The sequence below is a fragment of the Leptodactylus fuscus genome, chromosome 1, assembly GCF_031893055.1.
Source record: "Leptodactylus fuscus isolate aLepFus1 chromosome 1, aLepFus1.hap2, whole genome shotgun sequence".
Lineage (NCBI taxonomy): Eukaryota > Metazoa > Chordata > Amphibia > Anura > Leptodactylidae > Leptodactylus > Leptodactylus fuscus.
Genome location: NC_134265.1, coordinates 209,646,063 through 209,790,241, shown reverse-complemented (window position 1 = coordinate 209,790,241; position 144,179 = coordinate 209,646,063). Strand labels below are relative to the sequence as shown.

Below are 144,179 nucleotides of genomic sequence, written 5' to 3'. Positions count from 1 at the left end.
GCCATCGGGAAAGGGTAAATAAAGTATTGGAGTATTTTTTTTAAGCCAATTGTGCATTGATTTCACATGACACTTTGGTATACAGATAGGAAGGAAGAGATATTCAATTGTACTACAGTATATACACACATTTGGGTTTTGTCTATGTGGCTCTCTAGCCCAGCCCCTCTAGCCCAGCCCTAGTTCCAGCTGTTGACCACATGTGCAGTCAATTCACTTCAAACCAAAGCCAACAGGAGAGGCTGGGTTGAAGAGCAGCAGACATGAACTCTTTATGCCAACTCTCCTTACTCTTGGATTTTGTCTATGTGGCTCTCTAGCCTAGGGCAACAAGAACAACTGGTCTGAAGAATCACAGCCAACAAATATTGAATTTAAAAAACAAAACTGCCCACACACTCAATTCAACAAATTGTTTTAATAAAAAATAGCGCAACAGTTCTATATTCTATAATATGATTTAAAAAAACTTTTTTGTATCATCAAATAAAAAAAGTTATGTTTTTTTCATTTTACGGAAGTCTCAAAATTCAGTAAAACAAATAACTATATTAATATATAAAAATTAATAAAGAAACAAACAAAATTGTTCTTGGCTTCCATGAGAAAACTGTGACACAGAAGTACCGACCCCTCTATCTAGCACAGAGGTTCTCAAACTTATTTTGTCTACCACCCACTTCGAGAATTAATTATTTTCTAGCGCCCCCCCCAAATTTTTTTACTTTACTACATCTTAAGAATCACAATCGCAGTCATTATGTTAATATTGGAGCTTACCGCCATCTATGGTACAGTTAGACAACTTTTGGACAGGAAATAGTTACTGTCTAGTCCCCTAGATGGCGTTACACAAGGAAACGCGCGTTAAGCATAAAGGAGCGGTAAAGTTTGTGTTAAAAGCAAAAAAACTATTTTAAAGGGGTAGCCTCATGAAGCTTGATCTGCCTTCTAAGCTGCCTAAAAACTTCTTTCTTCCTGTTTGCTCGCGTCAATTAGCCCCGCCCCAAATTAGTGTGTAGCTCCACCCACCCGTGATCCTATGGGATGACTGAAGGGCCTGTGATGTCATCAAAAGGTCCTGTAGACTTGGATTTACCTTGTACAGAGTTTCCTAAAGGACCTGGCTCCTCTGCCCACTAGCAGCCTGCTCTATATAATAAAGCTTTATCCTAGTGAACAGAGAGACCAGGTCCTTTAGCCCAGTAGGATTTAGACTGCTTTATATAAGAAAGCAGCACTTATTCCACACACCCCCCTCTATCTCACAGCAGGGAGCTAGGTGATGTGTATGTGTGGTGCAGACACAGGCTGGCTCCGTACACTCAGCCCCCCCCTCTCTCCCCCCACACAGCAGGGAGCTACGTCATGTGGCTCCCTCAGCAATGAGCAGGGGGCCAGGTGCTAGTGTCCATAATGAAGTGAATAAAGTAAGATAGTGGACAAACAAAGCAGTTTTGCTGAAGCAGTGTATTTAGGAAAAGTCTTAAATCCACATTAACAAGCAGTATAGATAGAATCATTGTTATGATACCACTAGAGATGAGCGAACACTAAAATGTTCGAGGTTCGAAATTCGATTCGAACAGCCGCTCACTGTTCGAGTGTTCGAATGGGTTTCGAACCCCATTATAGTCTATGGGGAACATAAACTCGTTAAGGGGGAAACCCAAATTCGTGTCTGGAGGGTCACCAAGTCCACTATGACACCCCAGGAAATGATACCAACACCCTGGAATGACACTGGGACAGCAGGGGAAGCATGTCTGGGGGCATAAAAGTCACTTTATTTCATGGAAATCCCTGTCAGTTTGCGATTTTCGCAAGCTAACTTTTCCCCATAGAAATGCATTGGCCAGTGCTGATTGGCCAGAGTACGGAACTCGACCAATCAGCTCTGGCTCTGCTGGAGGAGGCGGAGTCTAAGATCGCTCCACACCAGTCTCCATTCAGGTCCGACCTTAGACTCCGCCTCCTCCGGCAGAGCCAGCGCTGATTGGCCGAAGGCTGGCCAATGCATTCCTATGCGAATGCAGAGACTTAGCAGTGCTGAGTCAGTTTTGCTCAACTACACATCTGATGCACACTCGGCACTGCTACATCAGATGTAGCAATCTGATGTAGCAGAGCTGAGGGTGCACTAGAACCCCTGTGCAAACTCAGTTCACGCTAATAGAATGCATAGGCCAGCGCTGATTGGCCAATGCATTCTATTAGCCCGATGAAGTAGAGCTGAATGTGTGTGCTAAGCACACACATTCAGCACTGCTTCATCACGCCAATACAATGCATTAGCCAGTGCTGATTGGCCAGAGTACGGAATTCGGCCAATCAGCGCTGGCTCTGCTGGAGGAGGCGGAGTCTAAGGTCGGACCTGAATGGAGACTGGTGTGGAGCGATCTTAGACTCCGCCTCCTCCAGCAGAGCCAGCGCTGATTGGCCGAATTCCGTACTCTGGCCAATCAGCGCTGGCCAATGCATTCTATTAGCCCGATGAAGTAGAGCTGAATGTGTGTGCTAAGCACACACATTCAGCACTGCTTCATCACGCCAATACAATGCATTATCCAATGCTGATTGGCCAGAGTACGGAATTCGGCCAATCAGCGCTGGCTCTGCTGGAGGAGGCGGAGTCTAAGGTCGGACCTGAATGGAGACTGGTGTGGAGCGATCTTAGACTCCGCCTCCTCCAGCAGAGCCAGCGCTGATTGGCTGAATTCCGTACTCTGGCCAATCAGCGCTGGCCAATGCATTCTATTAGCCCGATGAAGTAGAGCTGAATGTGTGTGCTAAGCACACACATTCAGCACTGCTTCATCACGCCAATACAATGCATTAGCCAGTGCTGATTGGCCAGAGTACGGAATTCGGCCAATCAGCGCTGGCTCTGCTGGAGGAGGCGGAGTCTAAGGTCGGACCTGAATGGAGACTGGTGTGGAGCGATCTTAGACTCCGCCTCCTCCAGCAGAGCCAGCGCTGATTGGCCGAATTCCGTACTCTGGCCAATCAGCGCTGGCCAATGCATTCTATTAGCCCGATGAAGTAGAGCTGAATGTGTGTGCTTAGCACACACATTCAGCTCTACTTCATCGGGCTAATAGAATGCATTGGCCAATCAGCGCTGGCCAATGCATTCTATTAGCTTGATGAAGCAGAGTGTGCACAAGGGTTCAAGCGCACCCTCGGCTCTGATGTAGCAGAGCCGAGGGTGCACAAGGGTTCAAGTGCACCCTCGGCTCTCCTACATCAGAGCCGAGGGTGCGCTTGAACCCTTGTGCAGCCTCGGCTCTGCTACATCAGAGCCGAGGGTGCGCTTGAACCCTTGTGCACACTCTGCTTCATCAAGCTAATAGAATGCATTGGCCAGCACTGATTGGCCAGAGTACGGAATTCGGCCAATCAGCGCTGGCCAATGCATCCCTATGGGAAAAAGTTTATCTCACAAAAATCACAATTACACACCCGATAGAGCCCCAAAAAGTTATTTTTAATAACATTCCCCCCTAAATAAAGGTTATCCCTAGCTATCCCTGACTGTACAGCTATCCCTGTCTCATAGTCACAAAGTTCACATTCTCATATGACCCGGATTTGAAATCCACTATTCGTCTAAAATGGAGGTCACCTGATTTCGGCAGCCAATCACTTTTTCCAATTTTTTTCAATGCCCCCGGTGTCGTAGTTCCTGTCCCACCTCCCCTGCGCTGTTATTGGTGCAAAAAAGGCGCCAGGGAAGGTGGGAGGGGAATCGAATTTTGGCGCACTTTACCACGCGGTGTTCGATTCGATTCGAACATGGCAAACACCCTGATATCCGATCGAACATTTGTTCGATAGAACACTGTTCGCTCATCTCTAGATACCACCCCTTTAAATTAGCCATCGCCCCCCTAAACCGCTTCAATGCCCCCCAATCTTCTCTGTGCCCTTTACTGCCCCCCTATAGGCCTCCAGCGCCCACAAGGGGACGTTATTGCCCACTTTGAGAAAGACTGATCTAGCATGAAGAGAAGAAGACTCAGAAAAACCGAAGAAGGACTGGTTCCTCAGAGTGTAAGGAGTAGGGTTAGAAGGGAGAGGAAAGAGTTGAGGAGAGGAAGGACAGGACGAAACTTCAAAGTACGATGGGGGAAAGGAGAGGGATGAGGGATAGGAGTGGAAAGTAGGATGGTAGTAGTGGCGTAACTACCACCATAGCAGCAGAGGCAGCTGCCACAGGGCCCAGGACATTAGGGGCCCAGTGACAGCTGCTACCGCTGCTATAATTATTCTCGGAGGTCTTTTCGGACCCCCGAGTATAATGAACGGGGCCCCCTGTTGGTGGAATACTTTCCACCAACAGGGGGCCCCGAAGCTGCAGCAACGGCTGACACACAGGAGCTGCAGGTCTGGCTCCTCTCAGCGCTTCAGGACGCTCCCCCTCTCTCCCCCCCCCCCCCTCCCTTTCTCTGTCTGTCCTCTGCCCACCAATGAGAGGGCTGAGGAGAGCCCAGGGGGCGGGGCTTATCCCTGCCAAGCTCCTGCCATCCTGCACTCAAGAGGAGAAGAGGAAGAAAGGAAGGAGGAAAATGAAACTAAAGAAAAAAAACAGGTAACAGGTACATACTGGGTTTACTATACTTATTAATATCAGGTACACAGGTACATACTGGGGTTACTATACTTATTAATATCAGGTCCACAGGTACATACTGGGGTTACTATACTTATTAATATCAGGTACACAGGTACATACTGGGGTTACTATACTTATTAATATCAGGTACACAGGTACATAGTGGGGTTACTATACTTATTAATATCAGGTCCACAGGTACATACTGGGGTTACTATACTTATTAATATCAGGTACACAGGTACATACTGGGGTTACTATACTTATTAATATCAGGTCCACAGGTACATACTGGGGTTACTATACTTATTAATATCAGGTACACAGGTACATACTGGGGTTACTATACTTATTAATATCAGGTACACAGGTACATAGTGGGGTTACTATACTTATTAATATCAGGTCCACAGGTACATACTGGGGTTACTATACTTATTAATATCAGGTACACAGGTACATACTGGGGTTACTATACTTATTAATATCAGGTACACAGGTACATACTGGGGTTACTATACTTATTAATATCAGGTACACAGGTACATACTGGGGTTACTATACTTATTAATATCAGGTACACAGGTACATAGTGGGGTTACTATACTTATTAATATCAGGTACACAGGTACATACTGGGGTTACTATACTTATAAATATCAGGTCCACAGGTACATACTGGGGTTACTATACTTATTAATATCAGGTACACAGGTACATACTGGGGTTACTATACTTATTAATATCAGGTACACAGGTACACACTGGGGTTACTATACTTATTAATATCAGGTCCACAGGTACATACTGGGGTTACTATACTTATTAATATCAGGTACACAGGTACATACTGGGGTTACTATACTTATTAATATCAGGTACATACTGGGGTTACTATACTTATTAATATCAGGTACACAGGTACATACTGGGGTTACTATACTTATTAATATCAGGTCCACAGGTACATACTGGGTTTACTATACTTATTAATATCAGGTACACAGGTACATACTGGGGTTACTATACTTATTAATATCAGGTACACAGGTACACACTGGGGTTACTATACTTATTAATATCAGGTCCACAGGTACATACTGGGGTTACTATACTTATTAATATCAGGTACACAGGTACATACTGGGGTTACTATACTTATTAATATCAGGTACACAGGTACATACTGGGGTTACTATACTTATTAATATCAGGTACATACTGGGGTTACTATACTTATTAATATCAGGTACACAGGTACATACTGGGGTTACTATACTTATTAATATCAGGTCCACAGGTACATACTGGGTTTACTATACTTATTAATATCAGGTACACAGGTACATACTGGGGTTACTATACTTATTAATATCAGGTACACAGGTACACACTGGGGTTACTATACTTATTAATATCAGGTCCACAGGTACATACTGGGGTTACTATACTTATTAATATCAGGTACACAGGTACATACTGGGGTTACTATACTTATTAATATCAGGTACATACTGGGGTTACTATACTTATTAATATCAGGTACACAGGTACATACTGGGATTACTATACTTATTAATATCAGGTACACAGGTACATACTGGGTTTACTATACTTATTAATATCAGGTACACAGGTACATACTGGGGTTACTATACTTATTAATATCAGGTACACAGGTACATACTGGGGTTACTGTACTTATTAATATCAGGTACACAGGTACATACTGGGGTTACTATACTTATTAATATCAGGTACACAGGTACATACTGGGGTTACTATACTTATTAATATCAGGTACATACTGGGGTTACTATACTTATTAATATCAGGTACACAGGTACATACTGGGGTTACTATACTTATTAATATCAGGTACACAGGTACATACTGGGTTTACTATACTTATTAATATCAGGTACACAGGTACATACTGGGGTTACTATACTTATTAATATCAGGTACACAGGTACATACTGGGGTTACTGTACTTATTAATATCAGGTACACAGGTACATACTGGGGTTACTATACTTATTAATATCAGGTACACAGGTACATACTGGGTTTACTATACTTATTAATATCAGGTACACAGGACATACTGGGTTTACTATACTTATTAATATCAGGTACACAGGACATACTGGGGTTACTATACTTATTAATATCAGGTACACAGGTACATACTGGGGTTACTGTACTTATTAATATCAGGTACACAGGTACATACTGGGGTTACTATACGTATTAATATCAGGTACACAGGTACATACTGGGTTTACTATACTTATTAATATCAGGTACACAGGACATACTGGGTTTACTATACTTATTAATATCAGGTACACAGGACATACTGGGGTTACTATACTTATTAATATCAGGTACACAGGTACATACTGGGGTTACTATACTTATTAATATCAGGTACACAGGTATATACTGGGGTTACTATACTTATTAATATCAGGTACACAGGACATACTGGGGTTACTATACTTATTAGAGATGAGCGAACACTAAAATGTTCGAGGTTCGAAATTCGATTCGAACAGCCGCTCACTGTTCGAGTGTTCGAATGGGTTTCGAACCCCATTATAGTCTATGGGGAACATAAACTCGTTAAGGGGGAAACCCAAATTCGTGTCTGGAGGGTCACCAAGTCCACTATGACACCCCAGGAAATGATACCAACACCCTGGAATGACACTGGGACAGCAGGGGAAGCATGTCTGGGGGCATAAAAGTCACTTTATTTCATGGAAATCCCTGTCAGTTTGCGATTTTCGCAAGCTAACTTTTCCCCATAGAAATGCATTGGCCAGTGCTGATTGGCCAGAGTACGGAACTCGACCAATCAGCGCTGGCTCTGCTGGAGGAGGCGGAGTCTAAGATCGCTCCACACCAGTCTCCATTCAGGTCCGACCTTAGACTCCGCCTCCTCCGGCAGAGCCAGCGCTGATTGGCCGAAGGCTGGCCAATGCATTCCTATGCGAATGCAGAGACTTAGCAGTGCTGAGTCAGTTTTGCTCAACTACACATCTGATGCACACTCGGCACTGCTACATCAGATGTAGCAATCTGATGTAGCAGAGCCAAGGGTGCACTAGAACCCCTGTGCAAACTCAGTTCACGCTAATAGAATGCATTGGCCAGCGCTGATTGGCCAATGCATTCTATTAGCCCGATGAAGTAGAGCTGAATGTGTGTGCTAAGCACACACATTCAGCACTGCTTCATCACGCCAATACAATGCATTAGCCAGTGCTGATTGGCCAGAGTACGGAATTCGGCCAATCAGCGCTGGCTCTGCTGGAGGAGGCGGAGTCTAAGGTTGGACCTGAATGGAGACTGGTGTGGAGCGATCTTAGACTCCGCCTCCTCCAGCAGAGCCAGCGCTGATTGGCCGAATTCCGTACTCTGGCCAATCAGCGCTGGCCAATGCATTCTATTAGCCCGATGAAGTAGAGCTGAATGTGTGTGCTTAGCACACACATTCAGCTCTACTTCATCGGGCTAATAGAATGCATTGGCCAATCAGCGCTGGCCAATGCATTCTATTAGCTTGATGAAGCAGAGTGTGCACAAGGGTTCAAGCGCACCCTCGGCTCTGATGTAGCAGAGCCGAGGGTGCACAAGGGTTCAAGTGCACCCTCGGCTCTCCTACATCAGAGCCGAGGGTGCGCTTGAACCCTTGTGGAGCCTCGGCTCTGCTACATCAGAGCCGAGGGTGCGCTTGAACCCTTGTGCACACTCTGCTTCATCAAGCTAATAGAATGCATTGGCCAGCACTGATTGGCCAGAGTACGGAATTCGGCCAATCAGCGCTGGCCAATGCATCCCTATGGGAAAAAGTTTATCTCACAAAAATCACAATTACACACCCGATAGAGCCCCAAAAAGTTATTTTTAATAACATTCCCCCCTAAATAAAGGTTATCCCTACTGGGGTTACTATGCTTATTAATATCAGGTACACAGGTACATACTGGGGTTACTATGCTTATTAATATCAGGTACACAGGTACATACTGGGATTACTATACTTATTAATATCAGGTACACAGGTACATACTGGGGTTACTATACTTATTAATATCAGGTACACAGGTACATACTGGGGTTACTATACTTATTAATATCAGGTCCACAGGTACATACTGGGGTTACTATACTTATTAATATCAGGTCCACAGGTACATACTGGGGTTACTATACTTATTAATATCAGGTCCACAGGTACATACTGGGGTTACTATACTTATTAATATCAGGTACACAGGTACATACTGGGGTTACTATACTTATTAATATCAGGTACACAGGTACATACTGGGGTTACTATACTTATTAATATCAGGTACACAGGTACACACTGGGGTTACTATACTTATTAATATCAGGTCCACAGGTACATACTGGGGTTACTATACTTATTAATATCAGTACACAGGACATACTGGGGTTACTATACTTATTAATATCAGTACACAGGACATACTGGGGTTACTATACTTATTAATATCAGGTACACAGGACATACAGGTATAGCCGCAGCTATACCACGCTGCCTACACACATTGTGGAGGAGGCTGCTGCACCCCACACTACACATACAGGTCAGTGCAGCGGGGGGAGGGGGGGTCCCGGGGGGGAATCCCAGGGGAGAGGAGGTGTCCCCAGGTCAGTGTCTCCAGATCCCCAGCTTCAGTTCCCCCCCACATCGTCCCCCGTGTATTAGCTCTCATCTTTGGCTCTCTCCTCCGCTCCACACACTTATCGTGCTGCTGTCTGTGTCCTGTATGAAGCACAGCGAGCTCCGGCATCAGGTTGCTATGACGCCGGGCCTGCTCTGCTACATAAACGCCACAGGGAGCAGCACGAGAAGTGTGTGCAGGCAGCCAGCAGACACAGGAGCAGAGGAGAGAGATAAAGGTGAGAGCTACTACACGGGGGATGATGTAGGGGGTGGGGTCAGGGATGGGGGAACATGAGACTGGGGGACAGAGATGGGGGGCAAGACACTGGGGGCACATGAAATGAACTGGGGGCAGAGAAGGGGAGACATGAAGCTGGGGGCAGAGATGGGGGTGAAGAAACTGGGAGCAGAGATGGGGGGACAAGATACTGGGGGCAGAGATGGGGGACAAGATACTGGGGGCAGAGATGGGGGGACAAGATACTGGGGCAGAGATGGGGGACAAGATACTGGGAGCAGAGATGGGGGGACAAGATACTGGGGGCAGAGCTGGGGGGGACAAGATACTGGGGGCAGAGATGGGGGGAAGAAACTGGGGGCAGAGATGGGGGGACATGAAGCTGGGGGCAGAGATGGGGGGAAAATACTGGGGGCAGAGATAGGGGGGGACAACATACTGGGGGCAGAGATGGGGGGGACAACATACTGGGGGCCAAGATGGGGGGCGACAACATACTGGGGGCAGAGATGGGGGGGGACAAGATACTGGGGGCAGGCCCGCTCTGGCCACAAGTAGAGGGGCGTTGGGGCCCACAGCCCGCGCTGCAGGTGGTTTACGCAGGCATCAGGGGGCCGCTGACGAAGTTGCGGGTTATAGCTAGTATATTTTTTAAAAATGACAATTTTCAAAAATTTTATTCAATTTTTTTAACCTCTTCAAGACCGAGCCTAAAAGTACCTAGTACCAGGCCTCATTTTTCAAATCTGACGTGTGTCACTTTATGCGGTAATAACTTTGAGACGCTTTAACTTATACAAGTGATTTTGAGATTGTTTTCTCATGACACATCGTACTTCATGTTAGTGGTAAATATTGATCAAAATTTTTATATTTATTTATAAAAAAAAATAGGAAATTGTTGGAAATTTGGAAAAAAAGTTGCAATTTTCAAAATGTGAAATGCTCTGCTTATCAAACAGATAGTCATATCACACAAATACATGAATAAATATTATCTACCATATTTCTACTTTACAGTGTTGGCCAAAAGTATTGACACCCCTGCAATTCTGTCAGATAATATTCATTTTCTTCCAGAAGATGATTGCAAGCACAAACTCTTTGGTATTAAAATCTTCATTTATTTTGCTTGCAATGAAAAAACACAAAAGAGAATGAAAAAAAAAGTCAAATCATTGATCATTTTACACAAAACTCCAAAAATGGGCCGGGCAAAAGTATTGGCATCCTCAGCCTAATACTTGGTAGCACAACCTTTAGACAAAATAACTGCGAACAACCGCTTCCGGTAACCATCGATGAGTTTCTTACAATGCTCTGCTGGAATTTTAGAACACTCTTCTTCGGCAAACTGTTCCAGGTCCCTGAGATTTGAAGGATGCCTTCTCCAAACTGCCATTTTGAGATCTCTCCACAGGTGTTCTATGGGATTCAGGTCTGGACTCATTGCTGGCCACTTTAGAAGTCTCCAGTGCTTTCTCTCAAACCATTTTCTAGTGCTTTTTGAAGTGTGTTTTGGGTCATTGTCCTGCTGGAAGACCCATGACCTCTGAGGGAGACCCAGCTTTCTCACACTGGGCCCTACATTATGCTGCAAAATTTGTTGGTGGTCTTCAGACTTCATAATGCTATGCACACGGTCAAGCAGTCCAGTGTCAGAGGTAGCAAAGCAACCCCAAAACATTAGGGAACCTCTGCCATGTTTGACTGTAGGGACCGTGTTCTTTTCTTTCAAGGCCTCTTTTTTTTTTTCCTGTAAACTCTATGTTCATGCCTTTTCCCAAAAAGCTCTACTTTTGTCTCATCTGACCAGTGAACATTCTTCCAAAACGTTTTTGGCTTTCTCAGGTAAGTTTTGGCAAACTCCAGCCTGGCTTTTTAATGTCTCTGGGTAAGAAGTTTGGTCTTCCTGGGTATCCTACCATACAGTCCCTTTTCATTCAGATGCCGACGGATAGTACAGGTTGACACTGTTGTACCCTCAGACTGCGGGGCAGCTTGAACTTGTTTGGATGTTAGTCGAGGTTCTTTATCCACCATCCGCACAAGCTTGCGTTGAAATCTCTCGTCAATTTTTCTTTTCCGTCCACATCTAGGGAGGTTAGCCACAGTGCCATGGGCTTTAAACTTCTTGATGACACTGTGCACGGTAGACACAGGAACATTCAGGTCTTTGGAGATGGACTTGTAACTTTGAGATTGCTCATGCTTCCTCACAATTTTGCTTCTCACGTCCTCAGACAGTTCTTTGGTCTTCTTCCTTTTCTCCATGCTCAATGTGGTACACACAAGGACACAGGAGAGAGGTTGAGTCAACTTTAATCCATTTCAACTGGCTGCAAGTGTGATTTAGTTATTGCCACCACCTGTTAGGTGCCTCAGGTAAGTAACAGGTGCTGTTAATTACACAAATTAGAGAAGCATCACATGATTTTTCAAACAGTGCCAATACTTTTGTCCACCCCCTTTTTTATGTTTGCTGTGGAATTATATCCAATTTGGCTTTTTGACAATTCTTTTTGTGTTTTTTTATTGAAGACAAATTAAATGAAGATAATAATACCAAAGAATTTGTGATTGCAATCATTTTCTGGAAGAAAATGAGTATTATCTGACAGAATTGCAGGGGTGCCAATACTTTTGGCCAACACTGTATATTGGCATCATCTTTTAATTGTCCTTTAATGTATTTTGGACATTATAAATAGAGATGAGTGAATGGCGTTCGATCTAATTGGTATTCGATCGAATATCAGGCTGTTCGAGATATTCGATTCCAATCGAATAACACGCGGCAAATGCACTAAAAATTTGTATCCCCTCCCACCTTCCCTGGCGCTTTTTTGCACCAATAACTGTGCAGGGGAGGTGGGACAGGAACTACAACAACGTAGGCATCGGAAAAAAATTGGAAAAAGTAAATGGCTGGCTAAATCAGGTGACCTCTACTTTATACGAATGGTGGATTTCAGATTCGGTTCATATGAGACTGTGAACTATGTGACTGTGAGACAGGGATAGATGTACTGGCAGGGTTAGCTTGGAATTAGCTTTATTTAGGTAGGAATCTTACTCAAACAGCTCTTTGGGGCTCTATCTCATGGAAGCCCATTATATGCTAGTCATGATCCCTGTTAGCTTGCGTTATGCCGGAGCTGACTTTTTCTCATAGGAATGCATTAGCCAGCGTTGATTGGCCGAATGCCATACAGTGTACAGCATTTGGCCAATCAACGCTGGTTCTGCTGGAGGCTTGTCTGTGAGGAGGCGGAGTCTAAGATCGGTCCACAGCAATCTCCATTGTGGCCCAATCTCAGATGTAGCAGTGTTGAGCGCACAGCTCTGCTACACCTGAGATGTAGCAGAGCTGTGTCAATTCTGCATTCCTATGGGAAAAGTCAGTCCCCGCATTATTAGTGTCGTAATACAGGAACTTGGGCGTGTTAGATGCCCCCAGGCATGCTTCCCCTACTGTCTCAGTTGCATTCCAGAGGTGTTGTCATCATTTGCTGAGGTTTGATAGTGGACTTGGTGACTCTCCTGAGTCGAATAGTGGTTTCCCCTGAAACAAAGCTTTTTTCCCCATAAATTATAATGGGATTTGATATTCATTGGAATAGTCGAATATTGAGGGGCTATTCGAAACGAATATCAAATATTTCACTGTTCGCTAATCTCTAATTATAAAGCTTACAAACGTAACAGCGATTTTCCAGATTTATAGGAATATTTCCCATACTAATTTTTTAGGGACCACTTCAGTTCTGACAGAGATTATAAAGGCGTATATATTAGAAACTCCCATAAATTAGCCCATTTTCAAAACTGCACCCCTCAAATAATTCAAAACAGCATTTGGTAAGGTTTTTTTTTTGTAAATCTTATTTTATTTGTTTTTTTACAATATTTACATATGCAAGAGAAAAAGCAGTATCACAGACTGAAGTGGAGTACATAACATTTTTCAAAAAAAAAAGAGAAAACAATCATTTTGACTGAATTAAGGGTGACAAACACCCGAATATAGCATATGAATGAGTCCAAGACTGTGATAAAATAAAAAATTAGGAAAGTATATGAACCCGAAGTAGTAACATATGAATAATTTGTTCTTGAGTGGTAGAGAATCGTATGTGGGGTTCAAGGTTGTAAATTAGATTTTCTAGTAATAACACGTAGCGACAAGCTACGTTGCGTATCAGGTAATGAAGCGAAGTATCAGGGATCCTGACAAAGACTACCTCATTGTTAGTTCCGTAATATAGGTTTAATATATCCAGGTGTAGACATAATGGTAGGGTGTTGAGTAGTAAGGAGACTCAGGCTAGTTTTAGAGGGAAGAAAAAAAAGAGACAAAGGTATCTCCTGTACAAAGGGAGGCAATTATTTAATGAAGTCTGTAGAAAGTGTGGTATCGTGGTATTTTAGCCACGGAGCCCATGTCATCAGATAAGTAGCGTGTGTGCCCCTTGACCAGCTCAAAAGCTCCTCAAATCTTGCTATTTGATGAACCTTCTCAGTCCAATGTGAAATTGGAGGAGTTTCTGTCTGGAACCAGTAACAGGGAATGGTGGCTTTGGCTGCCTCTATCAGGCGTGTAATCAAGTCGTTTTTCCTAGGGCAGAGGTCCAAATGTGGGAGAGAAAGGAGTACTAGTGAGACAGCAAAGAGAGTCTTAGAAGTGATATTCCTGACAAATTGTTGCACTTGTCTCCAAAAAGGAGCAATTTTGTCATATTCCCACCATATACAGTCCTATGAAAAAGTTTGGGCACCCCTATTAATCTTAATCATTTTTAGTTCTAAATATTTTGGTATTTGCAACAGCCATTTCAGTTTGATATATCTAATAACTGATGGACACAGTAATATTTAAGGATTGAAATGAGGTTTATTGTACTAACAGAAAATGTGCAATATGCATTAAACCAAAATTTGACCGGTGCAAAAGTATGGGCACCTCAACAGAAAAGTGACATTAATATTTAGTAGATCCTCCTTTTGCAAAGATAACAGCCTCTAGTCGCTTCCTGTAGCTTTTAATCAGTTCCTGGATCCTGGATAAAGGTATTTTGGACAAACAATTCAAGTTCAGTTAAGTTAGATGGTCGCCGAGCATGGACAGCCCGCTTCAAATCATCCCACAGATGTTCAATGATATTCAGGTCTGGGGACTGGGATGGCCATTAAGCAGTAGACAACTGGCTCTAATGCCTCCGATCGGTCCCCAGGCTGGAGGCGCCATTTTCCCGGCGGCGCATGAGCTCCGCCATTTTGCCGGTGATCGCCGGCTCCAGGAGCATGCTCCAGGGCCGACGTCACGTTGGCATGACAGCCGGGAGCCTTTATAAGGCTCCCCGGTCAGTCTGCAAGCTCTTTTGCAGGCTGCACAGACCAGCCTGCAAAAGAAAGGATGATTTTTTTTTCCCTAGAACACATATAAAAGTAGTTAAAAACTGTGAAACACATACATGTTAGGTATCCCCGTGTCCAAAATCGCCCGCTCTACAAATCTATAAAAATATTTTTCTTGTTCGGTAAACGCCGTAGCGGGAAAAATAGTCAAAAGTGCTAAACCGCCATTTTTTCACAGTTTTGATTCTGATAAAAATTTGAATAAAAAGTGATCAACACAATAGCATTTCCCGAAAATGGTAGAACTAAAAAGTACACCCGGCAAAAAAAGACGCCCTAAGCATCCCCGTACACTGAGATTTAAAAAAGTTATGGCTGTCGGAATATGGCGACTTTTAGAAAAAAAGATTTTGAACACAGTTTTGGATTTTTTCTAAGGGTTCAAAATGTAAATAAAACCATATAAATTTGGTATCCCCAGAATTGTACTGAAACACAGACTACAGGGGACATGTCATTTTGGCTGTACAGTGAACGCTGTAAAACCGAAGCCCGTAAGAATGTCGCAGAAATGCATCTTTTCATCCACCCCATTCTGAATTTTTTTCCTGCTTCCCAGTATATTATCCTATTAATATTATAAATGTGAAATGTTTGTGAGTTTGTGGGTTTGTGACTTTGGATGTTCAGATGTTTGGCGGTCAATCACGCAAAACCTGCTCCACCGATTTGGCTGAAATTTTCCACAAACATACAGTTAGGGCCAGAAATATTTGGCTATTAGCGCTGGATCCACGGAGCTCCCGACCCTTGGGGAGACCCAATCCTCATTTTACTGTGGTTGCTATGACGTATAGGGCTCACAATGTTCATTTTTCCCTATCAGTATGTCTTTGGAGTATGGGAGAAATCCATGCAAACTTGGGGAGAACATACAAACTCCTTGCAGATGTTTTGTCCTTGGCAGGATTTGAATTCAGGACTCCAGCACTAGCCACTCAGCCACCATGTTGTCTTGTGTCTGTGTGAATACTGAATTTATACACTGAGTAGGATGAGCTTAATAAACATAATTAGTTTATTTTTAAGCAGTAGGACACAATTGTAGGTGTGTAAGCTGGGCTTTAAACTCATGACTCTAGTGGCAGTCACAGGCTGTAGAGCAGGGGTCGGCAACCCCTGGCACGGTTGGCACGCGAGGCATATTTTGCTGGCACGCCAGCCTGCCTGCAACCTTCATGCACTAAAATTGAGAGAGAGCGTCCTTTCAGAAGCTCGGCTAAAGCCGAGGTGTAGGACACGCCCCCTTCTCTCCCTGCCACCAATCAGAGGTGAGCCTCTCACTGCACAGGATAAGGGCTCCCTGGACCTGCTGCTACAGCTGCTACGTGTGAGGAGGAGCTCCTGCCGTCTGCAGCCCTGAAGAGGAGAGGAAGCTTCGGGGAGTGAAAGTAAAAACACCAGGTACGTGTGTGTTACTAACTATTCTTATTAATGTCAGGCATTTGGGGTTATTAATTTAGTTTTAGTAACTCCATGTGCCTCACATTAATAGCAGTTAACCCCATCATATCCCTCATATTAACCCCTGTGTGGCTCACATAAGGGTTACTGATGTGTGAGACATATGGGGGTACTAATAAAGGACCTATATAATGAAGATGTTCACTTATTACCTCCATATGTCTCACATATCAGTATCCCTTATGTAAAGCACACAGTTGGTTAATGTGAGGGACATGATGGGGTTAACTGCTATTAATATGAGTTACTAAGCTGTAATATACATGACCAGACTCTTTATCCACAACTTTGGATAAGAGTACAGACCTATACATTTCAATTGACCCATATATACAGCAATTTTTTGTGGCTGTGTATCTGGGCCAAAATGAAGAGCTAAAAATTATGGAGCAGGTCCTATATCTGTCCTATACGTACCCTATATCTGTCCTATACGTACCCTATATCTGTCTGCATTTTCCGCCTTGTCAATTCATTTTTAACATATAGGTCAGTGAAAACCACATCCGTGCCATTTGTGTGCAGGAGGCGTAAGGCTGAGGCCCCACGTTGCAGAAACGCAGCGTTTTTGTTGTAGATTTTGATGCAGTTTATTTCAACCAAAGCTAAAAATGGCTACAGAAAGAATGGGAAATATATAGGAAGCTTCTTATACGTCTCCCTTCTGCTCAATCCACTCCTGGCTTTCGCTAGGTTCACACTAGCGTTCAATCTCCGTTCTCAGCTTTCTGCACGCAGAAGACGGAAAGCTGTCATACCGGGTCCAGATGTGAGCGGCGGTGAGCGTTTTATGCTCTCCGCTGCGAAACCGGTTTTTAAAATCGGACACAGAGTACTGCATGTCCGTCTCTGTGTCCGATTTAAAAAAAAAACGGTTTTGCGGCGGAGAGCATAAAACGCTCCTCGCCGCTCACGACCGGACATCTTTCATACCCATTCAAATGAATGGGTATGAAAGAGTCCTGCAGGTTTCCGTCTCCTGTTTTGTGCAGGAAACGGAAACCTGCAGAACGGAGACCGGGCGCAGATGTGAACGAGCCCTTAGGCTCAGAAAAACGCAGCAAAATATTCAACAAAAAAGCTGTGTTCTCACAACGTGGGGGCCTCAGCCTTAGGCTAAAGCCCCACATTGCAGAAACAGCTTTTTTTTTTTTTTTTTTTTGTTGCAGATTTTGCTGTGTTTTTTGAGCCGAAGCCAGGAGTGGATTGAGCAGAAGGGAGACATGTAAGAAGCTTCCTATATATTTCCCGTTCCTTTTCTAGCCATTCTTGGCTTTGACGGAAAAAAAACGCAGCTAAATCTGCAACAAAAAAAGCTGCATTTTTGTAATGTGGGGCCTCAGCCTTAGTGTGATTCTATTGGGTGGTGACACTGTAACTAGATGCAATTATAGTCAAATCCAGTTCCTGGGCACCTGTGCTGTCACTTTGGTGTAAGTGTGACACCCATTAATTCCTGGCTAGGGTTTTGTGGTTACTGCACCACCAGGAACTAAAAGTGACTGAAATTAATCTGTGTTTCACTTAGGGATCGTTCACACTACCGTCGGTGTCCGACAGCTAGTGTCCACTGCTAATGTCCACTGCCACAGGTATGACCTTACTCTTCTCCCAGTCACATACATTACCACTAATTGTGGGTTACATATGTTACATTGCTTCTAATGGAAAAGAACATGTGTATCCAGACAAACAGTAGTAAGCGCATGTGGCTGGGAGCGCAGTATGACAGCAACCCCTATGTTGTGGTTTGTGTTATATGACCTTAGTTCAGTGTCGTCAGCTTTACAATTATTGCCCGGCACTCCGAGGACCTCATCTTTGATGTTTTTATTTAAATCGGCACGCCGAACAAAAAAGGTTGCCTACCCCTGCTGTAGAGTCTTTATAGTGGCTGTCAAGTTGTTCAGCAAACTATTTCTGCTGCCGTTAGCATGGGCGGCTTAATTTAACCTAGTACTTTTGTATACTGGACTTCGGGAAGTGAGTCATCGGGAGGGGGTGGGGACAACCTCCATAAATAGGAAAGTGTTAATGATTTTTATTTGCTGAATTGAAATATTATAAGGAAGACTGTCAATTAGCTCTCGTTTCTATGATATAGAAGAATTCTTGTTTTACTGTTATGTAAATTGTATAGATAATATGTATTTGTGACTTCTGCAGTCACATAGCTGCAAGTTTATTGTTTATAAAATTATGAAATATATTCTGAGGAAACATAGATGTATTTAAAATCAACTATAATTTACCGACATGTCTAAGCACTTTTACTAATTATAATTATATTTAGGCTAATATGTTATTGAACTCTGCGACGTAGGTCCTCATTCATTGGCTACTCAGCTCTTTTTCACACGTCTCTTGTATTGAGGCATTGAATTGTCTCTTGTAACTGTCCAGCAGTAGTCCATTTACCCTGATATATTTTTTCCATAGTCGCAATTTCCTGGTGAAATCACTCATCATGTTCATCGCTCACCGCTCCACAGTTTAGTGCAAAGAAGTCTAGATGAGAGTTCAAGAAATGAATCTTTAAAGACATGTTACATCTCAGGTTTTTTATGCCTTGAGGAGATTTTACACCATCTCTTCATAGTTATCTGCCTTGGTGTCTCCCAGGAAATTTGTTACTACTAACCAGAATGCTTCCCATGCAGCCTTTTCCTTGCCACGCAGCAAACAGTGAAACTCATCATGCTTCTTCTTTTTCTTCCTCAGTAGAATCAAGTGACATTATTTCTGGTGCTTTTGGAACGGGCAATCTTTCTGAATGAGCTACTGGGCATATCGCAGATGGAATATTTAGATACCGTAAAGTCCACTTCTTTTTATTGGAAATTCCTTTCCCAACTGGAGGCACCACGCAGAAGTAGCAATTGGCAGTATGGTCAGTTGGCTCTCTCCAGACCATTGGCACTACAAAATTGTCATTTCCCGTTCAATCACAGTGTGAGGTTTGATGAACATCTACTGTATTACAGCATATGTGTAATATGTCCTAATCTCCTTCTTTGCAGCTGAAATACAGTTGTTAGGCTTTCCTTACCATGGGAGTCAAACTTTGCATTTGTGAGGCAAAAGTCACTTTGCAACATATATGGCATAAATTATCTGCTTTATTAATTAAAGTCTGAGGCATTGCTGAATGTATATAGACTGAACGATATAAGCCAAACTGTAACAAGTGCTGGATGGCTGATAGAGGGAGAATATATAAAGTTGTGTGATACAAGTTTATTTAGAAATCTGTTCCAGTTGGTCACTATTGTTTTGTACTTGTTTTGTTTATTTTGTTTATTGTATGTAAATCCTCATATGTAATGCACCATGGAATTAATGGTGCTCTAAAAATAAAATTCTCTAAAGTGGCAATACAGGGTTAACTGTTTTGTCTGTGTCTGTAAATAAACTTACAGGTCAGATCTAAAACAGGAGAATAAATGTCCAGACAAATGGTCAGTTCCAGGAGATGTAATCAGAGGCAGAATCAGGAAACAAAACGGATATTCAAAGCCAAGATCTAGTTCTGAGCAGATATGTCAAATGCAGAATGAGCAGACAAACAAATATCCAGAAACAAGACAAGGGTCAGAAAAGAAATACAATACACATGATCTGGGTTCTGAGCCAATGTATTAAATTAGCAGGTAACCAAGTTCAGGAGGTAAAGGTTTTTTATATGCGTCCTCAGCTGCCAATTGGACAATCTCAGGGAACTTCTAAAATTGCAGAAGCTTCTCAGGTTGACACTGCAACCTTAAAGGAACAGAATTCAGAATTCTGACAGTCAAAAAGTGAGTTAGTGACTTATATACACGTCTCCTCTGTATATTCAAACATGCAGTTGGGGCTCATCTTGTTTGTGCTAGATCAGGGGTCAGCATCCTTCGACACTCCAGCTTCTGTAAAACTACAACTTCCAACATGCTCCTTTCACTTCCATGGGAGTTCCAAGAACAACAAAGTAAGTATGCATGCTGGTAGTTGTAGTTTTATAACAGCTGGAGTGCCAAAGGTTGCCTATTCCTGAAACTAGACAAACAGCCATTTGTTCAGTTTCATTAATAACAGAAAAATTTGGAATATTTGAGTTGATTCCATTTTCTGACAAAGCAATGAACCCATCTCTCATGAGGAGGCATGTTTCATTTATGGATGATACTTCTGGCATAAAAGGCATAATAATTATGTTTCTAATATATTTATTTTATAAGTATTACTTAAAAGTCTATGGTGGGAACAGTCTGGGGAGTTTTCTCAGTTACTACCCACCTATGGAAAAAACTTAAAAACAAATTAAATACAATAAAAAAGTTTGTTCAGTTGCTGAAATAAAAAAAAAATAAAGAAATTACCTTTAAAGCGAAAATAAAATTTTTGAATTTATATATTTTTTTTTGGTGGTGCAGATATAATGCAAAGCTACATTATTTTGTAGGTAAGCATGGCCACTACCTGACATTATAATATGTGGGGGGACATATGGAGCATTTGTGTTTTTGGCACTTACGCAACAAGCATTACTTTATGTGAGAGCAGTAAGGAGAAGTATACTGTATTTGTGGGCACTTTATGAGACATTATACTGTGTTGTTGCCACCATAAAGTGTGCACTTGCCATTATAGTGTTTGTTAAGCCAATAGTTTCTTACTATGCGGACATCACAATGATGTTTGAAATTGTTATTTTTTTCCACAAGTTTTCAGGATCATTATGGACATCGTTGTTCACCAGCCTGTTGTTTGAAACAATAAAAGTGGGCAAAAGTTAGAGATGGGTGAACCTTTAAAGATTCGTTTAGTTTTGGGTTCAGCTGATTCAGGTCCTTGAATCACTTAGGGTCAAAAAAGTTCATTACAAATCACACCTTTTAGGGTATGTTCACACGGGGATTTTTGGTCAGGATTTTGAGGCCGTATCCTACTCAAAATCCTGACCAAAAAGACAGCTCCCATTTAAATCAATGGAAGTCGGTCAGGTCTTTTTTCTGGGATCCGTTTCTTCTGGCTCCAGGAAAATAGAAGCGACATGCTCATTCTTCAGGCCGATTCGCCTCACGATTCGGCCTGAAGACACTCCATCCTCCCGACTAAGCCCACACCAAAAAACCCTGTGTGAACTTGCCCTTAGGGCCCATTCACACGGAGGAAAATGGTGAGGAATTTGGTGTGGAATTTCAGCGCTGAAAAAAAGCCCCCCATTGACTTGAATGGGTTCCTTTTTCTGCTAGCATTCCTCCATGTGAATGGACCCTAAATTGGCTTAAAACATAGTGTCGTACACTGTTGGGGCTACTAGAAAAACCTGGTGCTCCTGTGGGCTGATCAGCTACAGAAGTTACTGAATATAATAGTGACAGTGGCTGCTCTGTAATAGCAGTGGTAGTCCTGTCATCATATAGATCATACGCAATTAAGATACAAATGAGGAAAAGTGACCCTTTAACTAGGCACTATCAGACATCTTACAAACAAAAAGGGATTATTTGATAGGGCTGGCTGGATAAGTAATTAAAATATAGTTTTTATTAAATAACAAATAAAATGTTAGAAACTGGATGCAACAATTAAACGAAAATAAGTCTAGCTGCGATGCTCTGCTTTAAATGTCGCACCAAGATGTGATTGTAATGAGAGAGAGAAAATAGGAATAGAGAATCCAGAGGAGAGTGGTTATGTATGCAGAATTGCGTATGCATAAGCTTTAAGCATATCACTACTGTATATACAGTATATGAGCTACATAGACAATTTGTTCAAGAAACCCAAAATGACCTTGTAAGCAATATTTGGCGGTATTTCTTAATGGCAACAGGGGGGAAGACTCAAATCTATCTACGGAGTTCTGTAAGATGTAATACCCCTGTGCCAAAACTGCCTTGCCCAGCGCACCTTATATCTTATTCAACTGAGAGGTGGAAAAAATTGCTATAATCCACCCTCGGCTAATATCTCAGTGCTCATTAAAGGGGTTGGCCACTTTCAGACCAATATTGAAAGACAAATGTTATGGTTTGTATAATAAAAAGTTGTACAATTTTCCAATATACTTTCTGTATCAATTCCTCACGGTTTTCTAGATTTCGGCTTGCTGTCATTCATTCTGTTACTTCTAGTGGATAGAAGCCTGACCATGGTCATGTGATTTACGGCCCATGGTCATGTGATGAGTACACTTGTGCACAGATGATTACCAGGCAGATGTCTGAATATTGTGCTGTGATTCTAATGAGTAGCACCTGTGTACTCATCACATGACCATGAGCCATAAATCACATGACAATGGACAGACTTTTATCCACTAGAAGCAACAGAATGAATGACAACAAGAAGAGATCTAGAAAACTGTGATCAATTGATACAGAAAGTATATTACAAAATTATTATACAAACAATAACATTTGTCTCTCAATATTGGTCTGAAAGTGGCCAACCCCTTTAATTCAGCTAAGCTCAAATTTCCTTACCTCCTAGATAACATAAGAGGAGTCAGAGTCACCTCTAAATATGCTGCCCTAAATAGTTAATGGACAGTCTTTTCTAGAGATTAAATATGACTATGAATGTATCACAATTTTTCAGAAAGGATAAGTGATAGTGCTCTTAAAAGAAAATGGCCGCTTACACTAGTTTACTGTGTAAGTGGCCACAGGAAAATTGCCGCAGGCATGCGCAGTCGGCTCTGCCCGAGTCCTGACGGCAGAGCCGACTGCGCATACCTAGACGTTTGAAGCCAGAATTCTCTCACAGCATTGGGGACGACCCCATTGCATTTTGAGCGCTGGGGACTGCCCCCAGTGCTGCGACAGAGCTCATTTGCATACAGAAGAAAAACAGGATTTCTACCGAATAACGGTGCAGAGAAAAAATCTAAAGGTAGGAGAAGAATAGCCTTTCTTAAGGCTATTCCTACGTGTTAGGGACAAAAAAAATAGCATTTTAATGATAGAATCCCTTTAAGTAGGGGCAAATTTGATGTTTCCAATGTACTCCGCACAGCTTACATATTCACTTTTCACCATCCGCGGTGCATTTATGTCTGGGATACTAATGCTCACTATGTCCTATGCTCACATCCTAATGCTCACTACGTCCTACGTGCAATTTTACAAAATGGGGTCACTCCCTAGGGGATTCTACTTTATTGGCATCTCAGGGGCTCTGCAAACATGACAAACACCTAAATGCTATCCAAAAGCCACATAGAGCTCCTTCATATCTGTGCCCTGCTGTATGCCAAAATTCCCATTGAGGATCAATTTACATTGCCCAGCGAAATGAGCTGAATGCAGGATGAGCAGTGCTCAGTAATAAAAGAAAAACCCCTGTGCTCCAAGATCCTCATTTGAATACAGAATAAAAATGTTTTTTCTTACCATCTCTGGAGCTCTGAAACTTAAAGGTATAATTTTTATTCATCTAACAGCATCTACAGCACTATGGTATCGGTTTAAAGTAGCTGGGGGCAGTGAATCACTTTAATAAAATCTGTGAAATGGCTGTGGGGCTGTGTCAAAATGCTCACCATACCCCTTGATGAATTCTTGAAAAAACAGGTAAACAGCACCGAGAAGTCCATAGTGTAATATTAGTATGCAATAGGGTAATTAAATACAGATAGCAAATGGTAGGACTCTCACCTTAATTAGTTGGGAGGAAGGTCACAACTACCATAGCGCACATGTAACCAGGATTACCGGTTTCTGGAATGGCTGGAGCAGCAGGAACCTGTGGTCACCCAGTGGTGTCAGAAGACATAGATAGAAGGACCAACTCCCAAATCCAAAATGGATGCTGGTTCAAGAGGAGAAACTGGGTATATAAAGGTAAGTTCAACTGGTACGACCCAAAAAATGGGTGGGTCATAATAATCACATGGTATTTCATATGTCAAAAATATTTAAACATAAACACAAAAAAATCATATTGTAAAAACAAATATGTGTAAGCATTAATACAAAAACTAATAAAAAATGAGGGGATAAACCTTCAGAAAGTTTTTCAAATATACTCACAGATAGTTCAAAAGGATAAAAGTTTTCATCAACCCTTAATTGCTCATTGTTTATTTGTTTTGTGTTAATGCTTGTATACATTTGTTTTTAAAAGTATCTTTTTTGTGTGTTTATGTTTATATATTTTTGACATATGAAGTTCCATGTGAATATTATGACCCACCCATTTTGGGGTGGCACCAATTGAACTTACCTTTATATACCTGTCCTTCGTGGTCATTTATCAGCTTGCGATTCTTGATTACACTTGAAAAAGGGGTTTTATCCCTGAAACGTGTAGTGTGTGGATATAATGAAGCTACTTTGATCAATACATCCCTGGATAAGCACAGTTCCTCCTCTTGAACCAGAATCCATTTTGGATTTGGGATTCAGTCTTTCTATCTATGCCTTGATAAATTATGTCAGAGGTGTAATTTCCAAAATGGTGTTACTTTAGATTGGTACTGTAGGGGCTCTGCAAATGAGACATGGTACCTGAAAATTATTCCGCAAAATCTGCTTTTCAAACGTCCAGTGCTCCTTCCTTCCGTGCTCTTCCATGTGCACAAACATCAGTTTACACCAACATGTGGCGTATTTCGATGCTTAGGAGAAATTGTATAAACAGCTATGAGATGCAACTCCTTTAACCCTTAACCCTTTAACCCTTTGTGAACATGTAAATTTTAAAGCTAAATGAATGCATTTTTTAAATAAAAATTAAATGTCTAAATTTCACCTCCATGCTGTATTAATTCCTGTGAAATTTTTAAAGGGTTAACAATCTTCCCCAATGCTGTTTTGAATTATTTGAGGGGTGTAGTTTTGAAAATAGGGTGATTTATGGGGGGTTTCTAATATATAGGCCTTTATAATTCCCAGAGAAGTTATTCATGTACATTGCGATTAAAATCTCACATATGCGCTGTAGGTGACTAGTTGCTCTGAAAGCAGTGAAGAGGCGTAGAAGGAAGGATCGTCTTTTAAGAAGGGGGCGGTGAGAAACGGAGGCGGCTGATTACACAGCTGAACTCAGGGAATAGCTATAAGGCTTCCGATGCTCCCTGAAGATTAATTTGCATATGAAGAAAACTGGTTTAATTTAAAAAAAATGGCTGCAAGGATCAAGGAATGATAGGTATGTCGAGAATAACCTTTCTAGAGGCGATGTAAAAATATGATTATTTAAAAAATGATCTAGCCAATGACAGACTCCCTTTAAAGGAAACTTTGCTTACAAACTCCCTTCCAACGCACCTGGAGTGAAGTAACTTTCTACAATCACACATCTACACAATTCGCTGCCACCACGTGCCCCTTTATGGTAGGTGAAACACCAATATATCAACACCATTAACAACAATAGCTAACAAAAGCGTAACAAGCGTAAGGCTACATTCACATGACAGTGAAAATTGGTCATGTGACTTTTTATAAAATAGACATGGCACATGGTAGTATTAATTTCACTGAAATGGGGGATATTCACATAACAGTTATTTTAACAATCCGTTATCACAGACTGTCAAATTTTAGGTTATGTCCTATTTTTGGCTGTGTTCACAGATCCCTCCATACACTGAAATGTGTGGGTGCAAGACAGCTGTGAAAAATGAATGTTTATAACAGCTGTTTTGTACTTCTTTCTTGCCCATTTAGCTTTAGTGATATTGACTCTCTTAAGAATTGTTGGTATGCTTATAGCCAAGGACAGGCTTATAAAGTTTTAGATTTAATATACACAAAAAGTACAGCTCTTTGGCTACATGCTACATGAAATATTCTGGTTTCCATCAAATTTGATCCTACCTGATACAAAACCCTCATTTTACTTCTGGAGTTTTGTACCATACTTGAAAAAATAATGATGGAAGAGCTTACAACACATGCACATTTTTGGCATTTTTTTCAGTTGTGTAGTCAGTCTCTGCAGGAGATGAGTGGTAATGTAAGCATTCATATAAAACATGTATCCTAAACAATAGTGTACAATAGATGTACACTGAAAAATAGTACATGCTTACATGATAGAGAGAAATAGAGATGAGATATATGGTATACATATACAGCCATGCTCATTTCTATACATCATTATACATTATTGTAAATGAAGCTCCTGTACCAACAGTAACATTGAGAAATCCCAAGGACTGAGCCCTGGAAAGAGCCGACAACCTTGCATTGTGTGTCAGGTCAATACCACCTACAGAGGTAAGTGAAGCTGCACTGCCTGGTGTGCTGCTATTATCAGTAGTAGCATTACAATTCACATTACAATCATTAATATTATTATAGCTGCTCTAGCCCTGCCTAGAAGCACCTGTCCTATTTCCTGCAGCCTGGAGCCTATGGTATAAAGTTCACAATGCAGGGTGTGAGTTTGTTAACTTTACAAATAAATGAGAAATTAAACCTAGGTAAAAGGCTGACATTGATTTCTGCACTTCGCCACAGTTTTTCTATTGTGCAGCTGTTTATGGAGGTGGAATAGCATCTGGATATAGAGGCATAAGAGGCTGCCCCGGGCACAGGACACAGGAAGGTATGATTATTATTGTAACCTGGGTACATACTATCTGTCTATCTATCTATCTATCTAACCATCTATCTATATACTCTATTTGTCTTTATGAATTAAATAAAAGTGCACCCGTATGTGTATAAGATATATTTATATAATGTGTTCTCTATTTTCACTGTAATTGCCTGGTAGTGAATTGAATTAATTTCTATCAGTAAAATGATTTGCTTGTTTTGGTAAAAATATATATATATATATATATATATATATATATATATATATATATATATATATATATATATATTTCTAAGCTTAAAGAAATAAAAAAATATGAATGTGTATATATATATATATATATATATATATATATATATATATATATATATAGCTTGCCTAGATATCCGTGGGCGTGATATATGTTGTGTTTTGTGTAAAGAATATTTATTCCTTCGTGAATCTCTTTTTTTTAAAAAAATATTTTGTATAGTTTTTATTTACTTTTTCAAAGATTCTTGATAATAAATAATCTCTTGTGTGGCTGTACATGTTATAATATTGTACGATATAGCTGTGAGTAAATTGTGTGGTTGTACATGTTATAATATTGTATTATATAGCTGTTATTATATTGTGTGGTTGTACATGTTATAATATTGTATTATATAGCTGTTATTATATTGTGTGGTTGTACATGTTATAATATTGTATTATATAGCTGTTATTATATTGTGTGGCTGTACATGTTATAATATTGTATTATATAGCTGTTATATTGTGTGGCTGTACATGTTATAATATTGTATTATATAGCTGTTATATTGTGTGGCTGTACATGTTATAATATTGTATTATATAGCTGTTATTATATTGTGTGACTGTACATGTTATAATATTGTATTATATAGCTGTTATTATATTGTGTGACTGTACATGTTATAATATTATATTATATAGCTGTTATTATTGTGTGGCTGTACATGTTATAATATTGTATTATATAGCTGTTATTATATTGTGTGGTTGTACATGTTATAATATTTGTTATCCCATTGTATGACTGTAAATATTACATCGTATAGCTGTTGTTATTACATTTTATTGCTGTACATATTACAATCTATTCCTATAAATATTACATAGTATACGTTCTGTGTCTATATATCATATATGGCTGTAGACACTACATCGTTTGGCTATTATATATTATATTGTGTGGCTGTAGATGTTACATTGAATATCCTTTGTGTGACTGTTGTCTGTCTATAGATATGGTTATAGTAGTTGTTATTACATTGTATTCTTCTAGCTATTTTTATTGTGGTGAAATTGACAATTCTGTCTCGTAATAAAACAATGGCCGTGTTATGTAGGTGGAGGTGTTATTCCTGGTACAGCAGGATTACAATGGGAGTTCAGCCCCCCTTCTCCCCACATTTAGTCGCTTCTCCCCTATAGATTACTTCGATTTTGCAGCAATCAGTAGTGACGCGGATAGTCAGGCAATTTCTTCCGATCGACTGATGCCCCAGACAAGGCTTTAAGATGTGAGAAAGTAACGTGTGCCTTAAATAAGACTTCAATGATCAATGAGGAGGAAGCTGAGGAGCCAGGGACAGGCTTTAGGTTGTGGCAATAGACAGTAAAATAACTGACCTGGCACTAAAGAGTTAACTGCGCAACTCGTCAACTCTTCTTCCACAAAAATGGCGCGCAAAACGATTGTCATGTCTTCTATGTATGTATCTATCTGTCTACTCGCAGGTATCCATTTCTATCTATACATTTAATATACATCTATCACATTTCCATACAAACACTTAGCCATAGCTATCTACAGATTTTCTATCATTTATTTATACAGAATAATAGTCCTAACCCACTCAGCTTTCTCTCCACACGAAGGTTTGGTTTTTCCCTGTCGTGTACTGATGCTTAGTGATAGGATTCTTATGTATAGTGTGTCGGACTATCTAGTAGTGTCTTCACACATCTCTGTCTACTCAGCTATTCCTGTACAAACGAATTTTGGATGAATTTACAACAAAAAAGGTATGTGTACGTTATCCTGAACCCAGAGTCACGACTGAGATGTTACACGTCTACTACCTTTACATGGCTGCATTTTACTCAGTAGTTTCAGTGGGTCAGAAAACATTCCTGATGTTCAGTGAAGTACTGACTGAAAAGTGTAAAGGTGGCCTTATGGGGACTGCATGTGTAGTGTCTACAAGGGATAAAGTGGGAAGCCCTCCATTCAAGGGGATACATTAGAGAAACATACATTGTATTAGACTACACGCCCCCTCCCCACACACAGAAACACAAACACACACCTGAATGAAAGGGACAGAAGGAAGAACAATGTCATAGGGATAAGAAGAGTTGAGTGAGAAAGAAGAAAATGAGAGAAGGAGGAGGAATCGATAATTAGCAGCTGTCAGATGAAGAAGGAGAGATCAGTAGCGTGTGCACATCCTTCCCTGTCAGGTGGCCGTGTATGGAGGTGTATGGAGGTGTATGGATGTGTATGGAGGAGAAGTCACAAAATCCATGGTTCTCCTGGAATTCTGCTGCTAGTCTTATCTTCTAGTGTACAGTACATTGCCTGTATCCATAGAGTTAAATGTCTTAACCCTATAGTGCAGGAGCCTATAGTGCTGTATGGCAGCCTCATACTAGGGAAGGCACTTGGAACTAAGAACTGTAAATGCCCATGTCTATGATTGCCGTATAGTCTGATGGATATATACAGCCCAATTCCTTCTCAGCTCTCAATGTATAGTGCATGTATAATAATCGATGTGAAACCAATAATGAAGCAATTGACTGTTAGGACCCACATGTGACCCTGAAACCTGCATACAGAGAGTTCAGTCAGTACAGAGATACGTCAATCTGTACAGTAACATAGTACTGTATGTGGGGAAAGAGTGCTGAGGTCTCCATACTGCCCAGAAGGAAGACTCCCAATTCTATCATTATGATACTATCTTATAGACTCACCCCTCCATACCTTCAGAAATTGTGTTATACCATCCTGATGAAGGGACCTTTATAGTAGTCCCGAAAGCTCGATATGTCATCAAAATTTTTTTCAAGTTAGCCATTAAAAAAGGTATCAACTACTGAGGGCTTCTCTCAAAAAAATGTTTTCATTTCACCCTCCATTGTGATCAGTTGAATATTGGGCTACGCTATGTACACTACGTGATAGGGGTTGCCATGAGTATCTTTTGTCCTTTATGGCTATCCCCCTTATGTACCCCTCACAGTAACCCCAGTTCCCTTCCCCCACCTGGCAGTTCCCTAATGTCTCTCTGTTTATCTGCACATTTCTCTGCCTTTTGCCTAATGATATTTTATTGATTAACAAGGAGCAATGGGGTGTCTCAGAATGGGAAGTCACGCCGGCAGTGCTCAATTATATTTTACTAATTACTAAAAGCACCTCTGTCTCCAGGCTGCACCAGGGAGCTTCAATTAATAACAGTCCTGGAGCAAAATTAAGAGCACCATTCATTTCAGCAGAGCTAGACAAATTATGGATTAGCATCAGACGAGGAGCTGGAGGAAGGGCCTTGTGCTATATTGCATACAGACAGGCTATATACATCATAGATGGATAGATAGATAGATAGATAGATAGATAGATAGATAGATAGATAGATAGATACTATAAAACATACTATACATTTGAATTCCCTTCTTTCTTACATCTAAAGAAGAAACTTTCCACAGAGCCCTGGGCTGTTGTTCTGGTGTTTATCCTGTTCTGTGGGTTACCCTATGCTGAAGTGCCAGGACACAGATACCATTCCCCTAAAGTCAATATGTTCCTTCTCTCCTCCATATTGTGCTATGTTTAATGTGATCTTTCTCTTCACTTGTTTGTCTTTTCTCTTTCTTCCTGTAAAAGAAACCGTACAGCGAGGAAGACTCTATTCCCATTCCAATCATATTGATCTGGTCAATAGGTGGAGATGTATTATGAACAATTCATTTATCCTGCATAGAAGAAAACACCCTGAATTTGGATGTGCAATTGAAACATTCAGGCGTGGATGATAAATACAGTAACCCCAGGCTCAAATTATATATATATATATATATATATATATATATATATATATATATATATATATGATACTCGTTTGGTCTATCTATCTATCTATCTATCTATCTATCTATCTATCTATCTATCTATCTATCTATCCATCTATCTGTGAGTTTCATTGAACATTTAGTGCCCAGTGTCTTGTCTTCGGTTAATAGCGTGTACTTGAAGAAATCTTCCTTTTCTCCATTTGTTTTACGACTCAGCTCAGCTACAACTCAACAGAGACATGCCGACCATATCAAATGTTGCAGAAATCCATTTCATTGTGGAAAATCAAATGTTTTCCTTTTCCATTATAAATTACATTTTGCAATGGGAGACTCTTCATCCAATAACAGTTTCAGAGAACTCATGCTTCCCTTGCTCCACATTGAAAATAAACTGCAATGATTTCATCCAAATACACTCTATCAATAGATTTAATGGTATTTGGGGTATCAAAGTGATGGAGGCTTGTGGTATTGATGTGTACCATACAGCTGCAGCTTCACAACGGGCTAAGGCTTTAAAATGGCGAGATATAGATTTTACTCCGCTCAATGCAATTCTTCAGTCAGTATTCTATTGACCTAAAGAACTTAAGGGAAAAACACATATTATTGGAAGTTTTTCAATATTAATTTAAATATTAGTTGCGGTCTGTAAAGGAGGGTGATTGAGTTTACTACATAATAAAAACAAAGCCCATAGAGGAGAGCATAGGGAGAACGATTTCCTGGACTGATCGGACCCAGTGTTATCACCTTGTTTATATATATATATATATATATATATATATATATATATATATATATATATATATATATATATATATATATACACACACATACACATATATACATATATATATATACACACACACATATATATATATATATATATATATATATGTGTGTGTGTGTGTACACACACACACATATATATGTATATATGCATATATAATTAGCATATATAAAGGTATATATATATATATATATATATATATATATATATATATATCATGTGACCATAGAGAAAGAGATTTTTATTGTCGTCTTTGATTATATTGACGCAATTATGTAAAAATATATGCCCAAATAAATACATAAATAAAATATGTCTAAATAAAACATAAACATATCACCACATAAATTAATAAAATAGATACATTTATAGTTATAATATATACATTTATAGCTATAACTCTAATTATACATTTAGAATAAATAATATGTCGCAGCGTTTATCCTAATGTTCCCTTCAACCCCTTTCTCTTTTTACTTTTTTACATTTCCCTTTCACCACCATGAGTTGTAAAATCCTTTCCATTGAATACTAAATCTATATTACTTTTTGGAAATATGTTTGAAGGCAACCTGCGCATCCAAGGGACACCTGACAGGCCTCCCCCTCTACAGCCCACCGACTGATATGGAAGTAATGGTCCTTACCTCCCTCATTGCTTTGCTATCTATATACCTATCTTATCTCTGACTACTATTAGATATCTATTATGACCTTCCAAAGTGCTGATATAAAACTCTGTGACGTAATAGGATGCTAGCCCCTGCCATGTATTGTGTCCTGTCATCTTTCTCTATTCCCTATATATATATATATATATATATATATATATATATATATATATATATATATATATGCGTGTGTAATTCCTCTGTATGTACATTACCTCTTTAATATTCTGTACAGGCACAATCTATTTACAGACATGGTACAGTGGTGTTGAATAGAATATACGTAAAGTCTATAATGTTTGAGGCTGTGTATGGTATAGGTGCCCGGCTGCTGGGCTGTGTAGGTGCTGAGCAGTGACAGCTACTTATGGATGGGCAGACGATGCTGACGTCAGGCAGCCCTGGCTGTGAGACTGAGGCTGGCAGGAGGTCTGAGTCTCAGCTCCAATATTATCTGCAGCTTTACAGCTCTAGACACACCACAAAGCCAGAAGCAGCGACCATCACTTGGGGAGAGGGAGAGAGGAGCTGTGGCCAGCTATCACACAGCCATTGTATCCCCAGGAAGGAGGGGGAGAGGAGCAAGGAGAGCTCATCAAGTCATGCAGGATTGACTGCAAAAGAGAAGCTGATCGATGGCAAAGCTTTGAATCTGAATTAGCCTGGAAAGCAAAAGGAGAAGAAAGGAGAGGAGGAGGAGGGGGTTCATAGAGTAAACCTGCCAGGAAGATGGAACTTACAATGGAGAATTTGGGAAACATTCACAGTGTCTCACACTCCCAAACTGGGGAGCTCATGAGCTCCACACACAGCCGACAAGCTTCCCATAGGAACCTGGTTTCTCATGGTCGACCTGCTATGGTGACAAGCATGGCTTCCATTCTTGACGGGGGAGAGTACAGAAGCGAGCATACCCTTACTGGTCCACTGCATCCAGCCATGAACATGTCCTGTGAATCCCCATCTGCTATGAGCCTAAGCAGCACCTACACGACCCTGACTCCTCTCCAACATTTACCCCCCATCTCTACGGTCTCTGACAAGTTTCACCACCCGCACCACCATCACCACCACCATCACCACCACCACCAGCGGTTGACAGGGAACGTCAGCGGAAGTTTTACTTTGATGAGGGACGACCGGGGTTTAACATCTATGGGCAATCTCTATAGTCACTACCCAAAGGACATGGCGACGATGGGCCAACCGCTGTCTCCCTTGTCCAATGGCCTAGGCACTTTGCACAACTCACAACAGTCACTGGGCCCATATGGTCCCGGTGGTCACTTAGCCAATGATAAAATGTTGTCACCAAATGGATTCGAATCTCATGCTGCCATGTTATCTAGGAGCGAGGACCATCTTACCAGGAGCTTGGGTGCCCCCGGAGCTGGCATGATGCCCCCCTTGAATGGGATGCATCCACATGGCCATCATCACACATCCTCCAGTGGCTCAATAATAAGTGAACGGGACAGACAAGCATCCACTTCTGGTTCCCAGTCCGGTGGCAATGGTCAAGTGGAGGAGATTAACACAAAAGAGGTTGCTCAAAGGATTACGGCTGAACTGAAGAGATACAGTATACCACAAGCCATCTTTGCTCAAAGGATCTTGTGCAGGTCTCAGGGAACCCTGTCTGATCTCTTGAGAAATCCAAAACCTTGGAGTAAGCTCAAGTCTGGGCGAGAGACATTCAGAAGAATGTGGAAGTGGCTACAGGAACCTGAGTTCCAGAGGATGTCTGCCCTGAGGCTAGCAGGTAAGTTTATATACTATATACAGTGAATATAGCAAAAGCATAGGCAAAACATTGGAAAATATTGTCCTAGTGACAGCACTCTGACATATGGCTGTTACAAATAAATACATTAGTAGTAAGTAAATATATTCCACATAGTTGTGAAGAGCAAATAAATGTGACATAAGGGAGGACTTACTGCCTGACTATAATATCATGTCCTATCTCCACGTGTTATACAAAACTACAAATGACCATTGTGTACTGTCCTGCAAATGGAATATTTCTACTTCAAGCTACTAAACTATTTATTCTACATCTTTATTTATTCTTCCTATTATTTTCCCGATTTTCTTCCTTGTTTTGAGGTTTTTCCTACAATAGAAATGAATTCAGCTTTGGAGGTTACATTATTGTGGTCAGTCAGCTCATTGCTAGGTGTAAAACTATTGATCTGGTTGATATTCCACAATGATATTTCCCCTGTTTAATATGATTTATCTGACCACCACTGTTATGGCTCCTATTCTAGGGCATATCTGAAAAGCCCTGAAGACATATTTATAACGGAGACTAAGACAATCATATTCTTATCACAATAGGATTTATTTGTACCTGCTCTTTTAGCCATTACTTTGTTTTAGAGCAAAATGTACTCTCCAGAAGTCAGAACCACATAAGGGTTAAACATGGACACTATTCTAAAGGCATTTATTTTACAACTCTACACCCTGCTCATGTCATGCAGATGCTAAAAATACCTTGTATTCCACCTTGAGACATTTACATTAAAAATCATAAGCAGCGGCTTGTAGTCCACCTGGAAAGATATCTGGGCATATTGCCTTGATTTTCAGTTGTACTAAAAAATGAATGAAGTTAAGGCTAGGGCCACACATAGCGGGCCAAAGGCTTCGAGTTTTTTCAGAAGCGTTTTTCACAGAAAGTCCGCCGTTTCCTCTACGGCCTTTCTCCATCTACCTATACCTATATAAAAAACGCCAGTATTCTGCGACTTACAAAAACGCTGCGTTTTTTTTTAAATCGCAGCATTTCCGCTCGGGATTTTTTTCTGCAATGTGTGGGTGGGATTAAGCAGAATCCCATCCACTTGGTGCTGTAAAACGCTGCGAGGGGCTACAAAAACGCAGCGTTTTCGCAAGCTGGGGACTCGGCCTGAAGCTGACTAATGGATTGTCAAGCATAGTCCTGTCTGTCACATGGACACCAGCTACAGGACCATTGTACACAATCACATTTGTAATGGTCACGCTAAAGTATTACAAGCCTTTTATTCTATAATCCTTATATTTAAAACCTGCTACATGTATTTTATAGAGTATTTACTAATAGTTTCCCGGCCAATCAATCCAAAATGATAAGTACAAATATTATATTTAGAATTGCAAAAATAATAGAGCAACTGAAATAAATAATAAACCATAGCCATATTAACAAAGAATAGCAAAGCCTTACTTCAGAGTTGCAAAAGTCTTAATAAAAGGCAATTTGATTGAAAGCTGTAAAAAGGGAGTTTCAGCATTCTACTTGCTTGTTATACAGTATGTCACTTAGTCAAGATTTCTTAAAGACAGGGGGTGTAAAGACACGTTGAGAAGAATATCGCGTAGTGAATATTGATACATGCAGGTAAGAGGTTGGTATAAAGGGGAAAAAAGTGAGGTATCAAGAAAGCAGAAGCTTTTTCTTAGATCCTCTCTCAGCTGCTCCCCGGCCTATCGATCCAAGCTAGGCCTCTTCATCTCACAAATGGCAGATCCAATCAATTATCTATAGCACACAGACAAACCCACCAGGGATTTAGCCCTGTGTCCAAGCGGCCCTATCTCATCACACTAGTAACAATGCTGATCATTCTATCTATCTATCTATCTATCTATCTATCTATCTATCTATCTATCTATCTATCTATCTATCTATCTATCTATCTAATCTATCCACCTATCTACCTACGTATCTGCCTTTATTTTTCTTTTCTACAATCTAGCCTCACTTGTCTATTCCTGAATGTCTAATCTATGTTAGCATGTATTTGTACTAGTTCACTTTGCTATACTGCTATTGTGTCTTTATTGTAAAGGACAGTTGTCTCACATATATTATCCATGGTCAGTATCAGGCATGCGGCAGGATTGCGCTTTATGCTTTGATTTTGAAGGGATCGATATTGCTGTGCATAGATGTTCTGCAGCCCAAAGCTAAATATTGGGGTCATAAAGCCGCAAGCGAGGTGACGTGTGAGCACCTCTTTCTAGCAGAGTCGCACTGACCGTCCTGTAAGTTCCCGATCACTGTAGCCCGGACATTTAGCTGTTGTGGAGCTGACAATACAAGTCCATCGTTCAGACTGAGGCGATGCTGTATTGAGGAATCATATACCTGTAGTGTAATTCAGATGGCTGTAATTAGGGCAGGATAGTGGCATCCTTTAGTTCCAGTCAATGCCCTATTGAAAAGCACTTAATAGAATGCAAATTGTTCTGGCTTTACAAGATTCTGGTAAATAAAGATTTAAGCACTGCCACAATTGGCCATTTAACTAGCTTTCTTGTTCAATCTCATTCAGCACTTTCACTTTTATATCCTGCTCACTAATATAAAAATAATCACCTGGAGACCACCAAAGCTAATGTCTATTACATGGAGGGACACAACTTATTCACATAAATACAACTGTCTTTCCAGGCCTAGAAATGTCTCCAACAAATCTGCTGCAGGTAGCTTAGGAGGTTTTGTAACCTTCTGAATAATATACATATAACGTAGGCTTAGAGAAAATCTGTCTGTCTATCTATCTATCTATCTATCTATCTATCTATCTATCTATCTATCATGTACCCCTACACAAACACATTGTGTAGTACAGTATATAGTATATTCCACATAGGGTACTATATTATATTATACCCAGGAATGCATTATTATATATTATTGCTATTGTAAACATGTATTATTATTTTTTTCTGTTATGCTGAATTATGTATAAATATTACACCTCATACACTGTACTATAATGTATATTATAGTACAGCGTATGAGGTGTAATATTTATACATAATAATGCATCATTACAGTATAATAATAATATATAGTGTTTTTACCCTACAATATACATCTATTGTACAGTATATAGCATGAATTGCAGCAGCAAACCTTGAGGCTATGCATTGGTATACAATATATTTAATTGGACTATGATTCACTAAATCCCATTCTAATACGTTTAACTCTATATACATATACATGCATACAACATACTGTGCATACAGTAAAACAGTTTGCTTAGGAGTCCAGCATTTACATTAAAATGTCTGCTGTGTCTTCTGGCATTGTTGCCACAAGCCTTAATAAATTGATCGTTTTCCCTTGTCCATGTAATATTCCATGCTAATATATTAATCAATGCTTCATGAAAACAAACATATAAACCACAGATTAATAATTAACCAGGCGTGTTTGAGATTGTCTTTACTGCTGGACACAGAAGCTCCCTTCACCAAGAATGTTCTCTATCCAGACATCTGTTGCATGATTCTGTAACATTACTAGCAATGCAGGTGATACCAATGTGCGGACTATCTATCTATCTATCTATCTATCTATCTATCTATCTATCTATCTATCTATCTGGTCCCTACTGGGCCCCGGACCCTGAGGGGCTCCCAAAAATACCTCTGCCACAAAAAATATACCACTATTCCAAATGGATCCCAATTACAGATTTTGTATTGGGGCCCAGGAGCTTCACTTTAGCCTGTGTATATGTGTACATGGAGGTCTCTCCTGGGGGGCACAGAGGACATCTGCATACCCTTCTGCATATACAATTCACTGATTACATTTAAACTGGTAATTATGTGGAGAGAGGAATTGGTTTGGGGTGGGAGAAGCATGCAAGAAGAGGATCAATAAATTCGAATTACTATCCCTAATTCATCACAGTCAGAAAAATCGATTTAATCCTTGCCTTCTTCAAATATTGTCTAGATTGCAAGTTTAAAGAGGAACGAATATATATATATATATATATATATATATATATATATATATATACACACATACACACACACACGCATACACACATACAAAAGGGCATGGACACATGGACGCTATACACAGACTGACATTATTATGATTTCATAATATGTAAACACACACATATATATATATATATATATACACCTGTATAGGGGTGCATTCTTGTGTTTTACACACAATAAGCAGCCTACTGTCAGTATACACTATGCTTATGGAGACACCTCTGTATATTAAGGAATAGGTGATATTATTAGGATAAAAGTACTTACAGGCCATTCATCTAGAGTGAGTGTCATAATACATCAAACACATTTTGTAAACATATATTTATGCATTATTGATTATAAGAATCCCTTATTCTCCTTCAACTGACAGAGTGTCTATATCTAAACTCTTTTAGTTGTTACTGACATTTTTCATCCTGGGAAGTGACAGGACACTCACAATACACTATTAAAACACTGGTTCAAGAATTGCAGGACATGTGTGGAAAATATCCCTATACTGTACATATCACCAGAACTGTGCACAGATTGTACTGAATATGGAAATATAGCATGAGAATTCCACTCCATAAGGGACATATACTGGGAACTGTGGTTCTCTCCAATTGATATTACTGTGTAATGCTCCACAGTATGTACAAACCATAATCTACTTAATTTATTATGGAGTGAAACATTTCACGAAATGAGCAATTTACTTGCATATAGGTGTCTACATTGTCATGTGTGGCAGGCTTGTCATAGAAAGCTTTAGGACTGTCCCATTTACCTTGCTTGCAGAAAACCATGCACTTGCTGCAGAAACAATTTCATTCGCATAAATAGACTTGATTTTACAGCCCTAGAAATGTACAAGAAATCTGCTGCAAATAGCTTAACCATTAATGTTTCCATGATGCATGGGGCTATCATTGGCACTGGTGTATGCTGGGCTTTATATTGCGATAGGTGTCACCCTGCACATAACAAAAAACCTCTGTCTGCGCATTAAAATTAATTACTATTGAATAAGGAGCTGGGTGGGCAGAAGAGAGCATCCTAGGAATAAGGGTGGGTTTATGGATATATAGCAATCTGTCGTTGTCGATGCCAGAAATTATCTAATTGTTTTCTATGGAATTGTTCCTGTCATCTAGAGCATCAGTTACGACTCTGTAGGTCACAAAATGCCATCAGCTTTTTAAAGCTGGATGGATACAACTAAGGCCTTATTCACATGTCTGCATATCATATATGTATGGTGTCCTTTTTCTTTCGCCAATGCCGATCACTGAATACTGATGACATCAATGAAAGTCTATGGGTCAGTGAAAACAATAGATGACATCCTTGTGTCATCTGTTTTTCACGGACCCAAAGGCATACAAAAATAAAACTGATCTGCTTTTCACACATGTGAAAAGTGATTCACCATGGACACCATTCACAAATAAGCTGGGCGCTGTCCATAGAAAAGCACAGAATGAGGCCTAATATGTGTTAACCAAATCTATGAAATGCTTTTACCCAGGTGTGCCTTTACTCATAATAATATAGAAGGATTTTCCTCTGAAATTATAATTATAATACTTTATCTGGAAAATATCAAACACAAATATATTGCATATCTCCCGTGATATTAGCAATTACCCATAGATAAAAATTATTATGACAGAAAATAAAAGGGACATTGTTATAGGGGATGCAGAGTTAGGCAGAAGCCTTAGTGGCCTCAAAGTCGTTTTTCCATATAAAAAGACACCACTACCACTACACAGCTAGAGACACCGATAGGGACCTTGTTGCAGATTTTGCATTGAGGCCCAAAAGCTTTGATTTTCTCCTCTGAGAAATAAAACATGTATTTCCCTGCCTGCATTTTTATGGTTCTTAGTGAAGTTGAATTATAAACCACTACTAATAAATATTGTAACCTAAGTAGCAAACGTCTAGTGGCCAACACTAAATGTTTTATTACCGTGGAAAAAAATATTACATTTAATTAATGCTAATGGTATATATTGCAGAGCCAGTGTTAATATATTTATAGCACTATGTGATATTGTCACCTAATGTATGTGCTTTATTTTAAAAATACTTTATGAGGCATTTTTGCAGTCACAAAACACACATGACATTTTATGTACAATGCTCAGAAGTTGTCAACTGTATTAAAACTAAAAAATAATATGAGGTTTCTATGGCACATAGTGTTGAATTTGGGGCCTCTTTACAACCTAGAAACATATGGCGCCTTCCAGTGAAGTGAAGAGGGGCTAATACTTAATTTGGTATACCATAACAATTGCCATATTAGAATTTCTTTTTGGGGGGGTTAGTGGCATTCTTTGGTGTTTTTTCTCTGGCATTTTCAACATAGGATTCTCTTTAGCACTTGCAAAACTCCAGACAAAAACAAATGCGACAATACTTGTGACAAGGAGCATAGAAACATAAATGGAGCCAGGCCAGGGCCCCACGTAGCAAGCGTAAAAACCACAACGTTTTACGGTCCCTGCAAATTGGATGGGATTCTGGCTAATCCTATCCACACATTGCAGAAAAATATCCGCAGCGAACAAGATGTCATTTCAAAAACCATTGCACTTTGATGGGGCAACACGGTGGCTTAGTGGTTAACACTGCAACCTTGCTGCACTGGAGTCCTGGAGTTTGAATCCTGCCAGGAACAACATCTGCAAGGAGTTTGTATGTTCTCCATGTTTGTGCGGATTTCCTCTCGTTCTACAAAGACATACTGATAGAGTTTCACATTGTGATCCCTATATGGGGCTCACAGTCTACATTTAAAAACATTATGTTTTGCAGCATGTTGATTATAACTATGGAAACACTGGTGTTTTCCGTATAGGTATATTTGAAGCAGAAAATACGCAGAGGAAAACTGTGCGCTTTTTGTGAAAAGTGCTGCGGGAAAAATTGCAATGCATTTTCACTACTGTTTTTCCCGCTGTGCTTTTTGGCTGTTTCCCACTGAGTGAGGCCTTAGCCTTAAAGGACAGATCCTATGCATCTGACCCTGACACTTAGTACATCATGTGAAAACTCACATAAAATTTTCCACACTTTATAGAAAAGAAATATGGCATAAAAACATTTCCAATTGAGATGCCTTACAAGGTTTAAAGTGTTATTATGGCTCTATGCACAGCACATCTAACCCAAGCCCTAAGATCAGTTCAGGTAGAATTCAATGCGGATATGCCGGTATGTGGCTTCAACTTGCCCCTTTCTTAGCATTGTATGTTTCTGGAGAGGATGGAGTAGAAAGACTGACAGTTGTCTTATGTGTATGGCCACCTCAAATTTTCTTTATTGTTTCAGAAAATTGTGAAATGTGAAATAATTGTAGAAAGCAATAACCAGTTAGCTATGAAAATTGTATCATAAATCAGTAACATAATAACATTAAATTCAGTAGACATTGTGGTTGTATTACATTGTATTAGATTACATTCAAAGATCTTTAAGGCAAAGCCAATGCAACGGTTTTTGAAATCGCAGCATGTCCACTGCAGATATTTTTCGGCAATGTGTGGATGGGATTAGCCAGAATCCCATGCTCTTTGTAGTTACTGTAAAATGGCAATTCTGCCCTCAGCAAAATTGCGGCCTATATCCTACGTGGGGCCCCAGCCTAAAACTAGCCTTGTTTTTACTCTTTAAACTGTAAGAATGAAAGTTTTATTCAATACCATTAATTTATGTAACAGATTTATGGTGTACAGATTACTCAAATGTAGTCATATACAAGCATTTTAATTCTATACATTTTACAGGACCAAGCTATGAATCCACACAAAGAAAAAAAAATCTACTATATTACATTTCACATCATTTCTCATTCTCTTACTCCTCCTTTGTCCTATATCATAATTATACAGTATGGAAAATAAATTAGACACACAGTGTGTTCTTCTCTAGGGCAACAGCCATGTTTTCTCCTCTAATGCTATTGCATGTGAGTGAGGAGAGGGAAGGTTTAGGTTGCATGCTTTTTGTCTATACAGTGAGAGTAGCCATTTTATTTGAAGGAATCAACAGTAAATGACAGTATGAAATAAATACAGTAACAGTACCAACAGTTGCATACCTCCCAACTTTCACAGGATAGAAAGAGAGAACAAATTTAGTTTCATCCACTTCTAAATTGACTCTGCCCATTCCCATCCATTTCTCTTTGTCTCCTAGTGCAGTTTAAACTGGGCACAACTAGAGGGGGACATTAAACTGGGGAAACTGGAGGGGGACATTAAACTTGGGGCAACTTGATGGGAAAATTAAACTGAGAGCAACTGGAGGGGAACATTACACCGTAGCGGCAGCTGGAGGGGGACATTAAACCGGGGACAACTAGAGGGGGACATTAATGTCATCCTCTCCTCATTTTACTGTATACCACCCCCATTTTAATGTCCCTCTCCATATGCCCCCAAGTTTAACCCTTAAGTACTATCATGGTGTCTATCATACACCACTACCATAGACATATCATTAGGATAGAAACCATGATAGTACTTAAGGGTTAATGTCCCTCTCATATACCTCCCCAGTTTATTGTCCCCCTCTATATGCCCCACAGTTTAATGTCCCTCTTCAAAGTTTAACATACAAAACACTGATACTTACCTCTCCTCACTCCTGTGCTGTGCAGTCTGCAGTCTTTTGTTCCAGGAGCTGCATTTGCGATGTGATTGATGTCATCATATTGCACCTACAGCTTCCAGAGCCAGAGCCCATAGGGAATACAGGGAGCTGTCTGCTTCAGCTTCACCACTGTATTTAACTCATCTGCATCCTTTCTGGAGTTGAATTCGGGACATACCTCCCATCGATCAGGACCATGGGACAGGACCTGGAATCCGGGCCTGTCCCGCAGAATCCGGGATGGTTGGGAGGTATACAGTTGTACTAATTGCACTAGCAGCAGTAGTACCTAACTGGCAAATCTGTGTAGTTATGACAATTCCCCTCTTTCCTATATACCACCAATATTTTTCAGCTTTTTTTTATGAACATCACGTGGTTTGTCCAGTTTCTAGAAAAATTGTCTAGAAGTCTGTTAGAAAATGCTGCAGAGGCCTCAGTCTTGATGTGTCGTGCTGCTGCCTGATTCTTCCTATTTTGTGAGTGCATATTACCAGCTCACATAGCTGAGTGGGTACTTCAAGCAAGGTAACAGAGTACTGGTAGCATCCTAGGACAGACAGAGTTCAAGGGAAGGAACAATTTGAACAGTTTTCATAATTTGCAGAGTCAGGTAATATGTGAATAAAGCTGTACAGTGGACCCCCAGAATGAATAAATGAAAGGAGTATCCCTCTTCAGTAAGAAAAAAAACAGTTTAGGTTTACATACCTATAGTATTACTATACTAAAAATGAAAGGTGCACAAATTGTTGAAAAATTCACTAGTAATGTATAAATAGTGTTCTAAAACCTAGCAGAGTATAAACTATTTTCTGGAAGCCATAAAGTTCCATAGCAAAATATAAGTTTTTTTCCAACTCTATATCCTATTAATTTGGCAAACAGAGTCCTCCCTGTGTCATGCGAGGTGTAGGAATTAAATTAAGTATCCGGTGGCACTTTGACATCCAAATAATTTTCAAGTGCACTGTAAAGATTGAAGAACTGTCATGGGGCTGCGATTTCAAAAGGGTGGAGGAATTTGGATCAGTGGAGGATAGTTGGCAACATGGAGGGAAGACTATGTAAGGGTAAGCAGAACACCTAGGTATTTAAGGGATATCTCCTTCCATGAATTATGGAAGCAGAATTTCAGGAATGCTAAATTGGAAGCCTTAATATTAAGGCTTTAGAACTTCAGTGTCATTGCTACAGTGAATCGCTCCTCCGACTCTTCTTCTCAGTCCTGTAAAGAGAGAAGTGCGTGATCTCGCTAGAAGTCGTGAGATCACGCTGCTGAAGCTGCTCTGACACTGTTCTCTGCTATTTGGACAGTGTCAGAATGACATCGCTTCTCTCTTCACTGTCAGAAACGCCCTTCTGACAGTGAAAGGCTTATTTAACATACAGGGTGCCATTAACATACGTGCGTATCACATTGAAAGCAATAGGGAAAAAAGCAGCCCATTCATTTCTATGGGGAGCGCACGTATGCCCGGCTCCCATAGAAAGCAATGGGATCTGTTTTAACGCCGCTGATTCGGAACGTTACACGTTCAGAATCAGTGAGCATATACTCCGTGTGAAGGGGCCCTAATTACAATGAAATATAAAAAGTGTCACAACATGGCAACTTTAAGAACATTTTTTTTATTTTTTTTGCAATGTTTTGGATTTTTGTTATGGAGCTAAAATGTAAATAAACCTATATAAATTTAGTATCGCTGGTATCGTATCGAAGCATAAAATACCAGGTGACAATGTGGCTGCACACTGAACAGTGTAAAAATAGAGCCCATAGAAAGTCTCACAAATGCACTTTTTCTCCAGTTCTAACCCATTCTGAACTTTTTTCCAGCTTCCAGAATATTAAATGGTACCAATATAAAGAATAATTTGTCCTGGGAATATTAGGCCCTCATATGGCTCTGTGAATAAATAAATTAAAAAACGTATGGGGTTTGGATGGCAGGGAGTCAAAAACAAAATTCGAAAAATACCACCAGTGGGAAGGAGTTAACCCCTTCCCGACATGCGCCGTAATAGTACGGCGCGTGTCGGGTCTGTAACTATGGCGACCGCCCGGGAGCCGGGCGGCCGTCGTAGCCGCCGGGTGTCTACTGCTTTAAGCAGTAGACAACCGGCTCTAATGCCTCTGATCGGTCCCCGGACCGATCGGAGGCATTAACCCCTCCGGCGCTGCTGTCAAAGGCGCCGGAGGCGCCATTTTCCCGGCGGCGCATGGGCGCCGCCATTTTGGCAGGCATCGCCGGCTCCTGGAGCATGCTCCAGGGCCGACGTCACATTGCCATGACAGCCGGGAGCCTTGTTAAAGGCTCCCAGCCGGTCTGCAAATTGTCTCTTTTGCAGGCTGGTGTATACAGCCTGCAAAAGAGATGATGATTTTTTGCAATGCATTGCAATGCATTAGCATTGTAATGCATTGCATTAGTGATCAGACCCCCTGGGGTTCAACACCCCTAGGGGGTCTAATAAATGCAAAAAAAAAAAAAGTAAAAAAAATATAAAAAAATATAAAAAGTATTAAGTTATTAAGTTCAAATCACCCCCCTTTCCCTAGAACAAATATAAAAGTAGTTAAAAACTGTGAAACATATACATGTTAGGTATCCCCGCGTCCGAAATCGCCCACTCTACAAATCTATAAAAATATTTTTCCTGTTCGGTAAACGCCGTAGCAGGAAAAATAGTCAAAAGTGCCAAACCGCCGTTTTTTCACTGTTTTAATTCTGATAAAAATTTGAATAAAAAGTGATCAAAGCAATAACATTTCCTGAAAATGGTAGAACTAAAAAGTACACCCGGCTCCGCAAAAAAAGACGCCCTATGCATCTCCGTACACCTATGTATAAAAAAGTTACGGCCGTCGGAATATGGCGACTTTTAGAAAAAAAATTTTTTAACACCGTTTTGGAATTTTTTTTAGGGGTCAAAATTTAAATAAAACCATATAAATTTGGTATCCCTGGAACCGTACCGAAACACAGAATATAGGGGACATGTCATTTTGACTGCACAGTGAACGCCGTAAAACCAAAGCCCGTAAGAAAGTCGCAGAAATGCATTTTTTCTTCAAATACACCCCATTCTGAATTTTTTTCCTGCTTCCCAGTACATTATATAGAATAATTAATGGTGGCATCATGAAGAAAAAATTGTCCCGCAAAAATTAAGACCTCATATGACTCTGGGAGCGGAGAAATAAAAAAGTTATGGGGTTTAGAAGGAGGGGAGTCAAAAACGAAAATCAAAAAATGCCATCGGCGGGAAGGGGTTAAGTAACAGAGGTTGTTTTTAGATTAGTGCAGGTAAAATCAGCATTTTGCTGTTAGAACAGAAGTTTCTATGTATTTAATGAAAAAAAAATTAAAACCTTGCCCCCCCCCAAAAAAAAATAAAATAAAAACCCTTAACAAAGGATTTTTCACTAACAGGAATGACTGTTTAAACACTCTATAGACTCATGAAACTGATCTATAGGACAACAGACTTAGACAAAAATAGATTATTGTCATTGAATGGGTTTACTGTCCATTGTCTATATTCGTGCAGGAATACTGCTATCAGGCTCGTGACAGCAGCACAGATATCCTTTCTCACTCCATCCTAAATATGCACCTTATATAGTGTATATGACATCAGCACTGTAAGGCGTTCACCTACCACTGTCTGTCAGCTGAGAGGCTGACAGCTGATGACAGGTGGTGCTAGAATGTCACAGTGATCCAGAAGACACGTCTCTTCTGTATTTTCTTCTGCAATAAATGTGGCAGTAGCCATCTTAGTTCATCAGAGACAAATCGCCTTTTGTTCGGTATTGTTATAAAACAACCAATTTGGAACGTGCAGGTCAAATCCGGCTCTTTAAAATTTTCAGGTTGTGGAAGAATGGCTGATCTGCCATCTTTTTTGCAGTAGGACTGAAGGCAAACCCCCATCAATATGGAATGTTACGTTCTCATAGCACAGAAGGGGACAGAGTATTCTCCTTTGCTGAAGAGTGAAGCAAGACAGGTCCAAATATAGTTGGATTGGGGCTCTCTAGTAATCAATATGGTGGACCTGGTGGGCCTTGCCCATTACTTCCTTCTTCAAGTGATAATAATACAACAGATTATATTACTTATATGATGGAGATTAATCCCTTATGCCCTGTGAACTTGATCCATTCTAATAGGTTCTTTGTTGGGACGGCTCAGGAGTATATCAAAATGTTCTGAAGGAGTGTGATGACATTCCCCATACTCTGTGCCTCAAGGACCCCACAGACAGTAGTTTTGTGCCTCCTATCACTATTATCATGTGCTTCTACATGTCGTTGAACTCCCAGATGGCATTGGTCTTCATGTGTGTTGAGAGTGGAGATGGTGGGTTATTTTCCAGGCTGTATTGTAATCTAATTTCTCCACCCAATGAGCCACTAACGCATGTCACTCATGTCAAATAGCAGCAAATTCAGACTTTCTGATCTCGATACCTTCTGCTATTAGTGCCTTAAAGTCCTGCTTAGTAAAGAGGGACCACCAGTCCTCCAGTGGAGGATGGGGCATAGCAGACTCAAAGTTAGATAAGATAATCCTTTAATAGTCCCACAGTGGGGAAATTTCAGTATGTTACAGCAGCATAGTAATACAGGTACAGGATAATACACAGTAATATAATACAGACGTAGGCACACATATGCTGAGAAGAGAAGATATACTAGGAGTCCATAGAAGCTAAGGAACAGAAGAAGAAAGTCATAATCATTAGTTCTCTGTGCGGAGTGATCTTCGCTTGGTCTGATGTAGATTATACAGCCTGGTCGCAGTTGGAAGGAAGGACTTGCGATAGCGCTCCTTCTCACACTTGGGGTGAAGCAGACGGTCATTTTCAGTGCTGCCAAGTGCCATCAAGGTTTCATACATGGGGTGGGATTTGTTCTCCGGCATGGAGGTCACCACAGACAGTATCCTTCTGTCACCCACCACCTGTACTGGGTCCAGGGGGCTCCCTAGGACAGAGCTGGCCCTTCTGATCAGCCTGTCAAGTCTTTTTCAGTCCCTGGTTGATATACTGCTCCCCCAGCAGGCCACACCGAAAAAGATGAAGAAATAGTCCATTACGGGCTCTCATTCTGTAGCATGAGTAGTATGTTATAGTATGTACAAACTTAAAAAGTTGCTGTGGGTGCATGGGCAAGGTGCTGCTGCTGTTCTTATGAATTTTAGAGTGTCTGCAGTGAAGGGGGCCTGAGAAATGACTGTAGAGGCCATTGATTATTGAGCATTTGGATGTAGCAGTGCCTAGCCATGGTGGGCTGAGGTCCGAGGGAGCAGCTGGCTGGAGAGTAAGAGGGACGGGGCTGGGTAAATTTGCACTGGCATGCACCGATCCTTCCTGTGAAAGAGATGCAGGGCATGTAGCATATTGGAAGAATCCCATAGAACATATGCGTCCAGGGTAAGGGACAGGGACAAATATTGGTAGTCCTGGGGTTTTAGGAAAGTTACCCATACATTTTTCCTATTTCTTGGAGTATACTGCCTATTGCAAGCTTAAGAAGGCTTGGGGTATCAAAACTGTATGTAGGCACTTCTTACTCAATTTACTTTAGGTCATGCTCCTCCCAGTGATGTTTTTATTAAGTCAAGAAATTTGGCTAAATAAAAAACTCACTCTCTGCCTCACCTCATTCTCATTCTCAGTTGCTCATTCTGAACAACTTGGGGAAGATTTATTAAGCAAAATGCACCAGAATTCTAGTGTAATTTGCACCAAAAACTGTCTAACAATCTGTGCACCACATTCATTAAGTGTTTTAAACACTTTTCCTACTTTTGCAGAAAAGGGGAGCGGTCTATCAAGAGATGGGTGTGTCCTAAGTTGTGACTCTGTATGGCAAAAATATGTGAAGGCTCCATGTTGCAGAAAAGTTGCTTTATTTTGCTGCAGATTTTGCTCCATTTTTTGAGCCAAAGTGAAGAGTGGCTTGAAAACGAATGGGAAATAAAAAGTAGCACTTACACTTACACTTTTCTGCTATATCCACTCCTTGTTTTTGTCTCATAAACTGCAGCAAAATCATTAACAGAAAAGCATCTTTTCTGCAACATAAGGCCAACTGCTTTGGACTCAATGGAATCTGTAAAGATCTACTTATACTGTGCTCCCCCTAGTGGCGGCTGCTGAAAAATGCAGTGGATCAATGTCAGAAAGCAGGAGAAAAAATTCAGCATCGGGCCATTTCTGCATGGACTGTCTACAAGGCAAGTACCCTACTGGCACTAGTATGTATACATTTACTTGCACAATATTAGCTCAACTTCAAGTGTATATAAATGAAGTGTAATTCAGCAGCTAATGATAGGTCACCAATATTAGAAACAGGATAATCCCTTTAAGGGCCGGTTCACATTAGTGTATGACTTCCGTCATACACTAATGACCCCCCAAACAGAATACCAGCGCAACTGCAAGCGCTGGACAGTTAAGCACACGGACCTCATAGACTATAATGGGGTCCGTGTGCTTGCAGTGCACTGTCCGCACGAATCTTGTGCGGGCAGTGCGTGACAAGCACACAAATCCCATTATAGCCTATGGGGTCCGTGTGCTTAACTGCACAGCGCTTGCATTAGCGTTGGTATTCCGTTCGGGGGGTCCTCATGCAGACTCCTTCCGGACTGAAGCCAAGCGCTAATGTGAACCGGCCCTAAGAGACAAATGTTACTGTTTAATGAAAAGTTCTGCAATTTTCCAATATAGTTTCTGTATTAATTCCTCACAGTTTTCTAGATCTCTGCTTGCTGTCATTCATTCTCCTTACTGCCAGTGGATAGAAATCAGTCCATGGTCATGTGATGGACACAGGTGCTGCTCGTTATAGTCACAGCACAGTAATTGGACATCTGCCTGGTAAAGAGCTGTGCACCTGTGTCCATCACATGACCATGGACGGATTTGTATCCACCAAGAAGTAAACAAAGAATGACAGCAGGCAGAGATCAAGAAAACTATGAGGAATTGATACAGAAAGTACAAACAATAACATTTGTCTCTTAATACTGGTTTGAAACTGGACAACCCTTTTAAGGTCAAAACTAGTTGTGACCTTATCGATTTGTTTCCTTGTTTATTTCAGGTTGCCTATTCATGTGACTAAACATTATCTAATATGATCTACCAGTGTTGGACTGAAGGGCCTAAGGCCCACCTGAGGAACTTTTTTTGGGGGTCATCCAATAACTTCCTGCTAATAGCCTACACCAGGGGTCCTCAAACTTTTTAAATAGTGGGCCAGTTCACTGTCCCTCGGACCATTGGAGAGCTGAAATATAGTTTAAAGGGATTCTACCATTAAAATCACATTTTTTTTTTCGATAACACGTAGGAATAGCTTTAAGAAAGGCTATTCTCTTTATCTTTAGATGTCTTTCTTAAAGGGGCTCTATCAGCAAAATCATGCTGATAGAGCCCCACATATGCGTGCATAGCCTTTAAAAAGGTTATTCAGGCATCGGTAATGTTATATTAAACTACCCCCCGTTTTAAAAAAATAACCTAAAAAAGAATGTGCTCTACTTACGGATCGTGCACGCTGGGCGGGCATTCAGGGTGTGTCTTCATCTTCATCCCCGCCTCTTCTTCCTCCGATGTCCTCCGGTCCCGTCTTCTTCCAGCGCTCGCTCGCGGACACTGATATGAAAAAACGGCCTGGGCACATGCGCAGCAGCATGCGGCTTCTACTACAGCTACTGCGCATGCGCCCCGGCTATCACTGTCCTTTCGCGAGCGCTGGAGGAAGACAGGACCGGAGGACATCGGAGGAAGAAGAAGCGGGGATGAAGATGAAGACACACCCAGAATGCCTGCCCAGGGTGCACGTTCGGTAAGTAGAGTACATTCTTTTTTAGGTTATTATTTTAAAACGGGGGGGGGGGGGGGGTAGTTTAATATAACATTTACGGTGCCTGAATAGCCTTTTTAAAGCTATGCACGCATATGTGGGGCTCTATCAGCATGATTTTGCTGATAGAGCCCCTTTAAGGCTATTCTTATGTGTTATTGAGAAAAAATGGAGATGAATGCAACCATGGGGTGGAGGAGGACACTCAATTTTCAATCTCAGGGGGCGTTCACACTTGTGCTCGGTGTCTGGTGTATGTATTCTGTTGGGTTTCCATCTTCAGTCCCAGCGAAACTGGACAGGGGACGGAAACCTGGCAGTCACCTTTAAAACCCATTCAATTGAATGGGTTTGTAAAGGTGACCACCAGTGTCCATTTTTTTTAGCCGGACAGAAAGTCAGACATGCAGGACTTTGTGTCCGGGTAAAAAAAAAAAACGGTTTCCCCGCAGACAGGCCACAGGCGGACACTGGTGGTCACCTTTACAAACCCATTCAATTGAATGGGTTTTAAAGGTGACTGCCGGGTTTCCGTCCCCTGTCCAGTTTCACTGGGACTGAAGATGGAAACCCGATGGAATGCATACACCAGACACCGAGCACAAGTGTGAACGCCCCCTGAGGTGTTATTATCCTACAGTAAGATATTCTACTGCTTACTTCAGGGGGCACAGGTAGGGTCTGTCCAGGCAGGCAGTAGGCACTAAACCTGACCAGTGATACGACTGCTGAGCGGCACAGCAAACTGTAGTACGGTAGTGGCTTTGCTTACTGTAATTTGGGCTGCGTCAGGTCAGGTCACGTTGTTAGAGTGACCTGACTGACGAAGTGACGGAGGGGCACAGTTGACTATATTGGGCCAGGCCATGGAGACAGCGCGCTTCACTTTAACTATTGGAGGGCACCGCTCCTGATGTCTGTGCGACCTGTGCTGCCTCCGGTGTCCGTCTGTGTCCTCCTGCCACATCGCTTGTATGCGATGTAAGGAGGATACAGGAGGCACTGCTCCCGATGTCTGTGCGACCTGCTCTGCCTCTGGTATCCTCCTTACATCGCATACAAGCGAGGTGACAGGAGGACACAGACGGACACTGGAGGCAGAGCAGTTCGCACAGACATCGGGAACGGTGCCCTCCAATAGGTAAAGTGAAGTGCGCTCCATGGCCTGGCCCGAGCTCCCCAGGAGCTTCATTATAAATGGATGCCTGTCGGCGTTGTCGGCGGGGCCGGACAGAAGTGCTTGGCGGGCCGCATGTGGCCCGCGGGCCGCAGTTTGAGGACCCCTGGCCTACACTATGGCTCCTTCACTGAAATCTTACACATGCTGACTATCTGGCGTTACAGAGTATTTTGCCAAGATGGTCATCTATAGTACCATGCATGCGCCATTAGCCCAAAGCCCGGTTCATGCACACTACTGTATGGGGAATGACACAGCCATGGAGCACTACACATATTTGCAAGATTTTAGTGAGCAGGCAGACGGCATTGGATATAATAGTAAGCATTATTGCCAGTATATCCAGTGTTTTAAAAGGGTTAAAGGGGTTTTATGGCTTCAAATCAAATTTTCATACTGATGCCCTATGCACAGGATAAATCATCAGGTGCCGGTGGCTGCTAGTGGACAGGCAGAACAGGCAGCATTGCCCCTATTTAAGTAATAGGAGTAGTGTTGCAAGGAGTAGTGTTGCAAGTCAATGGAACCACCATTTACTGCCTGCTTCTGTCATGTGGAGGCTGCTAGAACAGATGATCTGTGTGGGTTGAACCCCGACATATCACATATTGATGACCTATCTGGGGATAGACAATTCATAGTTACCTTTTGGCAAAAAAACAAACAAATTCCCATTCATGTCAAATTAATGTAAATGAATAAATATTGGCTTCAAAGTCAGAAGAAAAAGAGCAAGTTCTAATTACATTAAGTCTGACAACTTAGGAACTGACAATTTGTCTGTTAATATAAATGTTTCCTTAGATGCAGGTCCTTCTAAAAACAAAAATTCTGCCTCCAAAATTATCCAGTATAATAATATCTTTAGCTCTACCTCCATTAGGAATTCAAGCAGGTAACTGTGGCACATACAAAAAACCCTTTTCCTTTTACATCTGGTACAACTAGGTCTCAGCCATGATTTTTATCTTCTGTAGTACCTTCTACAGATTTTCTTAATCTAACAGCAGATTTACAAGGTTCTACATCACGGACAGCCAAGGTCATTATATTGGACAACCAATTTAGCCACCCCTATAAACAATGCTTTTTAGGACAGTGGTATCCCACTCAGAAGGAAACAGGGTAAACAATAGCATAATACATTACAAATAATTAATTTGTCAGACACCGTCTTGAGTCCTGCACAATTGGAGGTACTTCAGAAAGATTTTTCTTCTACTCCAACCTCATCCTCTAATTCCTTTAAATAGATAAAAGATGTAAACTTATTTGCCCATAAATTGGCATTATACAAACATCATTCTACCCCCTACTGAGATCTCTGAATCTGTCAGAGAAAAGAACTTGCAGCATTAGTATCTCTGCAAGAATTAATGGATGAAAACGAAACAGGAAGAGGAAAATTCTGTGCTCCCTTCTTCAATTTGAAACCCCTCTTTTTTCACAATATCACAATATAGAGGTCTTTGTTACCAGTGCTGGTAGCTAAATTAAGGTAGATTATTATTATTATTATTATTATTATTATTATTATTATTATTATTATTAATAATAATAATAATAATAATAATAATAATAATCGTTCTCAAAATCTCCCTTATCGTCAGAGAAGAGCACTTGAGGAGCTGAGTAATTATGATGAAATAGTCTGTATGTCCTCTGACAATGGTGGTAATGTTGTTATTATGAACAGGACTACTATGATGGTCATGAGATTGTTAAAGGACATTGACACCTATGAGGTGTTGGAATCCTATCTAATAAAGATGTATTTAGCTGAATGAAATGAAATATTGCAATAGAGATTGACTGATTCATTACTGAAGATGAATATAAATTAGTTTTCAATTCATCTCCTATCTTGGAAAGGTTCTACGCCTTGCTAAAAGTACACAAAAATTGCTGCCCTATTTCTAGTAGACCTATAATCTTTGGTAGTGACTGTCCAATCCAAGGCATTAGCAATTATGTTGACCAATTTTTATCTCCGTATGTGTCAAGTTTACCTTTGTATATCAGAAATACTAAAGATGCTGCTGCCTCCAGGCTCCACGGAATCCACATTGCTCCATACACCCTTATTTGGATGTTGAGTTCTTCCTTATACACTTTATATCTTATGAGTTGGGGATTAAGACAGTACAACATTACCTTGACATGAAAAGATTATTGTTCAGATTTCACAATCATTTTGTTGTTAACTTATTGAGGTTTTTTTTGTTGAAAAACTGGACAGTCTCAGTCCACTGGGCCTTAATGAACGCTTTACTTTCTCAGCTTTTCTATGAAGGAACTGCTACATTCCATGGACCTCCACTCTCAAAAATGTTTTTTACTTTTTCATTTCTATTTACATAATAACTTTTCATTATAATTTCTAACCTCATTTTTGAATGATGGGAAAACTAATACATAATTTTTATATTTTCTGCACTGGGCGACCTGTAACTAAACTATTCTTAACCGGTTAAGGACCAGGCCCAGAAGTACATTAAGGACCGGGCCTCTTTTTTCAAAACTGACATGTGTCACTTTAAATGGCAATAACTTTGAGACGCTTTAACTTACACAAGTGATTTTGAAATTGTTTTTTCGTAACACATTATACTTCATGTTAGTGGTAAACACTAATCAATATTTTTGTATTTATTTATAAAAAAACTAGCAAATTTGATGGAAATTTGGAAAAAATTGCAATTTTCAAAATGTGAAATTCTCTGCTTTTCAGGCAGATAGTCATACCATCCAAATACATGAATAAATATTATCTCCCATATCTCTGCTTTATATCGGCATCATCTTTTGATCGTCTTTTAATTCATTTTGGATGTTACAAGGCTTACAAGTGTAACAGCAATTTTCCAGATTTACAAGAAAATTCCTCAAACTAATTTTTTAGGGACCACTTCAGTTCTGAAAGGAATTATAAAGGCCTATATAATAGAAACCCCCATAAATCACCCCATTTTCAAAACTACACCCCTCAAATTATTCAAAACAGCATTTGGGATGTTTGTTAACCCTTTAAGCATTTCATAAGAATAAAAATAATATGGAGGTCAAATTTAGACATTTCATTTTTTTTCACTAATACATTCATTTAGACCTAAAATTAACACATTCACAAAGGGTTAAAGGAGAAAATGCATCTCACATTTTGTTATGCAATTTCTCCCGTGCACAGAAATACCCCACATGTGGGTGTAAACTGATTTTTGGGCACACGGCAGTGCACGAAAGGGAAGGAGTGACACTGGGTGTTTGAACAGCATATTTTGCTGGAATAATTTTCAGGCACCATGTCACATTTGCAGAGCCCTTAGCGTACCAAAACAATGGAAACCCCCCAAAAGTGACCCCATTTTAGAATCTACACCCCTCACGGAATTCATCAAGGGGTATAGTGAGCATTTAGACCGTACAGTTGTTTCACAGATTTTACTAACATTGGAATGTGTAAAAGAAAAATTACTAAAATGTCACTTTATCCCCAAAGTTTTCATTTTCACAAGGGGTTAAAGGAGTAAAAGCCCCCCAAAGTTTGTTAAACAATTTATCCTGAACACGGCAATACCCCATATGTGGCCATATTATGCTGTATGGGAACATGGCGGGGCTCAGAATGGAAGGAGCGCTATTTTGCTTTTGGATGGCAGATTTTGCTGGAATAATTTTTAGGTGCCATGTCGCATTAGCAGAGCCCCTAGAGTACCAATACAGTGGAAACCCCCTAAAAGTGACCCCATTTTGGAAACTACACCCCCCACAAAACATATCAAAGGGTAGAGTGAGCATTTTGACCCTACAGCTGTTTCACAGATTTTATTAACATTGGGACATGAAAATGAAAATTTACTTTTTTTCCAACAAACTGTCAATTTAGCCCCAAATTTTTCATTTTCACAAGAGGATAAAGGAAAAAAAGCTCCCTAAAGTTCGTTACACAATTTCTCCTGAACACAGAAATGCCCCATATGTGGTCATAATCTACTGTATGGGAACATGGCGGGGCTCAGAATGGAAAGAGCGCTATTTGGCTTTTGAAGGGCAGATTCTGCTGGAATATTTTTCAGGTGCCATGTCGCATTTGCAGAGCCCCTAGTGTACCAATAAAGTGGAAACCCCCTAAAAGTGACCCCATTTTGGAAACTACACCCCTCATAGAATTTATCTAGGGGTTTGGTGAGCATTTTGGCCTCACAGCTGATTCACAGATTTTATTAACAATGGGACGTAAAAATGAAAAATTACTTTTTTTTCCAATTAATCGTCCATTTAGCGCCATATTTTTAATTTTGCAAGTAGCTGAAGAATTAAAAGCCCCCCAGAGTTTGTTACACAATTTCTTCTTAACACGGCAATACCCCATATGTGGCCATAATCTGCTGTATGGGTATACGGTGGGGCTCAGAATGGAAAGAGCGTTATTTGGCTTTTAGAAAGCAGATGTGGCTGGAATAGTTCTCAGGTGCCATGTCGCATTAGCTGAGCCCCTAAAGTATCAATACAATGGAAACCCCCCATTGTGACCCCATTTTAGAAACTACACAGGTGACAGTAAACTGGAATTCACCAAGAAGTGACCCCATTTTGTAGGGACAATTTTAGGGCCTCTGCAAATGTGATGTGGTGTCCAAAAACAAAGAATATAAATCTGCACTCCAAAAGCACATATTGCTCCTTCACATCTGCGCCCTGCTGGGTACCCAAATAGCGGTGTATGCCCACATGTATGACACTGGTGTACCCCGGATAACGGACTTAATGCCATATGTGGGTATAAATGGCTGTTTGGGCACAGCCGGGCACAGAAGGGAAGGAGCGCTATTTTGGTTTTTGGAGCACAGTTTGGTTTTAGGACACCATGCCACTTTTGCAAAGCCCCTGAATTGCCAATAAAGTGGAATCCGCAGACATGTCACCCCATTTTGGACACTAGCCCACTCATGGGATTTATCAAGTGGTGTAGCGAGCATTTTTAACCCCTGAGTGTTGCATTTATTTAGTTTCCAGAAATGAAATCACAGCTGATAATGAGAAGTTAAAAATGAAAAATTTCCAGAGATTCGCCATTTTAGTGCCCGATATGTTGTGCCCAACTTATGTCAGCAGAGACACTCTAAAAACTGGTAAGCGGGTATCCCGGGCACAACAGCTTTTAGAGCGTTCATCTCTGATACAAGGCGGGCACAACATATTACGCACTGAAATGACGTATTCCTGGAAAAATGGTCATTTTCACCTTTCACAATCAGCTTCGTATTCATTTATGGATAATAAGTTATAGCAACACTTGGGGGTTAAAAATGCTCTCTGTACCCCTGGAGAAATCCTTCAGGGGTGTAGTTTCCAAAATAAGGTCTCATATCAGGGGATTCCACTTTACTGGCGTTTCAGATCTACAAAAGTGTCATGGCATCCAAAAACCAAACCGTCTGTGCTCCAAAAACTCAATAACCCTTCTTCCCTTTTGCGTCCAGCTGTGCCCTAATATCAGTTTATACTCACATATGACATTACGTCCGATATAACGGGTACACCAGTGTCATACATGTGTCATACATGTGTCATAAACTGCAGTTTGGGCGCACAGCAGGGGGCAGAAGCGAAGGAGCGCGATGCGGCTTTTGGAGTACAGATTTTGATGTTTGGTATCTGGATGCCATGTCATGTTTGTAGAGCCTGTAAGGTACCAGAAAAGTGGATTCCCCAAAGGAGTGACCCCATTTTGAAAACTGCACCCCTCAAAGAATTTATCAGGGGGTGTAGTGAGTATTAGTATCCGGACGTGACTGCACAGCGGATGGCGAAGAGGGAATATATAAGCTGTGCGGAGAACATTGCAGACACCAAATTCCCTACTATGTCCCAGTAGCTCCTATGATTGGGGGAGTCACTCTGGGGGTCACTTTGGGGGTCACTTCTGGTGTTTTTTCGCTCATAAGCTGTAAATCTGAGGTGTCCCCTGATATTCGCTCGCACAGCTTATATATTCCCTATCTGCCGCAGCCAGTTGTGTTCTAATAATTTGGCGATTTTTGGGGGGTTTTGCCTTGACATTGCTAGATGCTATATTTTCTTTATTTTTCTGGTGACATGGCCATATAAGGGCTTGTTGTTTGCAGGATGAGATGCATTTTGTAATGGCACCATCTTTGGGTGCCTACAACTTACTGATTACATTTTATTAACTCTTTCTTGCTGGATAAAAAAAAAAAAAAATCAATCCTGCATTGAGTTTTACATTTTAAATTTTTCGCCATGCAGCGTACAGCATAAGTAACATGTGTCCTTTATTCTGCGGGTCGGTACGGTTACGGCGATACCTCATTTATGTTATTTTTTTATGCGATACTAAGTCTGCAGAACAAAAACACATTTGGGGACATAAATCAGTGATTTTTGCATCGCCATCTTCTGAGAGGCGTAACATTTTTATTTTTCGGTTGACAGTGTTGGTTGAGGGCTTATTTTTTGCGGGAAAATGTGCGCTTTTTATTGGCACTGTTGTGGGGTGAATATGACTTTTTGATCACTTTTTATAGCATATTTTGTAGGATGAGATGGCAAAAAATCATTATTTCCGGCGAGTTTTTTCCGTTTTTTTTTTCCGACGTTCACCGTGTACATTAAATATTATTTCAGTTTTATTGTACAGGTTGTTACGGACGCGGCGGTACCAAATATGCATTGCTTTTTTTAATTTTTAGTGCTTTTTTTTATATAATTCATTTTGTATAGAAAAAAGGGATTTTTGGACTTTAGAACTTTATTACTTTTTTCATACACTTTATTTATTCTTTTTTAACTTTTTTTTAACTTTTTCATGTGTCCCTTTAGGACACTTGAATCAGTTGATGCTTTGATGAAAGCATCAGCTGATTCTACACAGTAGCAGACAGGACACGAGCAGGACATGAGCCTGCTCGTGTCCTGTAAGCTGCAGAGGAAGTGAGACACATCGCTCACTTCCTCCACCGCCTGGCAGGATCACCAGGTATGTGGGGGCTCCGGTAGTCTGGGGTCACTGGCCAGACCCCAGACTACCTTCTACTGACATCGGCACCCCCCGATCTCGCCGCGGGGGGTGCCGATCTGGTTAACTTGTCGGCGGATCCCTTTCGATCGCGCCGCGATATTTGACGGCGCGATCGAAAGGGTTAACACGTCCAGTCGGACTCAGTTCCGACTGGACGTTATGGAGGAAGCGGTTAGGTGTTAGTAACACCTAACCCCTGTCCCCCCCGCACCCCTCCCCCCGCCAGAAAGGTACCTAAAGGCCGGACGTATTTCGGCAATAGTCCGGTCTTTAGGTACCAGCACATGAGGCCGTAAATTTACGTACGGCGGTCCTCATGTGGTTAATTTGGTTTGCCCTTGTGAATAAAGTATGTGTTTTCCAATAATATATACAAGTAGTATCTTCTTCATCAATAATGAGCGGTTATACACAACTTATAATGCTATGTAGCTGATAGCTATTGTAGAAATGTTCCCTTTTAATGCAAATGCATTGCAGAAAAAAATCTGCAATGGAAATTCTGCATTTAAAAAAAAAAAAAGCCTGCATTTTTTTAAATCGCACCATATCAATTATACCTCTGGAAACACTGGCATTTTCCATATAGGTATAATAGGGGTAGAAAGCCCGCAAAGGAAAAAACTCAAAGGAAATGCAATGAAAAATGCAGAAGCAAATCTGCAGCGTTTTTTTTTTTGCTGCGTTTCACTAGGTGGGCCATTAGCCTTAATCTCCCAGATTTTAAATGATAGTTTATTTTGAAAAAAATCTATATTTTCAATATATATAAATTTTTAATTAATTTCACCATTTCACAATTTTATGTAAACAATTCATCGCAGCTTTTTCCAAACAACAGCTTTAGATGGCGTAGTTAATATATCCAGTAGTACGTGCTATAAAGAGAGAAATCTTTACTGAAGATGAAATCACCCCTTCTCTTATATCAATGTATGACCTTGTGTCCTTTGTATAGGACTAAATCCCAAAAGGATTATTTGTATTGATTGTGAATATATTTGTTTATCGTTGCATTTAACAACTGATTTTGATGTGTTTTATGACATGATATAGACCCACATGGCTAATGATGGCCAGTAGATTCCTGAATTCCTGACTAAACACTTCTTTCCTAACATTATTTACTGTCCTAACATAGTGCATATGTTTAACCTCTGTTAGGACTGTATACTGTAGGGAATTGTACGCTGAATATAGAAATATTGTTGTTATTTTAGAAACAGCTATATTGACATATACAAACAAAAAAAGAGATGTTGTCATGTCCCTTAAATGCAGCAAAATCTACTCCTCAATAGTATAAAGGTATCCGGGGCTAATTTTACTGGTCTTCATAGCACTAGCCTCCTTCACTCCCCATGCCTCTACTATTTTTCCGTAACCTTGAACTGTCTTTTCTAGTAATTCCCTTGGTAGAAAGTTTAACCATATTTCCAGAAAGCATATTAACCTTCGAGCATATCTTCCATACCACTGGCTACCCAGTGGGACTCCGTTCCCATCATTTCATTTGCATTTTCGATACACAATGTTAGATGTATCACTTAGAGCCATTTTCATTCCTCACATGTGAAATCAAAAGCATTCTTTTCTTTGTGGTTTCATGGAAACTTACACTGTATATGTCCATTCAACTGAAAGGATTTTCTGGAGCTCAGGGAATTATAGACATAGTGTAAACATTATAACACACCGAGTATGGCTGTTTTCTTTACTATCACCTTTACAATCTAGATCTTTTTTGACACTCATATAATTGTTCAGTAAATATTAGTGTAGGGATAAAAAGCAGAACAAAAGCACAGATAACTGGTACAGCGTTGACTGAATAATACATTTATATAAAGATATTAAGATGTGGCCTTACTTTTGACAAAAGGTATATTAATCCTATATGTACGTGTCTTCGTGTATGTGTATATGATAACTGCCACTGTTGAAAAGCACTGATAAGCTCAATAGTGCAAAATCCCCCACATATGTGTGGTTATAGAGATTGTCTCATTCCCTCAATGGTAAGCAACATTATGATTAGAAAAGTGTGCACTCAAGATTAACAACTACAGAACTAGTCAAAGAGCATTATAAGAAGATTTAAGCCCAGTGACCAGAAAGATGGTCACTATAGATGGACTAACCAGTTTGTTCTGAGCCAATTTCAACTTGAATATTCTAAACATTCTGTTTTTAATGAAACTGAATAAATGACAATTCATCTCTGAACAGCAACAATGACATACATTGCCCAGTGAAAATACAGAAGACACACATGTCTGTAAGTCACTGTGACAGCCTCTCAGCCAATAGTCAGTGGTAGATGTGCACCCTACAGTGCTGATGTCACATACAATGTGGGCAAGAAAGCAAGGCATTTCAGTGATGGAGGGAGTAGGAGATGGATGTCTTATTCATTACTACATGATCCAAAGTAATGACTCCATTGTCTTCATACATAGCATTGAGTCCTGCAAAGCTTGTAACAGAGCTAGAGAATTTTAGGAGTAGAAGAAGTATAGAAAAGTTTAGTCAGATTAAATCTATCACAGGCAGATAGTGGTAGAAATCGTAAGTAGGAGTGAAGAAGAATATCTGTGTTGCGTGAGCCAGACTGCTGCAGTAAAACAATAGTCAGATGAAGGACACTTAACCCTTTCATTGCCAATAATTTAATTTTGTTTGTCTGTTTCTGCAATAGAGCAGTTTGATGTGTGACCGTCCACAGACTGTTATACATTATTTTTACTGACAAAGCTTTTTTTTTGGGCCACAGTTTCTTTTTTTTTTCAATTAAATACACACAAACTGCTGTTGATCAGCAACATACAGAATCTTCCCGCACTAATCTGTAAAATCTCCATTTTTTTAGGGCTATTTTTTTCTTTAGGAATAGGCAGCATGTACTGCCCACACTATGATGCTGCTCCTTTACTTATGGGAAGCCATGCGTGTATTTACAGATACATGTACATTTTATTGCTACTGCAGAGCAGGTCAAAGTGGTTTAAACTTGTTAAAGTTGATGAGAGATTTGGGCAACCATGAGGTCCTTGGAGCCCAGATTCCAGTTGGTCACCCAAAAAGCCCATTTTATCTGCCACTGTATGGAAAATTCTCTACCACAAAAACTGTGAAAAAGAACGCAGCCTTCACAATCACCCAAATAGCCCCATGATCCTTGCCTAATCCTCAATGCAACAAAGGTCAGGGATCAATAGCCTTCCTTCACCTCGGTCTTGTTCCAGACTTTTACCTGATCTGCTATAGGAGAATCCACCTGAAGCTGTAGTTTAAATTTGACTTAGCCAGAAGTGAGAGCCTAGATGGTTATGAACCTAATTCAAACACACCTCATCCCCTGATATCTCTAGGAGGGACATTTCAGTAGGACACCACACCAAATAGGGCATCACACCCTGTGCCAAAGGTATGCGCAAAGTAAAAACAATGAAACAAAGTTAATTGAATATGCATGTGTGTCATGATGGTCCAAATATCCGAATTAGAAAATGTTGTTGATATTTACTGTTGCTAGAAGACACAGGCAAATATAGGTGTTTGTACTCAAAAGTGAGAAAATAAAAATGCATTTAAATGTGCCATCAGTGGGATTCCACCCCATTTGCTTCACTACAGGGTCACTAACCCAGGGGCACTTTTGCACCTTGGTTTTCTATCTCCCTGACCCAATAAATTCAATTTAGCTCTCTATTGCTCCCTAGAATATATCTGCAAAGCCAAAGACACCCATCTGTAAATAACCGTGTAAGAGTTACTTATAGTAGCCTACTTTAAATCTAGTTTCTGCTGTGGTGAAGCTTCCATATTTCTATGATATAGATGCTTGTCAAATGCTGTGCTCCATGGCGCTTGCACTCCAGCATGGAGGGATCTTATACTTGAAGAGAAGTGAGCGATGTATCTAGGGAATAGCCCTCACTATTGCTATGAAGTAGTATGAGGGTAGGGGAAGTGCAGAATTACAAGTGGCAAGTGAGATACTTCAGCAGGCAGAATAAAAGGGTTTACTATTAAATGCCCAAAATAAGAACCCTTCTCCCTGTGTCAGTTGCTGGAGGAAGAATATTCAAATATGGAAGAAAAGCTGCAGTTACTGTGGTGAGATTTCTGCTGGATGTTTCTCCCTCTTTTCCAGGTGCAATCTAGAGTTTTGTATTGTATTGTATCAATGCACTAGTAGAACCCATTGCCACAACATCCATCTGAATGTAAACTAGCAGGAGGAAATATAGAAGGAAGAAAGGGACCAGTTTATTGGTCATTGTCTCTTGGCTTTATTATACTTACTGTAGTCACTCTTGTGGTGATATTCAGTTCTAAGAAAAGACACACTTGGCCCTGATGCTTTCCAACATCACAATGTAGTGTGTAGAGTTGGGAAAACCTTTCAAGATTCAATTTATTTCAGGTTTAGATAGCTTGGCTCCCAGATTTGTTTTAAGTCAAACAAGTTGGGTGTGAACCACAACTTATATAGACTTGAAACATAATGTCACTCACTCTGAAGACTGTTAAGAACTAGAGATAGTTCTACTAGTAGTACTAGTAGATCGAGTAGGTATTCGAGTAGGATAGTAGTACTCGATCGAGAAGGTATTCGATTGAATACTACGGTATTCGAAATACTCGTACTCGATCGAGTACCACTCACTGTTTGAATGTAAAAGTTCGATGCAGAACCAGCACTGATTGGCCGAATGCTATACAGTCGGCCAATCAACGCTGGTTCTTCTCCTACTTTTAAAACTCTTCTGGGCAGAGCCGACTGCGCATGTCCGCTTGTAGTGCGGGCATGCGCAGTCGGCTCTACCCAGACCCGATGCCTGGCAGAGTGAATGAAGAGCCGGAAGACATCGCGGGGACGCTGCAAGGAGAAGACTTCTCGGAGGATCCAGCCCGACCCTCACTCGTGGACTTGGTAAGTATAATTTGATCGAATGTTGCCTACCCCTGAAACGAGCATTTTCCCCCATAGACTATAATAGGGTTTGACATTCGATTCGAGTAGTCGAATATTGAGGGGCTACTCGAAACGAATATTGGACTTCGAACATTTTACTGTTCGCTCATCTCTAATAGTGACGCCTTTTCATGCAAGTATGTATAAATGTCGTTCCTACATTTGTTCCTGCAGAGCAATGGCTATATTTCTGCATGTAAAACTTGCACGTTGTCATGGATTTATCAATTGGCAATGTAGAAGAACAGATGGGAGATGACCATCTTTATTTGCTGCTGCCAACATCAGAAGTAACTGAAATATGTCTACCACTACCACAACCAGTGCCACCATGGGCTTTCTCTAGGGCTGCATCATCTTCATCACTTTTTCTCACACATCATGGCCATGAAATTCCCACATACACTCATAATTTCCATCTCCAGATTTGTCCCACCTCTCCTACCAGAATGATTACCAGTAGTAATATCATACCCTCTGCCACTACTATCTCCACCACCAACCGTCATGTCTTCCTACTCTGCTTGGACACAAAGTCACCTGTTTCCATCCAGCTCATCAAAAAAAGAAGGAAGACTGCTTTGTCTAGGATATATGGATGTTTCACTAGCTGTCACATCGCTGTCATGGATCTGTGTCAGTGAAGAATATAAAGGAGACATACAAAGAATATATAATATAAAGAATCTTCATTGCGCTGAACCCCTTGGTGTTTGGCCGCTTACATGGAAACCTGTGGCAGGGAAGTATTCGATCGAATACTACTCGCTCATCTCTAGTAGTGATATCTAATTAATATTGGCAACAATTGGCAATGTACTAGTGCGTCTCAATAAATTAGAATGTCATCAAAAAGTTGTGGACTTTTTCTCAGTGGTCGAAGGTGTTTTCAGATGAAAGTAAGTTTTGCATTTCATTTAGAGATGAAGGTCCCAGACTCTGGAGGAAGAGTGGAGAGGCTGCTGTACACAATCCAAGCTGCTTGAGGTCTAGTGTGAAGTTTCCACAATCTGTGATGGTTTGGGGAGCCATGTCATCTGCTGGTGTAGGTCCACTGTGTTTTATCAAGACCAAAGTCAGCGCAGCCATTTACCAGGAAATTCTAGAGCACTTCATGCTTTCCTCTGCCGACAAGCTTTTAGGAGATGGAATTTTCATTTTCCAACAGGACTTGGTACCTGTCCACACTGACAAAAGTACCAAGGCCTGGTTTAACCCCTTCCCGCCGATGGCACTTTTTGACTTCCTGACCAAGCTCGATTTTTCAAAACTGACATGTGTCACTTTATGTGGCAATAACTTTGGAACGCTTTAACTTACCAAAGTAATTTTAAGATTGTTTTTTCGTAACACATTGTACTTCATGTTAGTGGTAAATTTTGGTTGATATGTTTTGTGTTTAATTATGAAAAAATTGGAAATTTGGTGGAAATTTTGAAAAATATGCATTTTATAAAGTTTGAAATGATGTGCATTACATACAGATAGTCAGACCGCCAAAATTATATCCTAAATCTCATGTCCTAGATCTCTGCTTTATGTCGGCATCAAACTTTAGTCACCCTTTTAATTTTTACGGACATTATAAGATTTACAAGTGAAACAACAATATTCAAAATTTTCAAGAAATTTCCAAAACCCATTTTTTAAAGGGCCTAATCCAGTTATGAAGGGGTTTTGAAAGACCCTTGTATTAAAGCCCCCCATAAATTACCCCATTTTCAAAACTGCACCCCTTAAATAAGCCAAAACAACATATACCTAGTAATTTAACCCTATAAGTGCTTAACAGGAATTAATACAAAATGGAGGTGAAATTTTCAAATTTGAATTTATTTTACTAATATTTTCGTTTAGCCCTAGAATTTGCACATTCACAAGGGGTTAAAGGAGAAAACGCTTCCCATAATTTGTTAGGCAAGTTCTCCCGACTACCATAGTACCCCACTTGTGGGTGTAAACTAATATATGGACGCTCAGCGAGATGCAGGAGGGAAGGCGCGCCAAAGAGCTTTTAGAGGGCAGATCTGGCTGTGATCAGTTTCAGGCACCATGTCGCATTTACAAAGCCCTTGAGGAGTCAAAACAGTGGAAACCTCTAGAAAGTGACCCCATTTTGAAAACCGCACCCCTCAAAGAATTTATCAAGTGATGTAGTGAGCATTAGTAACCCCGAAGTAAATATGTAAGCTGTGCGGAGTAAATTGGGTACACCAAATCCCATTCTATTTTCCCACTAGCTCCTATGACACGGATGGGGAAGAGGGGCATTCTGGGGGGTCAGCGCTGGTGTATTATCTCTCATAAGCTCTAAATATGGGGGGTCCCCTGAAAACGCTCGCACCGCTTACACATTTCCTTCTAGTCGCAGCCACTTATGTCCTAATGATTTGGCGACTTTTGGGGTTTTTGTCTTCACACTGTACAAGGTAGATTTGTATTTTTATTTTCTGGCAATGTGGCCATATGAGGGCTTGGTGTTTGCGGTATTAGATGTGCTTCTCAATGCCACCATTTTGGGGCCTGTAACTTATTGACTACATTTTATTAACTCTTTCTGGGTGGGATGTAAAAGGAAACATCAATTCTGGCATTGCTTTTTAGCATTTTTTTTTTCCCGTGCAGCGTACAGCATAAGTAACATGTTACCTTTATTCTGCGGGTCGGTACGGTTACGGCGATATCTCATTTATATTATTTTTTAATGCGTTGCTATTTGTGCAGAATAGAATTCAATTCAGGGAAAAAAATCTATTGTTTTTGCATCGCCATCTTCTGAAAGGCATAACGTTTTTATTTTTCACTAGACAGAGCTGGTTGAGAGCTTATTTTTTGCGGGAAGACCTCTTCTTTTTATTGGTACCATTTTGGTTTTCATCTGACCATTTGATTACTTTTTATTGAACATTTTGTAAGGGAAAGGTGGTGAATAATCATTATTTTGTGCGGTTTTCTATGTTTTTTTTTTACGACATTCGCCGTTCGGGTTAAATAATGATTTCATTTTATTGTTCAGGTTATTACGGACGTGGCGATACCAAATATGTAATGTTTTTTTCTATTTTTCTTTATTTTACATAATAAAACATTTTATATGGGGAAAAAGGGATTTTTGGGGCTTTATTTATTTATAATTTATTTTAAACTTATTTAAACTTTTTTATTTTTACTTTTTTTTAACTTTTTTTTTCTGTCCCCATGGGGGATTGAAGCAGTGATCGGCTGATCACTGCTTCAATAGAGATACGCTGCAATACACGTGTTACACGTGTATTGCAGTGTATAGGAAGCTGTCAGCCTGTGTAGACGCACAGGCTGACAGCTTCATTTACGGCAGGATCGGCCAGGCGCGAGGACGGGGTAAGTGAAGGGGCAGACCCGGGGTCACTGATCAGACCCCGGGCTGCCCCCTACGAACACCGGCACCCCCCGAAACCGGCGCGGGGGGTGCCGATCGGTACCATATGACACTGTAACCCCGGAGGTGCCGGTGGTCATGTTGATCACCGGCATCTCAGGGGTTAACACCCGCGATCGGACCCGGTTCCGACCGCGGGTGTTACGGGGCATTGTCAGCCGTGTATTACGGCTGAGACCCGCTGTGCATGGTGCGCACACAGTTTCTGTGTGTGCACCATGCATCCGCAGTAATAGTACGGCGGTTTGCGGGAAGCCCTTCCCAGCAGCGCCGTACTATTACGGCGAATGTCGGGAAGGGGTTAAGAACCACAGTATCACTGTTTTTGATTCACCAGCAAACTCGCCTGACCTTAACCTCATAAGAGAATCTATGGGGTATTGTCAAGAAGAAGATGCAAGGCTTCCATAACACCTCTGCAGTGCCACAGGTTGATCCCTTCATGCCACATTGCCGCATTGATACAGTCATTCATGCGAAAGGTTCCCCGACCAAGTATTGAGGGCATTTACTGGACAGACTTTTCATTTGGCCAACATTTCTATGTTAAATAATTTTTTTTACAGTTGGTCTTATATAATACTCGGATTTTCTGAGATAATGACTTTTGGGTTTTTCTTGGCTGTAAGCCATAATCATCAACATTAACAGAAAGAAACACTTGGAAAAGTTCACTTTGTTTGTAATGACTCAATATAATATATGGGTTTCACTTTTTCAATTGAATTACTAAAAAAAAGTAAATTTTGATGATATTCTTATTTATTGAGATGCTTGAGATGAACAAGTGCTTCAAGAAAAGTCAGCTTTAAATCACAGGGTTTCTTTTAGTTTATCAGGCTGCAAGACTGAATATATGAGCAGTATTTTTTCAGATTAATATTCCATCACACTGTGTATTGGGTGAGGAGAAAAAAACAACAACATTAAATAACGTTTTTTAGACTTGTGCAGGCTGCACAAGCATAGCAGTATGGTGGCTCAGTGGGTAGCACTACAGCCTTGCAGCGCTGAGTCCTAGGTTCAAATCCTGCTAAAGGCAACATCTGTTTGTTTTAAAACTGTTTTTATTAAGCAGTACAGAGCACTAGATAGCATGTCCACACAGCAAACAAAAAATATAAGGTACAATGCACAACTTTTGTTATTTTTCAATGCAAGTAAACATATCATAGCATAACAATAAAAGTGTATGGGATGGGGCGGGAAGGGGACGGGTAGGGGGAGTGTGGGAGGGAGAGAGACAAAACCAGGGGGGGAGGGATAAACTAATACAAAGGTATGGACAGGGCAAACATCTAGGCGGGATAAATGAAGAGCAGTAAAGGAAGATGTATCTCTCAATGGCTGTATGAAAGGCGGTATCGAAGGTTGTTTCTGAAGTCGTTTCAAGGTTGTTTCAATGTGAAGTGCCGGGGCTTGAGTGTTGATTAGAGAGCAAATAGCGTACCAAGATTGTGTCTCTCGCTGCTAACCAGGGTGACCAGGTCTTAAGGTACGCTGGTCTTGACATAGTGTTCCAGTGCGCTAATTCCTCCAGTCTGCATATTTCTGAGGCTTTTAGGACCCAGTGAGTGAATGATGGGGGTGAAGTGTCTTTCCAGTACAGGGGTATGAGGAGCTTCGCAGCAGCTAATAGGTGCATCGCCAAATCCCCCCTTTTAGGAAGGAAGGTGTCGTGGGGCAACCAGAGAAGGATATGCTCAGGGGCTCGGGGGAGGGTGGTTGAACAGATCTTATCTATTGCATCTAGCACCGCGGTCCAATATGGTTGTATAAGGGGGCAGTGCCACCATATGTGCACAAGATCCCCGATACCGGATGAGCATCTCCAACATGTGTCAGGGACAGTGGGGTCAATGGAGTGGAGCCATGAAGGGGTCTTGTACCAGCGCGTGACCAGTTTGTACGAGTTTTCCTGTATCCGGACACATCTGGAAAAACCATGGGCGTTGGTTAGTAAAGGCAACATCTGCAAGGAGTTTGTATGTTCTCCCCGTGTTTGTGTGGGTTTCTTCCAGGTGCTCTGGTTTCCTCCCACACAACAAAATACATACTGATAGGGAATGTAGATTGTGCGCCCTATATGGGACAGTGACTGACAATATCTGTAAAGTGCTGCGGAATGTGATGGCGCTATATAAGTAAGCATAATAAATAAATAAAATATTAGTAGCAACAACAAAAAAACACATAAGAAGCAAATATTTTTTCAGATTAACACTGTCACACTGAGCAGAAAAAATATATTAAATCATGTTTAGTGCAGTTAGAAGCGAGTAGGTTTATGCGTATTTAATGGAAAAAAAACAACAACTTTTGCCCAAAAAAACCCTGAGCAAAAGATTTTTCACTAGCAGAAGCTGCAGGACTGACTGTCAGTCAAAGGTATGTTTAAACACTCTGCATGCAACAGCACAGATGGAAGGGTGCGTTCACACGATGTAACGTGCCGCGCGATATGGCACGTATACGGCGTGTGAGAGTTTGCGCGCCGTAAATGCTCCCATTGATTTCAATGGGAGGTAGGATCGTATACGCCGCGTTATTTTGCGGCCGTGACTTTGCGGCGTATACGTTCCTAACTCCCATTGAAATCAATGGGAACGTTTACGGCACGCAAACACTCACACGCCGTATACGTGTCATATCACACGGCACGTTACATCGTGTGAACGCACCCGAAGTCACAGACAGGAGTTATGGGGCATATCACTAATCTGCCTGTGATTTCTTACTTGCAATTGTAAGCTTTTCAGAACTTAGTGCTTTGTATGATACAGTAAGGCTGGTCTTACACAAGTTACTGATCAGCAACATAGACATCGCAGACGCCCCTTGTCCTGCCGCATGCGCCCATAGAGTTCTATGGGTGAGTCCGTACAGTCCTGTGAATTCATGGCCTTTGCGGACCTGCTCTAATCACTGTGGACCTTGGTCACGGCTAGACACACCACGGATAAAATATCCGGTGATGTAAGAGGCCACACTGAATATAATGTGTCCGCAAATGCGGACATAAATTATGGTCGTGTAAGACCAGCCTAATGCTTTGTGTTTCAGCTTAAACATCAAGTTTGTAAGGTGTCCAGCTACCACTGTCTTGACTGAGAGGCTGTCAGATGATGTCACAGTCTGAGTCACAGACATCTGCATTTCTTGCTCAATGGATGTGGCAGCAGCCATTTTTGTTCGTCCAAAATGAATCGCTTCCAAAACGCATTTGTTCGGTTTCTTTAAAAAGCTAACATTTTGGTATATTTGGGTCGACCCTGGTTCGTGATGAATCCATTTACCTATCTCTAGTAATGAGTAAGGGTATTCAAAACGTTCTGAGCAGCAGTATTTGGAGCTGTAAAAGAGCCTGGGAGCAAGCATGGAAAATATATGAAACTGGTCTAGTGTCTCATAAAAAATGTACTAAATGACATGTAAAATAGTATTATTAAAAATTACATCTTGCTTTGCAGAAAATGAAACCTTACACAACTCCATACACAGAAAGATGTCACAATATGGTTGAATATATGTACATATCATATTGTAGTAATGTGTTTTAACTGTTGTGTTCAGTGCTCCAATTTACCAGTCAGAATCTGCTAAGGGAGCGTTCACACTACCGTCGGTGTCCGACATGTAGTGTTCGCTCCTAGTGTCCGCTCAAAATCTGTCACGGACACTAGGAGCGGACACTAGATGTGTCCGTGACACCTGTCATTCACTTGAATGGGCATCGGGTGCGTTCTTTTGCACTCCGTGCCCGTCCTTCCCTGTCCGCAAGAGAAGATGTCCGACTTCTCAAGCGGACAGAGGAACCCTGCATGCAGGGTTTTTCTGTCCGCTTGAGAAGTCGGACATCTTGTTTTGCGGACAGAGAAGGACGGGCACGGAGTGCAAAAGAACGCACCCGATGCCCATTCAAGTGAATGACAGGTGTCACGGACACATCTAGTGTCCGCTCCTAGTGTCCGTGACAGATTTTGAGCGGACACTAGGAGCGGACACTACATGTCGGACACCGACGGTAGTGTGAACGCCCCCTAAGCTAGAGTGTTTCCTAGAGTGCACAGTACCTTCAATTTTTATGATAATTTCAAATACACTTCTCAGTCTGTGTTGGCTGTCATTTCCAGACATCACAACTCTAGGGCATGAATGGATGAATGCATGAACGGCCAGGACCATGGATCAAAGAAGTATTATGACATCACAGGTGAGAGGTTGCAGGAAGTAGCTTAGGAGACCAGGGGTCTATAGAAATTCATGTGGCACAGGACCTCTTTGTCAGATTCTTAGGACCTTAGTATGGATTCTGTTCCAGAGTTAAAACCAGGTCTATACTTTTGTTCCCCTTTTATTTCCCATTGTTTGTATGTATTTGTCTTTGTTTTATTCCATATTTTTATTGTTAATGCACTGTACATTTTTATGTATATTGAATCTAAAATTTAGTAAGATTGTCCTTAGGCTCTAATGTCCCCACAATTCTGAGGGCAGTAAATATTGCTAGGCGTGTTACCCCTTTTGTGTGCTAGTTGTGTATGTTGTAGATATATTAGTTGCTACCTGGTGGCAGTTTGTGTTGATGCATGAGTGTACAGTGCTCTTTTCTCATGTGTAACCTAGTGTGCCAGGTGAGCTGGAAGAGAGTGTGGAAATGGAGTTCCCTTTTATGATTGCATCTAGGGTCAAATATATGTGTGGGTAAGTAAGGTGTATCGATACCCCCTAGAACTGGTATACATTGAGGTACATACCTCGGTCTCTGACAATGGTAATGTAACAAATTTTTGATTCTTTCAAATATTATTTATTTCTTTATTTTCATGTATTGAAATATGATAAAACTATGGAAATTTGGTAGTTCATGAGCTTTGTTGGCACGCAAAGGGGTGTACTTGGCAGACAGGAACTAATTTCTCCTTTTGCCATAAAATGTCTACAATACCTGCATTTTTAAATTATGACCAAACATCTCATGGAGGCAATAAAGAGACCAGAATAAAACCACTTTACATCATTGTCATTGCCTTTTCTGCCAAAAGCATTTTTTCTAATGATCGGAAAAATTTCCTGTTGGTGTTTGTCACTTGCCAAATGGTGTGCTTTGCTTGTCCATGTAAATTCCTAATTTTTACATTTTGCCAAAGATGGATCTGTTGTGCCACAAAACCTTGCAATACAGAAAAAATTGGTTAATTTATAAAGAATTTTTTTGTTTTCTATTGCTTTTAGCTTCACTCCATCATGGTTTCATAATGGTACACGTAGGCCCTTCCTTGAAACATGTGAATCATTTGTGATGGGGTTGTAGAGAATGTTTAATATGCTTATCTCCAGTTTTTGTGTATTCTTTTTCCTTATGTGTTTTATATACAGCCGGCTGCTCAGAGACCTGATCTATAGCTGGTTTGAACTGAATCTGTATTGATTTCTGCCCAAGCTTTGCAGAGAGACGAGCTTACCCCTCTCTTTCTTTACTCAGAAACCGGCATAGCCTTAGCTTCAACTGTGATCAAGCAAATAGAACTCCCCAACCACCTCTTGGAAAAGTTATTACACAGACAGCTAAGGATGTGCAGTACATCAAAATAAGGGTGGTGGGCAGGGGAGGGGGGGAAGGGGCATTCAATTTATAGACCTATCCAGTTGACTCATTAAGACCAGCCGAATTCCTATACTGTGGGAATTAAGCAGATCTTACACATAAATATAATAGATATTAACCCTTCTGCTGGTCCATAACTAAACTCGACTAAGTATTAATACTTCTGAAGGTGGCAGAACCCACACAGTCTGTGGCAAAGGGAAAATCAGGCACATCATTGACAACTAACTGTTAAGAAAATATGTAGAAAATATCCACATTAAGACAATTTACATTTTTATATAAACAGGTAGGAAAATGAGCTTTATGTCTAAGAGAAGAGTTGTATAAAGTTATTAAACCAGAAGAAATGCACACACTTCGCACAAAATACGTTGTAATAGATGCTGTAATGTAAAGATTTTTCTTCTTAGAAACATCTTCCATATTGGTATCTGTGCAGAACTATGTGGCTTTCCTAACCTACCAGCACAACAATATGTGGTTTAGCTCACCACATAAAATACAGCCAAACCAGTAAGCCTGTGACTGTGGGCAAATGTAATTGTAGGGGGACAATTGGGCTTGTTTTCCATTGTGGCACTGTTCAAAGCAAAAAATTTATTGATAGTACTAGCTCTGCAGTATCTGTATAGTTTTGAGGTTAGAAGATGAACCCAGTAGCTCATCAAAAATATGGAAACTGAATTACAGAGGACCTTAAGCAGGAGGCCCGAGATCTTTTCTGTCGCTTCCCCAGTGAGGGAGGAGTGCAAAGGGAAACAATATCTATACTAGTGGACAATGATTCTATCAACCTAAGTGGGATAAATGGGTACCAATGATAATATCAGTGGTGAAAGAGGGGGAAGGAGGAGAATGCTGCTGTCATTTGGTGAGAAGAGGGACAATCTTGCTTCCAGTGTGGGAAGGGGGGCAATGCTACTGCCATATGTGGAGAGATTGCTTAGTAATTAGTGCAGCACTGTGGCATTTAGTGCTTTTGGGGAGATATTTTGAATTGGGCTGTAGTTTTTTTTTTAAAGCTTCTGATAAGGTATTTTGTGTATTATTGTATTTTTTTCAATCCCAGTTCTTTATTTATTGAACAAAGTACATGTAGTACAATAATATAAAATGAAACATTTCACAAAAAGAAATGATGTTACAGAATGTCCAAGGAAAAGCAAACATAAATGTCATGACTCAATAGGTGTATTAGAATAGTTAGTACACATCAAATCCTAGGCAATATTAGGAGGGCTTCAAGAGCTCACAGGTAGGTACCCACAAGCACTATAGGGTTCTATTTCAAACCTGAGAACTTTAGCCAAGGAAGTTTGAAGAAATGTATTGTTACTGCCCACAGCCCAACTGAAAATCTCCTCAAATCTGCAAATCTGATGGGTTTTAGTGATTCATTGAGATTGAGTTGGTGTATAGGACTGTAACCATTTAAGGAGAACTAACTCCACTGATGAAGCATGATTAGCAATTTCTTCAGTCTCAGTGTTTGAACAGCTTGAATCCTGTGCATGCATTATTGTATGTTGAGCAACGGCCACAATCTATCCATGTCAGCTGGTGTAACTAGGAATGGTGGGGCCCCGTGGTGAACTTTTGACATGCGTGTTCCCCTTCCCCCGACCCCGAGTTACTCCAGAAGGCAACGGCTTTTTTTTTTTTTTAAATCTGCAGCGGTAGGAGCTGCCACTGGGCCCCCTAATGTTGCGGGGCCTGTAGCAGCTGCTAGCGCTACCGCTGATATCCTGGTAGTTATGCTCCTGAACAGCGCCTATTATGAGTTACCACCAAGGCCAAAGGGAAACAGCCACGAGTGAGACACATTTCTGGACCTCAAAGCTTCAAGTACTGGTTTCAGTATCTGCTTCTTTGTGAGGGGCGAGGGAGCAATGTCATCAGTGCCTGTCTTCTTTCTCAGGCAGTACATATGACATGTCAGAGTTGATCTAAAGCATGGGTGCTCACACTTTGTCAGCATGTGAGCTACTGTATTACATGACCAAGTCGAAAGATCTATTACCCACTTCTTGTGGGCGGGGCCGGTCGGACCTGTGGGCGGGCCCGGTCTGACCTGTGGGCGGGGCCTGGCAGGCCACTGGGCGGGGCGTGTCTGTAGATGACTCTCAGCCTGCGCTGTTAACAAGCAGCACCCCGGCCCCCTCCATCCCTAAGAGCAGCTTGCAAGTGTTGGGAGTGCCTGTTCACAGCGCAGGCTGAGAGTCGACTCTCAGCCTGCACTGTGAACAAGCAGACACCGAGGATCCCTGGCTGCATCCCGCGATCGACCCATACGTCCATTGTGATCGACCGGGAGATCGCGATCGACGTATTGGGTATCCCTGATCTAAAGTCTTAGACCCAGGCTGGAGTGTTTTATGGATTCTCTCAATAGTAACTTGGGATGCTCTTTCGGCACCTAGAATTTCTGTGAATATGATCATGGCAGTTTGCGAAAACGACTCTAACTCTGCTATACCTTTAAAACATATGTTTTTCTCTCCTCTGATTCTCTTGGTTTTCTATAAGAGAGAAGGCTTTGTTAATATAGTCAGCATGCTGTGAGACTTGGGAGGCCAACGCTTCAGATGTAAGATGTAAGGTCAGAATAAGCGGATTCAAGCATTTCAACCCACTTTCCAAACTGTTGTACCTCTGTTCTTATAGCCGTTAACTCAATGAGCACTGGTTGCATAGCGGCTGCAAGTGTTTTACGTTAAAAGGCTTTGGTGATAATTGCAGGTTGTGGCTCACCTACTTCTATGCCCATAGCAATGTCAACATCAGTAACATCAGTAGATTCAACATCTGCAAGTCCAGCATTTTGAGAGAGTGGGCTGGCAACTTTATCCTCCGATATTTCCTTAAGTTGCTGTGAAATCTCGGGGGTTGGGGTGTTGGGTGTTTCATTTTCCTTTACATTTTTGCCGTCCACAACCGTAAGAGAACCGTGTTGGTAAGGAAGTCCAGCAGCATTCGGGAGGGTAAGTCTCCGTGGCCTTCTCCCCATGTATCTAGGGTACACAGTTTTCTGACACCAGAATGGAAAGGTCAGCAGAAAGGCCAGCAGTGATAGAAGTCATCCAGTGGTAAGTATCAGGCTTCCTGCAGGATAGGGTGAAAGGCTGTAGGCCCGTAGAGCCAAGATAGAGGCAAGATGACGCTGTAGAGGCAAGGGACGCTGCTAGGCCTCAGATCTGTGCGGACCATATAATCATCCCAGGGATGGAAATAATGCCAAAAATAGCTTGACTAGGGCTTGGGGAAAGACCAGGGTTTTTTAGAAGGTGGTCTCCTTAAAAGAAGCAGCAGGGATGGAGTACCGTATTTTGCGGACTATAAGGCGCACCGGACTATTACCCATGAGCGCCTTATAGTCCTGCCTAGGTCCATATATAAGGCGCACCGGACTACAAGGCGCAGCGCTGTCCGGTGCGCCTTATATGATTGAAAGCGGCGGCCGGCAGACTTTGCCGGCGGCCGCTTAACCCCCCGCGTGCCAGCCGCTTCTATTCATTTCAATGGTACGCTTCCATTGAAATGAATGGAAGCGCTCGGCACACGAGGAGTTAAAGAACTTCCTTCTTGATCACGTCGGAATAATCTCCTTACCTTTTTACCATAGCCAGCGCCACCTTCTTCCGCAGCTCCGTCTCTGTCTTCTTTGGGCCTCATGGATGACGCATGCGCAGTCGGCTCTAACAGGCTCTCGCAGCCAGAGCCGACTGCGCATGCGTCATCCATGAGGCCCAAAGAAGACGACACGGAAGGCGCGAACACAGCTCAGGGAGAAGGCGGCGCTGGCTATGGGAAAGGTAAGAGACGAATAGTCTTTTAAGGCTATTCCGACGTGGTTAGGGGGAAGAGGTTCTTTTAATGGTAGAATCTAGAGTTGAGCGAGTACTGTTCGGATCGGCTGATCCGAACAGTACTCGCTCATCTCTAGTAGAATCTCTTTAAGCAGCGGCCGCCGGCAAAGTCTGCATGCCGCTTCCATACATTACAATGAGAGCGCGCTATTCAATTAGTTAGAGATGAACGAATACTATTTGAATAGCGCGCTCCCATTGCAATGTATGGAAGTGGCATGCAGACTTTGCCGGCGGCCGCCGCTTAACTCCTCGCGTGCCGCCGCTTAACTCCTCGCGTGCCGCCGCTTCAAGCCTTATATAAGGCGCACTTTCGATTTCTGAGGAAATCGAAGTATTTTATGTGCGCCTTATAGTCCGGAAAATACGGTATATTCAATTTTGGGTAAAGTAGAGCTCCAGTTCCACATGATTACTTCTAATGAGGGGCAACACTGTGGCTCCGTGGTTAGCACTGCAGCCTTGCAGCACTGTAGTCCTGGGTTCAAATCCTGCCAGGATCAACATCTGCAAGGAGACTGTATGTTCTCCACGTGTTTGTGTGAATTTCCTCCCATTCTACAAAGACATACTGATAGGAAAACAAATGCACATTGTGCTACCCATTTGGGCCTCACAATCCACATTACCAAAACAAAAAATCTTCTAGTTCTAGTGCTGCCTAGCCAAGGCACTCACACACACATACACACTCCTCCTCATTACTGTGTTTGTTTAACAAAGCTGGGAAGATTTTGTGTTGTGATGTGGCATTTGGAATTTGTGTTGTGCTGTAATGTAGTAGGGCTTAGTATGTATGCTGCGTAGTGGTATTTGGTACTGTGTGCCATTATTCAAGGAGGCCCCAGCATGATGATTGATTTTCTGGTGAGATCCAAGTAGAAAAAGTATGAGAAGCTTTAGTATTTACTCTCCTCACTCCCAGGCTCCATTTTGATCAGAGGTCAGACACTGATGTTTGATGAGAGTGCCTGGCTTGCAATTTCTGTTCTAGTTCATTCCAAGGGTCTTCAATGGGGTTGAGGTCAGATTATGCACTTACACACACGACTGAATATATTTAAATGTGTATACACATTTTTAAATTGAGATGCATTGATGTTGTTATGTGGTCTATTTAGTATGTTGTTGGTAGGAACATCTATTCTACTTTACAGTTGTTACTGCATAATATTTATCAATATATAGGTAAACAAATAGATAAATTGTTATATGGCAAAAATAAATAGAAATAGAACATTGATCATAAATAATTCTTATGTATTTTATTCTAATATTTATATCTGGGTGTAAATAGATATCTATAATTAGATTATTGACATCCAGTGAATTTTACTCAATTACATTAGAGGCATTATTGTTGGCTGAACATAGCATATTATGTTGTATGTACTAGGAATCTATGGGTGCCTGCAGAGGAGTTGGAACTTCTAATGTCATGGGCTGTGGGTTGGCTATTGTGGAAAAGAGAGGGAATCAGACCCCTCGGGCACCTCTCCCATTATCTCCACAATGGGAGTATTGGTGACTGCAGTGGAAACTGTTGATTTCCCTGGAAGGTATCAGATGCAAGTCTTCCCTGCGGGACCAAGACTGAACTGTACATGGAGCAATGATCGCTGCTACCATAGACAGTGATGCATGGGGTGAATGGCTAATATTTACAATTGCAGATTACTGTAAAATAAATAAATGAAGCAGATATCATATATATTAAAAAAAAAAAAAAAAAGATTTCAAACTTAGGTTAAGGTCCCAAAAAATGTGGAAAAAATGTGGTGGTTCCCTTAGCAGACTTTCTGTCTCTATTATACCTATACAGAAAACGCCAGCATTACTGCAAGTATAATTGACATGTTACATGCAACAGTTTATGAAATTGTATTGTTTATGTATTGTAGTATATTGGACAGGTGATTAAGCCCCCTAGTGGTACCTAAAAAGTACCCTAAAAATAAAAGGAATATAATATTTTTTAAAAAGTAAAAAAAAAAACCACTAAAATAAAATAAACACAAGCAAACCCAATTTTGCCCATTAATGTTTTGGATGTTTCAAAAATAAAAATGAAAAGAAAGTGCACATATTTGGTATTGCCACATCCATAACAACCATGTCATATAATATCATTACAATATTTCAGCTGCAAGATGAATGGCATAAAAAAGAAAAGTATCCCGCTATCCAAAAAAAAAGAATAGAAAGCGATCAATAAATCGCTTCAGTCCTAAAATGATACCAAAGAAATCTTTACGTTGTCCTGCAAAAAAAAAGTAATCGCACAGCTTCATTGATGGAACAATAAAAAAATTATGTGTTTCAGAATTTATCGTCTCCAAAACTAACGTTTTTTTTTGTAGTGCTGTCACAATTTAAGGCATTAAAAAACCTATACATATTTGGTATCACCATATTCATACTGACCCGCAAAATAATTTAAGAATCTTATTTTTACCATAGAATAAACGGTCTACAAAAATTACAGGCCAATAATGCTCATTGAGTAAACGTGCTGTCATTTAAATTATACTAAGACAAAAAATAAATAAATAAATAAATAAACAAGCACAAAAATAGCAGAATACATTTTTTTTTTAAATTTATGAACCCATAATAAAATGTAAAATATGTAAACATACATTAATGGGAGCACAGAAAAATAACAAACAGACTCCTCCTCAGAAAAAGTACATGTAATAAATATACCCCAAGTTTAACAAACTATTGTTGTATCCCAATCCACCCATTCCTCTAATAATTTTGCTCTCCCGCACTCTCTCTAGTTCAGTTATGTCCAGTGGCGTAACTAGGAATGGCGGGGCCCCGTGGCGAACTTTTGACATGGGCCCCCCCGACACCGAAGATCTCGACCGAGTTCCTCCTACGCATTCCTGCGCGCTCTATTATGACCAATAGTGGCCCTTGCACACAGTATTATGTCCCATAGTGTCCCCTGCACACAGTATTATGCCCCATAGTGGCCCCTGCACACAGTATTATGTTGCTTAGAGGCCCCTGCACACCGTATTATACCCAATAGTGGCCACTGCACACAGTATTATGTCCCATAGTGGCCCCTACACACAGTATTATGTCCCATGGTGGTCCCTGCACACAGTATTATGTCCCATAGTGGCCCCTGCACACAGTATTATACCCAATAGTGGCCCCTGCACACAGTATTATGTCCCATAGTGGCCCCTACAGGACTAAATACTGTCACGTCACCCGCTGACCGCTATACCAGGACAATTGTGGATAAAAAATCTGGTCATGTGCATTACAATTTAGTAACTCCATGTGCCTCATATTAATAGCAGTTAACCCCATCATGTCCCTCACATTAACCCTTGTGTACCTCACATAAGAGTTACTGATATGTGAGAGACATGGAGGTAATAATAAAGTATCTTCATTATTATTACCCCCATATGTCTCACATATCAGTAACTGTTATGGTGAGGCACACAGAGGTTAATTTGAGGGACATGATGGGGTTAACTGCTATTAATATGAGGCACATGGAGTTACTAAAACAAAAGTAATCACCCCAAATGCCTGATATTAATAAGTATAGTAACTCCAGTATGTACCTGTTTTCTTTCTTTAGTTTCATTTTCCTCGAGCAGCTTCTTCTTCTTCTCCTCTTGAGTGCAGGGTAGCAGGAGCTCGGCAGCCCCTCCTGGGCTCTCCTCAGCCCTCTCATTGGTGGGCAGGGGACAGGCAGAGAAAGGGAGGGGGGAGAGAGGAGGAACGTCCTGAAGCGCTGAGAGGAGCCAGACCTGCAGCTCCTGTGTGTCAGCCGTTGCTGCAGCTTCGGGGCCCCCTGTTGGTGGAAAGTTCACTGGTTATGTCCTTCTTGTATACTGGGGCCCAAAATTGTAAAGCAATAGTCTATGTCATTAGAATCTAGACCTCTTTGGATGCATCCCATAACTTTATTTGCCTTGGTGGCAGCTGCCTGGCACTAGTCACTAAAGGTAAGCTTACTGTCCACCAAAATTCCCAAGTCTTTTTCAGGCCGTTTTACCCATTAATTTAATACTAAGTACAGTCCATAATCATACATTTTATTTCTATGATCAAAATACAGTATTTGTCAACATTAAACTTAATTTGACAAGTCCTTGCCCATGCTTCCAGCCTCCATAGATCCTCATGTAATATTCTACTATCCTCCTCATTTTTGACTACCTTGCAGAGTTTAGTATCATCTGCAAATATGGAGAACCTGCTCTGTAAACTCTCTATCTGGTCAATAATAAAGAATCGATATTAAATGGGAGAGGACCCAATACTGACCTCCTGTGGCACTCCACTGGTGACTTTTACCCAGTCTTAATATTTACCTTTAACTAGTACCTTCTGTTTCCCATCAATGAATCAGTATGTTTTCCCTCAGTCCCAACATTCTCATTTTTCAATGTGGTACAGTATCAAAAGCCTTTGAAAATGCTAGATATACTACATCTACCACATTATTCATGTCCAGTCTAGAACTAACCTCTTCATAGAAGCTGATCAGATTAACCTGACGAGACTGATTACTCATAAACCCATGCTGATTGGGCGTTATAAGAAAACCCTTAAATATCTTACCCACCACAGAGGTCAAATTTGCCAGCCTATAGTTTCTAATCTCACTTTCCCTTTTTTGAAAATTGGCACAACACTTACTATGCGCCAATCCTGTGGAACAGACCCAGTCATTTCTGAATTCTTAAATATTTGGTATATCACTGTGCATCAGAACTTGGGGGTGTATGCCATCTGCCATCACCTCAGAACTTGGGGGTGTATGCCATTTCGTTCGGTAATTTCTTTTTTTAGTGTTTTGATAGGCAGCACCACACTCACTTCCTCCTGTATTAAATAGGCGACATTTAATGGAGTTTGCATTACTCCTAATCTTATTGCTGGCCATTGGATTTTCTTGTGTAAACAACATAGAGAAGAAGTCGTGCTTTTTTCTCATCCTCTTCCACCATTACACCTAGAATATTTTTGAGAGTGCCTACATTGCCAGTTTTTATTTTCTTATTATTTAAGTAATTGAAGAATAATTTTGGATTATCTTTACTTGTCTTGGCAATTATTCTCTCAGCCTCGATCTTTGCCTGCTTTATTTGTTTTTTTTTAGAATTTATTTCTCTGCTTACAGTTTTTCAATGCTGTGTCGCTACTTTCTTGTTTTACTACTTTAACCCCTTCGTGCCAATGCCATTTTTTGATTTTCGTTTTTGACTCCCCTCCTTCTAAAACCCATAACTTTTTTATTCCTCCGCTCTCAGAGCCTTAATCTTTGCGGGACAAATTTTTCTTCATGATGTCACCATTAATTATTCTGTACAATGTGCTGGGAAGCTGGAAAAAAAATCTGAATGGCGTGGATTTGAAGAAAAAATGCATTTCTGCGACTTTCTTATGGGCTTTGGTTTTATGGCGTTTACTGTGCAGCCAAAATGACATGTCCCCTATATTCTGTGTTTCGGTTCGATTCCGGGGATACCAAATTTATATGGTTTTATTTACCTTTTACCCCCTTAAAAAAATCCAAAACTGTGTTAAATTTTTTTTTTCTAAAAGTCGCCATATTCTGACAGCCATAACTTTTTTATCGTTCACTGAAGGAGGATGGACAGCCCCCCATAGGAATAAACTGTTAAATAAAACTTCACTTTTATTACTTTCTTCTAAAAAAGATGTCAAAAAAGTTAAAAACGTTGCCCACCATAAACACCATATACCTTATAGTGAGAGAAATATATAAGTAGGGAGGAGCCCTAACAGGGAACTGCTCTATATATCACCTATGGCTACTTCCCTAGAAAAATTCTAAGGTGATCATATACACAGAGCATTGTCCAGACGAGATCCGTACAATGGCTCAACAGACAATTCCTCCACCCCTCCGAGGCTACTGGCCTAACGCCACACCAACAGAGAGGGGAAGGTACTGATGGCCAGAACCCCGTTCAGACCAGCTAACACAGATGACTCACACATAAATAACTGACCCTACGCGTTTAATCTTATAAATATAAAGACTCATCAGGGGTCTATCAGTCTCACAACTAGAAGCAGTAAGTACTGCTTTTCTATTCATTAACAGTATGGTAGGCTGACCGTCAGCAAGACCTCCTGTATGACTATCAGCGGTGAATTGTCCTTCTGTTTCACAGCTATTTACGTCTATTCCCCCGCCCACCTCGGGTTCCGCAGTCCAATCAATACTGTAGGCAAGGCACATCTCCATGCATGCACTCCATGTGAATCGCCACGTCATATAGTCAACATCGAGCTTCACACTGATTGGCTAGTACACTCATACCTTTTTTTTCCGCGCGTGCACGCGGACTTAGGTTCTTCTGAATGTGAACTCCGCTACTTAAAAGTTATCAGCCGAATCTCTTTTTCATGCATGTGCCCGATCTTGGTTCGTCCTCGGCACATACTTCTCTACTTAAAAATCGTCAGCCTACTCCTCTCAAACACGGGAGCACAGATCAAATTACTTTTAGACCATCAAAAATAGATAACCATGCTTATTAGGTAAACATTGTTAGACACCCAATTTCCTATGGATAGTTCTCTCCAAAGTGCCGCGCTGCACCCTATCAACACAATATATTCCCAATCCCAAAGTATCATGCTCCCATTCCTCCACAAAGGGACCAGTACCCATTGGGACATAGTGTGCATCGGACGTATAACTGCTTTGCACTTAATCCAGGCTTGGCAGTATATACCCAATACCCCACATCACACTATATTAAACAGTATTTTTAGAATCACATAATGGCCAGAGGTTGCCTGCTATGAACCTCATTATTGGTTTTAGGGAAGGAATTGGGAGGAGTTGTCTGTTGAGCCATTGTACGGATCTCGTCTGGACAATGCTCTGTGTATATGACCACCTTTGAATTTTTTTTAGGGAGGTAGCCATAGGTGATATATAGAGCAGCTCCTTGTTAGGACTCCTCCCTACTTACAGTCCTATGAAAAAGTTTGGGCACCCCTATTAATCTTAATCATTTTTAGTTCTAAATATTTTGGTATTTGCAACAGCCATTTCAGTTTGATATATCTAATAACTGATGGACACAGTAATATTTCAGGATTGAAATGAGGTTTATTGTACTAACAGAAAATGCGCAATATGCATTAAACCAAAATTTGACCGGTGCAAAAGTATGGGCACCTCAACAGAAAAGTGACATTAATATTTAGTACATCCTCCTTTTGCAAAGATAACAGCCTCTAGTCGCTTCCTGTAGCTTTTAATCAGTTCCTGGATCCTGGATAAAGGTATTTTGGACAAACAATTCAAGTTCAGTTAAGTTAGATGGTCGCCGAGCATGGACAGCCCGCTTCAAATCATCCCACAGATGTTCAATGATATTCAGGTCTGGGGACTGGGATGGCCATTCCAGAACATTGTAATTGTTCCTCTGCATGAATGCCTGAGGATTTGGAGCGGTGTTTTGGATCATTGGCTTGCTGAAATATCCATCCCCGGCGTAACTTCAACTTCGTCACTGATTCTTGAACATTATTCTCAAGAATCTGCTGATACTGAGTGGAATCCATGCGACCCTCAACTTTAACAAGCTTCCCGATGCCGGCATTGGCCACACAGCCCCAAAGCATGATGGAACCTCCACCAAATTTTACAGTGGGTAGCATGTGTTTTTCTTGGAATGCTGTTTCTTTTTGGACGCCATGCATAACGCCTTTTTTTTATAACCAAACAACTCAATTTTTGTTTCCAAAATGAAGCTGCCTTGTCCAAATGTGCTTTTTCATACCTCAGGCAACTCTATTTGTGGCGTACGTGCAGAAACGGCTTCTTTCTCATCACTCTCCCATACAGCTTCTATTTGTGCAAAGTGCGCTGTATAGTTGACCGATGCACAGTGACACCATCTGCAGCAAGATGATGCTGCAGCTCTTTGGAGGTGGTCTGTGGATTGTCCTTGACTGTTCTCACCATTCTTCTTCTCTGCCTTTCTGATATTTTTCTTGGCCTGCCACTTCTGGGCTTAACAAGAACTGTCCCTGTGGTCTTCCATTTCCTTACTGTGTTCCTCACAGTGGAAACTGACAGGTTAAATCTCTGAGACAGCTTTTTGTATCCTTCCGCTGAACAACTATGTTGAACAATCTTTGTTTTCAGATCATTTGAGAGTTGTTTTGAGTAGCCCATGATGCCGCTCTTCAGAGGAGATTCAAATAGGAGATCAACTTGCAATTGGCCACCTTAAATACCTTTTCTCATGATTGGATACACCTGGCTATGAAGTTCAAAGCTCACTGAGGTTACAAAACCAATTTTGTGCTTCAGTAAGTCAGTAAAAAGTAGTTAGGAGTATTCAAATCAATAAAATGATAAGGGTGCCCATACTTTTGCACCGGTCAAATTTTGGTTTAATGCATATTGCGCATTTTCTGTTAGTACAATAAACCTCATTTCAATCCTGAAATATTACTGTGTCCATCAGTTATTAGATATATCAAACTGAAATGGCTGCTGCAAACACCAAAATATTTAGAACTAAAAATGATTAAGATTAATAGGGGTGCCCAAACTTTTTCATAGGACTGTATATATTTCTCTCACTATAAGGTATATGGTGTTTATGGTGGGAAACGTTTTTAACTTTGTTGGTGTCTTTTTTAGAAGAAAGTAATAAAAGTGAAGTTTTATTTAACAGTTTATTCCTATGGGGGCCTGTCTATCCTCCTTCAGTGTACCATCATTTGTAGGAATTTAGTACATATTGCAACCTGTAACTTTTTTATACGTCAGTGTACGGGGACGCATAGGGCGTCTTTTTTTGCGGGATTGGGTTTACTTTTTAGTTTTACCATTTTCGGGAAATGCTATTGCTTTGATCTCTTTTTATTCTAATTTTTATCAGAATCAAAACAGTTAAAAAATGGCGGTTTAGCACTTTTGACTATATTTCCTGCTACGGCATTTACCGTACAGGAAAAATATTTTTATAGATTTGTAGAGCGGGCGATTTTGGACACAGGGATACCTAACATGTAGGTGTTGCACAGTATTTAACTACTTTTATATGTGTTCTAGGGAAAGGGAGGTGATTTGAATTTTTAATCTTTTTAAAAAGGTTTTTTTTTTTAACTTTTTTTTTGCATTTATTAGAACCCCTAGGGGTCTTGAACCCCCAGGGGGTCTGATGCTAATGCATTGCAATGCATTGCCAAAAATAATTTCTTTTGCAGGCTGCATAGACCAGCCTGCAAAAGAAAGAGACTGCAGACTGGCCGGTAGCCTTTACAAGGCTCCTGGCTGTCATGGAAACGTGACATCAGCCCTGGAGCTTGCTCCATGCGCCGGCGATCCCCGGCAAAATGGCACCGGGATAATGGTGCCTCCGGCGCCTTTGACCGAGGCGCTGGAGCGGTTAATGCCGGGGACCGATCAGAGCCATTAGCGCTGGCTGTCTACTGTGTAATCGGGCGTCCTCCATAGTTAAACACCCGACATGCGCCGTACTAGTACAATGGATGTTGGGAAAGGGTTAAATGCTTCCTTTTTATGCCTCATTGCTCTCCTTACCATTTTAGTTAGCCATATTGGTCTTCTATGATTTCTGGCCTGCTTATTGCTATAAGGTAAATGTTTTATAGAGGTCTGATTTAGAATGTTTTTGAAAATGTCCCATTTTGTTTGTGTTCCTGTCACTCTGAGGACATTGTCCCAGTTTATGCTGCTATGCTCCTCTCTCATCTGGTAAAAATTTGCCTTCCTGAGTTAAATTTTTTTGTGCTCCCTCTACTGTACATCCTTTTAATGTGAACAAGAAAACTTATGATATTGTTGTCACTATTAACTAGATGAACCCTTAACCTCTACTTTTATTAATATGTCAAATTCATTTGTTAAAATTAGGTCTAAAAGTGCCTCGCTTCTTGTTGGGACCTGCACTAGAGTGATAGGTAATTGTCTTTTACTACAGACAGTAACCTTATTCCCTTTGTTGGACCTGCAGGTTTTTGCCTCCCACTTTATATATGGGTAGTTGAAATCCCCCATAATAATATGCTTTGCGGCCTACCAAAAAACCTTTAGCCCCCATAGAACCTGTAGCCCAGAGCAAAGTAAGTCCAGTTCTCCAGGAACCCAAATCTCTACTTCCTACACCAGCTCTTGAGCCACTTGTTTACCTCCCTAATTTCCTGCTGCCTTTCCTGTGTGGCTTATGGTACAGGTAGTATTTCTGAAAATACTATCTTAGGCTGCATTCACACGGAGTAACGCCAGCGTGTATGACAGCTGTACATGCCGGCGTTACAGCATTGAAGTGAATGGGAAGTGCCAGCGTGTACGGCTCGGCATGAGCAGAGCTTGCCGTACACGCCGGCACTCCCCATTCACTTCAATGGGACTGCTCGCAGTGAAAGAAGCAGGCCATTCATTTCTATGGGGAGCGCTCGTATGCCGGCTCCCATAGAAATGAATGTGAAGTGTACGGCAGCCCTGCTGTAACGCCGGCGTGTACGGCTGTGATACACGCTGGCGTTACTCCGTGTGAATGCAGCCTTAGGGGGCATTCACACTACCGTCGGTGTCCGACATGTAGTATCCGCTCCTAGTGTCCGCTCAAAATCTGTCACGGACATTAGGAGCGGACACTAGCTGTGTCCGTGACACCTGTCATACATTTCAATGGGCATCGGGTGCGTTCTTTTGCACTCCGTGCCCGCAGGGTTCTTCTGCATGCAGGGTTCTTCTGTCCGCTTGAGAAGTCGGACATCTTCACTTGCGGACAGGGAAGGAACGCACCCGATGCCCATTGAAATGAATGACAGGTGTTACGGAGACAGCTAGTGTCCGCTCCTAATGTCCGTGACAGATTTTGAGCGGACACTAGGAGCGGACACTACATGTCGGACACCGACGGTAGTGTGAACGCCCCCTTAGAGGTCCTTTCTTTCAGCTTGCTTCCTAGATCCCTGAAATCATTTAAAGGACCTTCCACCTACCACTTCCTTTGACATTTGTGCCAAAGAGCACCATGACCCCTGGATCTAATAAACCCGATCTGCGATGTGTTGAATTTGAACTCCAGGAAGGCAACACACCATAAGACAATCCAGGTCTTCAAGCTTGTCCTGTCTGTTCCCCTAATAATTGAATCCCCCACTACCAGCACCTGTCTAGTCTTCTCTGCGCTCCTTTCCCCCTTCTTACTGGAACAGACATTCCCCTGGCTGTCAGAGGAAGTGTCTTCCTGCAGCAGTGTTACCCCTGTACTAACATCCTCCTCATCTGACAATTTAGCAAACTTGTTGGGGTGTTCCAGTTCAGGACTAACCTCCCTGACACTCTTCCCTCTACCCAGCTACTTTCTAACTCTCACCCAGTTAGCTGCGGTGTGTTCCTGCACCTCCATGCTACCATCTTCCTCTTCAATTACCCCTCTGCTCTGTGAGCAACAAACTCTTTTCTAAGTTATCAATGAATCTCAGTCTTGCAATTTGCTCATTTAGATCCATAATCTGGGTTTCCAAATGTGCAACTTGCTTCCATCTTGCACAGGAGTATGCCCCCTCAAGCGGCTGCTCAAGAAGAGAATATATGCAAGATGTACATTGGACCACTTTGGTAAGCATGGAGCACATCTTACCTAACAGGGATTACTACAGCAAAACAAAAATACAAGTAAATAAGCACAATTTAAATAAAAGGTGAAATTTTTTTATTTATTTATTTATTTTAATGTGTTTTCTAAAGTCCCTGAATCTAATTCTCCTCCAGCTCAGGTCAGATACCCTTCCTCCTCTCTTCTACCCACAATACGCTCCAGCCTTTTGCCCAGGGCTACATCATCCTTTGTGGAGACCTTAACCTCATGCTGCTCTGTGATGCCTGCTGGATTCTACACCCAGATATAAAAGATTATTTCTTTTAATGACGTATCCATGGCTGCTACAGAATACTGGAGTATATCTTTCTCCCTCATGCCCTCCTACTGCAAGTTACTGCAGCCACAATAAGTACTACTTTCCTCTGACTATGCTCCAGTCACCTACACTCTTAGCCTTCACCCCTTTTAAATGCTCTAATTCATGGAGACTTAATAAGTTGCTTTTGCGTTATGCTCAATGTTTGGCGAATCTTAAATTTATAAGTGTATTTTTTAACTAGGCTGGGGAAACCAAATGGCGAAGAGGTGGACTGTTAAAATGGTGGTTACACACGGACACTGACAGACCCCATTGACTAGAATGAGGTCTGCCAGGTGCCATTTTCAAACTGAAAGTGATGGACAGAAAAGTCCTCAGAGGTTTTTGCAACTTAGGTACTGTTATGCTGGAGCCCTAGCGCAGGAACCAGCATAACAATACAGTAGGAAAATAACTGTGGGGTGGGGACTACAACTCTCAACAGCTCCAGAGCATGTGGAGCTGCTGGGGGTTGTAGTTCTCAAAGGGGTCAGTGAAATTTAAACATTTGGGGTCAAAAGTCTGTGTTTCACTGATGCTCTCCTCTGCTCAATCCTGCCGCCACGGACGCCGGTAAGACACTGGTGACGCTAGCAGCAACAAGCTGCAACTCTATTGGCTCTTGCAACTGCCCGTCACAAGTTCAGCTAGACTACAGGGGGCGGGCCCAAAAAGGTAGGGATGTTCTCTGCTGCTGCGTGACGCCGGCAGCCGCCGATCTTCATGCAGCTTCAGGGCTGCGAACCGGCCCTTCAGCACTTCTAGTACTCATGTTCCCAATGCAAATGCATTGCTCAGGGGCCAGATCGTCATTGTTAGGGGCCTGATCGGGCCCCTGACCAATGCATTTGCATTGGGAACATGTGGACTTATGCTTGGGGCCCACCGGGGAATTCACCGACTCCCCGGTGGGCCAGTCTGACCCTGCATGCTGGTAGTTGTAGTTTTGCAACAGCTGGAGAGCCAATGTTCCTTACCCTTGCACTAGAAGAGTCACGCTCTGCCTTGTTACTCTTACTTGAATTGGAATCAGTTATTCTCTGTATTAGATCAGAGCCTTATTCCTCCATCTTCCCTCTTACCAATTGTACCCTATCTACCCTCTCCATGTACTGTGATCCCATTTTCCCCTCCCTCACATTACCATTGTTATGGAAACTTTTCCCATTCCTTATGCTTCTGTTAAGCACTGTTTTAAAAAATGTAATAAAACAATTTACTGCTAAAAAAAAATAGTATGCTATTTATTCTACATGATGACCATCAGAAACCTTAAAATTCAGAACCCAGATTTGATGTTTTCTGTTCATCTTACCTCTCAAAACCAAAAAGTAATAAAAACTGATCAAAAAAAATGTTATGTTCCCACAAAATACAATGTCTCAAAAGACACTGAAACAAAATTTTAAAAGTTATGAAAAGCTGGAATGCAGGGAGGGATAAAAATTTACTGGTCTCAGGCTAAAATGCGTTAGATGGCTAAAGGGTTAAAATGCACACTAAACAACAGAGTTATGTGCAGGCAGTATTTATTTGGACCGTAAATTCAAAATCTGCAATAATAAAAGTGACATTTTTGGGAGGATTTATGCAATTTTAATATATCTGTTAGGTGGTTAAGAGGAGTACGTCACTTGAAGTCAGTATAGCAACACCCAGATAAATAGTTTAAGATCACCTGAATCAATTAATGCTTTCCTCTTGTGAATTGCCACCTCAATTGCTGAGATATCACTATTTTTGTCAATATGCAAATCTACTCTTTTTAGGAACAACGAGATTACCATTACTCCAAAGAGATAAGTGGCAACCAGTCGCGTAACTAGGAATGGCGGGGCCCCGAACTTTTGACATGCCCCCCCCCCCCCAAACCGACACTGAAGACCTCGACCGATCCCCTCCTCCGCACTCTATTATGTCTCTTAGTAAGCCCTGCACACAGTATTATATCCATTAGTGGCCCCTGCACACAGTATTATGTCCCTTAGTGGCCCCTGTACACAGTATTATCCCCAATAGTAGCCCCTGCACACAGTATTATCCCCAATAGTGGCCCTGCACACAGTATTATCCCCCATAGTGGCCCTTGCACACAGTATTATGTCCCATAGTGGCCCCTACACACAGTATTATCCCCATAGTGGCCCTTGCACACAGTATTATGTCCCATAGTGGCCCCTACACACAGTTTTACCCCCTATAGTGTCCCCTGCACACAGTATTATCCCCAATAGTGTCCCTGGCACACAGTATTATCCCCCATAGTGGCCTCTACACACAGTATTATCCCCAATAGTGTCCCCTGCACACAGTATTATCCCCCATAGTGGCCCCTACACACAGTATTATCCCCAATAGTGGCCCCTACACACAGTATTATCCCCCATAGTGTCCCCTGCACACACAGTATTATCCCCAATAGTGTCCCCTGCACACAGTATTATCCCCATTAGTGGCCCCTGCACACACAGTATTATCCCCAATAGTGTCCCCTGCACACAGTATTATCCCCCATAGTGTCCCCTGCACACACAGTATTAACCCCAATAGTGTCCCCTGCACATAGTATTATCCCCAATAGTGGCCCCTGCACACAGTATTAACCCCTATAGTGTCCCCTGCACACAGTATTATCCCCAATAGTGGCCCCTACACAGTATTATCCCCAATAGTGTCCCGGCCCAGCCAGGATCGGCAAGTGAATAGGGCCCGTAACAGACTATTTTAAAAAAAAGAAAAAACGCAGCGGTAGCGGCTGTCACCGGGCCCCCTAATGGCCCGGGCCCTGTGGCAGCCGCCTCCGCTGCCTCTATGGTAGTTACGCCACTGGTGGCAACTCCTTCATTGCTCTGAATTGCTCATGTGTCAATATCTTGGAGACATTGATTCACAAGGGCAAAATACTATTTGATTCAGATGACTCCAACCTATCTATCTGCAAGGTTGAACTGGCAAGTGTGGAAAAATTGCTGCAAAGTAAGAATACTTTGAAATATAGTGCTAATACTTACAAAATAAACTAACAGAAGAGATATCTAAATTAAATACATTTTTCGTGTGACTACCCTTTGCTTTAAAAACGGAATTAATTCTTCTAGGTACAGTTTTAGGGCCCATGTAGCGAAGAGAAGCAAAAAAAAAAAAAACTGAGGAAAAAAATGTGTGTCCGACTTTGTGTGAAACGATTTAACGGTGGAGCGGCTGTATCTGGACACCGGCAGTTTACTTTAAAAACTCGTTGAAATGAATGGGTTTTTAAACTGATCGCTGGCAAGTCGTCCCTAAGCAGTTTTTCCTGGGATTTAGGCGGAATCACAAGTGTGAAGTGCAAGTGTGAACACCGCATACTACTGTTCAGTCTATGGACATACCCTAATGACAATGAGAATGCTTACACATTTTAAGTTATTTTGTTCATGCAGGTGATTTCCGTTTAAGGGTGGACATATTTTAAAGATTATATTAGAGCCACAAATCCTATACGTACTGCTGGTTTAATGACCTGAACTAGTAACATCATGATACTGCTAGTTCAGATTGTTAGTCCAGCGGTCGGAATTGGAATTGGGGCCATAACACGGTTTGTAAAGTACTGCCTAGAAATGTGGTCTAACAACATAAGCAAGGGTTTATTTTTTCTGAGGAAATACAATACTATAGAATACAATAGGATGAATACAATAATATTTCATAAAAAGAGCACCCAGAATATGCTTATCATATCCTGCATAATGAACTAATTTTTTGTGTTTTAGCCATAGGGAAGGTAGGAAGACTAAAAAAAAAATGTAAGGAAGGAATCAGTAATGAGTGACCTTTGGTTTAGTTTGAGGAGACTCATTTAGTTGATAATTTGCAGACAAATTCTCAAAGTCTCATTATTAAACTCTTTTTGCTGGAGCCTAGGGAAAGGTGTGGAAAAATGAGGGTTTGGCACTGAGATAAAAGGACATTCCAAGTAGCCATAATTTAAACTTGGACACTTCTGCCAATATAAATGAATATAACTAGAAGCAAACAAAGCGCACACTTAGACCGGGTTCAGACGGGGTATTTCGGATCTGAATTTGACGCGGAGGCCGCCTCAGGTTCCAGTCCAAAATACGGGTAGCCACGACTGGATGCCAATGCACTGCACCGGCATCCATTCGCGGTACTCCGATCCGGATTAGGACCAAATGAATGGGCCTAATCGGGAGGAGGGAGTGTCTTCAGGCGGATTCTTGAGACGAATTGATTTCAATGGGAGACGTTTTTTGGTCAGGATTTTGAGGTGGAATGATTTACTAATATCTCATTCACTGTACTGGCATTATAAAGCTAAAGCTTCACGTTGCAGAAATGCAGATTTTTTTGTTGCAGATTTTGCTGCTTTTTTTTTTAAAACAAAGCCAAGAATGGCTACAAAAGGTATGGAAAATATATAGTAAGTTCTTATACTTCTACCTTCTGCTCAATCCATTCCTGAGCAAAAAACCCCTATGTTTCCGGAATGTGGGGCCTCAGCCTAATGCCCGGGCCCCACATTGCAAAAATGCCATGTGCAAAAAATGTTGGATTTTACACTACCTGCAAACTAGATGGGATTCTGGCTAATCCCATCCCTACATTGCAGAAAAAAATCTGCAGCGGAATTGCTGTTTTTGCAAATTGCAGCAATTCAATTATACCTACGGAAATGCTGATGTTTTCAGTATAGATATAATAGGAGCAGAAAGTCTGCAGAGGTAAACTCTACAAACTTTCTGTGAACAATGCTGTGGAAACGTGATGCATCTCCGCTGCGATCTTTTCTGCAGGGTTTTTAGCCTGCGGCTCACTATGTGGGGCCCTTAGCCTTAGAAAAAGGAACCTATTGAAGTCAATGGGAGGCTTTTTTTTCAGCGCTGAAATTCCACAGCAAATTCCTCAACCATTTTCCTCCGTGTGAATGGACCCTTAAATGAATCTTCCTCAGACAATTCCATGACAGAAAATCTGCAGTGTATCTAGAAAATGTAAATATATCCTTAGGGTACATGCACATAAAAGTGAAAAAGGGCATTAAGGCTAAGGCTTTATGTAGTGGGCCACAGCGAAAAAGCAATGTGGGAAAAATCACGGTGAAAAAGCATTGTGATTTTTTTCACATCACTTTTCACAGAAACCTCTGCAGACTTTCTGCTTCCATTACACCTATAGGGAAACCACTGGCATTTCCATAGGTATAATTGACATACTGTGATTTCCAAAACAGCGACAGTTTTGGAAATTAAAGCATTTCCACTGCACTTATTTTTCTGCAGTGCATGGATGGGATTCACTAGAATCCCATCCACTATGCAGGGCCTGTTAGATCCATCAGGTCAAAAAAATAAACAAAAAGAGAACATGTATTTTTTTTTTTAACTGATGTTAGTCACTGTCAGTTAGAAAAATGGACTTGTGTATGTACCCATTGACTCTCAATATTCTAAAACAGATTTGCAACAGACGTTAAAAAAATGTCCATTAAACATCTGTTTGAGGCCTTAGTATCCAACATAACATGGAAATGAATATTATTAACCCCTTCCCGTCGATGGCATTTTTTGATTTTCGTTTTTCGTTTTTGACTCCCCTCCTTCTAAACCCCATAACTTTTTTATTTCTCTGCTCCCAGAGCCATATGAGGTCTTAATCTTTGCGGGACAACTTTTTCTTCATGTTGCCACCATTGATTATTCTGTATAATGTACTGGGAAGCTGGAAAAAAATTCAGAATGGGGTGGATTTGAAGAAAAAAATGCATTTCTGCGACTTCCTTACGGGCTTCGGTTTTACAGCGTTCACTGTGCAGCCAAAATGACATGTACCCTGTATTCTGTGTTTCGGTACGATTCTGAGGATAGCAAATTTATATGGTTTTATTTACATTTTAACCCCTCAAAAAAAAAATCCAAAACTGTGTTAAAATTTTTTTTTTCTAAAAGTCGCCATATACTAACAGCCGTAACTTTTTTATACGTAAGTGTACGGAGATGCATAGGGCGTCTTTTTTTGCAGGGCCGGGTGTACTTTTTAGTTCTACCATTTTTGGGAAATGCTATTGCTTTTATCACTTTTTATTCTAATTTTTATCAGAATCAAAACAGTGAAAAAATGGCGGTTTGGCACTTTCGACTATTTTTCCAGCTACGGCGTTTACTGTACAGGAAAAATATTTTTATAGATTTGTAGAGCGGGCGATTTCGGACACAGGGATACCTAACGTATGTGTTTCACAGTATTTAACTACTTTTATATGTGTTCTAGGGAAAGGTTGGTGATTTGAATGTTTTACACTTTTTAAATTTTTTTACGTTTTTTTACTTACATTTTTTTTTTTTTTTTGGCATTTATTAGACCCCCTAGGGGTCTTGAACCCCAGGGGGTCTGATCACTAATGCAATGCATTACAATGCTAATGCATTGCAATGCATTGCAAAAAATCATCATTTCTTTTCCTGGCTGTCATGGAAACGTGACGTCGGCCCTGGAGCTTGACCAAGGTGCCGGAGGGGTTCGGGGACTGATCGGAGGCATTAGCGCTGGCTGTCTACTGTGTAACACAGTAGACACCCAGCGGCTATGATGGCCGCCCGACTCCCTGGCGGCCACCATAGTTAAACACCCGACATGCGCCGTACTAGATGTCGGGATGTCGGGATAGGGTTAATAACAATAGCTGAAATATTATTAATAGTATTGGTACACTAATATACTAAGATTCACTACAACATTTATATTTTTTTAATGAATGACAGGACTACATATTTATGAATGATTCTCTCTATTGTAGAAGCTATCATGTAGGGCATAAAAGTATTGAAAAATATAAAGGAGAGAAAAACTTAATTTTCCCATTTAATATGCTTTACTATGCCAATTTTTTTATTTTTTTTTTGAGTATATCTAGTGTCATGAATAATAAGTCATATCCAGTTAAGAATGCACAGAAGTAAAGATAGTTCTCTTGTTTACAGATAAACAAGATAAACACTGTAGGGGTGTAGGGTTATAGGTTGGACTTGATGGACTGATGTCTTCATCCAACCTCATCTACTATGTATTAAGAACTAACTGCAAGAAGTCACCTGATATAGCATGTAAGCTTAGAAACACACAATAGGGCAAATTCGTAATTTTCTCCGTTTGACGTAGATGGATGTTATTGAGGCGAATGGATGGTGCAAGGCCTTTTCTTAAGCTAAATACACACTTCATGCCAAGATCCTTGCTTCGCCTGCCTTGTGCAAATGTGGGCAGTACAGGGATCAGGGATGGCCAAGGTGTCTTCTTCTTGGTCTGACAGATTCATTATAACTCATGCCAGTTTTCTGGCATGAGGTGCATTGAAAAGCTACACCAGCTCCCAACTGGCGTAGATCTCCATTCTGGCTCAGGGATGGCAGACAGGTTTATGAGAATTGGTTAGGTCTCCTCAAGTTTAATGCCTCAGTAGTGATTATTACCTCTGCACTTCATATAGCTATGCACCTGCACAACACTAAGTGCATATTTTGTCCACACTGAAGAAGAGGAGAGACTGTGCTTGCAGTTGCCACTCCAAAGCAAGATACAGGTCCATGTAAGTATGAACAATATGAGCCATTAGCTCCTCCATGATGATCAAAATTGAGTTCCACAGACACTGGGAATCAACAAAAGCTTTGCAAAATGATGTATGATAGCTGAATCAGGTGTCACAAGGGACTGTAGAACTGAAAACCAGAGAGGCTGTTGCAGTGCCTTCAGGGCAATATTTATTATGGGACTAGCGGGCAGTACGCAGGTGCACAAGATATATGGCCTGGTCTATACATATGAGGTTTACATATGTAGTGATCACACTACACCACTTTGCATCTCAATGGCTGTCTATTGTGTACTGTCACATTGTATATAAATGAATCTGTGTGGGAATATTTAACATATTGAACGCACATATATACATGATTCATATTATATATGTGTGTGAGTTTCTTTTTATGTATGGATGTATTGTGAAAGTGAGCCATGAAGACCCCTTTTACAATATCCCACATACAGCACAAATTTTGGTACAAATTGCTAATGTTTAGTCTAAGCTTTTTGTCTCTAAGCTACAAACCTATTCATCTAAGCTACACCCTCATACTGAGCTAGTTGGCCTAAAATCTAGCAACATTTTGCACCGAGACAAATGTTTATGCATTTACATCACATTCTAGGTGCAAACACTTTAGAAATTCTGCCCCAGGAATTTAAATAGCATTAGGAAACTAAGCATAATTTAATAGTCTGCTCATAGCTCATTGAATGTTATTTATCATAGACATTATTTTTTTGGCATGTGCTTTTTGTATGCCTCAGCATACAAAAGCCTCAGCTTACAAAAAAAAAGGCACAATTGCATCACACATTTTTCAGAAAGTCCACCTAATGGAATTTGTGATCCCAATGTAAATGATATGGACTACAAAAAATTGTTTTTGAAATCGCATCATTTTTGCTGTAGATTTTTTTCCACAATGTGTTGATGGGATTTGCCAGTCTCCCATCCATTTGGCAGATAATGTAAAAAGCAGCATTTTTTTTGCCGCAATGTTTCCAACATGTGGCCCCTACCTTAAAATGTTACTCTAAATAAATCACACCCATTTTCCCAGGAAAAAAAAGCAAAGTGACAAGCATGGTGTCAAAGAAATGCCTTAAAAAATTGGAGCAGGCATAAATCTTGTACACACTATATAAATGAAAAAAAAAATGGGCAGAATTAGAAGAAAATAGGTGCAAAAGGCCTTATAAATGCTCCCCATTGTTTAAACATGTTCATTTACTTGTGTCCACTGAGAGGTCCTGGCAACTGCTGGCTTGTTTAGGTTTCTCTGTCAGGATAGCTCGATGGTATTGATGGTGTTACTTGAAGAGTGGTAACTAGACCGTACTCTGTCATTATGTAAAGATTCTGCTTTCAATTTACCCACTAAACCTGGCTTTCATTGAGATATATTGAAGCATTAGTTCATGGAGAATTGAGCTGAGCACTTTATTCCAAACTGTTTATTTCTGTTTTGTACCTAAGTTGTTAAATTAACAAATTAAAATTACTGTTTGCTTAAAAATATGTACCAACAAGCCCAGTACAACCATTGTGAAACACTATATATACAGTCCTATGAAAAAGTTTGGGCACCCCTATTAATCTTAATCATTTTTAGTTCTAAATATTTTGGTGTTTGCAACAGCCATTTCAGTTTGATATATTTAATAACTGATGGACACAGTAATATTTCAGGATTGAAATGAGGTTTATTGTACTAACAGAAAATGCGCAATATGCATTAAACCAAAATTTGACCGGTGCAAAAATATGGGCACCTCAACAGAAAAGTGACATTAATATTTAGTACATCCTCCTTTTGCAAAGATAACAGCCTCTAGTCGCTTCCTGTAGCTTTTAATCAGTTCCTGGATCCTGGATGAAGGTATTTTGGACCATTTCTTTCTACAAAACAATTCAAGTTCAGTTAAGTTTGATGGTCGCCGAACATGGACAGCCCGCTCTCAAATGATCTGAAAACAAAGATTGTTCAACATAGTTGTTCAGGGGAAGGATATAAAACGTTGTCTCAGAGATTTAACCTGTCAGTTTCCACTGTGAGGAACATAGTAAGGAAATGGAAGACCACAGGGACAGTTCTTGTTAAGCCCAGAAGTGGCAGGCCAAGAAAAATATCAGAAAGGCAGAGAAGAAGAATGGTGAGAACAGTCAAGGACAATCCACAGACCACCTCCAAAGAGCTGCAGCATCATCTTGCTGCAGATGGTGTCACTGTGCATCGGTCAACTATACAGCGCACTTTGCACAAATAGAAGCTGTATGGGAGAGTGATGAGAAAGAAGCCGTTTCTGCACGTACGCCACAAATAGAGTTGCCTGAGGTATGAAAAAGCACATTTGGACAAGGCAGCTTCATTTTGGAAACAAAAATTGAGTTGTTTGGTTATAAAAAAAAGGCGTTATGCATGGCGTCCAAAAAGAAACAGCATTCCAAGAAAAACACATGCTACCCACTGTAAAATTTGGTGGAGGTTCCATCATGCTTTGGGGCTGTGTGGGCAATGCCGGCATCGGGAATCTTGTTAAAGTTGAGAGTCGCATGGATTCCACTCAGTATCAGCAGATTCTTGAGAATAATGTTCAAGAATCAGTGACGAAGTTTAAGTTACGCCGGGGATGGATATTTCAGCAAGACAATGATCCAAAACACCGCTCCAAATCCTCAGGCATTCATGCAGAGGAACAATGACAATGTTCTGGAATGGCCATCCCAGTCCCCAGACCTGAATATCATTGAACATCTGTGGGATGATTTGAAGCGGGCTGTCCATGCTCGGCGACCATCAAACTGAACTGAACGCGAATTGTTTGTCCAAAATACCTTTATCCAGGATCCAGGAACTGATTAAAAGCTACAGGAAGCGACTAGAGGCTGTTATCTTTGCAAAAGGAGGATCTACTAAATATTAATGTCACTTTTCTGTTGAGGTGCCCATACTTTTGCACCGGTCAAATTTTGGTTTAATGCATATTGCACATTTTCTGTTAGTACAATAAACCTCATTTCAATCCTGAAATATTACTGTGTCCATCAGTTATTAGATATATCAAACTGAAATGGCTGTTATAAACACCAAAATATTTAGAACTAAAAATGATTAAGATTAATAGGGGTGCCCAAACTTTTTCATAGGACTGTATATATATATATATATTCACAATACTTTTTTTAATCATTGCATTTGTGTCACCCTTTTCCACAGGTTGAAATACAATATCACTCTCAGAATGCTGAGCTAGGGTTGTTGGTAGCATGAAGACATTAGTGTGAATCATAACTTATGGATCCACAAAGGAGACCTTACAAATAAGGCTAACTTGGTGGGCACATGCCTGTATGATGAGCTGAACCCCTTTGAATGGTTGGGTCCCACAGCATAACATAGGGTTGAGACAGAGAACCATTACATAACAAGGCTGAGGAGAACTGAGGAAACTGACTCAAATTCCTCCTCCTTAAAACGCCTCACTATAGGATTGTATGGTGAGGCGTTTTTTGGAGGAGGAATTCTGACCAAAAAACTCAGTGTAAACACAGCCTAAAACTATTACAGCAAGTGCTCTCGTGACCCAGTGCTATTGACAGTGAGACCCCTGTGAAAGTGACTCTAGACCTGAGAACCACACTTTCTACCTGGCATTGCACATGAAAAGGGATGCTGAGAACAATCCCTTGAACTTGTGTTGTAGTATTGGTCTCCCGAGGTAAATCCTCCTACTAAAGTCACGGCTTACATCTGAACTGTGCCCAAGAGGAACTTGTTTGTTGTCCCAGGACTGTGTTATTACATTTACATTCTGATTTCACCAAGCAAGGTGTGTGACTCTTTGTGAGTAAAAGGCTACTTGTTCTGCACCATATCTTCAATGTCTTTAACCTTCTGTTGGGGGTGCAGGAATGACAGTCCTCTAAACAGTGGAGCTCATACATGGAGCCTGATGAAGAGATCCACTCAGCAGAATCTAATGTGTAGGGCTGTCAGAACTATAAAGAAATGTATACTGCATGCAATGCATACAACACAATAATCTGATACTAAATATCAATGTCAATGTGAGTATAAATGCAATGGAAGAAATATGTCTGTCCCACCTTACTGCTAACATAGAAGCAGCTATGGTTTCTGTTATTATTGGGCAGTGGGAGTGAATAATAACACAGAAATGAACTCACTGTCTCCTATATCTTGAATGACTTTCACAGAATGCGGAATAGCAGACTACCCATATCTCATTATCTCTGGCCAAGTCTTAACAACCCCAAGACACGTAATTATCAGACCAGTGTGCCAGTAATATCAAACATGTAGTTAACGCTTCTCCAGGGGGTATCAATAAAATTGACAGGCCTAGGAGTTATTGATTCTCTTCTCTGCGTCTTCTTACAACCATCCCCCAATGTCAGGGGCTCAACAAAGCAAAGTCTGCCTTTGCGATACACACACATTTGTGTATATGTAACACATATGACAACATGCCACGGTTGTAGAGAAAATCTACTTTGTATTTTGAATAAACAAATACATATTTTATTAAAAACAAAGCAAAACATACATTGCAGCTTTTATCCCTTATGCAAACATCTCCACTTTTCCTTTTTCAGGTAGTGGTTGCTCGTATTAATATTATACTCAAACTGACGTAATAGTGGTAACCATCAAACTAGGAAATGGTTAAGAGGGTGCGCCCTTCAGTTAAACAATGCGTACGTATCATACACTTCTTTATCAAATAATAACAGAAATAAACCATATAAGAAAGTCATTAACCTAATTTTCCATATATACTATATATACATATATACTTCTTAACCTCATGGGTCCTGATGTTTCCACATTATTGAAACTGAGCCTACTAGAAGTCCAGGGATAGGCGAGTCATATGCTATTTATATGTCATATGCTATTCCATATGCTTCCATTGAAACTGTTCTTTTGTCTTTCATATACTTCATTCAGGTACGTTCCTTTCCAAACTATATCAATATCAGTATCAATATCATTAACTATTTCATGAAGAATGGCCCCCTTTCCTCAGAATGTGCAAGACTCAGAGCATGACTGAATGATGTTTCCCTCTTATGAGTCCTTAATATTGATCGGTATTTTAAATATCACGTTCTTTTGTTGGCTGGAAAGCACAAGGTTAATTTTGGGACACCTCAAACGTACCCCAAATTCTGCTTTCAGGATGTATGACATGATTTTTTTATGGGAATATCGCTAGTAAAGTAACTTGTAGATTGGCTGCATTAATAAAAATATATTATATTTATTGATTTTGAGGTAGCCCTTCACCATAGTAACCACTGTACGGTAGTTTAGCAGCTTGGAAGAGACGCTTGCTGGAATTGTGTTAAATTATAACCATCCTTCATTTATAAAACCTTGCATCCCTCTAGTGGTGTAATGCAAAGTATACACAGACTGAAATTAGCTTTACTCTTTTTCTTATTGGTTGCAGATAAAATGCATTTACACTGGAAAGATAAATATTATTAGCATTAAAATTCTTAATTGCTGTATCAGATTTGTTAAATGAAAAGGTTATAGAGTCTAGCTATAGCCTTCTATATCAATAATTTATGCCCTGTCGTTTGTCAGCATAATGTGCAAGCAGAATTAGATTTTCCCTGCAGCTCACAGGAGTACCGTATATATGCAGGTCAGGACATCAAAACAGACTTACTCTCCACATTGGTATCTTTATTTGTCCATGACCTGTCCAAAGATCTTCTTGACCATTAACTGGACACCTATGAAAAACAGATTGGTTAAGTTAAATAAATAGGTCAAGTATGAACAATATAATCTGCAAAACCACTAGTCTTGATCTATATTCTGGTTTATATAGAACAGAATATACAGTCTATCATTATTCCTCTGTATTACTGTAAAAACATGCCTACTAGTTTTACTTCTGATAGAAAAAGCTTTGACACCATTTATTAACAGATGAAGAAAAAGACCACATTAGCAGTTTGCTTCATTTTTTGTATGTAATTTCACCCGATGTGACAACTGATAAAACACTTTTTGGTATAGTCTATAGACGCACCCAACATAACTGTGGCGTTAGAGGATCAGTTGTATAAGGAAATTGAGTAGGCTACAGGCAGTTACGGTGGTCTTGATCCAAAATTTTAAGTACCCAAGGTTGACTGGAGTCATGGTACTGTATCATCTGTAAAAGGGAGGAAATTCATCAACTTGTTGTAGGACAATTTTATGGTCCAGCTTGTAGAAGATCCCGCTAGAGGGGATGCTCTGCTGAATCTGATCATCTCTAATAATACGGGACTTGTTGGAAATGTCACTGTTGGTGAAAACCTTGTTAATAATGTCCATAATCTAATCAGATTTCACTTAAATTGTAAAAAACAAACAAAGGTTGGGAGGGCAAGATCCCAGGCCAATTTCCCCAGGTTAAGGACTACACTTCAAGGTACAGACTGGAAGCAGCTATTGTGCAGATAGTGATAAAGAAGTTAAGTGGGAGACATTTACATCTACTTTGAGCAAGTATGTAGCAAAATATATACGAGAGGAAACAAGTCTAATTGTCTTAAATTACCCTCATTCCCCCCTCATGGCTCTGGTTAAAAGGGCAATAAATAATAAAAAAAAAAATGGGCATTTAAAAAAATATATAAATCCAAAGGTTCAGCTATAGCCATTAAGAATTATAAAGTGCTTAATAAAATCTGTAAAAGGGAAATAAAATAAGATAAAATACAGAATGAAAGGCAGGTGGTTATGGAACGCAAAACTAACCCCCCAAAATTCTTTAAATATATGAATGCAAAAAATCAAGGACAGAACAAGTAGGTCCTCTAAACAATGGTAATGGAGAGTTGGTCAACAGGGATGAAGAAAATGAAAAGAAAATGCAGAAGTGCTAAATGAGTTCTTTAGCTCTGTGTATCCAGAAGAACAGGGAGTAGAACAGGGAGTAGCTGATGTAGGAGTCACCAATGCTGATAATACATCAACCAATATACTAAACTGGATAAACATAGAAATGGTCCTGGTCAAGCTAAACAAAATAAACGTGAGCAAGACTCCCTATCCAAATGGATTACACCAACGAGTACTTAAAGATCTCAGTCCAGTCACTGCTGTATCCCTATTCTTAAATTGTAGGGATTCTCTAATGACTGGTGCAGTGCCAAGGGATAAGCGCAAGTCGAATGTGATTTTCACAATTTCAATTTTTTTCCTCTGATGGGGCAATTGGATTCAGCCTTGTAGATTTTTTCCTTCCTATGGATTAAAGGGGTTGTCCCATCACAAGGATCCTATCTATACTGCTTGTTAATGTGGATGTAAGACTTTTCCTAAATACACTGCTTCAGCAAAACTACTTTGTTTGTCCACTGTCTTACTTTATTCAATTCTTTGTGGCCACAGCCCTGACTTAGCTGCTCATGAGTCAAGTGATGTATCTGCTGCTCTCGGGGGGGGGGGGGGGGAGGGAGGAGGATCTAAGTGCACGGCAGCGAGCCTGTGTATCTAGCTATTCCTGTGTCTACACCACGTGACCTAGCTTACTGTTAGCAGATAGGGGAGAGGAGCTGCTTTCATTTCTTCTGTTCTCCCAGTTATCAGGCTAGCTAATTCAATTGTGTTCATGATGGCAGAGACAGGCAGTCTCTGTATGTAACACAGAATGGAGTGGCTGCTGCCTGTACTTCATAGTCCAATATGGGTGGGCGGAGCTACACACAATTTGGGGGCGGAGCTAAACGGCAGGTTGCATGTGAAACCCCGCCCACCAAATGATGCAAAAAAAAAACAGGAAGAAAGAAGATTTTACAGAAGTAAAGACTGATGAGTATGTGATGTGGGAATACCCCTTTAACCTCATAGGTTTATAGATTGGATTTGATGGATTTATGTCTTTGTCCAATCTTATTTGCTATGTCACTATACTTCAGACATCCCCTTTCTGTGTTCTACTAAACCATGTGGGTGTCAAAGAAAGAGGTTGCATAGAGCATGCATATCTTGCCCAAAGTTCTAGGAGATGCAGTCATGGCCATAATTTTACCCAGAAAATGAAGTATTTCTCCCAGAAAATTATTGCAATTGCACATGTTTATTTCCTTTGTGTTTATTAAAACAGCACAAAGAAGGCAATTGGACATAATTTCATACTAAGCTCCAAAAATGGGCCAGACATAATTGTTGACACCTTTTCAAAATTGTGGGCAATATAAAAATCATACCTGAAACAAGATGAAAAGGAGAAAAGTTGACTCAATATTTGTATTGTATACCTGTGTGTGCCACACTAAGCACGGAGAACAGAAAGTAGAGAAATGTCTGAGAGCTTGAGAACCAAAATTGTAGAAAAATATCAACAATCTCAAGGTTACAAGTTCATCTCCACAGATCTTGATGTTCCTTTGTCCACGGTACGCATCATAGTCTAGAAATTTACAACCTGTAGCACTGTAGCTAATCTCCCTGTACGTGGACAGAAGAGAAAAATGCTGGATAATTCGTATGGTGGATAAACAGCCCCAATCAAATTCCAAAAAAATTCAAGCTGTCCAGCAAGGTCAGTGTGAATCAGTGTCAGCGTGAAATATTCTTCTACATTTGAATGAAATTAAATGCTATGACAGGAGACCCAGGAGGAACCCACTGCAGATACAAACATAAAAAAGCTAGACTGCAGACTGCCAAAATGTACGTGAGTAAACAAAAATCTGGTAAAACGTCTTGAGGACATATGAAACCAAGATAGAGCTTTTTGGTAAAGCACATTATTCTACTGTTTATTGAAGAGGGAATGTGGCCTAAAAAGAAAAGAACACAGTGCCAACAGTCTAATATAGTGGAGGTTCAAAGATGTTTTGGGGTTGTTTTGCTGCCTCTGGCATTGGGTGTCTTGACTGTCTGCAAGGCATCATGTAATCTGAAGATTGCCCAAAGGTTTTGGGTCTCAATATAGCACCCAGTATCTAAAGCTGGGTTTCTGCCCTAGGTCATGGGTCTTCCAGCAGGACAATGACGCCAAAACCTACTTCAAAAAGCACCTCGAAAGGGATGGAAACAAAGTGCTGGATAGTTCTGAAGTGGCCACCAATGAGTCCAGATCTGAATCCCATTGAGATCTTAAAACTGCTTTCGGAGAAGGCAACCTTCAAACATGAGAGACATGTAGCAGTTTGCAAAAAAAATAAAAATTCCAGTTGAGAGGTTTAAGAAGCTTGTTGATGGTTATAGGAAGTGATTGGTTTAAATAATTTTTTGTTAGGGGTGTACAACCAAATATTAAGTTGAGGGTGCCAGTAATTTTGGCAATTTTTTGAGTTGTGTTTGAATTTAAAATATTTTTTTTTTTCAATTTTTGTTTGGGTTGTTCCAATACACACAAAAGAAATAAACATATGTATAACAAAACATGTGTAATTGCAATAGTTTTCTGGGAGAAATACTTCAGGGATGTCAACTCTTATGACCATGACTGTAAGTAGCAAAATCTACCTCAATTGCAGAGAGCTTAATTACTGCCCTTCTTTAATCATATGTCTATAGTGACTATACACATAGGAATAACAAAAGATTCTGCAACAATAAAGGTGCCCATTCAAATTCAATTGTTAAACACCTAAAGTCAAGTATGTGTTTTTAAGGGAAAGTAAAAAATACATTTGATGTGGCTTGTCTTCTGTGAAATCCAACATGCACAACTCTCCCAAGTTCTCATGGCATTTCTGCTAACATGGGTATAGAGAAAATGAGGACAAAAACAGTGCTTCCTGGTACAGAACATGGAAATTAAGGTTGAGTAATGCGAAAAGGTTAAAGGGGTTATTTCATACTAAAAATGAATGATCATTCCTTAAGATATAGGTATACTTATATCTGTCCTAACAGGTAGTACTTCTGCCCTTGAACCAAGTTGTTCTTTGCTATTTTGAAAGGTCCTTTCCCCCTACGCCCAACAGCAGCACAACTGGGGTATTCCTGCCCCTATGAGCTGTTAGGACAGGTGGAATTTTTAATTACCTAACAGCTTTTGACCTCTATAAGAGGCCGGAAGACCTGCTCCTCCCTTGTGTTTTTTTCTGTCCTGTGGGACAGGACAGGTGGTCAGGGGGGGAGCAGATGTTCTGACCTCCTATAGGGGTCCACTACTCTCCCCCACCAGTACCTGACAGCAGAAGATCTTTTTTCTGGACATCCTCTTTTTACAGCAGAGGTCCCCTTCTCCCGGCGGGGACCCTGCCGGCTCGTGCACGCTCCTGTCCGGCTGGCGCGCCGGGTCGGGGCTTTCCCCTAGGAACGCTAGACCTAGGAACCTTTCTCAGGTTCCTCCGGTCCGCCGTCTAATAGGGTCCGCCGCACATGCGCAGTGCGCGGGTCTCGCGGTGGACGGGAAGAGAACAACCCCTAGACACGAGCATTGCACGGTAGTTCGGGAGGGGGGTCCCCCGGTCCTGGGGACCATACCTGGGTCAGATCCCCCTCCCCCTGTCTTCTCCCCTCCCCTTTTTTTTTTTTTCATGAGATTCTGGCTCCGTTGTAGCCCCTACCCCTTGGGCGGGGCTCCGGGCAAAACCCCGCCCCCTGGCCTATTTAAGTCCCCTTAGAGCTTCAGTTAGTGCTTGTCGCTCCGGTTGCAAGCACATCAGTTGGTGAAGCTCCCTGGTCAATTTCTGTGCTGGAGAACTGTCTTCATTGACTAAGGTTTGGTGGACATGGCCGGGGGGGGAGGGAGGTTGGAGAGTTGCATCTCTGAGTGCAGTAAGTAGTTAGTGTATCCTTTTTCTTCCTCCTCAGAATGTCTTCTTCTTCCTCCACTGTTCCGCCTAGAAGGAAGGCTACTTCCAAAAGGAAGCATCTGGCGTGCGCTTCTTGTAGAGTGCCGCTGCCTGATGACTCCCAATATCGCTTCTGTCAGGGGTGCAGGGCCCCCTCTGTTGAAACAACTCCCATGCGAGAGATGGTGTCCTGGGTGAAGGGGTACGTCCAGGACTCCATGAAAAGAATGGAAGCCGTCTCCCTGGCCAAGAGGCCACGGCTGGATTGCGAATTGTCCCTGCCGCCTCTGGAAAAGCTGCGCCTCAGGGATGTGGAGTCGTCTTCTAGTACGGAGGAGGAGAAGGAGATTTTTCCCCTGGACAAAATGTCCAGAGTATTCAAGACCCTAAGAATCAGAGACCTCGTACCTTCAGGCCCTCTTCGGAGATGCTCCGCCTGATGGAGGGCGAATGGAGGCACCCGGAGAGATCCTTTGCGCCATCCATTCAAGTGCCGCTTCAAGGCACTTTTTCCCGTCTCTGAGAGTCAACTAAAGGCGTGGGGTCCCCCGCCAAAGGTGGACGTCGCCGTGGCCAAGTTATCAAGGCGCTCCATCCTTCCATCAGAGGACGGCTTGGGCCTCAGGGACCCCATGGATCGCCAAGTCGAAGGATCTTTGAGGTGTGTATATTCGTCCGCCTCTGCCCAGGCCTCTTTGGGCATGGTCGCGAATGAGGTAGCAACTGGCTTACGCGCAGAACTGTCATCCCTGGCCAAGGACATCGATTCCGGTGTGGATCGTGATGATCTCCTCGCGGCAGTGTCCGACATCACGCTGTTGGTGGATCACCTGACAGAAGCTACCCATTTTCAGACCCGTCTGGCGGCTAGATCCATGGCACTGGCTACTGTGGCTCGCCGACCCCTATGGCTGAAGCCCTGGAAGGCTGACCTTACTTCCAAAAATAGCCTCTGTGGTCTCCCCTTTGAGCCTGGACGGCTGTTCGGAAGGGAGCTCGACCATATCATGGAAGGCTGGGCCGACTCTAAGAGCAAGAACCTGCCACAGCCCCTTGAAGGTCGGAGTACCTCCTTTCGAGGAAGAGGCACTCGAAGAGGCACCAGAGGCCAGCGGCGATCCGGGAAAGGAAGAGGTCGGGGCTCATCTCGTGGCCGTAAAAATGCCCCCTTCTAATTCCCTCTCAGTACACCCCCCCCTTCCTACTCCCCCCCCTCCCCTGGGGTGGGCGGTCGTCTTTCCCACTATGTGGAGGCCTGGCGGCAGAATATTCGGGACCCCTGGGTCATCCAGATGATCCAGGAAGGTTATAAAATTAATTTTGTTTCCCAGCCGCCAGAGAAGATGGTAAGAACCCGCCCTCTTCAGGGCCCCAAACAACTTCATCTGGAGAGATTGATTCAGGAGTACATGGACAAGGCCGCGCTAGAGATGGTTCCTCGCGCAGAACAAGGCACAGGCGTCTACTCTCCAGTCTTCTTGGTCCCCAAGCCATCAGGCGAGTGGCGTATGATCATCGATCTCAGGTATCTGAATCACTTCATCCGCAGGCTGCGGTTTCGCGTGGAAACCATAAGGTCAGTACTACCTTTCATGCACCCTGGAGATCACTTCGTCACTCTGGACCTGAAGGACGCCTACCTCCACGTACCCATCTTTCTGGCACACCGAAAGTTCCTAAGGATTGCCGTAGACATACAGGGGAAAGAGGCGCACTTCCAGTTCGCAGCCCTCCCGTTCAGCATATCCTCCGCCCCCCACACCTTCACAAAGGTCATAGCTCCAGTCGCTGCCGCCCTGCGCCTTCAAGGCATATTCATAGTCCCGTACCTGGACGACTGGCTTCTGAAGGCTCATTCAAAGGAGGTTCTTACCACGCAGGTGCAGACCGTCGTAGCTCTACTAGACAAGCTGGGGTGGCTGGTAAACTGGCAGAAGTCAGTGATGGTGCCATCAACACGAGTTCAGTTCCTGGGACTTATTCTAGACTCTCTCAACATGATGGTCTCTCTACCCTCTCCTCGCAAAAGGAAAATTGCTCGGGCGGCACATCATTTGTCTTCCACACGGAAGGTCACCATCACGAAACCTCTCCCAGCTGGCCGCGGTACATATCCAGGGCCGCCTGAACATCCTAGCGGATCAACTCAGCAGAGGCCGGCCGACCGCAGGCGAATGGTCCCTGAACCAGGACATCTTCCACTACCTGACCAGGAGGTGGGGTCTCCCCGAGGTGGATCTGATGGCCACCCAACACAATGCCAAAATAGAAAGGTTTTGCTCCCTGTACCGGGAAGACAACCCTTTGGCTGTGGATGCCCTGTCAATACCATGGAGGTTCGAACTGGCATATGTGTTCCCTCCCATCCCGATGATACCGAAGGTATTGGCGAAACTCAGGCAGGACCAGACTTCGGCAATAGTGATCATGCCGTTCTGGCCAAAAAGGGCATGGTTCACCGACCTTATCCTTATGAGTCGGGGGAACTACTGGAGGCTTCCACCAGTCAGGAACCTGGTGTCACTGAACAGTCGGCCGTGCCTGGGCCTAGACAAATTCAACCTCACTGCCTGGAGGCTAACCGCGCCATACGCGCAGACAGAGGATTGTCCCAGGGAGTGCTAAGTACCTTAGCCCATTCAAGAGCAGAGGCAACCAATCAGAGCTACCAAAGGATCGCCCAGATATTCCGAGATTGGTGTACAGGCAGCCACCGCGATCCAGACAGAGATGCAGTCCTAGAGTTCTTACAGAACGGCTTGGAGAGAGGACTAGCACCTGCCACCCTCAAGGTTCAAGTGTCAGCTCTATCTGCTCTCCTGGAGACACGGTTATCACAAGATCCTCTTGTCAAACAGTTCCTTGGGGGGCTGCCAGGCTCCGCCCCCAGGTACGGCCCCCTGTCCCCAGGTGGGACCTGGCCGCGGTTCTACAAGGGCTATGTGCGCCCCCCTTCGAACCATTATCTGAAGTGGACTGGAAGTACCTGTCATTTAAAGTGACCTTTCTGTTGGCAATAACCTCCGCCAAGAGGGTTGGCGAATTGCAGGCTCTAGCAGCCTCCGAACCTTTCATAACTTTCTTTCCTGACAGAGTACAGCTAAGGTTCGTCCCAGGATTCTTGCCGAAGGTACCCACACTTCAGAACACCAATCAAGTGATCACCCTACCGGGGTTCTTTCCCTCCCCTGCCACTGAGCAGGAGGAGAAGCTACACACCCTGGATCTGGTAAGAGCACTACGTATCTACCTGGATCGTACAGCACCGTTCCGAAGATCAGAGAATCTTCTGGTTAATGTGTTTGGCCACAATAGAGGCGCTAAAGCATCAAAGGTAACCCTGTCTAGATGGATCAGAGAAGCTATCAGCTGTTCCCTACGGGCTCAGAATCTTCCTGTTCCAGATTTCCTACGAGCCCATGCCACCCGATCAGTGGCGACATCATGGGCAGAGACACGGTTCCTCTCTCTAGAGCAGATATGTGCTGCAGCCTCTTGGAGCTCACAGCTGACTTTTGCCAAACACTACAGATTGGACTGGCGTACGGCCGATGCTACAGCATTTGGGCACTCCGTCTTGGCATCAGCCTACCAGGAGGTCCCGCCCTAGGGGAGATAATACTTGCTAAATCCCCAGTTGTGCTGCTGTTGGGCGTAGGGGGAAAGAAAGATTATGAATGATAATCTGTTTTCCCTTAGCCCAAACAGCAGCACAAGGCTCCCTCCCTAAGAGGTGCTATTGTACAGATTTTGTGTATGTGTGTAGCTCTTGGCATAGATTGCTCTGTATATCATACTTGTTACTAACACAAGGGAGGAGCAGGTCTTCCGGCCTCTTATAGAGGTCAAAAGCTGTTAGGTAATTAAAAATTCCACCTGTCCTAACAGCTCATAGGGGCAGGAATACCCCAGTTGTGCTGCTGTTTGGGCTAAGGGAAAACAGATTATCATTCATAATCTTTCTTTGTATCACCATATCCCACAGCATCAGGTTTTTGGTTGATAGATGAATAAAGGAACATGTGTTTTGAAATATCCCCAGTGAGCTCGGTGCTGTTTGTACTCCTTCTTCCTACCCGGTAGGTGGAGTATCTTCTGGTCTTATAATTTCATTCCTTAAAAATATCATTTATTTCAGTAATTTTTCATGCAGTAACATGCTTTTGATTCAATTCAATGTATTCCTCAGGCAATAAAGTAGGCATTACATCAATGCCAAAATAAAGTTAGTCATATAGCAGAAACATAACCTTTTTACATGCATTGACTTTTATCATGAGTATATAGTCATATGCACATTAAAGTTAGAGATGAACAAATGTTTCAAAAATTTCATTCGGTAGCTTTTCCGAATTCTCCGATATGATTCGACCCAAATTAATTTGTGGCTTATTGCAATAAAAAACAGCTATGCAGAGGGCTTGTTTAGTGGTGTAGAACACTGCCTTACAGTGGTTTTTAGTGTTGTCCCACTAAGGGACCTGAACCAGTGATGCACTGGTGGCTGGTTCAACATGTATTGCAGTCTATAGAGGAAGTCAAGCTATTTAGACACATAGGCTGACTTCCTCACTTCTGGGCAGGATAACCCTGGTTTACCTGTACCTGTGTACCTGTACTGGGGCTACTAGAAGCCTGGGGTCACTGGCCAGACCCCAGGATGCAGGAGATGTGTAGCATGGTGGAACCCCTTGGATGTCATGGTAAAGTTTGATTGCGACATTAAAGGAGTTAAAACCCCCAATTGGAGATGTGCTCCAACCGGGAGTTATGGAGCAGGGTGTTAGCTGTCAGTTACAGCTAACACCAACACCCGATGCCGTGGGTGGTCATGAAGGGTTAAAGGGCTGTGACGTCACAGGACTGGCTGGTTGCTGATTGGCTGCATGCATGGCATTGTGGATGATCCTGTGTTCCTAGAGTTCCTGACCCATGTCCTAATGTGCAGCAGCCATTTTATGAAAAAATTGTGATTTGTTACCACAAAGCGTGAGGAAACCCGGATTTGATGCGAATCAAATATTTTCTGAAATTTGGATTGAATTCAATTTCGTCAGCTTCAATTCGCTTGTCTCTAATTAAAGTGGATGTAATAGAAAGTCTTTAATAGCTTATCCACATGTCTTTGGAGGGTGGCATGTAAAAAAATCCAGACTACTCAGCAAACAGTCCTGAAAAGATGGAGAGAACCTACTCTATAAACTGCTGTCACTCTTTTTACTGCAGATGAGTGAATGCGTAGGTAAGTATTATTTTTATATTTGTTCAACATTGCAGGTTTGATGAAGGTAAGGGAGAAGATCAACAGAAGGTACAAGAATATGTGATATGTCTTTTAACATGCTCTTATATTTGTAATTAAAATGAACTATCCGAAGTTAAAGGGGTTGTCCGGATAAAATTCAAATTAACCCCTAAACTAAACCCCCTCCTCCAACTATCTTATAATTTACTTGTATTAAAAAAATGTATAATTACTAGAGATGAGCGAACAGTGTTCTATCGAACACATGTTCGATCGGATATCAGGGTGTTCGCCATGTTCGAATCGAATCGAACACCACGTGGTAAAGTGCGCCAAAATTCGATTCCCCTCCCACCTTCCCTGGCGCCTTTTTTGCACCAATAACAGCGCAGGGGAGGTGGGACAGGAACTACGACACTGGGGGCATTGAAAAAAATTGGAAAAAGTCATTGGCTGCCGAAATCAGGTGACCTCCATTTTAGACGAATAGTGGATTTCAAATCCGGGTCATATGAGAATGTGAACTTTGTGACTATGAGACAGGGATAGCTGTACAGGCAGGGATAGCTAGGGATAACCTTTATTTAGGGGGGAATGTTATTAAAAATAACTTTTTGGGGCTCTATCGGGTGTGTAATTGTGATTTTTGTGAGATAAACTTTTTCCCATAGGGATGCATTGGCCAGCGCTGATTGGCCGAATTCCGTACTCTGGCCAATCAGTGCTGGCCAATGCATTCTATTAGCTTGATGAAGCAGAGTGTGCACAAGGGTTCAAGCGCACCCTCGGCTCTGATGTAGCAGAGCCGAGGCTGCACAAGGGTTCAAGCGCACCCTCGGCTCTGATGTAGGAGAGCCGAGGGTGCACTTGAACCCTTGTGCACCCTCAGCTCTGCTACATCAGAGCCGAGGGTGCGCTTGAACCCTTGTGCACACTCTGCTTCATCAAGCTAATAGAATGCATTGGCCAGCGCTGATTGGCCAATGTATTCTATTAGCCTGATGAAGTAGAGCTGAATGTGTGTGCTAAGCACACACATTCAGCTCTACTTCATCGGGCTAATAGAATGCATTGGCCAGCGCTGATTGGCCAGAGTACGGAACTCGACCAATCAGCGCTGGCTCTGCTGGAGGAGGCGGAGTCTAAGATCGCTCCACACCAGTCTCCATTCAGGTCCGACCTTAGACTCCGCCTCCTCCGGCAGAGCCAGCGCTGATTGGCCGAAGGCTGGCCAATGCATTCCTATGCGAATGCAGAGACTTAGCAGTGCTGAGTCAGTTTTGCTCAACTACACATCTGATGCACACTCGGCACTGCTACATCAGATGTAGCAATCTGATGTAGCAGAGCCGAGGGTGCACTAGAACCCCTGTGCAAACTCAGTTCACGCTAATAGAATGCATTGGCCAGCGCTGATTGGCCAATGCATTCTATTAGCCCGATGAAGTAGAGCTGAATGTGTGTGCTAAGCACACACATTCAGCACTGCTTCATCACGCCAATACAATGCATTAGCCAGTGCTGATTGGCCAGAGTACGGAATTCGGCCAATCAGCGCTGGCTCTGCTGGAGGAGGCGGAGTCTAAGGTCGGACCTGAATGGAGACTGGTGTGGAGCGATCTTAGACTCCGCCTCCTCCAGCAGAGCCAGCGCTGATTGGTCGAGTTCCGTACTCTGGCCAATCAGCGCTGGCCAATGCATTCTATTAGCCCGATGAAGTAGAGCTGAATGTGTGTGCTTAGCACACACATTCAGCTCTACTTCATCAGGCTAATAGAATACATTGGCCAATCAGCGCTGGCCAATGCATTCTATTAGCTTGATGAAGCAGAGTGTGCACAAGGGTTCAAGCGCACCCTCGGCTCTGATGTAGCAGAGCCGAGGCTGCACAAGGGTTCAAGTGCACCCTCGGCTCTCCTACATCAGAGCCGAGGGTGCGCTTGAACCCTTGTGCAGCCTCGGCTCTGCTACATCAGAGCCGAGGGTGCGCTTGAACCCTTGTGCACACTCTGCTTCATCAAGCTAATAGAATGCATTGGCCAGCACTGATTGGCCAGAGTACGGAATTCGGCCAATCAGCGCTGGCCAATGCATTCTATTAGCCCGATGAAGTAGAGCTGAATGTGTGTGCTTAGCACACACATTCAGCTCTACTTCATCAGGCTAATAGAATACATTGGCCAATCAGCGCTGGCCAATGCATTCTATTAGCTTGATGAAGCAGAGTGTGCACAAGGGTTCAAGCGCACCCTCGGCTCTGATGTAGCAGAGCCGAGGCTGCACAAGGGTTCAAGTGCACCCTCGGCTCTCCTACATCAGAGCCGAGGGTGCGCTTGAACCCTTGTGCAGCCTCGGCTCTGCTACATCAGAGCCGAGGGTGCGCTTGAACCCTTGTGCACACTCTGCTTCATCAAGCTAATAGAATGCATTGGCCAGCACTGATTGGCCAGAGTACGGAATTCGGCCAATCAGCGCTGGCCAATGCATTCTATTAGCCCGATGAAGTAGAGCTGAATGTGTGTGCTAAGCACACACATTCAGCACTGCTTCATCACGCCAATACAATGCATTAGCCAGTGCTGATTGGCCAGAGTACGGAATTCGGCCAATCAGCGCTGGCTCTGCTGGAGGAGGCGGAGTCTAAGATCGCTCCACACCAGTCTCCATTCAGGTCCGACCTTAGACTCCGCCTCCTCCAGCAGAGCCAGCGCTGATTGGCCGAATTCCGTACTCTGGCCAATCAGCACTGGCTAATGCATTGTATTGGCTTGATGAAGCAGTGCTGAATGTGTGTGCTTAGCACACACATTCAGCTCTACTTCATCGGGCTAATAGAATGCATTGGCCAGCGCTGATTGGCCGAATTCCGTACTCTGGCCAATCAGCACTGGCTAATGCATTGTATTGGCTTGATGAAGCAGTGCTGAATGTGTGTGCTTAGCACACACATTCAGCTCTACTTCATCGGGCTAATAGAATGCATTGGCCAATCAGCGCTGGCCAATGCATTCTATTAGCGTGAACTGAGTTTGCACAGGGGTTCTAGTGCACCCTCGGCTCTGCTACATCAGATTGCTACATCTGATGTAGCAGTGCCGAGTGTGCATCAGATGTGTAGTTGAGCAAAACTGACTCAGCACTGCTAAGTCTGCATTCGCATAGGAATGCATTGGCCAGCCTTCGGCCAATCAGCGCTGGCTCTGCCGGAGGAGGCGGAGTCTAAGGTCGGACCTGAATGGAGACTGGTGTGGAGCTATCTTAGACTCCGCCTCCTCCAGCAGAGCCAGCGCTGATTGGTCGAGTTCCGTACTCTGGCCAATCAGCACTGGCTAATGCATTGTATTGGCTTGATGAAGCAGTGCTGAATGTGTGTGCTTAGCACACACATTCAGCTCTACTTCATCGGGCTAATAGAATGCATTGGCCAATCAGCGCTGGCCAATGCATTCTATTAGCGTGAACTGAGTTTGCACAGGGGTTCTAGTGCACCCTCGGCTCTGCTACATCAGATTGCTACATCTGATGTAGCAGTGCCGAGTGTGCATCAGATGTGTAGTTGAGCAAAACTGACTCAGCACTGCTAAGTCTGCATTCGCATAGGAATGCATTGGCCAGCCTTCGGCCAATCAGCGCTGGCTCTGCCGGAGGAGGCGGAGTCTAAGGTCGGACCTGAATGGAGACTGGTGTGGAGCGATCTTAGACTCCGCCTCCTCCAGCAGAGCCAGCGCTGATTGGCCGAATTCCGTACTCTGGCCAATCAGCACTGGCTAATGCATTGTATTGGCTTGATGAAGCAGTGCTGAATGTGTGTGCTTAGCACACACATTCAGCTCTACTTCATCGGGCTAATAGAATGCATTGGCCAGCGCTGATTGGCCGAATTCCGTACTCTGGCCAATCAGCACTGGCTAATGCATTGTATTGGCTTGATGAAGCAGTGCTGAATGTGTGTGCTTAGCACACACATTCAGCTCTACTTCATCGGGCTAATAGAATGCATTGGCCAATCAGCGCTGGCCAATGCATTCTATTAGCGTGAACTGAGTTTGCACAGGGGTTCTAGTGCACCCTCGGCTCTGCTACATCAGATTGCTACATCTGATGTAGCAGTGCCGAGTGTGCATCAGATGTGTAGTTGAGCAAAACTGACTCAGCACTGCTAAGTCTGCATTCGCATAGGAATGCATTGGCCAGCCTTCGGCCAATCAGCGCTGGCTCTGCCGGAGGAGGCGGAGTCTAAGGTCGGACCTGAATGGAGACTGGTGTGGAGCTATCTTAGACTCCGCCTCCTCCAGCAGAGCCAGCGCTGATTGGTCGAGTTCCGTACTCTGGCCAATCAGCACTGGCCAATGCATTTCTATGGGGAAAAGTTAGCTTGCGAAAATCGCAAACTGACAGGGATTTCCATGAAATAAAGTGACTTTTATGCCCCCAGACATGCTTCCCCTGCTGTCCCAGTGTCATTCCAGGGTGTTGGTATCATTTCCTGGGGTGTCATAGTGGACTTGGTGACCCTCCAGACACGAATTTGGGTTTCCCCCTTAACGAGTTTATGTTCCCCATAGACTATAATGGGGTTCGAAACCCATTCGAACACTCGAACAGTGAGCGGCTGTTCGAATCGAATTTCGAACCTCGAACATTTTAGTGTTCGCTCATCTCTAATAATTACCCATATCTCTGGGGCGGTCATGTGACACTTTCTGATAATCTTGTGACGTTCCGTTTCATTGCTTCCGAAACAGAACGTCGCCAATACTATTCTTCCCCCCAACCTCATCAATACGTACCACTACTCCTCCCTTCTTCCTCTCTTCAAGCGCTTGCTGGAGACGCTGCGTATGCGAGATATGCGTAGTAGAGATGGCACTCCATCTCTACTGTGCAGGCCTCACAGGTACTTCCGGTCTGTGCGCAGCAACTCCACCCTGCGCACAGTAAAGGAGAAATGAGAAACAATCTCCCAGAGTTGGAGATAGGTAAGTATAATGCGATGTGGTGGTGGTGGGGGGTCTTATTAGTGTGCGGATTAGCTTAGCTAGGAGACGGGGAAGGGGGGTGTAACGGAGTGAGAAAGGAGTGGGGTGAGCATTGACAGGGAGTTAGGTTGGAAGTTACCCAGGAAACTATATAGCACGAAGCTAACACCAAATAAACAAATGCAGAACATGCCAGGAGCCCCCCAAACAAACCTAGAAATCACTCAAAACACTGCTAAAAGTATCTGGGTGTACTTTTAAGTCATTAATAGCACTAACAGACCCTTTTTAAAAAAAATAATATATTTACCCGGACAGCCCTTTAAGCCTGCTTGAATTGTTTACCTCTCCCTATGTCATGTCTTTTATGACCCTCTGAATAATGACCTGCTTGAAAATGCAGTCTGAAAATGGCTTTGAATATCTAATCTTGCATTGTACATGGCCGTCTTCGAGCAAAATGGGCTGTAAACAGCAGAGCTTTGTTCATCCATCCTTGTTCCATTCTCTTTAGTACAGGTCCTCACAAAACAGCATCTTTCTTAAGCATACTAATCTGATATGCCATCTAATGCAGAAGCGCTATGTCCATATATCAATATGAACATTTATGGGTGTGCCTACTAATATTTTGTTATTCTGTTCAGAAAATGTGCTGAATGTTTGCATTTGATAGTCTAAAATGTGTTATTGATTATGTACAAAGAAGGTCGTCTTGCATACAGTGCAAAATGGACACGAAAAGGATGAGTAAAGAACACTCTATTAAATCTCAAGCTTGTCTGCCTTTAATGAGTTATGCCATAGAGTGGTAGCTATCCAGAGTAGAGAATTGTGGAACATTTGTAAGCGGACCAGTTGAGTGGGACAGAAAAATCTATTTTCACACACATGGCTGAGTGGGCCCACAAGCCTGTCGATAGAATAGATCTTTACAGTTACACCACAAATGCATTGCAGGCAAAATCTCTGCTATGTATGGAAAACCACTCTCTGGAAAAGCAGCCAAAATGGAGTCTGTGTTCTGGTTAGGAAAGAAAAACAAAAACAACATTGCTTTTACACTAAAGTTTATATGCGGATGTGTGAATTAAACAACAGATACATTTTCCATCAGCTGTCCAACTATTACTCTTCAATGTCATGAAACAACATTGAGAAACCCAACAATATTAGCATATTTGTTGCAGTTCTGCAACTGAGTTTCATTTACCTGAATGTGGTTCTTTCTACCTTTTGTGCATGCTTTTCTGCAAATTGCATTCATAAGAAGGAGACACTCATAGAAACTCCTGCAGCAAATATGCCATATGTGAAATATGCCATATGTGAAAATACCATAAACCACTTGCTACCGTACTTGCTCGAACTATAAGAGGCCACAGACCATGAGATGCACCTAGAGGAGGAAAATAGAGAAAAAAAAATTGAAGTAAAAAATGGTAAAATATTTAAGAACATGGGAGTTGTAGTTTTGCAACAGCTGCAACGCCACACTGACAGGTGACCGTGCAGCTGTATGGGCATGCAAAGGTAGTGTACTTTTTAGTTTATACCATTTTGTGGAATGTCTATTGCCTTGATCACTTTTTATTCAAATCAGTGGTGAAACAGGGAAAAAAAATGGCAGTTCAGCACTTTTTTCCTGCTACGACATTCACCCTATGGGAAAAATATTTTTATAAGATTATAGACCAGGCATTTTTGGGCACAAAGATAACGTTATGTATATGTGTTTCACATCTGTTTCTTTTGGAATAGAAATACTAATTTGGCAATTAAATCCGCATCATGATTAAATAGACTTTTTAACTGAGTCATGCAAGATGTTAAGGATGCTGCCCTCTACAGGGCGGTGTACACTGCTCTCCTAATTACATCCTGGAGAATAGATTTGTATATTTTTTACTATGTGTTTCACAGTAATTTTCTACTTTTATATGTATTCTAGGGAAAGGGAGTAATTTTTTTTTCTTCATAACTTTTTTTTTTTTTCTATTTTATTTTATCTGCCCTAGGGGGCATGAACCTATATTGCAGTCTATGGGAGATTCTGTACATTACTATGACAGAATCTTGCCATACTGAAGCTGGCCTGCATCTTGAAAGATACTGGGCCTGTGAGGCCCAGCCCCAAGGGCTGTTTTTATACTTTAGGGGAGGACTTTCAAGTAGTAATGCTTGCGATCAGAATAGACTCTGATCATGGGCATTAGGTCTGGGTGTGCAATGTACATTACAGTGGAGACCCGGTAGTTATGGAACCCACTCTGTAGCACAGCGGCCGCTATCATCTTTACAGACCCGGCATCCGGGATAATAGTATGATGGATGTTGAGATGGGTTCACCAGGACACCCTCTTGTCCAGGGCCCGTACAACGCCACTTCTTCCACTGCAGGAAGCCCCACTACAGGAAGCAGCAGGAATGAAGCGATGCTGCGACCCTGCTCCTCTGCCCCCCAACACCCACATTCAGACTATAAGACGCACTCCCATTTTCCTCCCAAATTTGAGGGAGAAAGTGTGTTTTATAGTCCGAAAAATGCTGTAATTATTGTGTAGGTTTATTGGTAAATGACTACTGTACTGGTTGAGGCTATGGTTTAGGGCAGATTTATCATACCTTTCTTGCTAACTTCTGATACACCAGATCCAGCTCCTGTTTTTTTCTGTTCCCTTAACCCCTTCCCGACATCCGCCATACTAGTACGCTAATCCCCACGGCCAGTGCCCACACTGATCGTGGGCATTAACCTTTCTGGCGCCTCAGTAAAAGTTGACCGAGGCACCATTTTCCAGGCAGCGCGTGGGTTCCGCCATTTTGCCGGTGATTGCCAGCACCTGGAGCAAGCTCCAGGGCCAACGTCACGTTGACATGGCAGCCGAGAGCCTTGTAAAGGCTCTCCAGCCTGTCTACAGTGATTTTCTTTTGCAGGCTGCTCTATGCAGCCTGCAAAAGAAATGATGATATTTTTGCAATGCATTGCATTAATGATCAGACCCCCTGGGGTTCAAGACCCCAAGGGGGTCTAATAAATGCAAAAAAATAAATAAAAAAGTTAAAAAAATATTTAAAAAATTAAAACGTATTAAAAATTCAAATCACCCCCCTTTCCCTAGAACATATATAAAAGCACTGAAATACTGTGAAACACATACACGTTAGGTATCCCTGTGTCTGACAACGCCCGCTCTACAAACCTATACAAATATTTTTCCTATACGATAAACCCCGTAGCGGAAAAAAGGCAAAAGTGCAAAACCACCATTTTTTCACTGTTTTGCCTCTGATAAAAATTTGAATAAAAAATGATCAAAGCAATACCAATTCCCCAAAATTTACTAAAAAGTACACCCAGCCCTGCAAAAAAAATGCTCTATACATCACCGTATATGGAAGTATAAAAAAGTTACGGGTGTCAGAATATGGTGACTTTTCGAAAAAAAAAATTTGCCACAGTTTTGCATTTTTGTTAATGGGTTAAAATGTAAATAAAGCCATATAAATTTGGTATCCTTGGAATTGTACCGAAACATAGAATAGACATAGACATGTCATTTTTGCTGCACAGTGAATGCTGTAAAAATGAATCCCGTAAGAAAATCGCACAAATGCACTTTTTCTTCAAATCCACCCTATTCTGAATTTTTTTCCAGCTTCCCAGTACATTGTACAGAATAATTAATGGTGGCATCATGAAGAACAATTTGTCCCACAAACATTAAGTCCTAATATTGCTCTTAGAGTGGAAAAATAAAAAAAAGTTATGGAGTTTGGAAAGGAGGGAGTCAAAAACGAAAAAATGCCATCAGCAAGAAGGGGTTAAGTGATAGAGTCTCAGTGGGCCTCCGGTAAGTCATGGTAAAACACCCAATCAGTTAAATCTAATGAGTGTGGGATTTATAAAGAATATCATATCTGCTTTTTCTGCATGGATTTTATCTACTGTTATTTTCTTAAACAAAATGCAGGAAAGTTAGTGTCTTGTACTGTATGCACTGGTTGGATGTATACATCAATACAAACATACAAAACATTAATTGTAGTCTCAATACAGTTTTTAAAAATCCTTTAATGAAAAAAAAATACAATTTAAGGTTCCATGCACATCTGCATTGTGACCTCTGTTATAAATGTAAACCATAGCATATTGTTCGCTGTGTCTAATGGAAAACACCACCTTTACCCAACAGATCCTATTGACTTACATGGAGTCTATTGATTGATTGATTTATAATTTCATACTGTGACACTAGACATTTGTTGTAATGAATCCTTATAATACAGATATACACACTCGCTAAAATTACAAGTGCTAAAAGTCCCAGTGGACAGACTTATACACTTTAACAAATTACCATAATTAAAACTTTCCTTTCTTATCTATTACTTATTTGTGGTCACTCACATACCAGCTGTTAGCTGAAGCACTATATATCACTTGGAGAAGACAGCAGTCACATAGGGGTCAGAGGTCAGAGAAGAGAAAAAGGGGGCTGACAGGGGGTTGTGGAAGGACAATCGAAAGTTTAGCAAGGGAAGAAACTAACTATACGGCTTTTTTGTTAATAAAGTTCTCAACTGAGCAGTGGGACTCTTTGAGCCCAGTGGGCCCGGGATCTGCCTGGGTTTGCCGGGTGCTGACGCCATTCCTGAGCAGGAGTTGGGGAAGGGTATTATTATTTTTACGCCAGAAAGTGATGTTACTATTAGCAGGGGTTAGCTAGAGGAGCTGTAGACTCCATATGACTACAGATTTAGATAACATTTATGCCAGAAAAAAGAGATGCATGGAAAGCAGGAAAAATACTATTTACAAATTGGCATAAGTCTGACTCCAGCCCTGGTGAGATTTTACACCAATTTTGATAAATCTCCTCCATTTTGCCTAAAGATTAGAGGTATAAATCTGATACTTCTTAGGAATTCATGTGAGGTTGCTAGACTTGTATTAATACTGGCATGTTTGAAGCTTCCCTTACCACGACATGGCATTCCAATTGCTGCCAGCATCAGTGCGGTCACACTGAACCTCCAATGAGTGAGAGTATTCCTGAGACCTGTTGGTGTGGCACAAGGCCAGTAGCCTCAGGCTGCATGGGCTATGTTGAGTAGTTGCTGGACTCCTATTAATAGTAGCACATTTTCATCTTCCCTAACCAAGTAGTTGTTTGTAGTAATGAGAGATTTATGAATAGGGATAGCATAGGTGTAGGGTCATATGCATAATTTCTTACCTATACTGGCTCCCTAGGTTCATCGTCTCCTAAGTTGCGATATTAGTAACCTACTGATATGGCAGTGTCAATTTGCATTTTATCCTTCATTTTATTGATTATATTTAAAAGTTAATTTTATTTATTCCTGCAATCTCTGTAAATTGTCTCATGCAATTCTAGTCTAATAGTAACTGACCAGGTCACCCTTTTAGTGCACTGATGTAAGTACTAACAATAAAAGTTGTGCATGACAACAACAATTTTACTTCTGGCTACTTATTGCTTAGTGTGCTTATCTCAGTCACAGGAGGATATGTGTTCCTTTCTTCTCCTCTATAACATGTAATTTCTGAACTGTCAACCATGTCTTCTTCATTTTCTTCACTGACACAGATTTCTGGTAGCCATGTAGCACCTGTTGAGAAATCTATTTCTCCTAGTCAGAGAGTCTTCTTCCTCTTTTTGATGAGCTAGATGAGAAAAGCAAGCAGAAGATTAAGACATGACTGTTGGGGGTGAAGATAGTAGTGGCAGGGAGTTCATTATTATGACTGGTAGTTATACTGGTAGGGGAATTGGGGGGAAGTCTGGAAGTGAAAATTATTAGGGTGTACATGAATCCCAATGTGTCAGAAAAAAAAAAAGCTGAGAAGATGATGACAATGTGATGATGAGAATTCTTTTATGGATATAATCTGGCAACCAGGTGAGAATGACAAGGTGACATCATGTGAAGAGGGCGGTGATAGTAACAATTTTAGCCAATGTGTAGGCCCAACATTTTAAAAGCCTACCGACCTAGCAAGAGGGAAGCCCTCCTCCTTAATATCCCTGATGCTGTGTTGCGGCTGCTTCGATCTAAGTATGATTTCCAATGGAGAGACCGCACACTCTGCTACCTGGGCATTCAGCTTTCTTCAGTCTACTCTTCCTTGTACTCATCCAAGTCTATTCCACAAGCTCTACTCCCTCCTAGATAAGTGAAATCCTCTCTACATCTCCCATAGGATGGATTAAAATGACCCTCCACCCGAAACTCCTTTATTATTTTGTGACACTCCCGGTGGTGATACCACGCTCTGTATTATGACCCCTTCAAAAGGCAATTTCCAGTTTATCTGAAATGCAAAGCGACATCATATTCCCTGCTCTGTAATGTTGACTGGCAAGTCTGAGGGGGGTTGGCGGTCCTGCATATATTACTATAGGGCATCTACGAGCTATTCTGTTTTGGGTGGCATCCCAGACCTTCACCAAGTGGGTAGAAATTGAAAAACTTTGGTTGGCTTCTGTGCATCTGAATGCCTTTCTGTGGTTCCACGCTTTCTCCTCGCTTCCCACCCCACTCCCAGGGCCTATTGCCTTTACCCGGGCAGTGTAAATCACTTGTTCTAAGCTATTTGCCCTGGCCTCTCATTCCTCCTCAATGATCTCATTCTTGTACAATTCGCTTCTCCCGTGAGAACTGTTTTCTGCTCTGGTGTGTCTCAGGAGCAGGTTAGGCCTGTTCCACATTGCTGATATGGTCTAGCCCTCCACCCTAGAGTTCAGGCCCTTTGACTACTTCACCTCTGTTCTACACTTGTCAACTAGTGAACAGTTTCACTACCAACAAATTTCTCATTTTGTCCAGTCCCAGTATCTTTACCCTTGGCCTTTGAGAAACTGTGCCATGCTGGCATCTCTACTAGAGGGCTTATTACTAGTATCTATAGGTTCCTGTCTTCCCCTGAGCAGGGGCAAATCATATGGTCCTAAACAGCTACGTCCTTGTCCACTATCATGTTCTGGGAAACCCAATGCAAAATCTGTATGCACTGGTATCATACACCAGCATTGCTCCACACTCTTAATCTCATTATTCCCATTAGTGTTGATGCTGCCAGGCCTCGCTGGGGACTGTGCACCATCCTCCGCCCTTTTTGGATGGAGGTTAAACTCTTTACTGATGCCTTCTTTGTGCAGGATGTCCTGTTGGACCCCCTCACCTACCTTTTTAACTTGCACCCCAGGCACCTAGGAAAGAAGGTGCCTAAGTTGTTCCTCTTCTTGTGCACTGCTGCTAAGACCCTCATTGGAGGGAGCTCCCTTCCATAGGACCTGAGTTGGTTGCTCGTATGAAGGTATGTCCATAGTCTAGAATCGTTTAACTGCAACTCTCAACCACATTATGGCTGCTTTCAATGCCATCTGGTCACATTGAGACACCTATTGCACTGTTCATCTATCACAGAGGTATCACACTATGAGCTTATGCAGTCGTAAAATGCTATTTTTGCCCATAGTATTAAGGTCCCCTGAGGAGTCCCAATGACACTGGAACAAAATGTACATTGGAATAGGGTATTATGACCATTGTTTTTCAGGGCAAGTTTGGGTACCGCCCTTCAAGGGTGGAAGTTAAACTGGAGAAAGAGGGGAGTTTAGAGAGAGCCAATGAGGACTAAAACATGATCAGTGGATATAGATCAGATTGGTGACTACGACTAAGTACCACATGGCTCCCTGCTTTTTTTTTTTCTTGCAAGCTGGCCTAATGACATGTACCCATCAGGACACACGGACACGGCACTAAGACACTATACATGGGGTAAAATGCATTTTGGTGTTGCCTGGGTACTGATAGGTGTGCGATAGTGGCACACAGGTTTTGTTTTGGTTTTTAGCTTTGTCCATTGTGGATCTATGATGGAGGTTTTATTGGTGTCTTTTATTGTATGATTGTATCTATCTACCTATCTTTCATAGTAATTTTGCTACCTATAATACCATGCTGGCTTTCTATGTATTCTTTTGGTAGGTATGTAACTTGTATATGAGATACAACATTCAGTTTGAACACACACATTGCTTGCTCGACTTATCTGTAAATTGTCCGGAATTGTTATTCAATGTGGGGCTCTGTAAAGGGGGTGCCACACAATATGGGGGCCAGAAAATGAAGCGTTACACAGTTTGGGGGTTGGGGGAGTGGTATTTCATAGTTATGCCTCTGGCAAATAGTCGTCCATTACTCAAATTAACAAACATTTTTTCTTTATATCCTTTTAGAAAGCTCCAACTGAAATAGATTATTGTGCAAAAGAATGATTTTTGAAGTTATGATTTTTATAGAGCAGAAAAAGAATAAAAGCTATAATATATACAAAAGAAATTAGTTAAGCAAAAAAACACTAGTATTCTAATATTAATCCCAAAATAACAAAAAGTTACAAAGAAAACAACACAATGCTATTTTTTTTTTTTAACCAGAGATTGTCATGATAACAACTGTGAATATGACAAATGCCTCACTTCAATGGGAAAAATAAAAACATAATCAATATATTTAAAAAGCAAAGGAATAAGGGTCTGGTTACTAGTCATTCATCGCAAAACACCTCTCTGTGTATTCACTCATATATAGACGGTAGTGGTTAAACTACCCACTTAGGGACAGCAGGTAATCTTTGAAAGCTGTTGGCAAGTCATTGTATTTTCAGCAAATCACTTGCAGTTAACTTAAATGTAGTGGAAATTGCAGGTTATATTACAGACAAATGCAGTAGGAATATTGCCAACATTTAGAGTACAAGAAAGAAGAAGGAGGCTTTGAGGATATAATTGTGACTTTGTAGAGCTGACAGAGCAGATAGAAAAAACCATCAGGTCATGTTTAAATGGTCCATAGATATCTCCATTGTTTTATTTTATTTTTTTGTCTTTGACTCGTAGACCATTATTACCTTATTACTAAGATGCAGCACTTCATACACAAGGCTCTTAGACTTTCATTGTCAAGAACACATGAATTAACACAGAACTGAGTGATGGTTTATGAAAACAGACATCCTCTACTGTAGATGCTGGAAAAGGTCACTATCAACTTTACCACAAATAGGAAATGGAGTCAGTGGGAAATTTAACAACTCCTACTATAGTAGAGGACATTTTACCCTAAGGGCAGCCTCCCTGTTAGGGAATTATTAGGACAACAATTCCCCAGTAGCTGCTGAACCCTGCAGGAAGGGGCACAAGAGACAGTGAGCCCTGGTCTGAAACCCCCACTGTCTCTTCCTGCTTGCTGGTCCTATCCTAAGTGATAGGCGACGACTTGGAGACGATCCCCTCCTATATACGTGACACAAAAAAACACAGATAAGACAAACAACAACAAAGGAGGTCAGCTAGCCAGGGGTCAGTAACAGTCGAGCAATGCAGTGTCAAAATTGATATCCAAAAGAGTAGTCAATAGGGAAAGCCAGGGGTCAAGAATCAGAATACACAAATAAACAGCAAGAGAAAAAGCCAGCACGCACAAAGCAATAGCAAGCCTCAATGTGAATGTGAACCTAGAATAAATAGGGAGGAAGAACCCACCCTGGAGTTGATAGGAAGGCAGCTGTCAATCACAGGACAAAACAAAACTTAACTCTTAGAGCAACAGAGGGAAATGAAGGTGAAGGAGACAGGTGTGGTGGAAAAATCAATTAACAAGGTAAAGGAATAGGACAGTGTTCAGACAATGCAACCAAAAACGCTAAGCAAGTTATCAAACTGCACACGCCTCCTGCGCTGCAGCATGCGAGCAGAGGGTGGCGCAGAGACCAGAACAGGCAGAGATGTTACACTCCCATTGACTTCAATGGGTGCCACTAGCTTTTTTTCCGCTAGTAGAAAGAAAAGCTAGCATACTCATTGAAATCAATGGCAGGCTTTTTTTTCAGTGCTGAAAATTCAGTGCCAAATAAAGCGCCATTTTCCTCTGTGTGAATGGACCCTTAATCTTAAGTAGAACCTTTCTCACTTCCACCAACTCTTTGTATCCTTTGATAGGTGGCATTTCACTGATTCTATCATATTCTGAACTTTCTTTTCCATCAGTTACCATTTGCAGTGCTATTAAGCTAACAAGCATATTGAGTGTTTAAGGCTAAGGCCCCAAGGCATCGATTTTTTTTTCTGCAGTGTTTTTTACAGAATAAAACTGTGGACTTTCTGTCGCTATTATACCTATATGGAAAACACCAGTATTTCCTCAGATATAATTGAAATGCTGCGAATTACGAAAAAGTGAGCATTTTTGAAATCGCAGCATTTCCTCTGTATATTTTTTTTCTGTAATGTGTGAACGGAATTATCCAGAATCCCATCCGTATTGCAGGTAATTTAAAACACAGCATTTTTGCAACATGGGGCCTGGCCTAACACTGTTGTCCTGAACTTGGAGCATACACCTTGGGATCACCCCCCTGACAGGTAGTACATTTTTATTTTTTTTTAAAGGCATAGGATGAATTAAAATGACTGAACAGTCATTTCCGAAGAGTATTGCTACTAGTGTTAATGGTGGGCCACAACAGCGACGTACATTATTAGGTCACTGACTGAACAATTTTCTATGCTTTAAAGGAGACAAGGAAGTACGGAGCAGTGAGTACATGGGAAACATCAGAGCAGGAGCAGTGTGTGTATGTTTGTGTGTGTCAGGGGGTTGGGGTGGTAATACGTATGTAATACATATGTAAAATTTTACATACCGAAAAATACTTCAATTTGACTGTGCAAAATGTCAAAAGCTGTTGAATTAATTCACTTAAAGTTTGCATTCTGCAGTATAGATGAATACAGGTCCACTTACAGTTGCATGCTTTGGTTCACACAGTCTATACTTTTACATATGTCTGCCATTAATAGAACGTACAGTATACCACCTCATACTCTCTTTGCCATACAGTATCCTTTTCATTACAGTAACTGCTCTACTTTCTTCCCATATCCTTGGCTATATGAAAGTCACACTATTTAGCATAATTTTGGCAAGTAACATCTGCAGACATATTTGGTATATACAGTATGATAGCTTAGATTCACTTAATTGTACAGTATATCCTCTAACCATGGCTGATGTACTGTAACATGCTCTCTAACCACTAAACAATATGAAGATGTATTTATCAATTCATTTGTTAGTTTGTTCTGCTGTATGGCTAAGCGAATCAGCAAATGTACGCATGTAAGCATCACATTCTAGATTCCGCTGTACATAGATCTGCTTGAAGCTGTGATTGATTTTCTTTGTATGCAGCTGTAATAAGATGGATGGGGTAAAATTATGTTCTGCCGCATCAGCAAAATGTAGAAACAATGACTGGTCATCAAGCAACCATTTTTCAGAGTAAAATGTATTTACACAGAAAAACCTAGAACATGATGTCTACTGAACACATTACTTTATATTAATTTTTGATTATTACTAATTATATTTGTACTGCTATTTTTTTTAGCTATACAAAGATTTGTTTTTCACAGATTCAATGCTTTAAGCATTATTTGATTCAGTGCTTCTCAAGTTATAAGGGAGACCACTCTGGTGAGGCTCCCCTCAGATGTTTATAAGGCATGGCTAGTGATAAGATGTGTGTATCTCGCTTGTTGTGCTCATTTTTCGTATATAAATATAGCTGATTCATTTTGTGATTATGTTGTGGACATTTTTAATTTTGGCATAGATTTTAATGCATAGTGAGTTCCATCCACCAACATGTTCAGATAGATGAAGTCCCCTGAAAAATTAGTGAAGTCCTGATAAACCTTATAAGCAATAAAATGCCATTCAACTGCATATCTAGATAGTCTAGGAAGGGATACAAATGTGTGTCAGTAGGTGAAATGGTGTAGGACATTTTTGTAGTGGAATTAGGCTTTAACAGAAATTATACTAGAAAATAATTTTTCACATGGAAATGTTTGTCTCTTTCCTTAAACTTCAACATCTTACTGCGTAAAAACTTACCTTACTATAAATCTAGTTAATAAAATTCATATTTTAACAATATTTTTTTTTTGCAGCATCTTTCACAGAAAGTCCGCTGTGAACTTTCTGCTTCTGTTATACCTATATGGAAACTGCCAGCATTTTCATATTTATAATTGACATACTGTGATTTGCAAAAACGTGGGGTCCTGGCCGTGACTGTTTTGAAAATCTCAGTGTTTTCGCTGCATGTATTTTTCTGCAATGTGTGGATGGGATTTATTAATATCTCTAGTGACTGCAAACATTGCGTTTTTTGAGCGGGGTTTACACCACCTGGAGTCTTGGCCTTAAAGGGGTCATGTGATCAGAACCAACCCCCTGTTTTGCCATAGATCTTACATATTGTTTAACACCTATATCTGGATAAGTAATTAAACAATTGAGAGTTACCACAGAATAGACAATAAGTGTCTAAAATATGGATGTTCTATATTTTTCAGCTTGTAAACGCAAAGAACAAGAACAACAGAAGGACCGTAATGTTCAGCCCAAGAAGCAGCGTTTGGTATTTACAGACCTTCAACGACGTACCCTTATTGCCATCTTCAAGGAAAATAAACGTCCTTCAAAGGAGATGCAGATAACAATTTCTCAGCAGCTAGGCTTGGAGCTCAATACGGTCAGTAATTTCTTCATGAATGCTCGCCGGCGGTGCATGAACCGATGGCAAGAAGAACCTGGAGTCAATCCTGGGATGCCTTCAACATCCGCTAGCACTTTTTCTAAGGCATGAGCAGTTTTCAAAGCTTTACATCCTGAAATGAAAACCCCAGTTACAAACATCTTGAAATAAACTGAAAAGCAGTGAAAATGCAAGCACTGCAAGACACTACAAAATCAAGTCAATAGTTGTGCTTCTTTATCAGATTTTGTTTGTCCATCTGCTTTCTTTGTTTCACATTCAACAGACTGAATAATATCTTTTCAGTTTACATTTTATGTTTTGACCAGTATATGCAGAAAACATCCGCTCAAAAAAAAAATAAAAAAAAAATCAAAAACTGCGGTTGCTTATTGGTAATATTACAATGATCACAAATATGAAGTCATGAATCAATGATAAAATAGAAATTTTATTTTTTAAAGAAAGTTCATCAATGAAACTATTAACAATGAAAAATTCAAGATGAAGAAAACTCCACTGAATTGGGGTTTATACAAGCACATTTTGAAGTAGTGATCTTTTTGCATAAATTCATTCTTCTAGTTATGATTTAAAAAACAAAAACAAAACATAAGAAAGAATATGTGAAAAACAGCTACAGTTCTCAAAAATAGGACGATAATAACAAGCAACTCTTTTTTATCAGTTTCCAAATAAACAGATTTAATGCATTTAAACAGGTAAAGGAAACGGCTGAGATGAGAAGAACATAAACTGGTGGATTTCAGTGCAAGATAATGGTATTTCTGTGCCAATAGCAACTGCCTTAAAGCTTTCAGTATAAGATGGTACTTTACCAAAGAGATGTATACTTTCCCACCTGGCTTCTATAACATCATATAAAAAAAAAAAGAAAAGAAAAAAAATCTTAGGGCTGACTCGCTCTATTAAACTCAGTAGTTCTGGTGAAGGTTAAATTCAAAGGTCATCCTTCAGGGCCTAATACTTCTCTCATGTTGTAGGTGTTCAGTCCCACCACAATAAAGAGATGGCTGGTGGGTTAAAAGCAAGAAAAACAGACTTTATGAAATGATGCGGGTATTAAAAAATTATAGTCAATTATGTGTTTTGGGTAAGGCTTCTCCATTTTATGGTAAAAGAATTGTATATTAACAAGTAGGCACCTTGATGAAAAAAGTATATACAAAGAAGCAGAAGGATGACACATGTTAATACTTCAATGGAATAATGTAGATAACATGAATATTGAAGGTATTCAAGCAACAAAAAAATCATCCTCTGAAATATAACAGGAAGCTGAAGATATTAACGTGGAGTTCAATCTGATAACCAAAGAGATGAAAATATTTCTACCTGGGGCAACATAATAACATTTTACTTAATACACTCTAGGTGGGAACATTTGAGACATTTCCAGTGAGAACCTCATAGAAAAGGCTACCTCACTTGAGTTTTCAATTTGTGATTGAAAAAAAAAAATCACACCTGATACCAAAGATTTTGTTCTTACTTGCCTGGTCTGTGCTGAAATGCACTTTCTGAAATGTGTGTGTCACGTGTTCATTTCCTGCTTTTGTCGGCCTTTAAGGTTACCTGTCTTTTTCAATGTCTTCTCATTTTTCCGTCACATTACAGAGTGATGTTTTATCATGTAAGAAGCTGCTGAACAGAGCACAATGTTTTCGCACAGAGAATTGCTATGGAGCACCCTAGCAACCAAATTCTGTCATTTTCTAGTAATATTTTGTTTTGGTAAAAATGGATGGCTTGTAGTAAAAAAACAAATCAGGGTTGCTTTCCTTACAGAAACATCCAATTCATGTCCATTGGTATAGCATTACAACTCAGCTTTATTTCCTTGAAATAAGGAGAAAATCATGTTTTCTTCAACCCTTTAAAGATAGTGTATCAGATGTTCTGACCATATGAAATTCATTTGAATTTCTTTAATATCTTTTCTAAAAGTTAACAGTTAACATCATTTTTTTACAGATTTACACTTCTCCTATTGTTTGTAGTGAATTTATAAAGAGGGGGGTTGTAAAATGATCTGCATAGGGCTTCCTGTACATGTGCATTCTGTTATTTTTTGGACTTGTAAAAATGCCCTGAAATTAAATTTTTTTGTCACACATCTTTTGAACCCCAATTTTTCAGGTGTTCCTTTTTCCAATAAAGAATTCTATGAAAACTGCTGGAAAAATGCCACACCTAGAACATGCCATTATTTGCCAAAAAAAACCCAAAGAAGAAAAAAGACGCAGTAATGGAGCCTTCGCATGGAGTATACGCTCCGCTCATTCTGAACGTAAAAGTCGTTCAGAATGAGGGGGTAAAAACCAGCTCCCATTGGCTTGAATGGGTTCCGGCATATGAGCGCTACACATTGAAATCAATGGGAGGCTTTTTTACTTATAGACTTCAATGTGATATGCGCGTATGACACTGAAAACAATAGGGAAAAAAGCCTCCCATTGATTTCAATGGGTAGCGCTCGTATGCCAGCACCCATTCAAGTCAATGGGAGCTGGTTTTTACGCGCTCATTCTGAACAACTTTTACATTCAGAATGAGCGGAGCGTATACTCTGTATGAAGGCTCCCTAAGGCTAAGGCTACATGAAGCAGGCTGCAGCAAAAAGTGCAATGCGCAGTGGTTTTTCCCACAGTGCTTTTCACAGAAAGTCCTCAGAGGTTCCCCTTGTGGACTTTCTGCATCTATTATACCTATAGGGAAACCACCAACATTTCTGTAGCTATAATTGAAATGCTGTGATTTCCAAAATCTACTTTTCTGCAATGTGTGGATAGGACTCTAGCGAATCTGCATCCACTTTGCAGGGACTGTAAAACGTTGCAGTTTTTGCCTCCTAGGGAATACATGTTGGACAACTGATGTGAAAAATAAAATATATATGTCAAAACCTTGGTTGAATAACAAAGCATTGATGAGACTGGCTGCTGTGGACAGCACCTGCATTAACTATTATCATATTATCTCAACTAGTTTTAATACAAATACATATTGACTTTCCAAATATAGTTGGTTATCTTAGAACAATATAATTTTTTGTAAATACTGATGAAACAATAGTGACTTCATTTGTTATTTGCTGGTCAGAAACAATAGTAACGCACTGATACAAGAAAACACAACCAAAAGTCGACATACAATACAAGTAGTAGTCACATTATATTAAATAAAGCAAAACATGTTAGGAAATGAAAAATAAAAAATAAAAAATTGATACACTGTGTTATACCTATTACAAAACCTTAAGGGGCAATACATGACTGCTATCTTGGGTGCCGCACCTCAGGCCCTGCACTTACCATAAAACAGAGAATCACTTTTACCAGGACTGTTCCATTAAGTTACAAAAAAAATGTAATTTTTTTTACATTTAATTCATTGCTACAATGTTTAATAAGGGAAATAATAATTCCATTCCTTATTTAGAACACAACAAAGTATACTAGAAAAAAACATGAATTTCTTCCACATTCTAAAATAAAGGCTCTAGATTACCTCATACAACCAGCAGCTTTGAACTTTGCCAAAGATATTCTCTGCAATGTACATACCAACGAAAAAAAAAAAAAAAAACATTCGGCACAGACCTCTCAAGCTTTTCACAATTTTCTCTGAAATACCTCAAGTGTTTAATGTATAGTTTATGTGAATATACTTAGCTAGTTTTTGGAATTTGTGACTTGAAGCTTTCTACAGTTAAATTATATTTTTTTCTTTGCCATAATACGTGGCATTAACCTTTCTTTGATACATTAAATGGGAGACATTTTGAATGTTCGAGGGTTTACTGAAGTAAAGACAACTAAGGGCAGGTCCAAAGAGTTTACATTGTTAGACATTAATGTCATCTTGGCCCTGCTGCAAAGAGTACTTTACATAATCCTGTAGATACTACTAAGCGTCAAGGGTCAAATGCCTTTTACTTTGCTTTGTTCATGCTCATTTATTCATATATATATTTATAATATATGTTCTGTGTTCAAAATGTAATTTGAAGAGGGGTTAGTGAAAGAAAAATGAATTTATCATTTTATGCATGACAAATGTATTGTTTTATTAACTACTGAATTTTTTTCCTTAAAAAGTTGGGGGGAGGGGTAAAGAAAAATGGTTAAGTATTTCTGCATGAGCAGAGGTATTGCATAGATGTGGTTCTTAACTGATTTGAGGTAGACATTTTTCTGATGATATTTTATCAGCTGAACAATTGCAATTGCATTTGTCATATGATAACAATATATGGACTAAGATTGTTTAATGGGACTGTTGCCCAAAACATGACTATGACAACACAATGGAATAATAATAGTAAGGTCATTTGTGTAATCTCCTAATGTCAGATTGAATATTGGTTGTATTGTTATTGGTAAGAAACTACACAATCTTGTTCAACATAAAAAGCAAAGGAGAATCATTCATATTAAAATATATACTGCTTAAGCATACATTACTTAGGTTAGAGCCTTCTGTCAGACATAATGGGATTCTGGGGGACAACAACAATTTATTCTTCTGTATAATTATACAGCGGTATATGTTGCCAATAACCACCTATTAGTAGAATACATACTGACCTGGTGTTTGCCAAAAAGAATGGTAGTCTATAAGTGTGTTAGATATGAAGTAAATGTACAATAGTTCAAAATGACATGTGAACACAACTTTCACAAACATTAAAAAATAAGGTTGGCATTTAGTCTATTTTTATTATTATTCTATTATAAATTTCACAACATTCGCCATTGCATTTCCAATACAAACTATAATCTCAAGTTTCGATATTTCATGCTTTTAGATCTGAGAAAATTGTTAAATGAAGATGATGATTGTTTTTTTTTTTTGAATGACTCTATGTGATAGGGCACATATGACTACGGTTCCCATACATACATACTAAGAATATCAAATACTTTCTTTGCTATTTAGCCAACTTGCTAAAGAGGTAATATATGTCTCCCAAACATCTTTCCTATGCCTTGTACCTCATGCCAAATAAGTGTTTGGAATTCAGTGGCAAGTCCTGGATTCTTAGCACTGTCCTGGAATGCAACACATTTGTCTAATTTCTTGGCAACTTTTTGTGATCTTGAGTTCTGGAGGCCATTATGGTAAAGGGTCAGACTAGGGGTGGACATTTGTTATGGCAGGAGCTTTTGCTCTTCCAAGATAGCCTTTATTGTGGTTCGCAAAAGATAGTTGACTAACCAACCTTATTACACCAGATCTACAGCTAGTAATACCGTATGTTACGTAAATAGTTATGTTGGTATTGAATTCACTGGAATTTTTATCTAAGTCAAGAAGAGACAATCAGTTCTAAATACATTCTTAGACTTTGTAGCATTGATAAGCATTTCTATGTCTAAATTTACAATCAGAAATCAATGCCACCCAGTATAAAGGTTACTCTATAAACAGAGTAGAGCTGCAGAAGGTCAAGTCTGGGAACAGTTTATCTTAAATTGTGGTTTCTCATTAATGCCCCAACTGAGATTAAGTCAATATAAAGAAAAAGAGGAAATGTAACCTACTGACTGTACTGGTCACATGCGACATTTACAAGTATTTCCTACAAAGCAAACACAAAATGAGAAATGTTCTAAGGGAAAGTTTTTAATTACAGGACTAAATATAAAAAATAACTTAGGGCATTAAGCATAACCTACCTTATATAATGTAAGAAACCTAATCAGCACATCAAATAATTTCATACATATTATCACATTTTACGGACACACAGTTAGCAAACAGCTTCAGAGTCTCCCTGTTCTAAGCCAAAGATTTCTAAGTAGTGACAATCCCTCCTATTTTAAAGCAATCCTTAACCCTATGGGAGGAACTGAAGCTAGGGCTACTAACTAAATGTCCAAGGCAATTCCAAAATTGATTTTACATCTACAAGATCACAAACATACCATAAAGCAGGAGCTACTAGAAAACCTCACTGCCAGCCATCTTTTCTGTCATCCCATTACTCAGATGGACCAACCGTGTGTTGGTGAAAAATGTAGGAAAGGAGCTTTATTGTAAGGGCAGAATAGTTAGGATTAGGGATTGGTTCATGAGTGGTATGAGGGTTGCTCTTTTCAGGACAGCTAACAAGCTTAAGAGCACTGTATGGCCGAGGCCCCATGTGACATAAACGCCAAAGCAAAAACCATGGCATTTTATAGTCTCTGCAAATTGGAAACATTGCGTTTTTGGAAATTGCAGCATGTCAGTTATACATATATGGAAATGCTGGTGGTTTCCCTATAGGTATAATTGAAGCAGAAAGTCCACAGAATAAAGTTCTGTGGACTTTCAGTTAAAAGCGCTGTGGGAAAAACCAAGAGGCATTTCCGCCGCAGTTTTTCGCTGTGGCCCGCTATGTGGAGCCTTTGCTTTAAGTTCAGTCTGCCTCATTAAGTAAGAGTCCAAAGAGTAATACTTACACAAGTGGACAAAATTTTTGGTACCCCCTCATTTAATGAAAGAAAAACCCACAGTGGTCACAGAAATATCTTGAATCTGACAAAAGTAATAATAAATTAAAATTGTTGAGAAGCCACAAAGCTTCTGGGAGAATGTCCTTTGGACAGATGAGACAAAAATCAAACTTTTTGAAAAGACACATCAGCTCTATGTTCACAGATGGAAAAATGAAGCAAATTTTGAATAGAACACTGTACCCTACTGTGAAACATGGAGGAGGCTCTGTTATGTTCTGGGGCTGCTTTGCTGCATCTGGCACAGGGTGTCTTGAATCTGTGCAGGGTACAATGAAATCTCAAGACTATTAAGGGATTCTAGAGAGAAGAGTGCTGCCCAGTGTCAGAAAGCTTGGTCTCAGTCGCAGGTCATGGGTCTTGCAACAGAATAAAAACAGCTGAAAACACCCAAGAATTGCTAAGAGGAAAACATTGGACTATTCTGAAGTGGCCTTCTATGAGCCCTGATCTAAATCCTATTGAGCATCTTTGGAAGGAGCTGAAACATGCCGTCTGGAAAAGGCAGCCTTCAAACCCAAGACGACTGGAGCAGTTTGCTCATGAGGAGCGGGCCAAAATACCTGTTGAGAGGTGCAGAAGTCTTATTAACAGTTACAGGAATCGTATGAGTGCAGCGATTGCCACAAAAGGTTGTGCAACAAAATATTAAGTTATTGGTACAATCATTTCTATCCAGGCCTGTTTCATGAGTTTTATTTTTATTTTTTATTCTGTTGAAGCGAAAAGCAATGTCTGACTTTCATTTGTTCATTTTTATAGAATTTTTATTTATTATTACTTTTGTCAGATTCAAGTTACTTCTGTGACCATTGTGGGGTTTTCTTTCATTAAACGAGGGGGACCAACAATTTTGTCCACGTGTGTAAGTAATAGAAATAATGTTTTTCCACCAATACCACAGAATGAATAGACATGAACATGATGTACCCCAGTCCTCCCCACTTTTATCTGTTAGTAAACAAATAAACAATGATGTCTGCCATAACAGCAATGCCCAACAACTTAAATACTTTCAATATCCATTTCTAAGTTAGATGTATCTGTTGTACCTGATCATCTGATACATCAAGTATTTCTGAAATGTCAAAGTAATAATAAATATTACATAGAAGGTGAAGACATAACTAGAAGTCTTACTGGATATACATAAATTATCAGAATAAAAACAACACTGTGTAAGTGTCTTTTTATTTAATTGTAGGTAGTGCATGCTTTTATGGGCTACATTTTGACTGAATTGTGCATTGAAGGAGTAAGAATGGTTTATGGACCGTAATATGAATATATTCTATCTGCTGTAAATGTAGCATTTTCCATTATTGTTTAGGGTTGTTAAAGATATAACTTCATAAAAAAAATTTGTATATCATCGACTTCTTTCCATTGTGTGTTTATGAGGTCTTTTAAAATTGGGCAGCTTATGGGTGCCAACTAGAATTGAAATTGCGCCACCTATTTATCATAGTCTTGCATGGAAAACATTGTATTTTTAATATCCTCACATTGCCATCACAGAACAGAACAGTGAATATTATAGAATAATTCAATATATGTAAAGCTCAGCCTTTTCTAAGAAGCGTAAGGCTACATTCAGACTACCGTGGTTCAAAACAACCATGAAAAACATCCATTTTTCACAGGCGACTTACACCCAAGGGGCACCCGTTTTCATAAAGCCGTCATACACTTGAGTGTATGGAAGGAACCGTGAAAATGGCCAAAAATAGAACTTAGCAGTCTTGTGAATAGCCCTCATTCATTGACATTACATTTATTGCTGTTATGTGATGTCCGTTAAAAAAAGGGACTTCAAGGGGGCCACACGGTGGCTTAGTGGTTAGCACTGCAGCCTTGCAGCACTGGGTCCTGGTGTTCAAATCCCACCAAGGGCAAAAAACCATCTGCAAGGAGTTTGTATGTTCTCCCCGTGTTTGCATGGATTTCCATCCCATATTCCAAAAAGACATACTAATAGGGAACAAATGTGCATTGAGAGCCCTATGTGGGCTCACAATCTACATTATAAAAAAAAAAGGGACTTCAAACAACCAATTACTGTCACGTGAATGTAGCTTTCGGCTGGGGATACACAGATGACATCACAGTGTATACAGTGGTAGCATACTGGATGAGCTTTAACTAAATGTCATCCACATGCTGCAACTAAATCCACATAACAAACTGACCTATGCTGCAGGGCTACAGGAGACCCACAGGGTTTTCTGTTGGTTACTGCAGTGAAAGCCACACAATTGCTATAGTAGCAAACACACTTCTGAATTTCCCTGATGAAAATTGAACATTGTTGCTGACTTATCATTCCTTGGATGCTTGATTTTTTGGTGTACAAGGTATGAAAAGTGCATAGGTTTTTGCACAAAAATTGCGACTTGCTGTGTACCAGTCACCGCTTTTCAAAAAAGTGGGCAGAATGGGAGGGGACTCTATACAGGCCAGGGCAGGAACTCACATAAACAGCACTGAGAAGTTCTTAGTGTAATACTGTAAGCTAATTTACAGATATCATTAGAGATATATAGATGGCTTCTCACCTTCATTAGATGTGATTGCGGTCACAACTATCTCAAGTGCAGATCGAAATGATTCAATGATGGGCTTGAAATGGCCTTAGGATCACCACCATCACAGGGACATCTGTTGCAATACCATAGGAAGGAACGGTTATACCTGTTACTTGGTGTCAACTTGAAAAAGGAGCAATGGTCCTCTGAAATGCGTTATGTACATTAATAAAAGAAATCTTCCACAAAGACCTGGGCAGAGCACATATCCTTTTTGGTTTACTGTTTGGAAATAGTCCTAGATTTAATTTCTGGTACAACCTTCCTGTGGTGTGCTTATATTATTACAGGCCAGAACGTATTACTATTATAGGTGCACCAATTTACAAAGGGACTAAAACCAGTGCACAAAGTGCTGACTTTAATAATGAAGCTAAGTGTATCCATTTCATATGTCCCCATCTTTAGGCTGAGGCCCCACATTGCGGAAAAGCAGCTTTTTGTGTTGCAGATTTTGCTATGTTTTTTTTAGCCAAAGCCAAGAGTGGCTACACAAGAAATGGAGAATATATGGGAAACACTCCTACTTCTATCTTTTGATCAATCCACTCCTGGCTTTGGCTTAAAAAACTGCAGCAAAATCTGCAGCAAAAAAGCTACCTTTGTGCAACTTGGGGCCTTAGCCTAAGGCTGAGGCCCCACTTGAGGAAACGCAGCTTTTTTGGTTGCAAATTTTGTTGTGGTTTTTTGAGCCACAGCCAAGAGTGGATTGCGCAGAAAGAAGAAGTATAAGAGCTTCCTCTATATATCCCATTCCTTTTGTAGCCATTCTTGGTTTTGGGTCAAAAAACTGCAACAAAATCTGCAACCAAAGAAGCTGCGTTTCCGTAATGTGGGGCTTCAACCTAAAAGTGGTTGTTTGAGTCTTTCTGCAGAAAATCCACAGACATTTCCTTTGCAGACTTTCTATCCCTATTATACCATATATACATAAAGCGGTAGCATTTCCATAGATCATGTGCATTTCCGTTTATGTCAAGTGCATCTCAACGAATCATGTGCCTCATCATATATAATGGGGTTATAAAAAGTGGTATTAATAATGCCAAACTACATAAATCTGCCCTAATATTTTTTTTTGCATGGTAGAGGTCAACAAGACTAGATTTGCGCAGCATTTTGAAGTATTTTCATTGCTATTTTTTGGGCAAAAATGCGGTCTACAACCTATAGAAAATTACTGAAAGATCTACATTCACTGCATTTTAGTTTTTGACATTTTGAGCATTTTTTCATTAGATTTTAGGCTAAGGCCACACAGGATGACTTTACATTGCAAACAGTGGGAGAACAATAATTTACATGTTACATGTTCAAAACCCACAACACAGGATACTTGGCATTTTTTTTAAATGCAGCATGTTCATAAAACCGGAAATTCTGCTGTGGTTAACCTGACGCATCCCATATGTTCCTGATCTAAGACATGAAAAACACACAACCTCCGGCATTTTAAAATACATCTTTTAAAATGACAACAGGTTTTAAAATATAGCATGCATTATTTATTTCGTATATGATTTTTTTTTTTTTTTTTTTGCTCTATAGAGAATTTATATGAAAAATTTAAGAAAAAGAACACGGTAGCTATATCATTCTGTGAAATTTATCAAGACCCTCTCATCATGAATTAGATGTTTTCAGCTAATGGCAAATCTTTGGCAGCCCTGACACTACCATACATTCTGCCTTCTTGGAGAAGCCATGCAAATATTCCATTTGCAACTATTTTAGTTACAACTGGAGTTAAATAGTTGCAAATCACCAGTTTGGCATAAATAAAGGCAGAATGTACGGCAGTCCCAGAGCTGCCATAGATTTGCTCTTAGCCGCAAGCATCTAATTCATGATGGAGGTGGATCTGGTCTTGGTCAATCTCACAGAAAGCTCTCGATACTGCCATTTTTTTTCTGACATTTTTCATATAGTACGCTCTATAAAACAGGAAAATAATAATAAAAAAAAAATCATAGAAAGGGCCAAAAAAAGGCACAAATGGACTCTAGTGTATGAACAGCGTTAAAGCCCATTAAAGCCCATCGGCATTAAAAAAACAGCAAAGTGAACATAGCTTAAAAAGTCACATCTAAACTAAGCACGTGCTCAATATTTAACAAGGTGGTGCAACTACATCATAAATAGACAGAAGAGTAGACTTAGCATACAAAAAATGGTTCACCTGCGAAAAATACAGCAAAAAAATGGGCAATTGAAAAATAGTCCCCAGTGAGTTTTAAAAATAGCATAAAAAAGTGGTGTTTTTCACAAAAAAGTTGAATGTTAAGAAGTTTTTCACACCAGCAATTTCTTTTTTTTATTTTTTATTTTAAAAAAAGGCCACTTCAATTTTTTATGCAGTTTTTCAGCTCAGGCTAAAAGTGAAACAGCAGGTGGGAGAAGTCATTGCTTTAAATGTACCTTTCCTTTTTATTCCATTTTTTGATTTTGGCTCAAGAAAACTGTGGGAGAAACTGGCATAAAAATTGTGTGTGTGTTTTTTTTTTTCTCTTAAACTCTGTGTGTACATCCACCATTAGATTATGGACATGCATTCAGGTTTTTAATGCAGTTTTTGAAGTACAAAGCAAATATGGCTCATAAAGGGTGTGAAACTATAAAGCTGCCTCCCATTGACTTCAATGGGTTCCTTTTTCTGCAAACGGTTTCTACCTGCTCGCAGAAAAAAGAAGTAACCTACCCTTTGTTGACGCGGATTCCGCAGCTGATTGAGATGTGGAATCTGTGGCGTGACACTCCCTCCCAACTAGGCCCATTCATTTGGGCCTAATATGGGGTGGTATGCCGCAAATGGATGCTAGAAAACTCTGTGTGCACTGCACCGGCATCAGTTCGCGGTTGGCCGCGGGAGAGTTTTTTTGAGCGGATTTTGCACGTCAAAATCTGGTTCAAAAAAACCTGTGTAAACACAGCCTATGCCTAAGGCCTCACACAGCCGGACACAGGGAAAAAGTGCTGCAGAAAAAACTGCATTGTAGTTTTTCCTGCATCGCTTTTCACAGAAAGTTTGCAGAGTTTTCTTCTGCTGACTTTCTGATTCAATTATATCTATTCAGAAATCACCAGCGTTTCCATAGGTATAACTGACATGCTAGGATTTCCATAAATGCGATGGTTTTGGAAATCACAGCATTTGCGCAGCGAGTATTTTTCTGCAATGTGTGGATGGTACTCGCTAGATTCACCACAGCAAAAACTGTGACATTTACGCCACGTGTAGCTTCAGCCTAAAGGACAGATGAGACTTCTCTCTTCCTTTTTAATTTTATTGTATTCACAACTGTTTTTTACTTTAAAAACTGTTCCAAAAAAACCTCAGCATGTCTTTTGACTGTGACAGTCTTAGTTCAGTGGGGTTGTGTAGGCAATATTGCTGTAAAAGATTCAGTTTTGTATTGAACTGTTTAAAATATTTTTAACAGAAACATATCCTTGGTGTCGGGCACTTTCCCAAGACTATATTGTGTTAACGTCTAGTGCAAGGCTTTTGGCCTTGCTGTCATGATCAGCATCAGTGGATTATGGCTGTAACATCATGTTCGAGGCTAACTCCCATTGTTGAGTATTTTTGAAAAACTGAACCATCTTACACGTGTTCATCTGTTTACAAGTGTGTGTATGTCTCTGCGATTTATGTTCAATAAATTATTTTTTAATCATTGAACTGTGTTATTTCATAATTATTTTAATTTTCATTTCCCTTGACTTGAAATACTCTAAAACAGAAATTATAGATACAAAGCAAATGTTCATGTGCAGCAAAGAGAAACTTTGCATATTTAGTGGTTCCTAAGAGAATAATATAACACATTAAGATAAGATAATCCTTTAATAGTCCCACATTGGGGAAATTTCAGTATGTTACAGCAGCATAGTAATACAGATACAGGATAATACACACTAATATATTACAGACGTAGGCACATATATGCTGAGAAGAGAAGATATGCTAGGAATCCATAGCAGCTAAGGAAAAACGGAAGAGAAAGAAGGAAGACTTCATGGTCATCATCATAATCATTAGTTCTCTGTACGGAGTGATCTACACTTGGTTTGCTGTAGATTATACAGCCTGGTCGCGGTTAGAAGGAAGGACCTGCGATAGCGCTCCTTCTCACACTTGGGGTGAAGCAGATGGTCACTTACCGTGCTGCCAAGTCCAATCAAGGTCCCATACATGGGGTGGGATTTGTTCTCCCGCATGGAGGTCACCACAGACAGTATCCTTCTGTTACCCACCACCTGTACTGGGTCCAAGGGGCTCCCCAGGACAGAGCTGGCCCTCCTGATCAGCCTGTCAAGTCTATTTCTGTCCCTGGTTGATATACTGCTCCCCCAGCAGGCCACACCGAAAAAGATGGCTGAGGCAACCACAGAGTTGAAGAAGGCCCTCAGAAGTGTCCCATGGACTCCGAAGGCCCTCAGCCTCCAGAGCAGGTAGAGTCTGCTGTGGCCCTTTCTGTGCAGCGCCTCCAGGTGATCAGCCCAGTCTAGTTTATTATTGAGGAGCACGCCCAGATACTTATAGGTCCTGACTATCTTAATACATGTTCCTTGGATCTCCACCAGGGTCGGAGCACCTGTCCGTTTACTAAAGTCCACCACCATCTCCTTGGTCTTCCCGGCATTAATCCTGAGCTGGTTCTGCTGGCACCATTCAACAAAATCCCGGTTTAAGTCTGTGTATTCCCTATCGTCACCATCAGTGATAAGGCCTACTATAGCAGAGTCATCGGAGTACTTCTGTAAGTAACAGCTGGATGAGTTGTGCCTAAAGTCAGCAGTGTACAGTGTGAAGAGAAATGGGGCAAGAACTGTACCTTGTGGTGCCCCCGTACTACAGATCACAGTGTCAGACAC

General features: G+C 41.0%; 1 protein-coding gene across 1 annotated transcript; it reads left to right on the top strand.

The window, feature by feature from the left end:
- Positions 1-33,005: 33,005 nt before the first annotated feature.
- On the top strand, positions 33,006-130,341 carry LOC142214592 (one cut domain family member 2-like). Its single transcript, XM_075283538.1, has 2 exons — positions 33,006-34,294; positions 130,011-130,341. The coding sequence occupies exons 1-2, from the start codon at positions 33,262-33,264 to the stop codon at positions 130,301-130,303; spliced, it is 1,326 nt and encodes a 441-aa protein (XP_075139639.1). The 5' UTR covers positions 33,006-33,261; the 3' UTR covers positions 130,304-130,341.
- Positions 130,342-144,179: the final 13,838 nt, after the last annotated feature.

Coding starts and splice junctions, on each gene's coding strand:
- LOC142214592 (XM_075283538.1), top strand. CDS start 33,262: ATGGAACTTACAATGGAGAATTTGGGAAACATTCACAGTGTCTCACAC. Junction 34,295..130,010: donor GTCTGCCCTGAGGCTAGCAG/GTAAGTTTATAT, acceptor TATATTTTTCAG/CTTGTAAACGCAAAGAACAA.